Below are 135,450 nucleotides of genomic sequence, written 5' to 3'. Positions count from 1 at the left end.
GCAGAGCCTCCTATTTATTTATCTGTCTGGGGGTGTCCGGAACTCACTTTTAAGTCAGACTTTATTTTGTATTTTATTTGCGGGCCCGATTCGATAAGGCATCAGTTTCCTAAGGACAAAAAAAAAAAAAAGTAGTAAATTGTTGTATGTGGGTGTAGCTGTAATGAAAAATCAGAGCAGTTAAATCGTAAAATTTGGATTAAGAAGCTTGAATTTAATACACACACAACACATTTATTAAAGCATTAGAATAATTGAAATTTGCTGCTGGAATAGTCCAATCTGTTTAAATAATTCTATGGGTGTCTTGTTGTGATAAAAGATTATCTGGAATTCTATTAAAGGCGCAGGAGCCCGATTTCTAAATCCTATTTGGATACTTTCAATAACTATCAATAATCTCATCTACTCAACAGCCTCCTGCCTCTCAGCTTTATCTGAAAGTTTACAGCATTTCAGGAGAATTTCATAATAAAAAACCCGGCGTCGTAGGAAAGCGGTACCTGTCATTCATGTTCGGATTAAAAAAAAAATATTAATATGAGAAAAAAGCCCATTGAAAGGTTTGCTGTTTAAGTGCCAGACTAGATGCAAGGGATAGATTGGTTTTGTATTTCAAATCTCACCTGAAGGTTATTTTTATCTATCTAAACAAATTATCCCTGTCTGTTTGTGGAGTAATTACATCAATGAATATTATGAATAAGGTACGCTCCAGCCAAATATTAATTAAAGGCTCAACGCACCTCTCTCCCCCTTCTGCTGGGCTCTCTTCAGACCCACGAATTAATGCCAGGTCCTTTTTAATCCCTCACTTATTACAACTTTCGGTTAATTTTATACTGTTTAATATCATTCTAGGGGCTAATTTCTTTTGTTTATGCGGGAGGGTTCTTTGCAATTGTTACCAGACACTTTTCCTGGCCGGAGCACCCGCTCTCCCGGCCCCCGGTGCTAGCACTAATCGCCGCTAATTTTCTTCATTAACTTCATTTACTCTTTCCACGCGTTTTTGCGGGGTGAGGCGGGGAAGGGCCCGGGCGGGGACCGTGTTCTCTGTCACTGATTTCTCCCTTGAAGCTCAGTCCGAGGTGGAGGGGGGGGCACCTTCGCCCCGAGCCCCCCAGCCCGGGGACGGGCCGTCAGCGCTGCGCGCCTGCTGCGCTCCCCGCGGAGCCCGGGAGGCAAAATTACACCAACTCGGGTGTTAAAAGCGATCGGCAGCGGGCTGAAAAACACAACCCTCTCCCGGGACTTTGCACAAGGCGGCTCCCCCATCCCTTTTCCTCCTCTTCTCCCTTTTTATTTGTAATTTTTTTTTTTTTTTGCGCTCTTGCTTAACTCCCCGGACCCAGCCCTGATTTCATTCTGGTTATTAGACAGCTACCAGTGACTGTCTGCACTCCGCGTCTTTCCTGCTAATTATCACCTTATGAAAAGTGTTTCATTAAGAAACTCTGCTTTTGATTAATTATCGACAGAATGCTGACCAGAAAGAAATGAAATTAGTCGCTGACCCCGTCTGAGTAACACTGAAAATTCATCACCTATCCTTTTAATATTGAAACGCACCGTAGAATTTTAATAGAAAATATTGTTTTTTCCAAACCTTTCAGTCTTTATTAATGCCCCTGGGCAAGAAATGATATTGCTGGCAATATAGCAGCCTTTGTTCATTTTAAATTTATTAAACATAATGCACTTCATTTTCAAATATTTTACTGTTTCTTTTTAATTTCGCTCACTGTAAGTACAGAATAAACCCTTTTTAAACATTTAAGATGCTGGGGGGGCGGGTCCTCCTCCCTCCCCAGAAGGCCGTATCCCAGGGAGGCGGCCGAGCCCCGGGGAAGAGCGGGGACTGTGATTTCAGCTGGCGGCCTCCGGCCCCCGCGGACCCCCGGGCCGCCCCCGCGGGCTCCGGAGGAGGGCAAGGGGAGGACGGGGCAGCCCAGCTCCTTTTGCACCGGGGGCTGAGCCCCGTCGGGGCGATGCAGGGGGGGGGACGACACGCTTTCAGCTAGTGCGGGGGTCCCCTCTGCCGTCTCTGCGCTCCCTCCCTGCCCCACATCCCCCCCGGAGCCCCCTCGACGGCCGGGGCAGGGCCGCGGCTCCGCGCACGCAGGAGCTCGTCCCCGGGGGGCGTCGGAGGGTGCGGGCCCCCCCGACTCGGGTCTGTCCCAGCAGCTGCCGCTCCCCCCCCCGGCCCCGGGCCGGCGTCCGCCCTCCCGCCTGTCCCCCTTTCCCAAGGAATCCGAGACCTGCGGTTAATGAGACGTGAAGTGTGAAAAACTTCCTGAGCGGGGCGGCCCTAACGACGTTCCCAGATGTGAGGCCGGGAAGGGGCGGCCCCGGCCGCCCGCCTCCCCCGGGAACGGCCCCGCCAGGCCGGCCGGGGGCGGGACGGGACGGGACGGGGCGCCCCGGGGTGGGGACGGGACACGGGGCTCAGCACCCTGCGGGACCCCGGGGCGGCTCTGCCTGCAGCCCTGCGTGGGGGGAGAAGGTCCTGCTGCCGGTGTGCACCCCCTTTGGGCACCCCCGGGCGCCCGGAGCGCATCCCCCGGGTCCCCGGAGCTCATCCCCGCAGCGATCCGCCCTCCAGCCCCTCGGCTCCGGCGTGAGCCTGCAAACCGGGAGGGGGGACCCCGGTCACTGTTGTCCTGACCTGAGGCGCAGAAGTTGTCCCAGAGGGGTCAGGTCCAAGGGACACCCGCCCAGGGAAGGGGAAGAGGCCGGGCTGGGGGTCCCGGGCAGGCGGCCCCGACCCCGGGCCGGCTGCTCTCCCCTTCCCCTTCCCCCCTCAGCAGCGACCACCCCACCACCAGCCCCCGCCACAAAGCGAGCGACCGCACTCTTTCCTCTCTCATTTCTCCCCCCCGCGCCAAAACCGCAGCACCACATGCGCAGCCCTATAGATGCTCGGGCAAATAAATAAATAAACACCAGCCTCCTATTTTTATGAGCCATTTAACTCCAAAATAGACCTCCAGTATCTGGTCCCCGCGCTGGATTTCCATATCCAGTCACTCAGCCCTGCTTATCTTCATGTATGGCTGCCTCATGTTTAACACACAATTACATTTTCTCCCTCCAATTCCATTACAAATGGAATCGGGGAGGCATTGTTTGAAGAAATGTACTGCTTCAGTTCTAGTTATGTCGTACAATGCACGGAACAGTGGAAAAAAAAAAAAAATCTAGACACCAAAGAGTCAACACACAGAGAGCGGTGCAGAGGCGCGGAGCCCGGCGGAGAAGCGCGGAGCCCGGCGCAGCCCGCACCCTTAGTTACCGCAACCAAACGGCTGCCCCGCAACGGGGCCGGCCGGGAAAGGGGGCCCGGGCAGAGATAACCAAGCGATGGGAAGTTAATTAATTGCATTAAACTATTGACTAACTACCTAGCTCGATCGTAATTCATTTAGAGAATATTAAAATCTGAGGAACAATAATAAAATTGATGCCGATTCCCAGCGGAAGGAGATGGCCAGCAAATTGGATACTTTTCTTAATCTGGCGTAAATAATAACATGTCTGTTCCCACTCCCTCTCAGGCCAATTCCCCTATCATTTATTCCAGGCTCAAAAGCCTGCTTCCATAATTGATATCAGTTACTCAATGAGTGCTTCTTGCATTTGTTCTCGTTATCCATTATAATTACAAAGTTCAGCCCGGGCAGCCGGGGGGGGGTCGGCCGGGAGCCCCGGGGGGAGATACCGAGCCCCGGCCCCCCCCGGGGACACGATCCGGAGTGGGGTGGGTAAGGACAGGACGGGACAGTGGCATCGCTCTGCCGGGGGGGAAGGCTCCGGGGGAGCCGGCCCAGACCCCCCCCGGAGGAGGCTCGGTGCAGCGGTGACGGGCTGCGGGGGGCTTCGGGGGGTCTCGCCTCGCCCCCCTCCCCGGCCCGGCTTCCTTTTGCCCCGGCCGAGCCGCCGCGCCTGGCTCCGCTCGGCGCAGATATTATTATTTCGTTATTTATTCACTTATTTATTCATTTATAAAGTGTTTACTTAGCTCGGTGCAGATGTAACATCTCATTTACAGGTTGGCCCCGGGGCAGAGAAACAATTGGCAACAGAGGAGGAAAAAAAAAAAAAAAGAAAGAATAAAAAAAAGAAGAACTCGGGAGAATAAAGAGGAGGGAAGGGGAGCTGCCGTCTGAGGAGGGGGAGCCAGCCCGGCTCCCCCCAGCCCGGCGCTGGGGGGGGGGGGGACCGTCGGGGAAGCAGTTCCTCGGGGAAACTGAGGCACGGGGTGCCCGGGGAGGCGAGGGGTGGATGTGCCCCCCGGGAGGGCGCAGGCGGTCGGCGGGGGAAGTCATGCCACCGCTGCCGTCGCCCGTCGGGGGCGAGGATGGTCCCCACCGGGATGAGCGGCACCGCGTCCCCTGCCTTCCTCCCTCCTCACCGCACTCTTCCTCACCGCGGCGCGCACGGCCTTGCGGGCCGGGCCCCGGCGGAGCGCACCGACGTTGCTTTTCCAGCGGCTTTTGGGAGGAATTCGTGCTTTCCCCGCCGGTTTCCCGAAGCGGCGGCGGCAGCAGCAGCTAGGGGGGGTGGATGGGTGAGGGGGGGAACGTTCCGGAGGCGGGGATCGAACCCGCGAACCCCGGAGGGTCGGTGCCCCCCCCTCGGCGGGCCCGGGGGCGGCCCTGGCAGCCGCGGCGCATCCCTTCACACGGGCGCTGACGGGCGGCAGCTGCTGATTGTTTAAACGAGGAGGCAGTTGCTTAGCAACCCATAGGAGGCTCATTACCGAAGCCACAGTGATTAACAAAAAAGGGTATGAAAGTAAAATGGATTAATTATTTAATTAACTAATTGATGATCAACTTCTTTTTAATTATTCACTTAATTAAAGAAGTGTAACTACAACACTGCCCTTATCAAGTGTGTTGATATACTGACAAGATTTCAAAGACAAAAAGAAGAAGAAGAAAGGCAAAAAAAAAAAAAAAAAATTTTCTTCCCAGCTACGGGCGCCACAGATCTGAACCGGGAGCGGCAACGCCGCGTCTCGGGACTCCCCGCCCCGGAGTTCAGATGTGGCCCCGAAACTTTCCCATAAGGGGCTGGGGCGAGAGGCTCCATCCCAGAAGGGGCAGCGCCATCGCTACGAGTTATGTCTGCTTCCTGCCGCCACGCCGCGGAGCATAAATTCAGCCGGGCTGTGCTCTAAGGAAGAGTTATGGAGGCCTTGCTGCCTCTTAAATCCGGGTTGATCTTTTCCTCTTAACTAGACGATGGTTCAGCTGCATCTGGTCAGACCCAGCGAGAGAGTTATGGATGGCTGCAAACTTCTCCGCGCCTTTTTCCCAGGCCAAAGGGTTTGGCGAAGCCCGGAGCGAACGACCCTTCTTCCTAGGGGTGACCGAAGTACTCGAGGAGACTGGGGACAGCCTGGCGTCTGTGGTCAGAGGAGAGGGGTGAGCATCAGGGTGTCGAAGCAACCCCGGTGCTGGTGTGTGTGATGTCTAAGAGCCCCGGCTTTCCCAGGTGGGGGGTCCTGGCAGTGGGGACCATGGGGAAGGGGTGCCGGGGGGTCCTGCCCAGGGTCCCGGCACCCCGTGGAGCTCCCAGCCTGCGTAGGGATCCCTCTTCCCAAGTTGTTCTCCCAAGTCAGCAGTTACACGTAAGTGATTTTGCTTTCCGAAGGATTTGTCGTCTCCGCTCTGCCCAGCAAGTGTCTGGCTCTCCCCGTATTGCACTGATTTTGTTTCTGTTTTTTCCGAAGTAAACAGTGCAGCTTGTCGAAAACATTCCCCTCTCTTGATTAATTTACCCCTAATGACAAAGATGGCTCTGCAATCAGCAGGTAAATGCGGGGAGTGAAATCCGCCTGGTTTTCCCTGTTAGCATGGCTGATGAGGGAGAGGGGGCTGGCGCCGAGCCGAGGGGAGGACGGTGCTGCAGGGACTCAATCGATGCTATTTACCCGCCCAAGGTGTGATTGGATTTATTGTCAGCGTGAAGAAGACAAACTGATCACTTCTGCTCGGTGCAGTATTGGCAGGTCCAATATCTGCTGAAGGAAGGGAAACTTGGGAGAGTTCAGCTTGGTTTTTTTTTTTTAACCACTTTTCTGAAATGCTCAGGGGCCCTGTTTCGCCTGGAGCTCACCCAAAGAAACCTCGTCCCCAACGGTCACCCACGGGTGACGAAGCCATAGGGAAGGAAGGGCACGGCCCCGTGCGGAGCCCCCGGTATCAGCAATGCAAACCCGGAGCGCTCTGTGGTCACAGGGACGGGGCCACAATGTCCATGGCACCTTTGGGATGGCATCAGGCTGGGTGCTGAGGTGGTTTCCCCAGGAGACACTGGGAAGTCACTGGAGATGCTGGAAGGTGGAAAGAGGGAGGAAAAGAGCTCTCCTATCCTCATGGGAGGGGAAAAAGCTGCCGGTGCCAGGCGGGCAGGCGGGTCTGGCTGAGACGAGGCAGTGTAAGGATGGACAAGGCGGTCTAACTTCTCCCTCACCAGTTCCCCGTGCCCCCGTCGGGTTTTAAAAACATAAACCAAACCTTCCCCTCCATTTAAATTGTGTACCTAATCCCCTAACTCTCTTTAATTAAGCAGAGGGAAACTTAAATTGTTCTGACCATCTTTGGGGGGATTATGTATTTCAATCATCATTATGGCATGGCTATTTGTGATACCAGGAGATAGATAGGTATATCCGTTGTATAATCAGGCATACAAATTATAATCCCCCCAAAGACGTTTAATAACAATTTAAAATACTGGCTACTGGACGTAGGGCATCGGCAGATTAGAAATGAGTGTGAACGGGGGGTTCGTTCAAGGACTCTGTATGCTTTGCGCTACGAGTCTGCGTCCTGCAGTTCTCCCTCCTGGTGCAGCACCGACGAGGTCCCATCCTTGGGGTCCTTCCCACGCAGCAGCATCTCACGCGGGCACGTCACCCTGTCCGCAGAGGGAGCTCAGGGTGAGCTGGACGTGCTGGGTCCTGGGAGCTCCTCCATCCTCCCGACCAGCTTCCATCCCTCGGGATGCGGCGAGGGTCTCATTACCTCTGCTGGAAGCTGTGGAGGTGCATCCGAGGGGCAGGATGTGGTCCGATGCTGTCTCATTTTTCTGGAGCTGTACGCCGAGGTCCCCACTGACATTAGCGGGAGCTGCTGGAGCATATCGAGAGAAGAGGAGACGCCATGAGCGCTTGCTCTCGCAGCAAAACTGCTCAGGGGTGTCTCTGTAACTGTGAAATCAGGCCTTTTGAAAGCATGGATTATTGAGTGAGTAGATCTAGCCAGCTCCTTTAGGGCCATTAGTCCCCATATGCACTTGGTTATTTTACGCTGAAAACATACAGGGGAGGTTATATCATTTTTTGGGGGGGGGGAGGGGGAAGAAGGAGCAATTTTTCTGTTTCTTAGGAGTAAGTGAAAATAACTGCTTGAAACCTTCCAAAACCAGAGACACACGTGTCTAAGAAATAAAACCACATTCTGACTTGACAGCAATGGCAATGCAGGCTAAATTCTAAGTCTGAATTTTCGTAGGCTGGATTGGGATGGCAAAGAACTTCGAACCTTATGCCTGAAGTGGCAGGACAGGGCGCAAGAATCTTGAAGTCGGTGCCAGGGAAATGTTACGAGTCCAAATAAATGGGCTTGGCAGGCATCATCCCTCACGGAAAGGGCGATCCAGCTGAAAAACTGATTTCTTATTCTGTTTTTAAACAACGACGTGGAGATCATGTTTTCCGCTTCATCAAATGAGCGGAAACTTTATTGTTATTTGGATTGTGCCTTTGGTATAGACGGTGAACGCTGCGTAACAGCCGAGGAGCATCCCGGCACCGCGTCGTACGAGGGGGTGCAGGGCTTCCACCCCCACTTGGAACAGGGGAGAACCAGGAGAGCTGTGGAGTCAGAGCACTGGAAAGCTGGGTGTGGGAAAGGCTGATGGCTTTGCTTGTTAGCAGCGGTACAGAAAACTTACATTCTTGTTCGATAATGCCACAGCCGTGCGGAAAACAGCTAAACAGTCGTCTAACACAGCAAGGGATCTCGCTGACGACGAACGTTGCAGGAGAAATCGTTCCCTCAATGCGTCCCCAGCTCCTTATCTAGCTTCCAGAGTCGCAGTTTTCACAAGCTTTCGGGATGGTTTTTCTAACACCTCGTTGCGGCGTGAGCCCCTCGCCAGCTCCCCGGCAGCCCCGTGCTGTCGGCTCCGAAATGCCCTCCAAAGGGCAGATGCCCTGGGGGCTCCTGGCATGGTGGGGCCAAGGGGCTGCCCTGCACCATCCCCGGCCCTGGGACCACTGGTCTGGCACTACGGGTTGACGACGGGTCGGTCCTGGGAAAGGCTAAAATCCCCAGATAAAGGAGATGATGGCTAAACGCACCCCTGGGGTGAACTCAGCAGGCACCCGCGGGCAGGGATTGATCATCTTTATCCAACATGGCTTTGACAGGGGTCACCCAGGCTTGGCTTTAATGGGAGGGAAAGGACCCTGGCTCCAGCTCTTTATTAGGAAGGGAGACCAAGTCCCATCCCTGCAGTTGTCCCAGGGATCCCGGATTTGTCCTCTCCATGACGACTATGAACCTGGTCTTTATTTCAAGGAGGAGGACCTCACACCAGGTCTCTCTGCGAGCAGGACATCGTGTTCTCCCCGAGAAATCGCTGTTTTACAGCCCTCCTTGCCCTCCGAGAGAAAGCACCGGGAGCGGAGAAACCAGGTCAGTGCTTACAAGGGATCAAACGCCCCGGTGATGGGCACGTTACAGGCTGACCCTGCCTGGCTTGGGAACGATTCGGGGCTTGTTGGTGTCACCTAAGCTGGCTCAGACGCCGGGTCTCCGCCGCAGCCGTGCCCTCTCGCTCTCCGGCTTTAAATCACCCTCAGCTTTCCTATTCCTGCGGGCTCATCTTCCCGCCTCAGGAACCGCTACATCAAAGCTGCGCCGGGGAAAATACGCCGCTAACTTCTTTAAACGATCCTCGGCGTTGTGATTACAGGATCCGGCAACTACTTTTCCAGAGCTTGTGAACTTCTTGAAAAATCTCCAGGGAGTTTCTCTCTGGGGGAACCTTATATTTTCTTGCTGATTTTTAAAAGTCTACTGTTAACACCACGAGAGATTATTTTTTTATTTTATTTTATTTTTTTCTTAAGCACCAAACTCTTGATGGATGCTGGGTTTGTAGGAGCTGTAAATGTAAATTGTTTTTCCTCTGGCCACTTGTGTTTTATTTGAAACGTACAAAATCTGAGTGTGTAGTTCCTGAGAGCTGGCCTAGAGAACAGCAGCACTCCCAAGTAGTTTGTCTCCTATCAAATGGCATTAATAATTTAGTCTCTAATTAAAAGTGAGGTCAAACAATGAAAAATGACTGAGCTAAATGGTTACGCTGTGATGTATTAAAGTGACTGGTGGGTTTTAATGGATGGAAGGAGCGTTGTTGTTTGTTTATGTACAAAACACTTTCAGTCAAAGACTGTAGGAGTCCCGAGGAAATGTATTTAACCAAAATCTTTTACAGGTTACTGAGTCAATGCCTCGAATAGACAATTTTTACACACTTTTTATTTCCTTCAAATTGCTCAGCTACCTGTAAAACAGCTTCTCTTAATGACGAGGGGAGGAAGAAAAAAGCCCGCTTTGATGCCTCTCAGGCTTGTTCATCAGCTAACGGTAACACTCAGAAATATCGAAGGGGATCTGAGACATCACGGGAAAGGCGTTTTGAAGGGAGGTTGGTTTCATGTTCTGGAAGATGCTCTGGGTGCCTGTGCCCAGCTTGATCAGCGGCTGCTACTGCCCTGAGTGATTTTGGGAAGCGCCTGTCGTTAGTGTGATCTTTATTTGTCAGCAGCCTCTGCCCAGAAGCCAACCCTGTACCGAATGGCACGGCGCTGCCCCAGCAGCTCAATTTCCATGGGAAAATGGGGAAAAGAGCAAAATTGCAGCCCCCGATATGCAGGGAGGGAACTCAAGAGAAGGAGGACTCTGAGCCAGGAATGCGGCATGGGCAAGTAAGTGAGTTGTTGGACCCTCTGTCGTGGCTCTTCCCCAAACCAGGGGTGCCCAGGGTCTCCAACAAGAGCCTCATCCACCAGACCAGCCTTCCCACCCCACCGGTGGGGTGCACTGGGTGCTGTGCCGTTCAAGGCAAACTCCGCAACATCGTCTTAGCGGGACAGACCTGACTTCACAGAAATGGGGGAAAGCTTCCCATCAGGGGTATGAATGTATCTTTTAAAGTTCCTCTGTGTCATTTAGGTGGAAGACCTGATCCCTAAGCCAGGGCACTAAGGCCCTTGGATGGCAGGACCGTAGAAATGCATGTGGTTGTACATCTGGGATGGCCCCGGGGCACCTTGGCTTCCATTTACAGGATTAAGGCATCGGTCCCATATAGACCTGCTCTTGTGGTCATACAGACACCTTTGCAGGAAGGTCAAGGGGAGGGTGGCAGTTTATCTTGATTATGATAGGCAAAACCAGGGTCTTCCATCAGAGATCTGGACCCAGAGGCGCTACATGCTGTCCAGGCACATCAGGAGAAAAGCTTCTGCTCATCGAGGCTCTAACTGGAGGTAGGAATAAGTACAGACCCGAGAAGCCCACGTTTCTCTACGGTACGGTATGCAACCAAACCAGTCAAATAGAAGTCCCTACTCCTAAATATTTAGCCTTTATTCATCTACTTTTTTAGCTGGCAATCTTTGTATAAAAAAGACAGGAAGTTGGAGTTTTGCACCTATTTCATTTAACACCACTTAACTCCTGGCACTGTCCCAATATGTCTCCATTAAGTGGGGACTTTGCAAAAATTGTCCCAATTAAGCAGCAGCATTGCGATTTGCTGTTGTTAGGCTAAACTGGTTCCCTGGGAGATGTCCTAATGAGGTATCCATCTTGATTAAGTGCAGACCTGTGAAGTGCTTCCCAATTAAAGGACAGAGAATGCATGTGCATTATCCAAAATTTTTTTTTTTAAATAGTTGTTTGTGGTATCTCCTCTGGGGCTCGCTCCCCCATGGACAGTGGCAGTGTTTGCTTTGACATGGGAGGATGCTGGCCAGACCCATCACAAGTGGCCATGGATGGCCACCACCGGTGTTTGTACCTAGGTCTCCGCATTCAGAGCAACTGAAGAGGAAGGTCCAGTGCGTGAAAGCCAAGCTAAGTGCAGGTTTCATTCCTACATGTCCATACGGCTTTCCCCATAAGATTTTGTGGGCTGACATTGGGGTCTTGTCGAAATCCCTTGTTCTCTCTGTTTCAGGCCACCTTTCTGAAACTGGGAGAAAACCACTGGAGCTGAGGAGATAAGTGTGTTACTGGTAGGAAGGACTTGGCTACCGTTTTTTTTTTCATACGGGCAAGCTGGGTGTGTGGCCATGGTGGCCCATGGGAAGAGAGACTGGAAGGGGGAAGGTGCCCCTTCCCTGCTCCGTCTCCCTGCTGTAGCTACAGACTGCTACGGAGGTGCCCAACAGGAGGGTAGAAGGTGAGTTGTAATGGGAAATTCCCACTGGTTTTAAGGAAAAAACCAACCCATCTGAACCCTTTCCTGTGAGAGTGGTGCAGCCCTGAGACAGCACCCCAGAGGGGCTGTGGAGTCTCCATCCTGGGGATTTTGAGAAACCTGGTCCAGGCTTGAAGTTAACCTTGCTGGGGGCAGGAGGTTGGATGAAGGACCTCCAGCGGTCCCTGCCGACGGAGGTCTCCCAGTGAAGCCATGGGGCTGGGGTTGACGTGGGCTGTGGGGCTCCACCAGCAGCTCCAGCCCTCCTGGGCCGCACAATCAGCGCAGAAACCACTGGATCTGCCTGGGGGGGCGTCACGGGACTCGGTGGGGTGGGGACTCGGAGGGGTGGGGGGAAAGGGCATTGCTGTAAAACCCTGGCTGGGGTTTGGAGACGAGAGAAACCACACGAGGGTGGGTTTCTTCTCTGAGAAATAAGAGCTTTGCTTCTTCCCCCTCAATAACTTTCACTTTAGTTTAAACCAACGAATGTCCATTTGTCAAGTGTTAATATTCACCCAATGTCCAGAGGACATACCTTGAAAGTTATTTATAACAAGATATTTTATTTTTTTTTTCTTCCAAGGAAACAATGTTCTCATTCCATATTTCTTCTGTGCTACAGAATTACCAATCAACTGTTTTGGAGTAATTTTAAATACAATTATAAAGAATGTGATTAGGACAAATGCAAAAGAAGTTAAACATAATCAATTCCTCGGTGCTGCCTTGTGGTTTACATTTTAGTATCATTTAAGGGGATTTGCGCCAACCTTTTGTAGTAGATTAAAGGCAGATATTTTGTTTGTTACAATCAAACCTATGATTTCGGTTTTATAAATTTTTAAAATATTAATTATAGTTTGAAAAGTACACGGAGGTGAATACATTAACTAGTTTCCTGCTTAGATAGCAACTATTTGGTGTTTGGCATTAGATTAGCAAGGAGCAGGTTGGGAATTTTAATCCACCTTGTTAAGTTATTAAATTTTCTTTATTTACATACAGATCTTACTTTCATTAACATTGTAACAGGTGCTCATTAACAATTTATCATTTGCAAGGCAGAAAGTGAAAGAGATTTTGCTACAAAGTTTTCTCTTCTGAGTGTCTCAATTATACCACGTAGCAAGGCTAAAACCATCTTAAATATTGTTTTACAACAACGCTCAAAACTTGGGCCCATGTGGAAAAATCTGTAATCTTTGAATATTTCCCATCTTGCAGTTTCACTCCGTGTAGTTACATAAATAAAGCTTTTTTTTTTTTTTTTTTTTTTTTTTTAAATTTTAAAAAGGAGAGTATTTTCACTCTAAAATGTCTGCCGCGCCAAAAGCGTTCGGGTTCCTGAGCGTGTGGACCCGTTACTCCATCCCGCTTATCTGCAACTTAAGTGAAGACTAATAGAATTTTAATATGATCTGTAATCACACTAAAAACTGTAGTTCAAAATTCCTGAGCATCACTTCAGTGGTATTGAATAGCCCTGGATCTAATTAGCATAATCATTTGCAGAGCCCTTGGAGTCCTATTTTCACAACCTTTTTATATACTGAAAACAGGGGGTTTATCGTTTTCTTTCTTTTTTTTTTTTTTTTTTTTTTTTTTTGGCATGAGAAGAGGACACGGCACAATTCCCTTCCCCTTCCTGCCTCCCCGCTCCCTCCTCCTTCCCCTCTGCTCCTCCCCGACTGCTCCTGGGGCAGGGACCAGCCCCAGCGGCCACCTGCGGACCCTGCCCTGGCCTCAACGCCCCGCGGCCTTGGAGAGCCCTGGGGGCACCGGGAGCTTTTACTCCTAAAAATAATGCGCTCGCTGTGCCTATCTCTCTTTTTAACCTCGCTTTTTTTCTTTTGGAAGGAGGCGAGCCTCCAGCAGCTTTTCCAGCACGGCCGCCTCTTCCCCATCCCTGTATCTCCAGGAATTGCTCTTCTCTTGGCAGCCAAGGGCTCGCTCTCGCAAGGTGGTTTGTTCTGGCAAGGCGTCTGAAGAGCCGTGGTCTTGGCACCACGCATGATTTTGCAGGATAGAGTCCTCATTTGAGCCTCTGTCATTGTCAAGGCTTCCAGCGATGCTGGTACATTTGTGATGATCCATAACACGTGGGTGATTTACAAGCATTCCTCAGGCTTCCAGCTCTTGCTACACCTAGGGATTCAAACCCCAGTTTGGGAATATTTTTCCCAGTGTTATTTGAATTGTCATCCGGGGTCGGTGCATAACTCAGGCTGCAAGAAGCTCCTGCAGGTTCCTATTTTATTCCGTGTAAAATAGCTTTGATGTTCTTAGAGCACATGGTGTGCTCCAGAATGACTCTTGCCTTGACCGATGCTGACTCTGGGTGTGGTCAAAATAACCTTAATGCTCCACTGGGTAGATTTTTGATCAGTTCAGGTAAGGAAAGATTATAGGGCCCTTACGAATCTTGAGCAGATCCAACTACTGGTGCTCACTGTCCTCTGCATCCCTGTCGCTTATGGGCTCTCCTAAGATGTGGTCGGGGAGGTGTTTCAATACAACTGGCACAGCTCACCTCAGGCTGACAAATCAGCATCCTAACCCCCTTCACTGTCATTTCTACTTCATTGCAAATAGCTTACACCGGAACTGGGGGACCTCGGTAGCCTCATCTGTCCTGCCAAGGCTCCCTTCATGAACCTTGTCTGCAAGAGCAAGAGGCAAGAAAAATCACCCCAGGAAAACCCAGCGCCACCAGGTTGGTTTGCGAGCAGTCACGTCTGGTCACAAATATGGTCAAACTTTTGGCTTCTCCTTCAAAATACACCTTGTGCTTGTCCGGTGGGCTTGGTTTCAGTGTCCATTTTGCCACTGGTGGTTTGTCTTTGCTTCTCACTGAAGCCCGGGGACTGGTTTTCCACGTATTTCTGGACTGTCGGTTTATTCCAAGCTGCAAAGTGATTCTCCCTCTGTAATTTGAGGACTCCTGTGGATTGAACATCAAAGAAGTCTGCGAGTCTCGCTCTGTCTCTCAAGACTGATTCCTGCAATTAGAGTTTTCCTAAATCCTTTTTAATTTATCATTGCTTTCACAAATCCAAGCCACAAAGTGCTGGATTCCTGATCTGTTTTATTTCCTTGCTCTGCACGTCGTGGCTGGTGTCGGGGGTTGGGACAGCTGTTTCTGGCTTTCGGGTGGGCCGATTGCCGCATTCCACATCTGGATTAACACGGCAGTGGCTCGGGGAAGTCTGGGGTAGGTGTATCTTGAAGGATATTTGCCTTGAAAGACCTAAACCTGCACCTTGGTTGTGTTTCTCTCCTCACCCTCACCTGCAGCACTGGCATCTCTTGCCGGCGCGTGGATCCTGTGCCATGGCACAGTAAATCTGCGAGAGCGTTTTGTTTTAATAGACACGGGAAATTAATGCCTAGAACCGACTGTAAAGAAGGACACAGGCAGAATACCGCCCTGCTTCTGCCGCTGTTCTCTTCCTACCATCCATTTTGTAGAAGCTTTTGAATTGCTTCACTCTAACAAAATCTTTGCACAGCAAAGATGTCCTTGATTGTGTTATTTTAAAAAGTAATTTTCCCCACCCCTGAAAGTTTTTATCTACAGCGTTTTATATTTTCTCGCTGACTTAAATAGCCTGGTCTCTCTCTTTCTCGAAGTAAAATAGGCAGTGCCTTTATTTATCCTGTTGGTGCTTTAAACTACAATAAGATAAATGGGCACAATTATAGATGTGTACCAGAATAGGAACATGTGTTCCAGCATATGTGATACTAACCTAAGCAGACATCTAAATGTGCTTCTCAGATAACAAACATTACACACACACATATTTATTAAACTCAGCAACCGCCTTTGCCATCCTTTTTAGCTACTTTTAAACAGCTGGTGAACTGTCAAAATCACGTTAAATATTTTAACAAACAAGTTAAATATTTTTAGTTGTTTCTGTGATGGCAGTAAAAATTCAGGATGGAACAATCCAACCGCTCGTGTAAAATGCTCGAGGAAAAGCAGAGGATGCTCTTATTTGGCTACAAGTTTTGAGCCAACTTTTCTTTCAAAGCCCCGCGCCGCGGACCCAGCGAACCCCCGCGGTTTGCGGCAGGGAAGACTGCTCGGGCTCCCTCCCGCGGGATTTATCGCGGGTTAACACAGCGGCTTAGCTCATGGAAAGCTGGTGGATGTTTATTTACGGTGCCGGGGTGTTTATGATGCTCTCCTGCGCCGCTCCCGGGCTCCCTCTCGACAGACCTGGTCCCGAAAGCCTGGAGAGCGTCACACGCGTGACTTCAGCTGCGCAGACGCGCGCAGCAGTGGGGCCTTTCGGTGCTTCCAGGCAAGCTGGGAGCTCCGAATAGCGACAATTTGTATCACTAAAAGTCAGAAAGGATTTGCAAACCATCCGTTCTATTGCTATTTAAGTGCAACAGAGAAAATCCACGGTGAAAAGGCACAGGGCAAGAGCCTTTTTATTTTTAATATACATAAAAAAGGTGAGTATCGTAACATGTGAGCGGGAGATAATGACAGGTGAATAAAAAGAAAGACAGCGACATATCTAGCAAAGTGTCAGATTGATAAATAAATGAACAGAGACAGCAGAATAAAAGGCTGTTATGAAATATATCAAACCTGATGTGATATGGATCGTGTTGCGGGAAGTTCAGTCTTCCTTTGCCGAGACAGGAGTCAAGGACAAACAGTTTGTCTGCGATTACGAGCTGTCCGGGCTAGGGAAATAAATACACCTGGAAGACGGCTCCGTCCTTCCCCCCGCCTGGCTCTCAGCGCTGTGAGCATCCGGGAAGTTCACGCCACGTAATTTATTTTGGGTGGCGTTTCCCATGCAGAATTATTACAAACCGCTTCTGAGGGGATTACGGGCTCTCACGTAAAACTAAGAAGGGAAGAAAGTACGGTTCAGGCTGCATCCTCACATCTCGGGTGGGGGAAGCGGAGCTGACAGCCAAACGAGCGGGATCGTATTGTGCTGTATTGGAGGAATGATGGACTAAGCAGATGGTGGGTGATCTGGGGAGGAGCACGTGGCGTCTTGCTGGAGAGGGCCGGAGAAACAAGCCGTGGAGATGTGATGGATCTTGAAAATGGATCTCAGCATCACAGAGAAGCTCCTTAGAGAGCGGTGGAAGCCCAGGAGTTGTGGTGGCTGCCGGAGAGCAGCACCCACTTTGTCATGTCGAGCGGAGCTAGCACAGAGAGAGCAGGGGTGCGAGAGGGCAATGCCAAGGTCCCCCGGCAGCAACGACCCTCGGGAGAAAGGTGGTGATTTGGAAGATGGCGATGGAGGCTATTAGCAGGTCAAACGCTCTTGCTGTAAATGGGGAACCAGTTTGGAGAGACCAGACTCAAGTCCTGACCTTCCTCCCATGGAGAAGGCGATCATCTCAGGAGGTTAGCAGGGGTCAGCCCAAGCGGTGGCCAGCCTGGGGCATCTGCTGCCCAGCTGGGAAAGCTGGTAGGACTCACCAGAGGGGCAACGGCAGAGAAAAATATCGCAATATTGAAGTGCTTGAGGGGTACAGAGCTACCTGGAGAAGCAGGAATGAAGGCTATCGAGAGGGACAGGAGAAGAAACAGCCATTGAGGGTGTTTGAGCTGTGTTTGCAGGTGAAGACGGGCAGCTGTCCTAATGGGAATGTCCGTGAGCAAAGCCTCTCCCCAGGGCATGCAGAGGAGAACGGCTCAACAAACAGGAAAAGACATTTTTGCTACTGTGCTTTTGGACGGCAAGAGGATTTTTTTCCCCCAGCATTGGAAATAACGAATTTACAGGAAACTTTCCAGGCAGAACTTGGTGCAAGACTTTTGAAGAACCACTCACAGGACAGCAGCGGCCGCCTCAGCCGCGATGGAAACCTAGCCTAGGAAAACTCAGAAAGGCTGCGAGCTTAAAAGGCTTGGCAGGAGCTCTGGGCAAGGAAGTTTTAAAATTCCGAACCTGAATTCAAAGGAGGATTTTCCTGTGTTGAACCAGACCCGCAGTACCATAAACCGGTAGAGCTGTATTAATTGTATTAGTGCTCCATCAATCAGCGTTGCTAAAAATCTTGTCCTTTTTTTTTTTTTTCGGTTAAAAGGAAGACTTGTAACACATGCTGGCAGCCTTACAAACATGGGGCTGATCTGCCGAGCGCTTCTGACAGCAGGATTCCCATTCGTTGCTCACAGTCCCAGGTCTGAGGAGGAGATTTGGGTACGAGGAGACTTGGTAGAAAAATGTTTCTTTGTCTCCGTCAGCTCGACTTGCCAGCAATCACCGGGCAAGCTGCCTCCTCTATTAGGCTTGCTTTCTGTGTCAAACACCTCATCATTAGAAAGTGAGGCTTGAATGTTATTCTTTAAGCCTTAGATCAACTGTGGAAGCCGAGATGTAATGGAAAAACCTGACGCTGGAAATTCTCGAGTCGTTATCACAATTTATACTTAAAAGAGCTCCAGTTTTATAGCAAAAAGAAAAAAAAAATCCATTCATTTTAATCATTGCAAAGCTTATTAAAAGGTTTCGAATATTATTTATTGCAATTCTGTACCAGTTCTAATTCACTCATTAATTCTATTCATCTTGAAACTAATTTTAAACTTTCAAAATTTACCATAGCATTTTGAAAAGTTAAAGTAACTTTCAAGATGAATAGAATTAATGTTTTCTTTCCCTCCTTACAAACTAGTTTCACCTTCAAATACAAACCATGACCATACCGTGCTAATAGCTGCAAATGTATTCTCTGCTTAAGGTTTCAAAACCATTATTTGGCAGCTGATGTGGAACGTAATTTCACCCATACCGGTCTTGTTTTCAACGAGAGGTGCTGCGGTCTCCTCCAGGAGCTGCAGCCTTCAGCGCTTACCCCAAAGACATTTCTGCAGCCGAGGACGTGGAGTGAAGCTTTCTTTTTATTCCCTGCTTCCTCCTGTGTATTTTCTATTTATTTGCTCTGTTTTCCCTCTGACCAAGGACCATTACAGCTCTGCAGAGCCTGACGTAGCTGTTAGAAATTTTGAGCGTTTTCTGTGCGGGGAACATCTGGCTCCGAAGAAAACGAAGCGTTATTTTTCTGATGGCTGCAGGAGGATGTCTGGGTTTAATCCACCTGTGAGGGCTGCTTATTTTTCAAGTTCGTACCGACACGCGGGAGGCGGGTGCTTCCTGGATCCCGTAGCACAACTGTGGCCCCAGCATTGCCAGAACCGGCTTTAATTTCCTAAATTCTTCAGGTTACAAAAAGTTGCTCTCTTCCTTCCTAAGTTTCTAAAGGACCTGAAGGAGCAGGCGGGGTTCTTTCTTGCGTGGAGTGATCCCAAATTCCTTCCTGAGACAAGGAAAGTCTCGACGGGAAAAGAACCCACCGGAAACTTTGTGACCAGGCTGTTTTCAGTTTGGCCTCACCGAGCAGCCTCGGGGGGCAAACCCAGCCGGGGCAGCGCCCCGGCGAAGGTAAATACCTTCTCACACCGAGGGCTTGCTGTTCTTTGTGGAGTGATTGCTTTCATCTGAAGGTGTTAAAGGTCCTACATACGAACCCAGTTTTTCTGATAAACACCACGCTGCCTTTCTTCTGGCGGCGAGATTATTTGCAATAAGAGTTTCTGGAGCTTTGGGTGTTTTATTTTTATGTTCTCAAGCGATGATGTGTCTGTAGCGAAAAGGCAGCGAGAGCTTATTTCTGAGCAGCTTCAGGTGTGCACATGAGTGGTCTAAGATGTATCAGTTATTTGGAAAGGTCTGCTGGTGAAACGTAACTGAGAAACTGCTCTCATTTTGGATTTTGTAAGGTCATCGCTGTGTTCAGGCTTGGCTCTCATCCTTCGCGACAGCTACAGAGTGAAGAGGGGACACATATTGTGACCACAGAACTGGTCCTTGGTGGGGGCATTTACCATTTGAAACCAACAGAGGTGTTTGGGGTGCGGTTTTTTGTTTGTTGGGTTTTGTTTTGGCTTTTTGAGAGTGAGCTTGTATTTGCACAGACCCCTTCTAGTTTTCCAGAGGTTGGCAGATACTGCTGGGGAAGGTTCGCTTGGATGCTTTAGGCCAGTTGGAAACACCAAGGAGGCCCCTTTACCACCCGTAAACCACGAAGGTCAAGCCAGATCTGGTCAAGCTTCCTCTCACATCCTAGGAAACACCCCTGGTCTTGGTAGGAAGGCAGGAAGAAAACCCGGGAGAAGCAGTGGATAAGAGTGTAATTAGAAAGTCCAGGGAAAACCTGGATGGGGTTCCCCAACACCCAAACCCTCCAGACATTTGAGACACCGTGTACCCACAACTGGAGAGTGGGGTGACCCATCCTGGGCAAGGGTCTGCAACTGGTGAACGAAGAGCTCTCCTGGAAGGTCTGCCTCTGCAGGAGGTCCCCTGGGCCCCTTTCGCTGCGTAGTGGCCACTTCTGCCGTGGGTAGTTTGCTGGTTGAAACTTCTTCCTGAAGGAAACAGGGACAAACCCTCTTCCTCCTTGCGGTGCTGGCCTGTTGGAGTGCTGGGAGTGCGTCGCAGCAAAGCATAACTCTTTTTTATGCTTGTGGTCACTTGCCTCGATTTTATATGTGGCGAGTCTGGCAGTGTGGGATATAGTGCAGGGGGCCCAGGGTGGTGTCAGGGAAGGTGTCTGAGTGAAGCATTTTATGGCTTGGCTGGATTTATTTCCTGGCTGGAACATTTCCATCGGCTTCCTTTGGCCGTGCCCGAGGCTCCAGCTTGTGGTTTCCTTATTTTTCTTTCCCTTAAGACTACCGTCTCCACTTGGAGAAAGGCAGGAGCGCAGGGAAGGATGCTGCCTTTGTGCTTTCTGCACGTTTGAGATGAAAGTTCCCGCAGTTCCTTGCTGCTCCATGCACGAACCTCATCCAGGAGAGAAGCGGATGGGGCAGATTGCCTTTCGCACCAAGATTAAGCGGATCCCGCTCAGCAGCTGCCACAAAATTTAGTCCCAGGGAAGGAAATAGAGGTCTAAAGCAGGCGAGCACACCTGAGCTTGCTGCACCTCGCTGGTGCGGAGACGCAGGCCGGGAAGACGCGGCAGAAGGGTCTTCAGCAGGATGGAGGCACCGGGTCGGTACCTCGGCTCCCCGCTGGGTTTCCCCTCCAGGTGCGGCCCGTGATGACCATCAGCTGGAGACCGAACTCTCCGTATCTCAGAGGGGGCTCAGCCTCAAGCCTGAAACACCTGCAACCCAGCGAAGGGGATACAGCCTTCTTCCCTGCTCCAAAAGGGTTGCGCGGCTGGTGGCTACGCTGACCCCTCTGGCTGTCCCCTGCCCGGCTGCCGCGCACAGCACTGCAGCGGAGACGGAGGCAAGCATCCCCGAGGAGGAATGGTGTCACCTCTCCCGAATTTTGTAAGTTTAAATCTCGGTGTCGTGCTCAAAGGTCTGCTTCCACCCTAAAAGTTTCTGTCACAAACCTGCCTTTAAGCACAGTGTTTGCAGCAGGGGTGCGGGAGCCGGCAGGCTCGCAGCAGAGCTGCTGCTGGGCTGGGAATTGGGTCTCCAGCTTTACGCCTGATTGGGAAGTTTGAAAAAAATAAATAGGGATTATGACGCTGTTTGTCAAGCCAAAAACGCAAGCAGCGGTTCAGTCACGAAGAAAGCTGCCGTCGCTTGTGGCAGCATAAAGAGACTGGCCAGAGAAGGGACGCGCTGTGTGTTCGAGGGAACACAGGGAAGAGCCTTACAGTGGCTCTCGGGCACCTGCCAGGTCAAGAAAAGCTCCCAACTGACTTCCAGAGGCCTTGGATGGGGTCCAGAGTCAAATCGGTGTCTGATCCCTGAGCGGCTGGGTGGCTGAGGAGGGCTTTATGATTTGGGATGGCCTTTGCAGTTTAGAGCGTTGGCATTGAGCAGTGAATGTAGTTTAGCCGGGCGATGCATTTCTTATTTCAGTTTCTTATTTCAATTACAAACACTGGCTTAATACAACCATTACCAAATGGGAAGCCTTTTAAAATTCAAGGGAAAAAACCCACCATTCCAAAAGTGAACGAATTGATCTGTCACTCACTCACACGGACTGTCCGACGTAACAGTCCTAAGCCAAAAGGCAGAATAACCTGGGCCTCCAGATCCATATCTCCAAACACAGGGTCACAACAACTGCCTAATTCCCTTTAAAGAGCAGTGATAGAAAACAGGACTTGCCTTTTGATGAGAAGTCCACGGGAGTTACTTGCATTGTACTGCAGGAAAATGGGATTGAGAAGAGAGAAACATAAGGTTTGGGAGACAGAGCTGGTGGATAAACACATGTTGGATTTGGGCTTCATTCTGTTTAAGAGATGTGGCCCTTATCATGCCACTGGTTTTTAAGCAAAGTTCTCCGTGGATTCCAGAGGGCTATTCTGCCGCAAAATCAACAGCATTAGATGCCCCTGTGTGTTTACTTACTCTCATTTGGTTATTGATTATTAATAACTTTACAGATACTAATGAGGCAAAATGCCAGGGCGGAATTTCTGCAAATTTAAGTCAGGAATTCCCTGGAAAAACTCGTATGGCACTGCCTAAATACCTCGTTTTGCAGTAGCCACCCCCCAAAATACAAACTGTTCTTCCCTCCAGGTGGACAGGTACATTTTTTCTCCTGAGCGATCACCCATCCATCAGAAAATTGGGAATGGGGTGGGGGGGCGCGGGGCAGGCTGATTCTGCAAAGCTGCCTGCTAAAGCCCTGATTACCGTTATCAAGCAAAGCAGTAGTCCAGTTTAAGCTGCTAAGGTTTCTGACGAGCAACAGGTTATAATGAAGGAAGGCAGAGGAACGTGTGAATGAGAGACTACAGACTCTGGTTACAGAGCGGATTACACTGAAGGTACGTTCCAGGGAAGAGACTGCATATTTCAGAGCAAGGCAGCAAATGGGCTTAAAAATAATCTGAATTTTTTTTTTTTTTCCTCCCCCCACCTCTCCCTCCCAATCCAACAAAGATAGAGAGTGTAAGACGCTTGTGGAGGGCAGGTCAGCACATCAAACAGGCTCCGCTCGCGCTGCTGGGAGCAGCGAGGGAAGGATCCTGCCCGCCCGGGGTGAGTCGGTGAGGTTAAACTGCGTGTTCTTATTAATCTGGTGCTGGTGGTGTGAGGGTGTCTGGTGGCGTGTCTGCCCAGCATCTCTCCCAGGCACATCATAATTCGTCTACTCCTTGGCCTCGCTGCATTTTCTGGTGGCAGTGGTGCTGTCTTAGCAGTGCTCGACCCTGGCTAAGCCAAAGGAAGACGGTTTGGATGCCCCTCTCCTTTTCAGGGTTTGCTGGAAACCTACTGCGGGGTAAAGCTAAAGCCGAGGTTTATAACACGGTGGTTGCTTGGTGGTAACTGCCCGTGGGAGGGCTCTTTCCCAGGGGTAAATGCCCAGCGTTTTCCCCTGCGGCCGATGGGTGACCCACCTCGTACCTGCAGCAAGGCAAGACTTGGTGTGTGAATAAGGGGTGGGATTACCACGATTGCAGTCCAAATTCCGTTTTAGCTGGAGGTGTCTGACCTCGCAGCTACCATCTAGGAATCAGTTTGGGTTATGGCACAGAGAAAAGCCTTGGAATGGGTCAAAATCCAGGAGGAAGGCTGATTTTTTTTTTTTTTTTGCTCTTCTTACACCACCAGTGTGATTGTAGCAATGTCAAGATACACCCTTTACTAGCCAGAGATAAGGCAGTGCCCTTTGCTGTCTGAAGATTGCGTGGGGCTTGTGTTCTTGTCAAATGGAGGAGGGATGCAGCATCCCTCTCTCCGCCGAGCCTTTGAGCAGGCACTGATATGTTTATAAATGGCATGTGATAAGCTCGAAAAATGCCACTTTGAAATTGAACCCAGGGAAGTGTGAACCGTCTCAAACAAAAGCGATTCACCTTGGTCACTCGACGAGCGCAGAAGGAATTTCTGACGACGGGAAGAAACGCGGGGCAACGCCAACCTGCCGGGCTCCCCAAAAACTCCGGCGGGGCGGGAGTCCTCCTGGTCCCCACGGTCCCTGCGGAGCCTTTGCTCCTACTTTGGCTGTTTCCCTCCCTAATGGGGAGGACGTCTCTGAGCAGGTGGCAGAGCTCAGGATCCATCAGCAGCATCCAGGGCAAGGCACGGGACCCGGCAGCCGGCTCTGCAGCCCTCACTTGCTGGGCTCTGCCTGGTACCGATGCCCCCGTGCCGCATCCCTGGGCATCTGTCCTCGCATCCCTCCTCACACCCCGGGGCATCCCTCCTCGCTTGCCGCAGGGGAGCGGGTGAGAAGCGTCCTGTACACAAACCGTCAAAGACACGCAAAAAACCCCAGCTTCCCTGTGAATTGGACAGAAGTTTCAGCTCTGCCGCCACTCCGGTTATCGCTAGTGCTGAGTACGGACCGTCGCAGCCCAGAGAACTGGGGTTTTAATACACTCCATGCACGGTGTTACCCTACTGGAAAGAGGCTCATCAGAACATGGCATGTCAGTTGTCACTTCACGGGGAACAGATGAAACCCTATTATCAGGACAGCGTCGACAGGCTTCCGCTGCATCAGAAAACAGCTCGGCGTTGCGGCGTGTACAAAGATGTCACTGGTTTCTGCTGAACTACACACAGGCTGTTACTGCGGCGGGGAGCTGCGCGATTAGTATAAAACGTGGGAGCGGAGGGTGAGGGAGCAGCCTGGGACCAGGCTGGGGCTTTGCTGGGAGCATCGTACGTGCAGGGGGGCAGGCAGCAAAGGGTGGTGGGGAATGGGACAATCTCCCTAAGACCGGGACCTGGTTTGCCTCTTTTGTGCCAGATGAGGGCTGCTGAGCCTGGACAAACTGCACCGTGGAGGCTGCAGGAGGCCAGAGACATCCCGATCCGCCGCTCTGCGGGTGTTGCAGCTGAGAACAGGGTTTTACCCGTGCCACGCGAGGAGGAGAAACATGGTCCGACACCTGCTGGGCCACACTGTTCCTGCTAACCCCCCCAGTGACAGCTCAGTCTGGTGCCGGTACCGAATTCCTCGCTCCAACAGTAGCAGCCTGGAGTCTCCAGACAACATCGCTCTGGGTGACAAAGTCCGCCTGATTTCTGCAGCCCACCTTCCCTGGGCGTTCTCCTTCCCTGCGGCTCCCCCAGCACCGCTCGGCTAATTTCTGGAGCGGGATACGCTAATCCTGTATTTCTCTGATAGTTACTTTCCCCAAAGCTGTCTCGGAAATCCAGGTGCTGCCCCCCCCCCACACCCCCTCCCCTCCCTTCTTTCCCCAGACCAGGGAAAAGAGATGGCGAACGGCTTTCTCTTGATTGTGTCGATGGGAGATGATTTTCAAGGTGAAATTTCTAGTTCAGTTGAGTCACTTTCATTCAAGGCGATGAGCAAAATGTCACCCCCACACTGAACCACACTCAATGCGCTGTTCTCCTATTGCATTTAAATTTACTCCACTTTTCCTTTCTGACACCTGTTTAAATCAATATCTTCCTCTCCAGGTCGTGGGCAGAATGTGCCTGGTCTCTCCGCACAGCGCTTCTCAAATCCACTAAAATCAACACAATAATTGAAATATTTTCAAGCTGATTACACCGCTGCCTGAGGCTAGGCTGGTTGCTAAGGGTAAGCTCCCTGGTTGCTAGGGGGAGTAAATCATCTTGCATTATTTGATTTTTGTTATAGATATGAAACCGCTACTCCCTCGATTAAATGTCTCTCAGTCTAACACCTATGGGACCTGGGGAAAGAGAAAAGAAAAGCAGCAACCTTGACCCTGTCAAATAAATATCTCTAACTTTTCCTGTCCTCCGGCTTCCAAACCAAACCTGTCTACTGATTTTTTTTTTTTTTGATTTTTTTTTTTTTTTTTGAACCTGACTTTAAATAACAAAGCTGTGGGGACAAGCAGATGAAGAGAGGAAGAACTGTCTGTTCCATTAGAGGATCTCTCAGCTTGGCTAAACACTCTCTATTTACTCCAAACACAGCATGATGGGGAGCTACAAGGATCTAATAGCCTTGAAGATGTAGAATTGCACCAATTACAGCTCCTGTTCGGCCCGTGGCTCACGAGACACCAGCTGAAACTGCAGGGCCAAATCCTGCTCCCAGGCCTGCAGAGTGCAAATCTGGAGCATCTCCGTTGCAGAGAAGGACTTATGCGAATTTCTCGGCGTTGCCCGGGAGCAGGGTCCCTTTGGACACTGCGGAGGTGAGATGTCCAGAAGCCTCAATGTGCGCAGGTGCTTTGCTGGTGGAGCAGGAGCACCTGATGCACTATTAATAGGAAAGCACTATGTGGGGCAAATCCCCGTCCCATGGACCTTTCAAAGCCCCTCAGCTCCTCCCGGGGTCTCGCTATCCTCTTAGTGCAACCAGCTCCTGGGTGAAGGTATTAAGGCTTTAGGGTCTCCTCCAAAAACACTCACCCTTACAGTAAAGAATTTCTTCCTCAGATCTCACCTAAATCTCCCGTCTTTCAGTGTAAAACCATTCCCCCTCATCCCATGGCTCCCTTCCCTGCTCCAGAGTCCCTCCCCAGCTTTCCCGGAGCCCCTTTAGGGACTGGCAGGGGCTGGAAGGTCTCCCCGGAGCCTTCTCTTCTCCAGGCTGAACCCCCCCAGCTCTCTCAGCCTGTCACCACAGCAGAGGGGCTCCAGCCCTCCCAGCAGCTCCGGGGCCTCCTCTGGCCCCGCTCCAACAGCTCCATGTCCTTCTGCTGTCGGTGCCCCAGCGCTGGAGGCAGCGCTGCAGGGGGGTCTCATGCAGTGAGGCAGAGGGGGCGAAATGCTCTGAAGTAAGTGATGTCAAGAGCTTCAAAAGCTGTTGGCGAAACAGGTGCAAAGAGAGAGGAGAGGCACTGAGGTCCTCGCTGCAAACCCTGGCAAACGAGAGGCTGGTGGTGAACAGCATCGTTGGCACCAATGAGTCAGGCCAGGCCAGGCTCAGCCCAGCACTGGCTGTGGGAAGCATCCCTGGGTTAAACTGCACGTTCGACTGCTGTTCCCTCCAAGCTATGCCAGTCACAGTGGTACCTTTTGGGGTTATTGGTCAATGTGCGTGGAAACATGCAGGGCACGGAGGAGTGGGACCATCAAGAAAGCCTTGTAAACCAGGAGGACACACCGCTTCCAGCCTGGTTTTCTGTTCCTGTCCTTGTTTCCCAAAGTTTGCAGGCAGGATTCCTCTGCAGGGCACCCGCACCTGTGCCGCACATTTAGTGGGAAATGCCTGCAGCATTAAGAGCATTGCAATCTAAATGATTAATTGTTTAATATATTGCAAGCTGGTTAGCCCTCCTGGATGTGCCATGTAACAAATGGAGTCAGCTGAGATCTCACAGTAGCGAGCTCCTTGTTTGATTTTTAGCCAGCGAGTGCTGTTGGTTTGAGGTTATAAATGCAGCCCGGTGCTGCCACCACCTCCTCCAGCAGCCGCCTCGCTGGTCCCGGGCTTTGTGTGAGACTTGGAAGTGCTGCTGAAGGATGGGAGGAAAGCGGTCCTTGGGCCAGCGTCCGAGATGCAGGTCGGTGCCGGGGGGGGCAGCTCCTGGGATCCCCTGGGGCAGGGGAAACGCGGCTGTGGAACAGGGATCAGGGCAGATGCTTAATCAAAGCTGTTGCGTATTTTTATCAGATGTGCGAGGACTTGAAGTAAAGCCAGAAGTGTGTAAGTCGACGGAAGTGTTCCCTACCTGACATACAGCGAACACACTTAGGGGATGTGATGTGTTCACTTACGCGCTTAACTTGCTTAAAAATCCATAGTAAGTATAATTTCTATTTCAATATTGAACAGGTCACCCTTTATGTTAAGGTTCCGTTTATAAATAGTTTATAAAGATTAATAGATGTTTTAATCGATAGCTGATCAATAGTTTAGTGACAGGAAAGCCCAGCAGAGGGAATTGCCCCAAGGGCTGCAGGTGTTTTGCTCTGGTTTGGTGACGTTTGACCCTTGTTCTGGACTGGGACCAAGGACTGGCGCTGTCGATAGCGGTGGGATGCAGCACTTCTCCATCACCGGTGGGTGACCCACACTGGAGGAGGCAGCCCCATTTCTTGCCCCCTAAGCTCCCGCAGAGGGGGGGGCGCAGCTGATGCGGGCTCGGCCGCGGTACGGGGTCCAGCGACCCCGTGGGGCCACGTGGCCCCTTCTGGGCATCCCGTTGCCCGCTGGAATTTCTGGGAGGGATCTGTATTCTGTACACGGGGAATACATTTTGTGGAAACCTAGTTCTGACTTTTTAAAAGATTCTTCTGAGAAATAATTCTGTATTTTTTTAATACATCTCTTTGTCATACACTTGAAAGACTCATGCCCACATGGGCACTGGAAGGAAAATCTAATTATATCTTAAAAGAATACAGTCAATTTAAAGGCAGACAAATATTAATGTCATATAAATTGATTGGTCAGAGGTTTCCAAAGCAGAGAGGTACGTGCCCATTCCCACTGAATTTCAGGAGGAGCCGGGTGTCTAATTCCCTTATGAGTCAAGGTCCTGTAAAAAGCTTCCAGAACAGACCCTGTAATTAAGTGACTTCTTCGTGAGTTCTTCTTTACGTACCATGATCTGGGTAATTCAACTGGTGATGCTCAAATGACAAAACAAACCCTCAGCTCCTTGACCACCCTGGAAACCCAAGTGAAGCCATTTAGTGAAGCCCAGAGCCAACACCTCTCCTTCCAAAACCTTCTCTGCACTTGCGCCTTTGAAGAACTTTTCCATTTTTAATAGCCAGAAATATCTGCCTGCTAAACTTTAACTACAACTGTACCCAAAGCCCGTCTGTCTAGCAGCAGGTGGGCTACTGAGAGTCACAGTCCTGCTGGGATACAGCCAGCTGTTCCCAGGAATGAATCTCAAGTAAATTAACAAACACCACACAAACCTGTCAATTGAATCATTCTTGATTACTGTAAATGCTGGGCTACCCGTTACGGAGTTTCTCCCTCCGTGCAGAGGGAGTCTCTGTGCCGTGCGTGTAACTGGGGCAGCGACACTCCATCCTCCGAGTGCGGAGTCCCTCGGTACCCATGGGGGTGGCCAACTTGGGCCAACGAGTTTGAAGTGGTGGAGAGGTCCAAGGTGGTTTCCTCACATCTCTGAAGGTTCTATGGGCTTTCACAGGGCTCATGAGCTATTTGGGGATAGGTCAGAGCATCCATTATCCTGTACCAGGCACATCCGCCTCTTTTTCCTTTTGGAGGCTTCTCCTTGGCACCAGCATGGCCACCAAGTGGATCAAAAATCCCACAGATCCTCCAGGACATCCCCGCATGCATGAGCCATTTTCCACTCAGCAGGAGGACACTGAGGGGAGAACTCCACCTCCGTGGAGATGAGAGAGCTGGAAACATGTTGCGTTGAAGGCAGCAGAGCTTCTGACACCAGGTAACAGCAGTTTACAGAGGCTTGTAGACATCACGTAATAATCAGGGTGCTGGGTGAGAAGCAGAAGGTCTTGGCTGAAGATCTGTCCGTCCACTGTTTGTTTTTGTGCTTGAGCTTTGATGGTGCGTCCAAGCCTACTGTGCAAAATGATGGACCTCCTCTCACGGGTGGAACGGCAGCCAAATCCCTGACTGCCGGCAAAGCCATGGCAGAATTCAGCTGGGGCTGTCTGCCTGCGCTGCCTGCGTGTGATGGGTGTCCTGGAGCGAGGGTGTGGGAGAGCCAGGGATGACCAAGCTGCTGAGCAGCAAAGAAACGGGGGCTGAAGGGCCAGTTGAAGGAGAGCGGGTGGTGGAGAAAGACAGAGGACAGGGCTGGAGGCTGCTGACTGCTGCCAATAACGACGACTTGGAAACAACAAACAGGAAGGCAAAAACACATTAAAGAAGGGAGAAAATGGACTGTCAAGAGACAACAGACCAAGCAAAGCAAGGATGTGGTCTGGGAAAAGCTGGAGGGGGCACCAGAGGGAGGGAAGGGGATGGCTGCGAGGTGCCTTGAGGGTGGGGGATGGAGGGGACACCAAAAAGACTGTCCTGGTGCAAGAACTTTGGGTCTCATTGTCACCTTCCCCTGGTCGAGCGGCAGCCTGGCCAGCAGCCCATGGTCCTTCTTTGTGCTGTATGAACCGTGGTCCATCACCTCCAGGCACCAGTGTGAGGTAGGAGCAGTGGTGTGGACCCGAGGAGAGGAGTATTGGATGGCTGTGTGAGACACCGCTCGTATCTTCAGGAGGATCTGACTGTTGGCAGTCTTTAAATTAGAAATGGCCTTAAAACACCTTGCCTCGGGTGCTGTTTGTTCAATGTCCCTGTTTGTGCTTGGAGTTGGTGATGGAAAAGAGCAAGGAGGAGCCGTGCAGCATCGCCTTGATCCCACACAGCAGAGCCCATCGGGATAAACCCGGGTCCTTCCCATGGGGGAAGCACCCTGCTCCGTGCAGCACGGCAGACGCCTGGGCAGAGCGGGGAGCCCACGTGGGGCCTGGGGCCACCTCTTGCCTCCCTCTGCAGGACCAGTTTTGCAGAGGGGTTGTTGCATTGTGCATCGCGGTGCGGGGACCGATGGCGAAGGGTGAGGCCATCAGTGGGACGTGCCTGTGACACATGCTGAGCTCTGGGTGCCTGTCCCCCGGTGGTCTCCGGGTCTGATCCTTGTCCAGGTCTCCGTAGGGAATTTTGATGCTGGTTCATTCAGCTTCAGGCATCCTGGGAATATGAACTTGCCACGTCCCTAATTGACAACTGGACCTCGATTTAATTCCGCGCAAGTCAGCAGACTTAGCACCCGGTTTCTGCTGGCGTGAGAACACAGTCCGAACCGCACCGATGTCCAGGACTTGCAAGCGGAGCAGCCCCCGCTGCCTTCAGGGAGAGCAGGATTAGTCCCCGGGGGGAGGGTTTTGCTCGGGAGGGTGTGTGGGAGGGGAGCGTGGCCGTAACCTTATCAGTGGTAAATCTCTGTCTATCTGGATATTAGCAACGTGTTTCCCCAGCTGCGTCAGTGTATGTGTTTGTGTATACAGACTCAATTCATGTCATTCTGTAAGCAGATAAGTGTTTGTGCCAGACTCCGTGTGATTTCGTGAAAGGCGTGCTTACATGTTTGGATAGATTTAGTAACAGCATGCCTGTGTCCGTGTTTATATTCAGATGGGCTCATGGGAAAGGCTCAGCACACAGGGAACGGCATGGGGATGGCCTGGCTGGGGGTCTGGAGGCTTCTGGAGGCTTGGGGCTTGGGCTGCCTTTCACGTGGGCAATGTCCGTGCAGTGGGACGTTGCCGACCCCCCGTCCCAGGTGTCTTGCACGGTCGGTGATGCTCCTGCACGCGGCGGGAGAGGATGTATGTGTGCGCATGGGCTCTGCGCTGGGTGTGAGGCGCGTGCGTGTGCCGTTTAATTGTGGCGGATGCCGTGGGAGGGTGGATTTGCAAGACTTCCAATGGGCGGGTTCAGAAGAGAGATGTTTATGGACCTGTAACAGCGCCCCTCTGTATCCTCCGAAATTCAGTATAGAGTGGATGATGTCAGCATAAACGCACAGGTGAGTGTACACCATGGATCCATACAGCACCAACACACGTGTGATTTTTATGCCGCTCCTGACTCGTTCCTACAGTGTGCAGCATGTCCCAGGAGCAGGGTGCTTCCCGGCACATCCCGGTACAGCCGAGGCACCGCTTCACAGAGCGGAGCAAAGCTCTGTCTCACCAAGAGGCCATCCACGGCACGTCCGCTGCACACTGAGGCCGTCAGTGGCTGGAGACAGCAGAGGCACTGGCTGTTCGGGGCCGCGCACGGTGTCGCACCTCGCAGTGGGCGTGTTGCACTTGGAGACACTCACCTCCAAGGAATATCTTGCTGTATTTGAAGTACCTGCGCTCGCTCACGGCTTTTTTGCGCGTGTTGGCCCAGCGGGGTCGCACGGGGGGTCTGCCATGGGATGCCCCCAGGGTGGGCTGTGCTGGCGGGGTGCTTTGGGGGTGGCAGGGGTCTGGGTCCTCTTTGTGCGGCTGCCGGGGCCGCAGGCATCCTGCTCCCGCGCCCGCGTGCTTGGCCACCGCCCCGACTTTTGTCCTGCCGTTTGACATCTGTGACTTTTTAAGGCGACGCATCCCCAGCCCCGAGCCCCGCTCGGCCCCCGCCACCCCGGGCTGCCGTCCAGCAGCATCTGCCAGCCACCGTCCCCATCGCCACCGCCGGCACCCCCGTCCCGCCGGCTCCCCGCCGGTCCCCCGCGCTGGCGGGCAGCGAGCGGGATCAATAAGACACCTCCGACTCCTCTATTTACAAACTAGCTGCCTTCAGCAGCCAGGCTGTTTAAGCACTTCATTCCCATTCAGGAGGGCCATCTGCTGCCTTTTGCTGTAAGTCTCTCTGAAAACCTCAGCCTTGACAAGCTCGAGATATGTCAGCGCAGTTATCAGCGGAAAGCAACATCTGCCGTGCCTGACACCCACTATTGTAGGCCATTTAATCTGTCCCCCTCCTCCCTTTAACTGCAGACAACAGCTCCCTATATTATATTTTCCCACTCAATTAGCACTATCATCCTGCTGAAATAGAGGCCAATTTACCTTTAATGACATCATTGTTAGGAGAGTGGCAGCCCTGGCCGGTGGCTGGCGGGAGGCAGCCCGTCTCCCCGGCTCGGTGGGCGCGCGGGCAGCCTATCCGCGCTGCCTTCACCCCGGCCGCCGACATTGTTTCCGACAGTTCGCAGAGGCAGTGTGGCGGAAAATTGAGTCCAGATTCATTAGGTTTTTTTTTTTTTTCCCTTTTTTTTTTTTTTCCCCTTCCCCTCTTCCCCCCCCCCTTCCTTTTTATATATTTTTTTTTTTTTCTGCCCGTGCGCTGCTCAAGTCAGTTAAATTGATACATTTCCTAACAAAATTGAAGTGCTTTGTGCTGCCAGCGGAAAGCCTGGTGACCCTGCGCGGCCCACCGAGCAGCCAAAACGAGTTGATGGATCCATTAGGCCGCGCAGAATGCCTTCCCCCTCTGCCTCCGCTCCTGAGTGACACTGTAAATCTGAACCAATTTCAGTCCCTAATCATCATTACAAACCCCTCCACTGTTCATTTATTACTCTACAATTCTAATACAGCACATGACTGGGTCAGCGCGCGGGGAGCCGGCGCGGCTGCGGAGACAGGCTTAAAGAGACCATAATCCTTCCCAGGTTTTATCGGGGAAGCAAACCTGATTTGGCCCCCCCTGGTCCCCGCAGGCTGCCCCCCGCCTCTGGTCCGGTAATCGGGTGATGCCTGTCTGCTTGGGCCGGTGATGGGGAGCACGGCTCCGGAGCTGGGGGGGCGGAGGGGGGGAATACATCTGTGGATGCGGGAATCCAAGGATGGCACGAGAACCCCAGAAGGGACGGGGTGCTGCGGGGGGGCTGGCACGGCTGCACCGGCCCCTCGGCTGTGGGATGGGCAGGTGCCCGATGGTGCTGCGACCCTGCAGCCACACAAAGCAGCTGTGCAAAGCGGGTATTTGGGTCAGCGAGGAGCCGGCACCTGCCTGGGAAGGACCACGAGGCTGGAGGATGTTGTGAACTGGGGGGTTATTGAGGTTCTCCATCAGTTTGGATTAAATAAAGGCCATCTTTTAGGAGCTGAAAAGCCTCAGTGGACATCCCTGCGGGGATGGCTCCTCTGGGCGGAGGTTGGCAGCGAAGCTGGTGGGACGCAGGTGATGCCAGCTCCCAGCCGCTCCCCACCCAGCCATCCCTGCTCCCGGACCCCCGGAGCTGCCACCCTGCTCCTGCCGGCTTGGCAAAACCCCTCCCCGGCTGGTGGCTTCCAGCACGGAGAGCGGATGCTGATTGAGTGCTTGACCTGCTAAGAGTGTTTGCGTGCCTGGATCGAAGACTTTTCCAACGGGCTGCCGAAGAATTTATTTATTTGATTTGATCTGACTGATTATTTTTTTTTTTCCCCTCCCTTTTTAGCAACATGCCTACCAACATCTCTGTAGGTGTGGAAGCAACTGAAGAATTTAAAAACACACAGAGTAAATAATCAGATTAACGGCATGATGAGACATGACTTGCTGGCACCTGGGATCGCTTTGGGTGAGATCGGCAGCGGCTGGGGCAGCTGCTGCTGGGAGAGGGGCTGGAGGACCAGGGTAAAAGGGGGTGAGAGGGATGCAGGCAGCAAGAGTCCCGGGTCTAACCAGAAGCCAAGCAGGAGGGTACACAACTAAGAAACTCACGGCTGAAGTGTCTGCTCTCCTCCCAGGTGGGCTTTACATGTGGGGGGGTTTCTATGGAGGGTTATGTCCCTGTTTGATGGGACAAGGGGGCAAGAACAAGAGTCTTGCAAAGGGCTGCGATGGTCAAACCCCTCTTTGCAACTTGCTCCTTCAATAAAAGCCCGGGCAGCAAGTCTGGACCTCATGGGAAAGACCGGTGCCTTCGCTGGGACGCCAAAACCCTTCGCTGGGACGCCAAAACTTCGCTGGAGCTCCTGACGGCGGATCTGCCTGCACGCTCGGGGGGATGTCAGACTACAGAAAGTGTTAGTTTTTCTGCCGGTGACAACCAAAGCGGGTCTTTTTCTACAGCTCATGTGCCAGACGTGCGTTTCCCTTCCTGCTACAGGGTCCCAGGCTCGAGGTCAGCCTTGTCTGGCAGGGAGACGTGACGGCTGCTGAGCCGCACCGGGGCCAACCGGCCACCCCTGTCAGCCCACGGCCACCTCAGCTGCCCCTCACCCTCACAGCAAAACTTCCCAAAGTTTCCTCTGCCCGCAGTCCTCATTAAGAGCAAGCAGTAGAGTTTGTCATAAAAATGGAGCAGCATTAAAAAATATATATATTTGAAAGAGCAGCCCTGAAGCCAAGGGAGGTTGGTCATGGGGTTCCCTGGGGGGATTTGGCCAGGGTGGGCAACTCTTTGCTTCAGAAATGGTCTTGGTGCCCTGCAGCTCCTGTCTGAGCCCCAAATCAGCACTCGGGCAGGATCAGTTTGTTTCCAAGCCGGAGAGGAGAGCAGCACCTCGGCAATGCCAGCACTGCTCCCTACGGTCAATGGCCAGGGTTTTTAGGAAGGTCTCCATCCGAGTCCTTACCAGGTCAACCCACTGGTGAGTCGCCCTCTCCCCATCGCCCTCACGTAGGGATGTTTCTGTGGAGCGGAGCCGAGCGCCGGTCCTGTGACGCAGCTCCCGTGCGTCAATGCGTCGGTCCTCAGCGTTTCCTCCCTGTTCACAGCCCATCGGATGCCTCTCAATCCGCACTGTTGTTAATGCTCATATCTAAGGCAGTCCGGATTAGTTTCTCAAGCAGCGTTTTGCGAGGATCAATATCAAATGCTTTGCTGAAGTCTAGATGCATTACATCTTCTGTAAGGCCTTTCATCCACTAATTTTGTGATTTGATCCAAAAAAAAAAAAAAAAAGCTATCAAGTTGGTCTGGCATGACTTGTTCTTCATAAACCAATGTTGTTTATTGCTTGCGATTCGGCTATCCTCTAGGTGCTTTCAAACACGCGCCGAACAGCCTATTAATGCCTTCTGTGACACTCTGGGTTTGACGAAACCCCACCGAACCTGCTGCTCGCACAACTGGGTTCAAGCGGAGCTCGCCGGCAGCTGCTGGGACATATGTTCACCGTGCACACCAAGGGCCTGATTCATCTCTCACACCGACGTAAGGCAGAAGTAAGTCAGCTCAGCGGTGGGCTCGAGCATCCAGAGGCGGGTTTGATGCAGCAGATGTTGTGTGGCTGTTGCAGGCAGTATTCCTGAGCTCGCTTTTACCTGCTGCTTCCCACCGTGACCCGCAGGATCAGACGTAAGGGTTTCTCCTGGGGTGGCGGGGTGGAAATTGCTGGCTACGTAATCGGTGTTTTTATGCCACTCAACTGGATGGTTCAAACCTTTGGGTGACTGGTTCAAATTCTAGCATAGAGGCATTTGGGCCGTGTCCATATCAGTCCTGGTAGAGCGCCTGCTGCAGAAAACGTGAGGATAAACACTTTGCAGCAGTGTGTTAGCATTTGAGCCTGCTCTGGTCATGAAAGTATAGCCCTGGTGCTTCCTATAGCATAGCCTGGTGCCTGGTCCCAACCCCCTTCCTCTTCTGGGGGGGGTCTCAATCAATTCCGGGTCCCCTCACCTGGTGATGATGATGCCGATGCCCTGTGCTGTGCTGATGTTATCCCAGGGGCCCTCTGAACAGAGCCATTGGATCATGTCTTGGCATTGCCAAGACCAAGGGCACCCTTCCCTCCCCGGTTTCAGTGGAGCAATGATCACAGCCAAGATGTTGAAAGAGCCCAAGAGGTACCGTGGCTTCTGTGTTGCATTAGCTACGTTTCCATTGCCTACGGAGCTCTGCTGCTGTATAAATAATGGAGCTGACACAGCACCTTCTGGGATATGTTTTCCACAGTTTCATAAGACCTTCAGTAACTGCCCGATGGTGCCTCGGCACAGCCAGCCTCCCCGTGATCTATAACGCTGACAGCTCAGGAGGTTTTTGAGGGATACAGCATACAAGAGTGAATTTCCAAAGTATTGCATGGGCTTGGGGTTGTATTGCTCCCTGCTGACTCCCCGGGCTCACGCAGGGCTGCAATACTCTGGAAATTAACTCCTTTATGGCATGATGCTCAAAACACGCGGCCCAGGGGTGAAGAGGATGGATCCAGCAGGAGTGGTTGGAGCACACGCTGCTGGTCTAGCCTGCTGGCCAGGCATCCGTGCTCCAGCTGATGGTCCGGCTTTGGCACAGCCCTCCAAAGGCTGCTATGGCTCACGGTTAAGCCAAGGAAAAGATTAATGGGACTTGTTGTAATCTCTTCTGGCATCCCAAGAGATTAAAATAGTTTGTTTCACTGCTGGAGCATAATCTTGAGACGGGGAGAATTAGCCTAAGGAGGATCATGGTGAAGGGTCCTCAACAGTGTGATTTAGAAAGTTCATCTGACCCAAGGTGCTGATGATCCTTCTCTAGTTGAAAATAGGCTGTGAACCAAACCACTTATTCCTCTTCCCCCGCTGGTGGCTGGGACTTTGGGTGGATTTCATGGAAACAAAAGGCAAACAAAACCCATCCGTGGGCACAAGGAGGCTGTAAAAATGGAGACACCTCTGCAAAGCTCAGAAACAGATGGCTTTTCCATGCATTTTCCCTTGGACCTGCATTTTCTCCTTAGGAAGAAGGGTGCCTCGCGTTCAAGCCAAGCTTGTCCGGAAAGACCGAGAGCCTTTCAAAGACCATGAATTTCTGGAAGGGAAAATCTTCTGCATTTATGGACACCAGCACATCCAAGTGTTGCATGACAATGGCAAGCAATAACCAGCGTCTCGCCTTATAAAACAGATACGAGAGAATGGTAATATGACCTTCATTCATCGTTAACAGCGTTTATCATGCGTTAGACCCCACAATGGTCTCTTAAGGTCATCCTCTTCCCAGTGGAAGGTCTGGCCTGTGGCTGTAGGAAGCAATGGTTTGGTGTGGGCATGGGGCTTTGGTGTGGGCTATTGCAACAGCCGGAGCTCGAAGCTGCTTGTGTGGCTGGAGCTCTCAATGGGTGGTGGGGGAAACGCAGCGGGTGATGAGGGCGAGCACGAGGATCTCCCTCGGAGCACGAGTCTGCGAGTGCGGAGCCCAAGAGGGAGCTGCAGAGCATTTAACACGACCAAATTAACCCCCGTGGACCGGCGAACACTTGTTTACACAGCAGAGGAAAGCAGGGATGGAAATTTATGGTGTCACTAAAAGAACTTCTCACCTGGAGTACAGAGAAGAGGAAAGAGATAACAATATTTCCCACTGAAAGGAAGAAGAAAAGCTCTTAACAAATCAATACCCTTATTTAGTCAATAAACCCACAAAACAACCCCTCCAGGGGATAAACATGGAGAAAATTCACAGCTTGCAAACAGGCAGGCTCCAATTCTGGCCTTTGACAAGGCGGTCGCAGTAAATGTGCCGGTCTCTCGTGGCAGCAGGGAGTTCAGCGCGGGGCTGGTCTGTCGGGAGCCGCGGGGCCGGGGGGCGCTGCAGGCTGGAGCTGCGCACCTGGGAGAGGTGAAGGGTCTCGGGAGCACCCCGTGGTGAGGACCAGCCCCTTAACTCGGGTTAACGTCTCTTCTTGGCGTGGTGCATCGAGCACCGCCGGCTTCGGCTATGCTGGGGGATGGAAAGGAGGAGCAGGGTCCGGGCAAGGATGCTGCAGGCAGGCTGGGGGCACGTCTAGGGCAAACCTCGGCAAGAAATGCATGAAACTGCTCTCAGCAGTGGCTCAGCGACACCTCCGGCAGAAATGCGGAGGCACCTCAACATACAGAGAGGTTTGCAGGGCTGCGAGTCTCCAGCAGCCAACAGCTGGAGTCAGAAGCTCATGACATGGCCCTATGATGTGGAAGATGTTAAGAAATTAATTTGAAATGCTTTCTTTTTTTTTTTTTTTCCTAAATATATATGTTTATTTTTGCTTAGCCTGCAGGCTTTACATCTTCAGATTTTTCTCCGTAACCGTGGATCAGAAATTTGCTTGGAAGAAATCCAAATTGTTCTCTTATCCACAAGATTTCAAGGGCCGGCGCTTGGGGAAGAACCGTCTCTGTCATTGCAGTGCTCGTGGCAGAGTCCCAGGCGCTGCTGCACCAGAGACACAGCGGAGCAGCACCGCGGCGTGGACTCCCAGCACCTTGCAGAGGAACCCACCACCCTTCAGCAGCACGAGCACTGGATACTACTTACCCCAAAACAAGTAAAACTAAGGCTTTTGTAGCAGTTTTGTTCCATCATATATGAGCCTTTGGCCCTTTTGAATATATCTTCTCTTTCTCTGCTCAGCACAGGTTCCTGCAAACCCAACAGTTTGTGCTAGACTTGGGAGAAGACACCAACCACGGAAGCCAGCATGGATTTCCCGGTGAATCAGCAGGGAACAAATGTAAGTCCTGTATGTTTTGGGCTGTGCGTATGAGACCTACATTGTCTGAGATACATAGATAAACGCGTTAGTCCTTGACCAGACACCGCAGAAGCAGATCAGCATTAACCCTGCCTTGGTTAACTCATCTTTACCTTCTACAAGAGATGTTCCAGCTAGAGAGGAGACCACTGAGAAGGTGTAGCTCTGCTATCCCATCGCACAGACCCCTGTGGCGTAGGGATGACAAGTTCTGTCTCTCAGCTGAGCTTTGCTGGGACCAGTAGCTGTGTGGAAGCCAAGACTCCACCCTGGGGCGCTACCACTGCGTTGCTTGGCCATGCCAGCACCTCGGGGTGATGCCTCCATCCATTGAATGTATCAGACCATGGGACTGCATGCTGGCTCTGCTGGCCGTGCAGCATCTCCCCTGTCTACTGAGAACATGAAGCCAAAATAGAAACTTTGGGCCAGACCTTGCAGGCAGAATTTTGGGTGGAAAACTGGAGGAATTCAAGCAAAGCCAATGGCTTTCCATAGTGGTATCCGAGACCTCCTGACCTGATGGAGCAGAGAATTATTTCCTTCAGGGTCTATGATTTTCTTCACAACATGGTCGCAGGCTGTAACGTGTGTTAAACGGGAGACATCCTCAGTCAGGGCTCACCAGTGTCGCTCCACTGAACTGTGAGATGCTCAGATTTATTCCAGCCAAGTCCTAGCCCAATATATATATATTTCATCTTATATTTCATTTTTTCCCTTCTCTTCTTTCCTCAGATGCTGTTCACTACCCAGAGCATCCGTCAAGGAATGAAGCACTTGTTGGTGTACTATAGAACCTGTCCTCTTGTGTGTTTGAGAAAGCCCATGCTTGAAATGCAGCCAGGGGTTGAGCTATAGGCAATGCCCGGCTGTTTTAGTTCAAATCTGGCTCCTGATTGCGTTGCGGACCTGGACATTCACAGCTGGGAGAACTCCTGCCCAATCTTATTTATACTCTGACAAAATGCCTGAGTCCCAGTATGTGTTAGTACTTCCTATGCTGGCTCCTTCCAGAGCCTGGGAAGTTTCTGGACTCACTTGGGCGTAGTTCAGCAGATCTATATGGAGTTTTGGAATGGGGGGAGCCAGGCATGGAAAGTACGCAGGAGAATTTGCGCCCGAACCCGTCTGTCTGCTTCGGGTACCCAGGTTTGCATCACGAAGCTGCTGAGAAAAGTCACCAAGAACTGGTGTAAGCTCTTCCAACGTTTGGAGAAGAGGTTCAGAAATTCAGGCAGGGGTAAGTCATTTAATCAGTAGACAAGTGGCTGCTGCTGCTTTGGTGTAGGTGTGAGGAAGACCTTTGCATCTGGGCTCTCCCAAGAAAGCCAGATGTCTCCAAAAATGAGTTTCTGGCCTCAGCCACCCATCTCCAAAACCCCGTCAGACCTTGGGTGGAGGGGCCAGACCCCCAGCTCAGCTCCGCGGGTAAATCCAGAGCATTTCTCTCAAACTGCCAAGATTTACACCAGCACAGCCAGGATTGCATCCAGGCCCCTACCAGCTAATGCTCTAGTAATTGGATGCAAACGCGCTGGGCTAGGCGAGGCATGGGGGGGTTCAGGAAGATAAAGGCACCTCAAATATACCATATAGACAATCTGTGTTTTCTGAAAGAGAGACATCTGTATCTCTAAATTTAGAAACGATACTCTCTTTCCAGCGGGTAATAAACCAGCAAGCGCTGCACATATTTTTTTCTATTTTGAATTCCGTTAACTGACAATTTAACCTAAAATCCCTCGTATTTTCTACTTGTTCAGCTGTAAATAGAGACTGACAGTTTATTTTCAAACAGCCTGGTTATAAAAAAAAAAAACAACAAAAAACCAACCCACCACACAACCCCACAACCCACCAACATTTGAAATAAATACTTATGGGTCCATGACAGACTACAGACGTGCAGTCAATGCTCCGCAGCAATCTCTCGGAGCTGTCACACTCCGTGATCGGTCTTTTACAAACACAAACACTGTTGATTTCTTATCAAATGTAAAACCTCCGCAGCTCTTTCGTAAATGGTTACCGCGAGCATGAAATCGACATTGTGAATCACATGTGACACTGCCTTGTCTGCTTGTAATTGAGCCGCGCGGGGAAGGCGCCGGCGCCCTGCGAGGAGGGAGGATGAGCGGGATGGGTGCTGGGGGGGGGTTTGCTTCTTTATTTAAGTGCAATACATGCTCCATCCCGCCCGGCTGGTGGTTTCGGCTTCCCTGGGGTGGTCAGGGATGGGGTGGGGTTGGCTGCGAGGGGGGTGGGTGTCTCTACAAGGGTGGGTTTGGGGTGGGAGGCTGTGGGAACGGGGTTTTGGGCGCTGCCTGGGCCATGCCGAGAGTGGCAGGGGAAAAAGAGAGACTGGCGTGTGAGCTGGGTCCCTTTCTGCCTGGGTACCCAAAATGCCACCTGGAAACCAGGAGCCCGTTTCGGTATCACTGGGAAAACACCCTGGACAAAGCCTGGGGGTTCCAGTCCCAGGAGGGGACCTGCCGGTGGGGCAGGAGCCCCCCTCCAGCGGCACCCGGGGTGTCTCTCCACTCGGACAGCAGGGCATATCCCGGCGGCTCAGCGCCCGCTCAGCTTGAGCCAGACAGATGCCCTCATCCTCTCCCTTCCCAATCCCTGCTATGTTTTTGATTAGCCCAGATGAGTAATTCCCTGGGTTGAAGTGCCCGGGGTGTCCCTCCAGGACCTGGATTTTATCCCCACTCTCCCACATTTGAGACATGAGGTGCGTCTGTTCTCTGAGCCTCCCCGACTTTGGGTTCAACTGGACAACCCCAAAATATTCTCCTCTTTGCACAGACGCGTTACCTAGCTGGGATCGATAGAACCAGTATGACCTGTTAAAATAAAACACAGAGATACACCAGAGTTATGAAACATTTACATAGAAACATTTCCTGCATCTCTATCTATAAATAAAACTATGTCCTATTAACCAGGAGGTGGAAGATGAGTAGAAATAGAGTGGTCTATCTATTTATATAATGATATAATCTATCTAAATAAAACTAATCTATTTTTCATGCCATCTATTTCTCTAATCTAAAATATACTCGTTACCATGGAGCAATGATGTCACTAAAATGAATGACACCCATAAATGCAGACGAGCTGTAGTTATTCTGATGATCCAGGACTTCTCTCTTCGCTCATTTGCTTAATTTTAACACGTGTGAGGAGCAGCTCGGAGCTAAATGGGATCACACCAGCAGCGAGCCGAGCAATGCTCTTGCCGAGGGCAGGCTCAGGGCCTCGCCCCGCCGTGCGTCGCCCTCCGCGCGGGTTGGTGTGCCCGTACGCGTGTGCCACGGCGGCGCCCGCGCGCGTCCGCCGGGAGAAGAGCGAACCCACCGCCCCTCACGCTCCATCCGCCAGCATTTGCTCGCTTCTGGGCAATCGCTGTTTTATTTACCATCAAGGCCGGGGAGCCGCGCGGGGTTGGGTGCTGTGTGTATCCTCCGCTGCGAGAAGTTTAACTTAATGCGACGTTGCCTTTAATTTACGGAACGCAGCCCGTTGCTATGGCGTTGAGCACATAAAAAAAAAGATAAATCAATAAATAAGTGAAATTGGTGTCAATGGGAATTTTGTACAAAGATGAGCGGCAGGGTATGACTCTTCATTTAGAAAGGGGAAGGTACAATTTCGTTCACCCTTTCTGGATGTAGTTTAACCCCCTCCTCCTTGGAGAGGTACATTTCCTGACCGAGAATTATGTCTGTTTTGATTTTGTTGAAGAATAATAAAAAATGTTTTCTTTTTGCTGGATTTATTGAGACCTTGGGCATTCCAGGACAGGATTTTCATATTCGAGACTAGAACTTACAGTCTAGAGCATCCAAAGGAAATGAAGTTGTGTATCAGTATGACATACGCATTTGAGGGAAAGTCCCTCGAAATGCAAATAGTGATTATTTGGTGAGCCAGGCAGGCTGAAGTACATAGGAATTCTCCAGGACTCAGGATCCATGTACAGGACTGGAAAAAAAAAAATCCATCTGGTCAAAAATGACAAGCTGTTGTGTCCTGTTGGTGTTGCTGGTTTGCGTGGGATTGCCCACAAGGTCCCTTCACCTCCACAAGGTGTTCTTAAAACAGATACGAATTCAGCAACGTTGCATTGGGCTTTGTTTATGCAAAAATCACAGCAAAAATCTAAGTGTGAAAAGGAAATCTCTCCCGCCAAAAATCTCTACATCCAATTTTTTTTATTTTTTTTTTTTTTTTTTCCCAATATCATCAGTCGGGCAATTTAAACAGGCTGAAGTTCAAAATGGGGTTATGCAAATTGTGGCGGGGAGGGATATACAGCTGTGGCTGTATTAGCTGCCAAAGTGTCGCTGCATTGGGATCCGGAGAGCGACAATCCTACAGGAAGAATGGGTAAACGGGGAAGCGGAGCCTTACACATAGACCTTTTCAATAGAACCAGAACTACAGAAATCCCCATAATTATCCAAGATCGCCATTTCTTCCCTTCTGGGCTGCAGCCTCACCAACTTTTAATGGATTATCCAAGTGGGACAAACCTTTGCACTTGTCTTCCCTTTGCCGTCGAGCTATAGGAGAACTCGAGCAGGTGATTCCCAGGAGGTGGACGCGCAACATCCCTGTCGAGACCGGGAGGACAAAGCCAGAGGTGGAAGCAGCCTAGACCCAAGGAACTAATTGATGTCGTGCTATCAAAATAATCTGTATGCTCACCAGACGGGCCCTAGCAACCTGGAGGCCAAGTAGAGAGGATTTGCCACTGAGCTCCATATTTAAGGTTTCCTGCGTCCTTTCTTGCCGCCATCCTTTTGGTTCTTCATCTTCCCCTTCCTCCCTCTGTGGAGGCTGAAGCTGTGACAGATGCGTTTGTTGGCTTGATTCAGAGCCCCCTGGTGCCAGCAGAAAACCTCCTCTAGACTTCAGCAGATTTTGGGACGGGCTCCTGGCACCCGACTTGGATGCGGTCCCCAGGACAGTCCCCGTTGTGCTGACCCACATTCAGCCCCACGCATTTCCCATCTGGGAAAGCCCTGGGAGCTCCCAGGGGTGACTTATTTCAGAGGGCTGGCTTCTTGCAAGCTGCTGAGGATGGCAGCGGGCTTGGATGCAGAGTTTCCCCATCCTTTGAGGGTTTCCCGGCTGCTCCCCGTGCCCGGGTGCCTCTCGTGGGGTGAGGATGGGAGGGAGCAGCCCAGGATCACCCGCCCTGTGGGAGAGCAGAGCTCACCGGAGACCGACGAGCCACTGGCCAGCCCTGGCTCTCCCCGAATGAGAGGGGAGGGAAAAAAAAATTCAAAACTTTAAGGTATATGAACTGTGAAATTAAATCGAAATACTCAAATAAGGAATCACATAACAACATAAGCAAAGATGTTTACCAGGGCTTGAAGTTAAATACAGATTTTTTCATAAACCCTAACACCAAATGCAATAAAGTTCTCTGGAATGTTAAATATAATTTACACGGGAAAAAATGTGCCCCGCTGCCATAAACCGTCTCGCGCAGTGTCCCTTTCCAGGGATCAGTCCAGGAGCAGAAGGAAACATGCCCTGCGATACCTCGCTCAGGATTTCCCTATCCAAAGTAATCACGGCCGCACTCGGCGAGCGAGCAGCCCTTCCTCAACCCGCGACGCAGCCAACGAACGGGAGCTAATTAATCTGTGAAGAGGCTGCCCGGAGTGGGAGCGTGGGGTCGGGACGCTGGCCGGCGCGGGGTCCCAGCTGGCCCAGTACGGGGTCCCAGGCACCTTCCAGCCCCCATCTGGACTTCGCAGTGCCTGCGCCGAAGCTGGAGAGCTGGGTCCAGGGAAAATCGTGGTCTCGCAGGAGGCTTATTCCTTGACTATTGCCCTTCTCGCTCCCCTGGCGTATCCGACATTAACACCCCGAACTGACAGCACAAAGGCGGCATCTGGATAGCATAGCCTGTGGCTCTGGAGTCACGGCTGGTGGACTTGTGGTGTATCCAGATATATTCATTAAAACACTAATCAAGCAGAAGCTCATTTGTGGAATTGTCTTTGAATTTAAAAGGGAAAAAAGATGGTCGAACTACAAAGGCGCTGCAGTCCAGAAGTGCTCTTCCCATAAACGACATTCGACAGCCCAGGCCAGCGAGCGCCAGCCCCGCTCCCGGATGCCCGTGCGGGTTTGCCAGGTCCTGTCGAAATGCCAGGGAGTGACAAACCAGGCACGGCGGTGGCAGGCTGGGGACGAAGAGCTCCTCTGACGTGCTGCGAGCTGCTCCCACGCGTCTACACACAGGGGCAGGTCTGCGTGTGTGTCTACAGGGGTAGATCCTCTCCTGCGGTCGTATTGGTGTGTGGCAGTTATTAGAGGAAAGAATAAATATATATAAAATAAAAAACATGCAAGGAGACTATTTCACTGTCGCCCCCCTCCCTCTCGTGAGGGGGTGCAAGACTTTATCTCTTCCTTCTTACCATCAAAACTCCGAGGCTGTGAATTGCTCCCAAAAGCGAATGTCCCCCCCTGCAAGAGTAATCGTGATGGGAGTTTTAAGATGCGTAAAGTGCAAGAAACGGTCTGTCTCGTGTTCACGGTGCGCGCAGCAGCTTTGGTAACAGCCACCATTTTCTGGGAGCAGAACCAGCACGTACCTGTCTCTGTTCTCTCCGTGATACAGGCAGCAAAGAGGGAGGGATGATGTTTGCATGGGGTCCAGACCCCAAACTTGGTCTGTTTCTTCCTGGATCAGTAGCGGATTTTAGTTTTTGGACCTGGACCTAGGACAGACCCTCCTGCAAGGGAGGTAGAGATGAATTGCTGGAGATGAACATCTATGCTCAAGGGACTTTTCCCCTCTAAAGACGGGTCGCTGGGTCTTGGTCCTACTGCAAGAGGGGACAAAGCTCCACCTTGACTTCAGGAGGGTCCGAGGGCTGCTTGGGAGCTGAGCGAGCAGCAGGGGGACGCTGGCAGCTGGAGAGGACCAGTGGTGGGGTCCAGCGCTTGGGGGCAACCAGACCTAACCAACAAAAATCCAACCCCTGTAAGAAAAACCCAAAACCCAAATCCCCCAAACCTTACAGGAGAGAAAGTGCCCTCAAGACTAGCTCCCCACCAGCAACTTGGTTGGACAAGGTGAGATATATGTGCTAAAACTAAACTAATTTTCAGCCTCTTGAAGGAAACAAAATGACTGTTGCTATCATGGTGTAGCGTGAAAGCCTGGGTCACGGGGGGACGGGAGACAATCCTTTGTTCCAGCAGTCCCAGGTGCATCATGTACTGGGCAGAACTTTAGCTTACAATTTGGGATTAAAGTAAATCCTAGTATTTTTCTGCATGCCTGCCCGCTCCCTGGCTCCCAGAGACTGCTGGGTAACTGCCTATTATCCCGTGGTTCCACTTCAGTGCCCTCCCCAATAAAACTTTTCATATCCTTATAAACGAACTAGATTGCCGTGTTATAAACATTTACACTGTGCTAACAGATCATCTCCGCACATCAGAATTGGCTAAATTCCCTTTTCCAGATGAATATATTGAAGGAGATTAGAGATATGATAGCTTTTCAGATTGCTGAACCCAGAGAAATTAGTTTAGTGAGCATTTACAGAGGCTAAATTGGAACCATTAAATAGTGGATTAAATTGATGGTACTTTCATTGTCTGTCCTTCGGTACTGCTGTAAAATCAATTAGCCGTCACTATTCCATTCTCCATATAGTGAGATTGTCAGCCTGGCTAGGAGCTGCAGAGCCTCACAGCAGTAGCAAGCAGTGTGAAAATACACCTATTAGGTGATGTGGCATGAAATAACATCATAGGGCAGAATGTCCCAGTGAGATTTATCCCAGCCTTATCTCTACTTTAACAGAGAGGGGACAGACAATAGACTCTGGTGACACTCTTATCCTCCGAACATGTGCACCAGGATGCTCTCTGGACTGACAATTATTACATCGCCTCTCGACTGTCCTGAATTTTGCATCGGAAATCCCCGCTTTGCCCCCCTCTTAAACTGGCAGCGTCCCACATTAAGAGCGGCGGATTTGAGCAGAGTAGGTTTGCATCTGATTTGGGGAGGCGGGGTGGGGGGGACGGAAAGGAAAGATACCAACTTTCTCCCGCTTGCTTTTGTTACGGCAGCTCTTAAGTCCTGTTAGCTGGCTGATTTATTAGCACGTCTCCAGCCCCTTTTTTAGGTGCCAGGACGCTTTGTGGTAAATTAAGTCAAAAGAGAGCGAGAGGGGGACGGTGTTGAAGGCGCTGCTGCTCCTTCAGCGCCGTGTCCTCCCCGGCGCCCCCACTGCTTGGCGTGGACGGTAGTCACCCTCCACCTCCTGGGGCCAGCACAGCTTTGCCGCAGCCAAGGAAACTGAGGCACGAGTGTCCCACCACCTCCCTGAGACATCAGGGACATGACACAGGCCGGAGTTCTGCTGAGGAGGACCACGCCGAGGACTCGCCAAGCCCTTTTCAGCTACAGTTACTGGTTTTGCACTCTTCCTTACACGTGAGAAAAACCAGAAAAGGGTGAATGGCTTGCTCCCAGGTCACGGGGTGAGTTGGTGCAGATGAGGTCTCTTCAGCCTCAACCCACCGACTTCCCACCACCGCTCTGCCAGGACGAGAGCGAAAGCCTGGAGCGCTGCTTGAACCCACTGCATGCAACGACCTCCTAAGGGGGGAAACGGAAATATTGCCCAAATTTGTGCTATTAAACTCTTCTCTTAAAGTGCGAAATTAGAAAGTAATGAAGAAAAACAAGTCTCCTAAATTTAAGCTTTAACCTTTTGACCTTGCTCCTGCCGTTTTTCCTCCCGGGGGAGGTCTCAGCCATGGTTTGAAAAGCTATCACCCCCACTGTCAGCTGTGGGGTGAACTGGAGGAGATTTTCCATCCCCAGAGAGCTTGCCTTTCAATCTTTAAGTTTTCTATTGAACATGGAAATGGAAAAAACCCCACTTTTCCAATAAAACTGCGTCCGGTTCCAATTTCTTGCATTGACGTGGCAAAGTTTTTAAATCCCTTGTCAACGTCTTAGTTATGCTTCGCGAAGGAACCATCTGGAGCTGCTGGCCTTCGTATTAAATGGTTGCTAGGCTTGTAATGCGGACACCCTGTCTTCTCAACAGTGCTCCTCTTTGCAGGGGTGAGATGGGACACAAAGTTTAGCATCCTAAACTTGGAGGGTGTTCAAAAATTTCCCCTTATCCCAAGCAGGATGTGGGGTGAAGCGGTGATTTCAGAGCAGTTGTTGTATTTTGGGCAGTGCTCCTCTACCTGACCCAAGCCTTTCTCTTTGCCGGCTGAAGCGGACGCAGGGCAGCGTCCCCATGGAGACCTGTAAAACACTGTGCACCTTCGTTGCAAGTGCTGTTCCCCAAATCTCCATCTCTTGAGTCCTCCTCCTCTCTCTGTGGAGACCGTGCAATGAATGGTCTCCCACATATTGTCAGCTCATGGAAGTGGGGGGAGATGTGGAGGGTAATAGGTAATGTCAGCCCAACGCTTTTGCCCCAGATTTGGCCATGTTTACAGAGACACCCTCCACTACTCCCCTAATCAGGTCTCGCTCTCCTCCAGCCGAGGCAGCAATCAGCACTTCGTTATCACTGGAATCTCATTGCTAATTGAGGTCTGAGAGCCTTTATTTCCTGGACATCTCATGCATGGTGAGGGCACCACCTTTCGCAAATAAATCATGTCATGATCTGTTTGGCATCGCTCACCTTTGCAGAGGGCTGGGGATCACAATAAAAATACTCGTTTCCTCGAAACCATCCTTAGAGTTTCCCTTTCTCCACCACTTGGCCCTCCACAACCACCCTGGGGTTTCTGGCACCTCTCCGTAGACGGAACCTCCACAGTGGATCTCCATTGTCAGTCCTGGAGTGAGTTTGTCACGCTACGGGTAACCGCGTACACGCAACAGCAATTTCCCTGTCTAAATCCATTTATAGCCAACATCATTTTTTTTAATGCACAGCATCTTCTGCCGTTCCTCCTCTCCTTGTAATTCTCTTTCTGTAGGAAACGTCTTGCGTCTTCAAAAACTTTGCTCCTCCGACTTTTCGGGGATGCCTGTCTGCAGGGACAGATTTGGTAAGTAGAGGTTGGCTTCAGGATGATGCAACACGAGCTGGTGCAAATCACAGGTTTCCATCTTTTTGTAGTCCACGCTTCCCTCCCAGGGAAGGAAGAACCGATGTGACCCTGAGAAAGCCACGCTGCCCAGCTGAGCCTCAGGGTCCTGTCTACCGGGACTCAGGTCAGGTACCTCAGAGAAAGCTCTCTCCTGCGTGGAAGCAATTTCTTCTTCTCTCTCTGAAGCTAAGTCTTTGCTTCTCCTACATTTCTTATTGCATGTGACAACCTCTAAGACTCTCTGTCTTAGTTCAAGCTATTTCTTCTCTACCTTAAGATTTCCGCCCTATGGTTTTGTCACTCCCTTGTGTCCTCGCAGCCCAGTCGTATCACTGTCCTACTTCGGCCTTGCCCTTGATGGTCACCCTCACAGGCAAAGCAGACGCAGCAGAGCAACAACTTTTCCTCGGAAAAGTATAGTTTGGGTAACTGCTTTCTTAAAATTGCTCATCCTGGTGATGGTAGTCCTCGATGGCTTCTTGCTCTGGATCCCATAGTAGGTTGTAGCAAGTGACACCTCCCGACTCTCGAATTCACCCCTTGCTGCTGATGGAGGGTGCCGTTCCTCAATCAACAGAGAGCTTCAGCAATCAGCCTGCAAGACAGATCTAACTGCTTCTGCCATTGCCCCATTTATCTTCATTTCCATTTTTGCGTTGATGGGTATCATACACCACAAAGAGCCAGCCCAGCCGTGAAATGACACCGGACTGGCAACCTCATAATTATCCAGGCTCACGTATCAATTCTCTTCAATCCCTCCGTGACACTCCATTGCTTCCTCATAACTTCCTCATCTGACAGATCAGCACTGTGCACCCGAACCGCCTGAGAGCCCCCGGGTAATAGCCTCAGGGACAAAGTTAGCCCTGGCAGAAGTGGGCAAAGACGCTTGTTGGCTTCAGCGGGAGTTTTGCTCACTTTGTGCCAAGCCTGAATTGTGTCCAACCTCTCTCTCTCCATGCGCACAAAGACCTCAGCTCCTTTATCTGCACGGAAAAAGTCTTGGGGGGGTACCGTCGTGTACAGGAACATCCCTGGCTCATGCAGAAACTTGGAGATGGCTCCTCCTCCGTGTTTACTCTGATGTAGCCTGTCTTAAAGCAGTCCTGTCTCTAGCCACATTTGAATTTTCCTCCATATTTGGCACTAGGACCACATTGAAATGTCTCCTGAGGCAGGATGGGGTTGGTGCTGGTGTGGGGCACACCAGCTTATGGATTAGGTGCAGCGAGCCTGAGCTTCACCCTCTGCGCCCACCTCTGCTACACCAGGTCCTGAGCAGAGCACGAAGGCCATGGTAAAGGAGAGGAGGGCTGTCTGCCTTGGAGAGCACGGGCCACCAACCCCCAGGCTGGAGCAGCGCCTGGACCGTGGCCCAAGGCTCATCTGGGAGCTGCTGCGTGTCCATGTGGTTTCATACTCTTAACGCTGGGTGAAAAGCCAGCCACTGGTGCGTTTTATACCTGCCTACGGTCCCCGTGGCTCCATCTGGTCCTCCCTGACTCAGACCTGGCGTCAGGGGCTGCTCCCCTGGGTTCAAGGTGCAGCACCGCGAGGACCCACCGTGCTCTGGAGCTGTAGGACCCCGCTCGCTCTGCGAGCCGCAGTGGTGGTTTGGCCTGACTCTTTCTTTTTCCTCTCCTTGGGATGCACTTAAAACTCCTCTGGCCATCCAAAGTGATTGTTCCATGGGTTCGGACACGACATGAAGATGTCAGAGGGGCAAAGGCGGGAAACACCGCTTATAAATTTCCTCCCCCACACAGCCTGGCCGTTTCGACCAGAACATCTCCCCTGTTTTGGGGCACAGCGATTGCTCCACAAGCGTGGGAGCACTGGGGGGAGCTCTGCAAGAAGCCTAAGGGACTTGCCCCATCCCGTGCAAACAAACCACAACGCCCAGCAGCAAACCCCAGCCCAAAAACCCCCTCAGAGATGCTCTCCCTCCTCACCACCCAGAGAAAATGCAACCCATGGGCAGGGTTCCTCCCACGAGCCGGAGGAGAAGGGATGCCGGGCAGAAAGCTGGCATAAAGAAACTTTTATTCTTGCTGCTGCTTGAATCCCTGGTCTGGGCGGGCGAGGAAGCCTCGTTGGCTGCCCCGGTGCTGGCAGAGCCGCCAGGCAAGCTGGGCGGTGGGTGTTGTGCTGCCCGAGCCCCTGCTGCTGCCGGCAACTGCCTTCCTCGCCTGCATCCCGGGCCCCTTCTGCCCGTCCGATGGGCACAGCGTGTGTCCCCGGCGAGGGGGGGGACGACACACAAATCCTGCCGTCGGGGGGAAGAGGCTGCTGGAGTCAGGGAAAGCCTCACCACTGGTTTTTAATTTGCCTTGGATCCTGGCCATTATCATTAGAATAATCTCAAGCAGGTGATAGGCAGGAGTAAATTAATTCCAAATAAAAGCGCTGGGGGGTGGGTGCCAAGGAAGGGCAGGGGTGGGCATTGGGTACAGCCTTCGCGGGTCGGTCAGAGGGGACGTTTGGTGACAAAGTGGACTTGGACCCGCCTTGGAAGGAGCACGTTTCCCCTCCGATGGTACATTTGTTTGTGCTAAAGATCCTCAGATCCGACACGCACAAGCCAGTGTTTAACAACGGATGCGGAGGGTGGTGGGAGGGGGGTTATTTATGCGATTTTATTTTTAATTCGCCTCGTCCACCGAAATCATGTGCATGGAAACAATTGAAAATAAATTATCTCCCATCTCCAGAAAGAACCTTTCACTGTTGTTCCTGGAGCCACCCGGACACACGAACAATTAATCCTCGACTCCAGACCCAAGTGACTCAACCAATAAAACAGCTGTCAGCTGCCGGTCCTGGGGAGGTGCTGCCTAATATCCCAGGAGAGGATAATTATTCTTATCTGATTTGGCTCTGGAATGAAATCATAAAAAGCCACGTCCCATTCTGTAAATTCAGTTCTTCTTAGCAGGTTAAGCAGAGCCCAAATGACTAACATTTCTGTCAGCATCGACTCTGGCTAAGGGCTAATATACCATGAAGAATAACCCAATAATAAATCTTATTATAGGGAAGGAAAGGGAAAAAAAAAAAAAAAAGAGAGAGCATGCAAGAGTGTGAAACCTCAGAGACGACCTAGGAGGGTGCGAGGCAATTTCAGTGGCTGACAAAAGTGGTTTCAGATTGCCGTTCAGAGGGAAATTTCTCAGTCATTTTATTAAAAATTCCCCAGAATATTGACCCAAATCTGAATGTTTTGGGTGGAAGCGTTTCTGGAGCCAGAGACCTATTTTCTTGTCCTTTGGCTGTTTCTCTGCTACAATCGATGCCTCTTGGTGTGCAATGAGCGGATTTTGCAAAGATATTCCCCCCACCATAGAGAGAGAGAGACTTTGAAAGCACAGCAGTAATGTGGGAACACTGACCCCCAAACAAGCCTTCAATGCTCCCTGGGGTGGAAAATCCCTCTGGAGCCTGGAGGTGGAGAAAACTGATGCCACATGCTGCATCTCCCTGCCTTTGAGGTGTCAGGCAAACCCAGGTCCCTTGAGTTTTCCTGCACCTGGGATGTCTCTAGCCCAGTGTAGGACCAGGGCTGGGTCACCCAACGTCTTGCGAGGGCAAAGAAGCTGGAGGTGGAGGCCAAACTGGATAAAGAGTTTCAAAACCAAACTTTTGAGTCCCTCCCTTGGATAAACGCAGGCTCAGATGCTGAAGTCGATGTCTGGGAAGGACCTGCTCTTTGGAAATAGCGAGCTCTCCCTCATCACGGCAAGATTTACTGCCTGGGTGGAAAGTGCTTTGTTGGGGGGATGGGGCACGGTGTTGAGTTTAAAGTTCAGGATGACCTTTGCTGTTGTCTTTCATACCGCTGATCAAGAGGCTCCTGGAAATAATGACCGTGCAACTCAATCTGATGTCCCTGGGTCTCTGTTTCCACCAGTGCCCCCCAGCAAACAGTTTCCCAGGCGAGCAGGTTGGACGCCCTCTGAAGCATCGTGTGGTGGGACCCCAGCAGGGCATGGGGACAGCTGGGGACAGAGCTCAAGGGGCTCGCGGGGGCTCTTCAGTTTGGGAAACTGCCGAGAGGTCTGGGGAAGAGGAGCTCCGCAGAAGATTGATGGCAGAACTCTGGTGCCACCAAAGTGTTTCTCCAGTGCCTGGGAAGGACGTTAAGGAAGAGTGGGGACCTGGTGGCCAGGACAGGCTGGCGAGGAGCCTCAGACCCCAGCAGGGAAACCCCAGTCACAGCTACACAAATCATGTGCGCTTTTGCCTTTGGTTTGTTGCTCCATCCCAAGGAACCAGCAGTGGTTGGACACTTGGGGGACCACCCGGACAGGGACAAAGAGCTGAGGGGGGGTGGTAAGAAGACGCCCCCGGTGCCAGAGGGACCTGGGACCCATCTCATCTTCCCAGGGCTGCTCGGGGCTGTCGCACCATGACATTGCCGTTGTGAAGTGTGCGATTCTCCCAGGCCTGGCTGGAGGGGAGCTAGATACAATCTCAAGGAGAGGCAAAGGCAGGGCTGGGGGTACCGGGGGGGTGTCAGCGATGCTGTCTCTGGGCTGAGGAGGAGAAGCGAGGAAGAGCACCAGGATGCAACCGCACTGGGGAGGGGGGTGGGTGCCCAAGGCAAGAGGGGTTGCAGCGAGGGCTTCTCATGAACCAGCAGGACCCAGACTGTCCCGACGGCATGGGGCGTTTTGGGGAGGAGCAGGGCAGCCGTGCTGATGAACAGGAGGTATTTAGAGCAAGTGGGACAGAGCCCACAGGTGTCACCCAGATGCGAGGTCGTCTTCCATCCCTCCTGGGCAGAGACACCAGCTTTTATGGCTCTTTCCTCTTGGGAGCTGCCTACGACCATTGCACGGGGAGCAAGGGCGCAGCGAAAGGCAATATAAATACCACCCAGCACTGCTTGTGTCCAGAGCGCCTCCGAGTCAGGCAAACCAAATCTCTAAAAAGGTGGGCAAATATTTGCTGAGAACGGCTCTTCCAGGCCTGGCTCTGGTTCAGGCTGATGGCTGAATTGTACATATAATCTGGAGAGGCAAGGCCTGGGATCTGGATTTTTTTAAAAGGGAGATTCCTCTGTTTATGGCAGAAATATTAGGACTGATAGAAAGTGCTATAATCCCTCAGAAACGGAGATAAATCTCGGATGGAAACATAATATATAAATTTTTATAAATCACATATTATTTACTACAGTCTGTGTACAATTAGATAATACTGCACTAATAAAGCTTTATACGTTTCATTTTCATCCTTGAAAACCGTCTGAAATTCTGTTTCCGGAATAACTTTGATTTATGCCTCATTGTCCTCTCCAGTGATCATATCTCCATCTGTTGGGAGCGAAGGACTGGTGAGACTGACCAGCACAGACCAGCTAAAAGCCACGTGGGAACAACGCTTTCCGTCGGAGGTGAGCTTTATTGTTTACTATATGGAGATCTAAAGAGAGAGAGACAACTGGTGACACCGCCCTGGGACAATAAATTAAGCCACCTCAGAGACGGAGAAAAAAAAATTAAAAAAAAAAAGGGGAGTGATCGGGGAAGACGTCAGGGATCTGGTCTCCTTCGGAGGGAAGCAGAGAGTGGTCCAGTAGCGCTGGTAAAATCAAGATCCTTTGGAAACAGGAATGTCTGTGACGAGGAAGCTGCAACGGTTCAGGAAGGGGATGAGGTGGCCCAAAGGCGACCGTGGGTTGCTCTGGTCCGATGGAGGGAGAGGGTGGCCAAGGACGGGAAAGGCCCAGCGAGCCCTGCCGAGATGGGAACATCCTGTCAGGACGTGCAGTTCAAGACAAAGAAACGAGGCCGGAGAAAGCGACGGATCGACAGCGGTCGCGTGGGTGGCAGGACAGCAAAAATTGCCTCCGCTGGGAGTTGCAATGCAAGGCAAATACCTTTTTCAGCTGAATACCTAACTTGATGATCACGTATAGCTGGTGCTTGGGAAGATATTCCAACTTCTCCTCTCTGCAAAGGCAGACATTTGCATGTACATCGATTGAATTTACCCGTGAGAGATCTTGGTCCCGCGTAGCTTTGAAAGTGTTCAGACCTGATTACCTTTTTAAGTCCAATGCTCATTTTTAAGCCAGTATCTGTAGAAGACATCATGCTCCAAATTGTACCTGGCTTAGCTTTTATCTCAGATGCCTGCTTACCATAAAAGCCTGGAAAGGCACTACCATAACTTCTTCCAACAAAAAAAAATTAAAAACTGAGATTTCTGTGGCCAAGGGAAGCAATCAGTCAGTGATATTGGAAGATCCGTCATCAAAGTATAAGGCAAGGAATGAATAGACTTCTAAATCAGTCAAACATTTTAAACATCCCTTTTGTAATTGACAATTTTGTAATATTTATTCACAACAGATCTGATTGCTGGATTCCCACTGGCTCCCCTCAGGAGGGTTTGCGTGAAATCAGTTTGAAATGGTGTGTCAATTTTTTTCTGAAGTCACCATCTGGCTGATAGACTTGAGTCTGTTCTAATACACTGACCCAGTGAATCGCTGCTAAACAATTCCCAGGGGGCTCCACTCCTCTCGCAGGCAATCCGGGAGAACGCTGCCGGGAGAGAGCGGGCGAGACAGGCATATTTTAATGCGTTATGTTGAAGGATTGTAAAAGAATTTGATTTATGTAAAGAAACAGAAATCTTGGGATGGGCTCATTCACTCTTGCGCCCTCGTGCTGGTTTCGAATGGGAGGGGAGGTTCAGGACCAGCATTAATGACCTGAAACTACCTGAAATTGTGCCGGGGAGGGAAAAAAAAAAACAAAAAATGAAAGCCCCCCTCCCCTATCAACAGCAAGGAACCCAAACCTTTGATAGCAGCAACCCCCACAGCCCAGCTGGCAAAAATAAATATCGGATCAAATATATTGCACATCTATTTCAAATATGTGACAGTATATAGATGACACTGGAGTCCTGCAAAATCAACCCTATTCCCTATCACCAGAAATCCCTGGGATGAAATATGGTCAAGCCACCCGTGCTTAAAAATAGCTGGGTTTAACTCACAGTGTGAAACGCGGCCTCGGCACACGTGTTTCGTGTGTTCTCCTACATACCCGCGATGAGTTCATACGGCACATGTTGATAATTAGACGCTTCCTCTCGTCATCCCTCCGCCAAGCATTGCTGCCACCCTTGTGAATTATATTTCCTACTATGAAAGAGACTCTTTGCCATTGTGTCCCCAGCCCCAGAGCACGTGCGCCCGCAGCCGTCACAGAGGCAACACCGCCTGTGTACCTATACACGTGTGTTTGTGTACATATCCACCTAGACACAGACGCTTGGCATAATTCTAGGATGACTAATTTTTTTTGACAGGCGAGTAAATCATCATTATAGCATTTGTTTTTTTCCATTACCATCAATCATTATTGTATGTGTGATCAAGCAGAATTTGTCTTTGGCTGCTTAAAATTTTCCTGACCGTTTTTCAAAGCTAAATATCATCTCTAGATAAATAACACCTACTGTAATAATGTGCACGCTAAAGAGGTGATCCAGACCCCACTGAAATCACATGTAGGGTATTGGCTCCATGGACATTGATTTAAGTCCTAAAGAATCATTTGTTTCTCAATAGAACCCCAGTAAGAGTCTGAACGCGGAGAACGTTTTATAGGGTTTGATTAATTTCCTCTCCTACCAGTGGAGTAAGGCTACGGCAGGTGACTACTCATCAAGGCAGAAGAGTAAGTAGATATCTAAAGCCCGTGAAAATATCCAAAATATCACAAGCTGGTGAAACATGCAGAAAAGCCTTTTTGCAAATCTATTCAATTTTTAAATGAATTTGCTTCAGCTACGCTGGGGTCCATTCTGCAGGTACGTCCGACAGCAGCTTAGAGAAAAGAAGGGTTTGGGAAGACGGGTAAGAAACCCCAGGCCAAAAGGTTAAATGGAGACCAGAAAAAAACTGAAGTGGTCATCCAAATCCCTAGCCCAAGGTACCAGGAGCAGGGAAACAAGCGTAGACGGGGTCGAGACACCTCCAGGGTATCTTGCCTTGTTGCCACATTTGGAAGACCTTGCCTGGGGACATCCTGGGATGCTCTCAGACATCTTGGTGTCTCTACACCCAGCACCCATCAGGGGCTTCTATCATCAGACGGCACAAAACTCCCCCTAAAATACATCCCGCCATTAAAAAAGTGCAGGGAATCGGAGCTTGCCAGGACCGGATGGCAAGCGCTCTCTGCAAGCATTATAATTAACAGTAAGGGTAATAAAACTTTTAACACCGGCTAAGCTCAATCTCTAAGATCTGGGGGTTAATGTAACGGTTTTCAAAAGGACAGGAAAATAAAGTAGTAACAAAATGAAACGAACATTGCAAGGCCTCCGAGGCATGCTCGTCCCCTGCACCATCCAGTGAGGAAGGCGTCCCGGGTGTTTTCGGCTGCGGGAAGCCCTCGGTGCTCCCTGCCTGCCGCTTAATTATTTTATTACCGTGGGGCCGTGCAGGTTTGGTCACTGTGTGGCTCACAGACCACCGACGGCCTGGAGGACAGGCGGACAAGCTCCCAAGCAGCTGCAGCAAAAAAAAAAGCGTTTGCATCCCACTTTCTCTCCCCATTTCTGGGCTTGCGAACCAGGGAGAAACAGATGGGAGGGAAATAAAACTGACAGATGAACATTCAAAGTTTATCCTCGGTTTTAGTGGGTCGTAGTGGAGACCATTGTGGCAATGCTGTGCAAGATGTTCGTGGGATTTTTTTCCTTCTTCTTCCAAGAAAGTTCGGTCTTGGGTTATAAAAAAGGATGAGAAACAGAAGTAAAACCGGCCTGTGAGGCTTGGGCAGGTTTGGGGGTGATTGACCCTTGCCAAACCTGTGAGACTGGTACGGAGGAGCCTTGTGCAGGGTCCTGGGTGCTGCTGGACAGGAGCAGGGGCAGGAGCACCCATCCGGGGTGTCTTCCTCTCTGCACCAACAGGTTTAGGAGGTCGTCCCTTCCCAGGCTCCCTCCTCCTGTCCCCTGTCACCTGTCCCTGTGGCGAGGTGCCCTGGCCGGCGTTGGTAATTCTCCATGCAAGCCCACATAGGTGAGGGACATGTGTTGGTCCAGTCTTTGTCACGATCAGGTCACTTTGCCTTTTGTTTTTCCAGTCTTTTCCCAGGTTGGATCTGAAGAGAAAAGCATTTTTCTCAGGAATAGGCTTTTTGTCCTTGAAGGATTCTGCTGTTGTCTCCTTATTTCTCTTAATTGTATAACCCTAAGGTATGCCTCAGATTTACACAGCCTAAATCCAGCCTTATTTGACTATATTTGTCGTTATTCCAATTAATTGTGCATCAACTAATTGTGTAACATGGCTATTTGCATGTCAAGCTGGGGTCCTCATGCTGTTCTTTGCAGTGTAATTGCTCTGGCTAAGTGAATACCAGGAATATTCCTGAGGTTTCAGCCATTAATCAAGGTCTGTTGAAAGGAATATTAGCACCCTGGGAAATAAAAAAAAAAATAAAAAGGAGAAAAAAGGGAGATGCAAAATATCAATGAGATTTTTTTTAAATTAAGAAGAAGCCTTAAATGCAACAACAAGATGAGTATTAAGGCCAAAGAAGGTCTGGCCAAGCTTACAAAGGCCAAGTCCCCTGGAGGTCTGGAGGGTTGGGAGATGCTTGCTTAGAAATGGAGGGGCAACTTCCTTTTCTTGGTGCCCATTTTGGGGGTGTTTGGGCAAAGCTGCTGAGCAAACAGTGATGGGAGTTTAACCACGTACAGGAGCAGGAAGCCCAGATGTCAGCGGGAAGGTCTTTTTAGAGTTGGATGTCTTGAGGGAGCAAAGTAAGGGGCTGTCTAGGAGAACCCCATGGAAGTGGGGAAATAGTTGGCTATTCTGGATGTGGAAAGGTGAGGTGCTGCTGCAGGGGAAGAACCCAGCGGGGGGATGGACCCTGCCACTGTGGGGAGCGTGGTGGGGGTTGTTCACCACAGGACAGCAGGCTGGTACCCGTGCGGGGACGTCCCAGTGAGCAATCCCCTCCTGGGTTGGAGAAATTGCTCCCTGAACTCTTCCGTCACTGCACTGGTTGGAGAAGACACCCAGAGGGTTGAAGCTCCCAGCAAAGCTCTCCAGGTAACCAGTGCTGAGACAAATCCAGGCCTGGGGTCGCTCTCCTTAAAACATCCTCAGGAATATTTTGGGAGGAATGAGAGCGATGAACCACAGCCTGCTTCCAACCACCCACATGTGTCCCCAGAGCAGCAGAGGCACCCGGTGATGAACAGTCCCTTCCCTTTGGGGAAGAATGGATTTTTGTTGTCAACACTGTTTGCCCTGGTGATGTATATAAAGTTGCTGTGGGAGAAACTAACTGAAAGCTGCAATGATGGAAAATACTATTAATATCCTTGATGAACTGTCGTAACTTAGTCAATGAGCTAGTGACAGATCTGGCGCTGAAACTCAACCCCTCCTGGCTCCCCTACCGGCAACTGGTCCATCGCATTTTGCTGCCCCACGTTACATAGCTTAGGTGTCTCAGGAACAAAAATCATGTTTAGGAGAGGATCAAGGATGCTAATCAAGGATTATCAAGGATAATCAGGATCCTCAAGGACGAAACCAGGATCCTCCTGCCCATTCACAAGAAGGAAATTTGCAAGGTGAGGAGCCCGCAGCGATGGCAACGCTTTTGGCCACTTTTCAACACCTTTCCCAAGCTGGCGGGGAGGGTCCCGCGCTCGGCTTGTTTAACCCGGGCTCCTGGTGGGATCAGGGCTCTCCCCACTCAGCTGTTTCCCATCCCTCATGCTGCTGGATGGGCTGCGGCTCTGGTTTCTGCAGCTCTCCCTGCCGCTGAGGATAAAGTGAAAGCAAAGCTGGCCCGGGGCTGCTGTTTGCAAATAGAGATGAAGACAAACAGATGAGTTCAAGCTGCTGGAAGGAAAACAACCCTGGCGGCTCCTCTGCTTAATGGTGGGAACCTGGAAGTGTAAACAAAACCCTGGGCAGATCCTCCTCATTCCCACCGGCCCTTGGAGTCCACCGGTGTTTTTCAATCTTTACCTCCTAGAACCAATCGATTTCGTGCCAGCCTGTAACTTTTTACTGATGTTGTGGCTGTTTCGGTTAAAGACAACCAGGTGCTGCGTCCCTTCCTTCCCCCCAGTGCCGGGACCTCTCCTGCCCCCGTTCTCTCGGGCCTGGAAAGGTCCTCGGCTGCTTTTTCATCACCAGCTCTGCGACCATCCTGCAATCGCAGGTCTATGCCCCGATGGACATGGCCAAGAAAGATGCACGTCGAGACTTTTATCATCCTCCCTTTTCAGCAGTGAATTCCCAACACCTTTTACCCTCCACCATGAGCTCGTCCACTCGCTTTAAAACTCAGAGAAAGGCAACAGTACTCCAAAAACTTGCTGGTTTTCTGAATAGCGAGAACAGGGTGAGGACAGGGGGCAGGATGAGTTGTGGGGAAATCACCGGGGTTCAGCCACCCCCCCAAAACCACACGTGGAGGACCCCAGGGATGGGCAAAGAGCAGGCAAATTCGTTTGGGGAGAGAAATAAGATGTGCCTGAGTGCAGAGCAAAGTCCAACGGCGCTTTCACGAGGTGCACCCTCAGGAAGCGCTGCGGAGCAGACCCGATGCTCTCACCAAACAGAGCTCCCCTGGAATCACGGGAGGTTTGACTCATCAGGATGCTACATTTTTCCCCTTGTGTCAAGTCAGAGAAGCGAACGCAGTATCTCAATTCTCTCTCTTTTTTTTTTTTTTTTTCCTGACAGTCCCTTAATTAGCATGAGATTTCACAAAATTCGCCAAGGCAGCCATCCATCTGTTTTGCCGACTTTCAGTAACAATATTTATCATTGCGGAAGTGTCAAAACAATAAAACCAGACGACATTTATGCAAAGGGCTCCAAACTACTTTAAAAAAGGCCCAAACCTTGAAAGCTTTCTGCAGCATTTTGCTGGGAATTGTTTGCAGACACAAAGCCGAGAGCAATTCCTTCTGTACCCACATAAGTATTTTAAATAAGCCATAGAAGAATTTTCCCAGGGAGGTGCAAGGATGGCATATGCTTCTCTGTTGCAACTTTGTTCCAAGCAGTCAGATGAGAAAAAAAGAAATCTCTGCCTTTTCCTGGCTTCACCCCCCAAAATAATAATTTTGGTGAATATTTTTTACATTTCATAAATTAGTTCATACCAGTGACTCTTCTTAAGAATTTTAACCTGATCTGCCATGCAGTATGAAGGGGGAATTAACAAAAAAAATCTGCTTATTTAACTTTACGGTATTTAAACCAATATATAAATGAGAATTAATAAATCTGCATTTCCTATTGTCAGCACTGGTTGATTACAGCACTGTGGAGCCCTATCAAAGGGTGCATACGGCACACTAAGTTCTGCAGTGTATTTAAATTATCCATAATAAATTTACCTAACAAATTCAAGTGTAGCTGCATTTTCCCCTTGTCAGGGTTTCTCTGGCTGGGCGCACTCGGAATTATGCTCTGGCTTAACGGATCCCCCCACACACGGGAGAGGACGAGCCCCCGTAGCCCTGGTTTTGGCAGCTTTTTGTGGGGAAAGCGGCTTTGTTCAGCTGAGTGATACCCGCAACTCGATCTCTGATTGAACGCTGTTCCCCCCTCTATCTGATCTTTGGCAATGTGAGGTTTTAAAGCCATTTTGTGCTCGCAGTGTAATTTCTGGAGATTTTTGTCCTGCAGCTCTTGGATGCTCAGTGTTAAGGGTTGTTGAAGGGTTTGCAGGGGTCAACACCAAAATCATAGAATTGTAGAATCATAGAATTACAGAATGGTTTGGGTTGGAAGGGACCTTAAAGATCATCTCGTTCCACCGCCTGCCCTGGGCAGGGACAATCCCACCAGCCCAGGTTGCTCCAAGCCCCGTCCAACCTGGCCTTGAACCCCTCCAGGGATGGGGCAGCCACAGCTTCTCTGAGCAACCTGGGCCAGGGGCTCACCACCCTCACAGCAAAGAATTTCTTCCCAATATCTAACCTAAATCTCCCCTCTTTCAGTGTAAAACCCTTCCCCCTCGTCCCATGGCTCCCCTCCCTGCTCCAGAGTCCCTCCCCAGCTTTCCCGGAGCCCCTTTAGGGACTGGCAGGGGCTGGAAGGTCTCCCCGGAGCCTTCTCTTCTCCAGGCTGAACCCCCCCAGCTCTCTCAGCCTGTCCCCACAGCAGAGGGGCTCCAGCCCTCCCAGCAGCTCCGGGGCCTCCTCTGGCCCCGCTCCAACAGCTCCGTGTCCTTCTGCTGTCGGTGCCCCAGCGCTGGAGGCAGCGCTGCAGGGGGGTCTCACAGAGCGGGGCAGAGGGGCAGAATCCCCCCCTCGCCCTGCTGCCCACGCTGCTGGGGATGTGGGGGGTTCCTGGGCTGCCAGCGCATGTTGCGGGGACGTGTTGAGCTTCTCATCAACTAACACCCCCAAGTCCTTCTCCTCAGTTCTGCTCCCCATCCATTCTCTGCCCAGCCTGGATTTGTGCTTGGATTGCCTGGACCCACACGCAGGACCTTGCACTTGGCCTGGTTGAACCTCATGAGGTTCGCACAGGCCCCCTCCTCAGTGGGATGGAGCGGGATGCTGGGGCGAGGTGCCCCAGGTACCACTGCCCGATTTGGGTTTGTACAGGAGCACCCCAGCAAAGGGCGAGAAAAAGCATGGGGTAGATCTGCTCCTGGAGGAACTTCCCGGGCATCGGATCTGGAGCAAGTCAGTGCTTTCTTCTTCGAGCTGGGGACGGGGAGCCTGGACCCCACGGAGCCGGGCTGAGCTCCACGCTGATTGCAGGCATCTGTCTTCTCCTGACAGCTCTGCCTGTTAGTGGAGAGAGTCTGCTGTTTAATTTACCTGACTTGTTAACAGCTCCCTGTTTTGAAGTTGTAGGAAGTAGCTGATTTCACGTTTATAGTCGAAGCGTTGAATTCCCATTGGGCGGCTAAAATTCACAAATAATCTGGTAATTTGTCCGCTGTCTTGGGAGCCCGTGGGGACGCTGCTCAGTGTATATCACAGTGTATATCACCACATTTTGGTCAAAAGATTGATGAGCAAAGAGGAGCATGGAGCTGGCTGGCCGTGTGCCAGCAGGAGCTATCGAAACCGAAAGGCTCACGGAAATCTCTGCCAAAGAAAGCGGGGACGGGGGGTAGCACAGCACCCCCCCCCCCTTGCAGAGGGGCTGCGGAGGAGGGCAGCGGGGTCTCGCTGCCTTTGGGGACTGTCTGCTTGCAAGGAGCCACATCCCGTTGCTGCTGTTGGTGGCCAGAGTGAACCAGAGTGTGGCAATGGGATGAGCGGGCTTGTCTTGGCGTATTGCAGCTTTGGCCCCCCCAGAACATCTTGGGTGTCAGCTCAGTCTGTACAACATGGGGGCAAGAGAGAGCCAGCACGGAGCTGAGCTCGGCTCTGGATTGTGCCCAATCTCCGTGACACAGATCTCTTGGAGGGGAAATGGGCTCTCGGGAGTGCCGCCGCAGACAGATATCACACCCGATAGCCGCAAGTGGAACAACAAATCTTTGGAGTCTCTCATCATTAATTGCTCACCCCTCCCATCATTCAACGTATCAATAACTGGCAGCCCCAGGAACTGCAGGAGAGGAAAACACCGCCTGGGGCATCCCAAGACTGCATGAAGGGCAATTTTGACAGTCAAACCCTCACCGAGCACGTTCGCCAACCCTTGCACGACCCATGGAGGACCACGCAGGGAGCCCTGGGAAGGGGCAGACCCTCTGCTACACCCAAGCCCCTTGCCCAGCAAGCGGAGAGTGAGCAACCTCCAAGCTCAGGCTCTGATAAGGAAAGTGCTGCAGCTCCCCCTGAAATCAGGCATGCTGGATTTGTAAATGAGTCAGGAGTGAGGGAAGGCAGGCTGCAGACATCCCAGCAGAGCAGCAGGTAATCAGTAGGCTGTCCTCTACGGGGAAGGTGTTAAATCCTTCTTGGAGCGCTGACAAAAAGAGTTACAGCCCATATGCTTATTGCCAGAAAAATAATAAAAAAGAGTATTGGTTTAACCAAGTCTAACAGCCATCAGAAGGTTTAGACGTGTGCTCTCGCCCTGGAGAGTCGGTACGCAGAGGCGGAGGGAATGTCGTGCCCCAACCTTGCCATCAAATGATCAAAGCCAAGCCAACGGCAGCCACCAGCCCAAACTCCCCGTGATCCCAACGGGAGAAGGATGTGGTGGTAAAACTGAAGGTGGGAAACGCCCCCTGCACGCCCTGATGGCTCGTGAGCTCCCTCCCAGGAGACAGCTGCCTCTCTCTTCCCCCAGCGATGCTCCTGCTGCACCTCCATCCCTGGCTCCCCCCCGGCTGTGGGCAAGTCCCAGCGCTGGGACGCTGCTGTGGGGCTGGTGATGGTGCAGGGTCTCTGCCAGCCGGGCCCTGCGTCATGCCGGGGTTTCCACCAATGGCTGCCCAACCCTAGGTAACACTAGCCCCAATTTGTGAGTCTCTCCTGGGGTTTTGGGGCAATAGTTGGGTGCAAATGGGAGGAAAATTTTACTATTTGAGATGGACACGCTTGTCCCTTGAAGTCTGAGCATGATGAGATGGGAAGACCCCTCTTAAAACTGACTTCTCCGACCGAAAGAATAGAAAGGACCTTGTCAAAATGGCAATGAGTGCATGAAATCAGAGCAGAGGGGAGGAAAACCCAACTGCGAAGTGGCCCAGGCGGTGCCGCTGGGCCGGGCTGGTGGCACAGGGCAGCCAGTGCTGGGGCTTGGCTGTGGCGGGTTCTCGTTTGCATTAACTAGTGCTGCTTGGCATCATGTAATGCCTTATTGTTTTTATTGTTCTTGTTGTAAATACACCTAGAGGCATCTTATAAATAGAATTAATTATAGTTGTTTAATTCATTAGTTAAGTACGTAGCGCATTCTGCCTGCTGGAGAGGCATGGATGGCTGCGGTCAGGGGCACACGACGTACAAATCAATGTACGGTCACGTTCGTTGTGCCTGGGCCTCCAGCACCAGCTCCCCAGGCCCTCTGATCTCGTGTTTCCAGCTTCACTCTCAATACTGTCCTTTTTCTGAAAAGCTCATGTCAAAATTAAACAGCAGTTAGGAAAGTTTGGAAAGATTGGTCTACGAGAAGACAGCACAAAGGGAGGAGCAGGGCAGCAAATTTGTGTGAAAAGCACTTGAAAGCTTTTCAGGGTTGTGGGGACCATCCTGAGGACGAGTCCGGCTGGAGGACAGAAGCCAAGGATGCTCTCGCACAGGGCGGGCCACCACAGGGAAGGTGACACCCATGAGCACACACGTGCAGCAGCCCCCGAAAAGGCACTCTGCAGCAAGCAGATGAGTTTCCCAGTGTAGGGGCAATGGAGGCAGCCATATCTGAGGGAGGATATTAGGACGAGAGGAAACGGCCTCAAGTTGCGCCAGGGGAGGTTTAGATTGGATATCAGGAAAAATTTTTACACTGAGTGGGTTGTCAAACACTGGAAGAGGCTGCCCAGGGCAGCGGTGGAGTCGCCGCCCCTGGAGGTATTTAAAAGGCGGGCAGACGTGGTGCTGCGGGACGTGGGGTAGGGGTGGTTTTGGCAGTGTTAGGTTGATGGTTGGACTCGATGATCTGCAAGGTCCCTTCCAATCTAGACAATTCTATGATTCTATGATATTTACATCAGCCTCTGTCCCGCCTCTCCTCCCCCCAGGCTGGGGGCAAACCCAGCCCTTGGGAAGCATTGGAGAGTGAAAGAAGGGGCTTGCAACCAGGTCACCGGCTGTTTTGCCACTTACGCCTGTTCAACCTGGCGGCGGTGGAAACCAGCTCCACACTCCTCCCGCACTGTGGAGGCTTTCGTCCTCCCCTTCCGTCTCTCAGGGCTCGCAGCAGAGTTTTACGAGCTCGCCCTGCCCAGGCTGCCCCAGCCCGGGGCGGCCTCGCTCGCGGCAGCAGAGCTGTTTTTCTCCAAACCACAACACAACTGAAAAAACACAGCGGGTCAATACATCACAGGGCACGCAACTTGAAAGGGAAGAGGCATAAAACTCATGTCACTGATGCAGGGCAAACCCTGCTCCCATTCCCCTGATGCTTGGGACATCCCCAGGGCTGGGAACTTTCCCGGCCTGGGGATGCTGATGGAAGCTCAGACGCTTGCTAAAGCATGGAGAGAGGTGAAGGAAAAGCTGCTGAGCAACCCCATCCAGAGCAATGGTTATGACCATTGGGCTCAGAAGGAGCTGGGGTCCAGTTTTGGCTCTGACGCTGCTTCAGTGAGTAGCCTTGGGCAAGTCACCTCCTTCTCTCTGCATTGCCTTTGCCCAAAGGCCTCCCTGGCACCACCGTTTCCCCACCACGTGTTTGCAAAACACAGTGCCATGGTCCCCCGGCCTCCACTCCTGCCTGTGGGCACGGATGGACCTCGGAGCTGCTGGTGGGTGTTGATGCCCTACCCCGTCCAGTCCCTGATGGACTGCATGGGTAATGTGATGCTCTTCTCATCCTCCTCCTGCACAGCTGGCACCAGACACAGTCCCCGTACACCACATACTGATGTCCCTGTGGGCCACAGCACCCCCATCACCCTCCTGAGGAGCCCAGCCGTCCACAGCGGGCACACTGCCCAAGCCAGGGCCTGAGCACCTTGCAAACAGGCAAAGAGAAGTTGACATCTCTGGCAAAATAGCAGAATGGTGGAGATATAAGCTCCAGCAGAAAGGAGTTCAAGCCCATTTTTGGCCACCAGGCCTTCTTCTGCACTAGTCTCATCTGGGAGGAGCGGAAATGCCAAAGAGCTGGGTCACGTAACTCAGCATTGGCACTCCTGGGACCAGAGTAGTTGTTTAAAGCATCCCACCTCTCACCCGCACTGAGGCCATCACGAGCATCCTCAAAAGGTGGTGTTGCGTCCTCCTGCAGGCAACTGCTTTTAATTAGCGCAGGACGGGCGACATTCACAACAAGATGGGAAAAAAATAATAATCAAAGAAAACCCAGTGAAGCCCCATGCGATAATAAAGGCTGACTCTAACTAACAGTTGTTATTCAGACATTGTTAATGATATTATAAGCACTACCATGTGCTAGGCAAGCTGTGACACGCACCCCGGTGGACATATGGATAATAAGATCACATGCCTATTTCAATCAAAGCCATAAGTACGAACTTGATCTGAATCGGAAGAATGTCCAAGCTAGCGGTAGCTGGGGATGTGCTTCGGGAAAGCAAGCTCCTACAGTTCAGAAAATAAATAAAAGAGGGAATCGTGGGCTGTGATGTAGGAGCAGGAGACAGCCCAGCCCAAACGCCCTCAGCACCTCTCAGCATTCCAGGGAAAGAGCCTGACCCTGGGCATCCGTGAGGGGTTTCCAGCGCATCGCTGCCATCTCAAGAGCTAAACGTCCACCTCCAGCGGGATTTTCCCCCTGCACTGAGACACCAGAGCATTGCCTGCGCTCAGGGGCAAGAGTTTTGCCGGAGTTGCTGAGGATGGAGGTGCTCGAGAGGCTTTTCCTTGACTCACCTCCGCCGTGCAGCCAGCTGCACGCTGCAGTGCGGCGCAGAGACGCGCTCGGCTCCCTCCAGCCCGCACCTGAGCACAGCCAGTCAAGTCACAGGCAGCTCACTGTCATTAGAAACACTGAACATAATCACCAAATTTAATGCCTTTATCATTGCTCAATGGATCAGTGAACAGAGGAGCTAAAAGAAAGACAATTAGGAGCGTCAGTCTATGCTAAAATTTTTTCCATTGCCTTGCTTTTGTCTAAAGAGTTATTCATTCTCTAATTGTGAAATGTAATTTTGTTTGGAGGCTTTTGTTATATTTGTTTTGTCGTGTGGCTAATGCAGTTATTTCCCGCACACAGCCTCTTTTCTCCCGCTCGGCCCATTTAATGGAATTCTTTGGCAGCTTTGATTTAAAACCATTTTGGTTTAGTGACCAGGACATTTCTGGGAGGCGGAATCAGATTGTTTCCTGGATTTCTGAGTCACATTTTGCTCAGCAAGATTCACTTCTTCAAATGCATGTTTTTGCGAAGGCCTTTAATCCGGCATTTTTGGCTCTAGTGGAGACAAATCTCAGCAAGAGACAACATTCCCCTCCCAAACCCCCCATCCTGGGTTAGGAGACAGGGGGGCCCACACCCAAACCCTTCTCCCACTCTTTTTATGGGAAGACCCTGAAAAGTGACCCCCCTCTGTGCTCTTCCTTCCCCACACACACATTCCCACTAACGGCTGCAAAAACCTTAGACCGTCTCCAACTTTTCCTTCCCCCGAGGGATGCCCAAAGGAGAGCCAGCACCAGCTCGGCCCCGTGGAGGCTCTGGCTGCTCCGGCTGCTTCGCTGCCTCTTGGAAATGGCTGGGCACCGTGCAGACCCACAGGATCTGCTCTCGGTACATCATAAACCACACCCGAAAGTTGTTTTTTCCACTCTAAGTGTTTAACTAGAAGGCCTCCTACAGCTCCAGAGCCCCGCTGAGCCTGGATGGCAATGCAGGGAGTGAGTAAATTGCCCTTTTAGCACGTTTTCTCCGACAAGAGGATTTTCAACCCCAGCCCCCCCTCCATGTGAAATCCAGAGCGACGGAAGACTGATTTAAAACCAATCACTGACACTTACACACTGCCCCTCATTCGAGCATCCCGAGCTTCGCCTTAGACTATTGAATCAATCCTGTCTCCACTGTCGCCTTTCCTAAGTAACAAACCAAATCAGATGATGGCACGGTCTCCTCTAATTGACTGAGCTGCACAAGTGTATCCATGTCTCAGGATGTGGGCATCAGCCGTGCTACGCAGGGGGAGACAAAGCCTGCGAAGATATCAATAAATCCCAGGTGGAGAGAGGAAGGGAGGAAGCAGGACCGGACCCGGGCGTCGGGCACTCAGGAGGCCGGGGAGATCTACAGGGGGAGTACAGCTTGTGGGGGGCGCCCAGGTTCAGGCATGTGGAAGCTGGGTGTCTCCTTCATGCCAAGATCATGCAGGGTTTGTGGAGAGATGACCCACCAGAGTGGGATTCAGCACGCGTGGGTTTGAGAGCAGGTGCAGGACAGGTCAGCTTGCCTTTTGGATGCGTCTGTTTCACGGGAAGCATTGGGATTCATCTGGTTTTAACAGATTTTTTTTACCTCAAAGCCACAGTTTTCATGTTTCTCCCGCTAAATGAAACTTCCAGCACAAATCTGTTGGGCTCACTGAAAACACCTCCATCTCCTGGCTGTCCCCCTTGCCTTCGGTGTCCACTCATTTGTCCCCAGAGTGGGCACTCCAGCTCCCCAGAGTCATGGGATTTTGTGCAGGTGACGTGGAGATCAGCAGTTTTGCTGGTCACCTCTCCCACCCCTACCCCGTCCCGCGTCTGGGGAGGTGAGACCTGCAGCGCCTGCAGTCAGCAGCCGACGTATGGGATGGGGCTTTTCACCAGCCTCTCCCTCTTCACCGAGCCACCTGCGTGGAGTTTCCTCCAAGATTTGGGCCCAAATTGAGAAGGCTGAGGACTCTCAGTCCTGCCTTTGAACAGAGCATCACTAACAGTTAAACAAAAGCCCCGGTTCCTCGTCCCCCTACCTCCTGCATGACTCTCCTGCCGTCCCCATGCCCCGGCTTCCTCTTGCCCCTTCCCTTTTGTCTTTTGAAGATGGGCTTTCAAGCTCCTGAACACGTGTTGAAGACATGCCTATTAATAAATGTCTTCAGAAAAAAGCAGGGGTAAGGAGAAGAGATAATGAGGAGGGTGGAGGAGAAGCTAAACAGAGCAGGCGTCCTTATAAATGAATTTCCCTGGCAGAGCCTAAATTATGCAGCAATTGCTGCAGTCATGAAATCCAGGGGCAGTCGGGCCCCAGTTGCCGGCATCCCTTGGAGGGAGCCGGGCTGCGTGGGGCTGGCAGGGGGAGCGCTGGCACAGGGGCTGCCCATCACCGTGCTGCCGGGGCTGGGGAGAGCCTGGGGATGGGGCTGTGCCTGGACGGGCTTCTGGAGGAGGGTGAGGGACCAGGGTGCGAGTGTACCCCGGCTGGGCTATGGAACTCAGGAGACACAGGAATCATGGTTCAAAGCAGATTTACCCTGCAGGGCTGAGCAAGGTGTGGGGTTATGCTCTTTGGAGGTGAGAAATCATAGAATCACAGAATGGTTTGGGTTGGAAGGGACCTTAAAGACCATCTCGTTCCAAACCCCTGCCCTGGGCAGGGACACCTCCCAGCAGCCCAGGTTGCTCCAAGCCCCGTCCAACCTGGCCTTGAACCCCTCCAGGGATGGGGCAGCCACAGCTTCTCTGGGCAACCTGGCCCAGGGGCTCACCGCCCTCACACCAAATAATTTCTGCCTCAGATCTCACCTAAATCTCCCCTTTTCCAGTTTGAAGCCATTACCCCTTGTTCTATCACTGCATACCTTTGTAAAAAGTCCCTCCCCAGCTTTCCCGGAGCCCCTTTAGGGACTGGCAGGGGCTGGAAGGTCTCCCCGGAGCCTTCTCTCCTCCAGGCTGAACCCCTCCAGCTCTCCCAGCCTGTCCTCACAGCAGAGGGGCTCCAGCCCTCCCAGCAGCTCCGGGGCCTCCTCTGGCCCCGCTCCAACAGCTCCGTGTCCTTCTGCTGTTGGTGCCCCAGCGCTGGAGGCAGCACTGCAGGGGGGTCTCACAGAGCGGAGCAGAGGGGCAGAATCACTTGCCTGTCTGCTAGGGGTGGTATTTAATGCCCTCAGAGGGGCAATGCTGGGGGCCTGGGCTGCTATTGGGGGTGAAATCCTCCCCATTTTCCCCTTGAGAAACTTGTCCCCTTTCTGCAGATACGCGTGCATCACCCCCAGCTCTTTGCCCCATCATGTTGACTTGGATGAAGCCCGTTGCAACGACGCCCTGGCAGAGACAAATCCCAACCCCACCAGGAACCACAGGCTTCAAACCAAGCCTGGTTCTGTAAAGCCCTTAAAACCCAAGCCCGGCTGCCCCAGCAGGGCTACCTGCCCGCTCGGTCCACGCCTTCCCCGGAGCGGGAGCGCCCGATCCGGGCGCGCAGCTCCAAGGTGATTTAAAGTCTCGGCTCCATGAGGCGCCGCCGGAGAAGTGAAATCACCGACTCGTGCGGCCGGGCTGGGAACAGGTGTGTGAAAATCAGCACCCAGGCACCCGCTCGAACAACGTTGTTTTTTCCTTGCGTGCCATAAATCAGCGCGCTAATCTTTCACTGTCCGGCGAGATCTCTCACTGGGAGGGTGATGAATTGCCCTCCAGCCCCTGACAGCTGCTGGGAAATCACTCACGGCCCGAGACAAACCTCTAAATCTGACATTATAGAGTGTTGAAAGGAAGAATGTCTGTTTTTATAACCTACCTCAGTTATAATAAATATTTAAAATCCACATTAACATCCTCTTATAGTTACAATCTGCCCTCTATGGAACAGTGTCCAACTTAGATTTAATTAGCAACTGAACCTTTCCAGCCCAAGCTCCTAGTTAGGCTGAAGATCCAAATCTCCAGTGAAATGCCTCTGTTTTCTTAAACTACCTGCACCGTAATAAATATTAGCCATGTCGCCAGGCAGCCCTGTTGGAGACAGTGCTCTTTTTGTCTTCTCAAAGGCTAACATTTAATTTAAATGATAGGGTCTTTCCAGACTCCAGGGGGGAATTTCTTTCCTGCTCTCCAGAAATTTTGCCATACTTCACCTCCAAGCGCTGGCATATTCCTTTAGCAGCAGGACGACGCAGGAATGGAAACACCTCGGCGCAGGTACGGGACTGGAGTGACGGAAATAAAATCCAGACACAACTGTTTGGGCTTCTGGCGCAGATGTGCACTAGAAACGCAGAGAAGAGACCTCCCCTCCATCAAACTGTGGAGAATTTGGGAGCCGGATCCCAAACTCCTGCAGTTGGCTTCTTTTGGAGAGAGGGAAGAAAAAAAAACTGTCTAGAAGTTTTTGCATGTTCACTCTGTTCCCATCTGCTTTTGCAGGTTGCCTTGTTTTCTCATTTATTATTTTACGCCAATTGTTTTCCAGAAGGCAGAGCTCATACTTGCTTCTCCCCTCTGTCCTGACTAGTGTTTCATCAGGGTTTTTTTTTCCCCAAAACATCACAGGAATAAAGATGGGCAGAGGCGTTAAAAAGAACAAATTTTCCTTCCTCTCCCCTAACTGAAAATCCTACGCCCGTTTGTTTTGAACTTTGGTGGTTTCCTCCCTGTCCTGCCTCTCTGCCGCTGCCATACCAGTGTGTCAGCCCGTGGCAGAGGGAGGGGGAGCGTTACAGCCAGAAACCAGCCTGACCCACACATCCGTCACCCCCCCCGCCCCCGACTCCAGAGGTGCCCTGGAGCCGCTCCACCAGCCCATCTGGATGCCCTCCTCTGGGTGGGCTCAATGGCCATCCCCAGAGTGGCCGCAGCCAGGCTCGGGGGCCAAGGCTGGGGCAGGAGGTTTGCTAAAAAGCCTGGAGGTGTAAGTCACCCCACCGGCACCCTGCTTTGGGGCTGTGGCTAATAGGAGAGGGGTCAGGAGGCTTCAGATGGGAAGGGGAGGCAAAGCAGCTGTGGTCTCCGCACATGCTTCGTTTCGTATTTGGGCGCCCTGCATCCAGCCCAGCTGCCGCTTGAATCAATAGCAGCGTATCAATCAAGGCATCCCCGAGGAAACCCGCTGCTCACGCAGAAATAAACAGACATTTTCCTTCCACTTGTCACAGAAAGCCGGCGATGTCTCCTGGCATTGTCTGAACTAAGGCTAAACGGGACGCCGCATCTTTGGCTGCACCGTCAGAGCGTAGGTTATGGCAACCGGAGTGTGTCTTATGTGCGTTGGATATAAATAAATATGCAGAGACAGCTTGGCCTGTGTTAAACAGACAGACACGGACTTCTGTTTCATTTCCAACTCCCCAAATGATGGCAGACGCCCAAAAGAGTATGCAGCTTTTAAAAGAGCATCCTCCAAGCCCTAATATTTTGCCTCCAGCGTAAGCCCCACACTGGGAGCTTAATCCAGGTGACTCCAGTGAATGCAATCTTCATGAAAGCAAAACCAGGGCCATCGTGGTGGCACTTGGGTGATTCGATGCCCTGATTGGGAGCTTCTTATCTCTTCCCTTGCAAAATGCACTGGGTTTCCCTTTTCCTTTCCAGTTTGTTTCTGGTTGTATCAAAAGAAAGCTCTTAGGAAGGGGCACAGCAGATCCTCAGCATCCAGCTCAGGACGAGTCTGGATCATCCTGATTCCTGGGTGAGTCTCAGCCATGGTTTGGCAACCCATGGCTAAGTCATTGCTGTCCTGCTGTCCTCCAAGGACAGCAGGAGATGAAAGGGTGGCTGATCAGCTCCTCACCCACCATTGTAGGCAAAAGCAGAGCCAACTTCCTACCTCTCCTCACCCCAAGCCACTCCTGCCCCAGCACTTGTTTGCATAACCCGCCTGCTGTGCATCTTGCTTGGGTTTGTAGAGACAGCGTCACCCCCCTTGGGAAACAGCCAGTGCGTTTTACCAGGAAACCTGCTGTTTTACAAAGGGTTTACTACCAGTGGGTCCTGCCTCTGAGAGAAGTTACATTCTCGGGAATTCAGGGTTTGTTTTTTGATTATGCGGGAAGCGGTGTGAATGGAAGTCACAGAGCCCTTGAGGGAGAGAGGTAACGTGAATCCCCAGCAGCTTGCTTAACCTTTGCTTTTGCAGATGTTTTCAGCTTTGCAGAAGGAGGTCCCAGGAAGCCTCAGATGCAGAGCACATGGGGTGAGCAGGGTCTGGAGGAAATGGCTCTCAAGGCTGCAGTCTTGCCCTACTGGAAGAGTAGTGTTTTCCAGCTTTTCCTAGACACCAAACTACTATTTCACACATATTTGATGACATTTGGCACAAGACAATCCCAGGCCCCCCTGGCCAGTGCCAGAGAGCAAGCAGAAAGCAGCAGCCTCCCACAGCACCAGCAGAGCATGGTGCATAGACCTTCCGTCACGCATGTAGCGGTGGGTGGGTGGGAAAACAGACTCCTCCTGGAGAGGGTAAGGAAGACGGAAGGACTACATGCAAACAGCCTCAGCTCCAACGAAGCCGCTGTGCTTTGCATTTGTCATGCCCAGCTCAGAGAGCCCCAAGAAGAATCACTTGGAGCCACGTGTCAGATATGCCCATCATCGTTCACTGAGGAGGGACAAGGACTTAGGCGGACCTCAAGTCTCCAGCCTGTGTTTAGATTTCCTTAGAATACCAGATGTGAAGAGTTAGATCCCAAAAAGAATTAGGTTCTTCAACCTCCATTCTAACTCCTCGCCCACCTTACTGTGGTTGGTATTACGCAGAAAGATGGACTAGATCAACTCATGGTGTCTTCCAGCCTCAGCCATCACCCGTGGAAGCCCAGGGAGGAGCTGAAACAACAAAGAGAGGAAGGAAAATCGGCTTTCCTGACAGAAGCACTGCTCCAGCTTCCTAAAAGCCAGTGCACTGGTTGGTCCAAAACCAGAGCCAGCTCGCAAAGGGGTTGGTCCCCAAGGAGGAGGGCAGGTCTCCAGGGGAGTCTGTCTGGAGGCTGAAGCCAAAACACCAGGTGACAATGGGCGAGCAGGTGACAAGAGCAGGCAGAGACGAGGTGTAGCTCTGAAACTGCTACAAGCCGCTTGCCAATTTTATGTCTGAAAGCCTCTTGCGGACAGTCGGCGACCGGCTCATTGTGAACACTGGCGCTCAGTTCCTTTATATACAGCTATTCCCCGCAGATTGCATCAACCGAGCTGCTTGCCAGCAGGACGTAGCTGTGTACCGTCATTAATCAACGTCATGCTTGGGGAGAAACGCTGAGTTCATTCTCATGTGTCTCCTCAGACCTCTGGGGACCGAGTTGTCTCTAGCTGAGGCCGGTAGTCACCTGGAACAGTTTTCCAGCCCCCCTAAGCAGCAGGAGTGTCCATTAACTACCACGGATCGGTGGGGACGGTTTGTAAACTCCGGATACATACGGAGGGGCCCGGGCGCTTATTGGCTGGTGCTTTCCGCTCTCAGAAATGGGTCATTTAAACAGAAAACTGTAAAGTGTTCATGCCTCTGAATGCAGAGAAACTATGAAAACAAGCTCCCGTCTCCGTGCCACAGACCCGGCATTCAAACGGAGACTCAGGGCATGTTGTACGGGAATGAACCAAGTGCTCCCAGCAGATTCCTTTCCTTTTTCTGATGTTTCACACAATAAACATTTCAACTCTCCGGCGCGAGAGCAGACCTACCCCAATTACCAGGACAGCTTGTTTTGTTTGGAGTAGTCATTAAGGGTCCCATCCTGCATCCCCAGGACCAGCGAGAAAACTCTCCTTGCCCCCAGTGGGCCTGAATCCAAGAGAGCCCCACGGTACATTAGAGACATCGCTGTTACTGGGAGGGTATTTTGCCTTTCCTTATGGAAGCAAAACCAGTTCAAGCAAGTTCTGCCACGGCTCCACCTACACAAAGGTGGAGACATCGTGGTTTCCCAATGAAATCCAAGGCAGACGCTGGCATCACCAAACGATGCTGCTATAGGCTGATCCGTGACAGCAGGCCACCACGGTTTCACGGTGTCCTAGAGCTGATTGACCTTTTGTCCATGTCACTTGGACATCTGCAAGCCAGAGAGCAGTACCGCAGTCCCTGGGGCCTCGGAAATCTCAGCTCTGCAGGGCTACCTCTCAGGAGGGTGGATGCTCACTCGGAGAGAAAAAGTCATATTTGATTTAGTAAATGAGATCTGAATAAAAATGGCTCATCGGTAATTGTTACACTCAGTGTGGGCATCATACAAAGCGGGGCTGTTTTTCCCAGCACGGTGAGTGGTGCACATCTGGGAAGCTTGATGACACGGAGCAGAAGCCAGCTGCAAAAGCAGCAGAGAACAAGGCAGCGGTGGTTCCAGAGGGTCGGGATGCTCATTCAGGAGCGACCGTCAGCTGCCTGAGCACGGGAGCGCAGAGGCAGGAGCTGTGGAGGGGACTGAGTGGTGAGACAGGAGCCCAGCAATGAAACACTTTCTTGGTGAATCATCACTCAGGCCCTTCTGGGGCACATGGTAATCGAGGGGCTATTTTTGAAGGGCCACAATGCCAAACAGATGGAAGAAGTCTTGGAGGGCTTGGAAAGAGGAAATATGCAGCTACAGCTTCCCTGAACCCAGATGTGCCAGTTGAGCAGCTACGGTGAGAGCCCTTCCGTGAGTAACCTCTGGGTTATTCAAACTCCAGGGTGATGCAAACTCCATCTCTGCCCTGTATGAAGGTGCCAGTGAAGCCCATCAACTCACTTATTTACCTTGTTAAAAGCCATCTGCGCGTTATCAACCACGTGTCACATCCAGTTATTCCTACCAGCTCCATCACTGCGCTCAGCAAAGGCACACCTAGATCTGAATATTCACGAGCGAGATGAAGTCCATCTGCCCACAGTACCAACATACAGCTTGTCAAGGTGGCTCCTGTACTATCCCACCTTCACGGGGGTGCTTTTATCCTCTGAAATATCTGGAATTACCCTCAAGCAATCTGATCCACCTTGTTACGGACTTCAGAAGGCAACACCGTTTCAAGATGAACAGTATCAAAAGCGAGTAGATCAGTCTACGCTGTCAGAGTGCCTCAGTGCAGAGAGACTTCAGGATTTTCCTCCTCTCCTTTCAGCTCTAAGAATATCCCAAAAGTACACAAAAAGTAGCCCTTGCAAGATCCCATCTAGCCAGGCAGAGAACCCAGTGGCTGTGACGTGGAAATAATCTATCATTGAGCATCTCTCTGATCCCGTTCTGGCATCAGATTTGCACCTGGATGGACAAACAAACATCATGAAGACCTGATGCATCTAAAAATTGACAGATGTCTTTGCAAGCTGCTAAAAAGTGTATGGCTGGTGGCTTCTCGAGCCTCCAAGCAGGTTCGTCACTATTATGGGGTTAACCCTGCGTCAGGCAGGAGCACAGCTCCCACGCTGCCTTTGAATTCTTCAAAATCTGTCTTTGAAAATGGAGGGCAAGCATATTTTTAAAAGGAGAACTGCATAGCAGAGTAATTAACAAATAATACAGGTATTTCCACATTTCCCTGATATTTTCATTTTTTTTCCAGGCAAGAATTATTTGTCAAAGTTTGCTCCAAAGCCACGAGTGTTCCTGAACGCCCTCCAACAACATTCTTTCCTCAGCCTGTTATTTCTAGGAAAACACATGTCCCTGCAGAGTGGCAGGAGCTGGCTGGTCCTTCCACCAGCGCTGAGCAGGGCAGAAGTGGTGAGCCCAACGCGAAACACCTCTGCTGCGCCTTGCCTGGAGGGAACCACCCTGCCTTGCCTTGTCACACGAGCTTTGGGCTTAACATAGGGCTCCTTCTTAGTGGTGGCCTGAGCAGATGCCAGATGCGGGATTTAATCTGTGCATGGCCTCCACCCTCCCACCCTTGGCAAGGTGTTGAGCTGATCGGTCCTAAAAACCTCCAAAAGGATGAAACCCAAGGTGTCCTAACCTGGCGTAAACCGTATTGCGTGCACACTCTGCGGCCATTTCTGTTTATTCTAGTGGGAGGTGTCCCTGCCCAGGGCAGGGGGTTGGAACTAGATGATCTTTAAGGTCCCTTCCAACCCGAACTTTTCTATGATTCTGTGATTCTATGACACTATTCTCCACTGCAATGCCATTCTCCTAGCGGTCTGGCTTCCAGCTTGCTGCTCTCTCCTTTCACCACCCATGTTTTCTGCATGGGGAGGATGCTCAGGCACCCTCCCTGGCACCTCCCTGCCAGCGCCGTGCCGGATGGCGGCGTGTTGATGAGCGCGGGTTCTGCAGCTCTGCTGGTCACAGGCGAGTGGGAAAGGGGCAGGGAATGACGTCTTGGAGGTGTCCTGAAGCCCATCGCCTGCCCGGGCAGGGCAAACCCAGCGGCCCTGCACCCTTCCGTGCTGTTGGCATTGGTGAAGCGAAGGGTCCGAGGGCTGCGGTCCCTGGCGCGAGCTGTCAGTCCTTCTGTCTGCCCAGATCCGCCTGCCTTTGTGCACCTTTCCTTGCAAGCGGCAGTTTCTGACAGCTAATATTTCACAGAAACCGGAGCCAGCTCTCTCCCTCCCTCCTTTTTTCCCCCTCTCTCTCTCTTCTGTTTATGAAGCTGAGGGTAAGTGTTTAATTAGTTGCCTAATTGCCTGGGTAATTGGTAGACATACTCAGCTCTCCAAGTAATCAGTCTGAACAGGCCTTGAAAATATCTGGCCCAATATTCATTAGTGCAGTTAAATCGTTAAACAGTTACTGTGTTTGGTTCCTGACAAAGCCCCGCAAAGGGCTGCGTCGGTGGCGCGGCGGCTGTCGCGGGGTGGGGGACAGACCTGGGGACACCCCGCGCCCCGAGAAATGTCCCCAGCCCACTGCCGGCGGGGCTGGGGAGGGGAAAAAACCCCACGGCGTGCAAAGAGCGGTGAAAGGGGGAGGTGTGTCCCCTTTGCAGGGGACATCGGCGATGGGAGGAGACGCCTCCTTTCCTCGCCATGCTCTTGCTCCAGCCTCCCCTTTCCCGGCGCCAGTCCCCTCCGCGTGCGGGCGGCCGCCCCTCTCCCTCCCTTGGCCGCCACGGGTTTGGAAGCCGGTTTTGCCATTAGCCCAAGCATCAATGTGAATATTGTCTCGGCGGGCTGCCCTCACCAGAATAACTCGTTAAAAGGTCCTTGGATGGTCCTGCTCCGGCTCAGTACAAAGGCACCCTTCTGCCAAGTGCCTGCCCGTCCGTCCCTCTGTCCATCCTGCCTCCCTCCCCGTGGAGGGTGTCGGGACCGGTAAGGAGCCCAAGCCCCGAAGGCAGTCTCCAAAGGGCTCCTTTCCCCCACAGCTGAGTTTCAGTCGCGGTCTAACAGCAACTTCAGCCACAGAGGAAATTCCAGGTGCAAATCCCGGCACAGCCACCCCAGAGGAGGAAGGCATCCATGTGGCTGGCTTTTGGGGCAAAAGATTTGAGACTTTGAGCAAAGCAAGGGGAGGAACCGGCTTCCCTCTACCTGCTGCCTCGGTTCCTGTAGAGGATTTTTTGGGCAGCATAAGGTGCCACAGAAGATGCAATTAAAAGCAAGTGAAGGCAGTTGTAGCATGGTGCAGCCGGACAGGACTGCCAGCCAGGGAGCTCCCATATGGCTCCAAACCACGTGAAATAGCTGAGCCCCTAAACACTACGCCCAGCTCAGCGGGAGGTCGGCCAGGATATATAACCTCAAAGTTATTTCTAGCAATGATTCAAGAAAAATGCACGCGTTAAGAACTGGACCCTCGTTAAAAGGTTGCTTGGCTGCAGATCCTTGTGCAATTAAGTGCAGCGGGGCCGGGGGCTGGCGTTGCCTTCCCAGCCCAACCTCTCCAGCCAACGCACCCCCCTTCCCCTGGCTGCTGCCAGAAGACTGTGTCCAGCAGCTCCGTGTGTGCTTCGTTTTCCGCTGAGCTGGCTCATCCCTCTCGCCAGCGCTATTTTGAGTTCACCTGCTTGGGGTACGAGTCCATGAGCTCCTTACCAGCTCCCGAAGCTCACCAGAAACCCTCCGTGGGACAACCCAAAGAAGGCACCAAGGTCCTGGGCAATGGCAGAGGGGGAGATGGCAGCATCCAGGCAAGGAAATTCCTGATCAGATCCCGCACCTCAGTTTTTGCCAGGCAAACAGTTGGATTCCCAGCAGATGGGATGTCGACCTGAAAACAAGGACAGGACATGTTTCGCCAGACCCAGGGGTGAAGGGGAAATTAGAGATGGCAAGTTAAAAAAAAGGGAAAAAGGATGCAGAAGAGATCAGAGGTTTTTTGTTCCTGTGCAGGAGGTACTGGCAACTGGAAGAGAAAACATGGGATGGTGATATAAGGATTTAGGGGGAAGTGCTACAGCCTGATGTGCAGGAAAGCCAGGACATATGCATGTGCCGCAGGGTGGCACGGGTGCTACCGGAGCCCCAGGAAAGCAGTCAGGGAGCACCTTGGGGTGTCTGTACCTGTCAGAGCAGCCGGCCCACCCGGCAGGAGCCACATGCTCCGCCAGCACGCAGGGGCATCTTCCTCCCGTGCTCTTCCTCGCTCATTCACATGGGTCTTGGGATTTCCAGGAGAACTTCCCATCCCTTTTAGGGAGGATGCAAGACAGTTTCTTGAGACTCCCCCTGCTAGGCATGGGGATGAGTCCCTGCCCAAGGGAAGGTTTTGGGGCACCGGGGAGCACCAGGCAGGCTGCAGTGGGAAGGGGGGAGAGCATGCAGGGGGAGGAATGTCAGAGGTGACTAAGAAATAGGTCTCCATCCATTACTCTGCTGGGCGGTCCTCTCGAGTCACTGGCTGGCTTTGTTCTCACCAACATCTGTAAGAGATTATGGATGCCTTCCAAGCTGAGGACATGGACGGGATCTATAAATACCATGGGCCGGGGGTTGCTGCTGTCAGAGGAGGGCTCTGCCTGGGTGGCCTGGAGGCCAGGCGCGGGCGGCGTGTCCCGGGAACGCTCTGGGGAGGCAGAACGGCTCTGTCCCCAGCCAAGTCCCCCGGGGAGACGTGACCAGCGCAAGGTGGTGACACCACAGGCAGGGTCTTCCCAGGGCTGTGCTGACTCATGGCCAGCGGCAGCTGGAAACGCGGCCGAGCAATGGGAACATGGGGCTGGGGGGTCTCAGCAGCAGCCCCGGCGCTGATACCTGCTCCTTGCTGGCCTTGAGCAGCTCGTATCACCTTTCAACTAAAACCAGACTGACCCCTGCAAGAGGACAAGGGTTATTCAATATATTATTTTTTTTTTTTGGCAAGGACCTCGAATAGCAGTCCCCAGTAAAGCTGACATAATACATGCCCAGACACCACGGCGATGGGCGCCATTTAAGGAACACAAACAGAGGAACACAAACAGAGGGGAGCTGTTCATGCTCCGTCCTCCCAACTTCCCCGTGTCAACACCACTCCCCCGAGACCTTCCTCTAATTCCTGACTCCATCCCAGGCTCTCGTGGAGAATGTCGCGAGACTTTGCGCGGTTCACGCAACGCTAACGCTGTCCGGCAGGAGCTGAATTCTCCAGTGACTAATTGCTTGAGAATGTCTTTGTTCGCTCAGCCTTTCCCACCGAAAAAGGATCCTGATTTTATAAGCTGTTAGAAGCCTGAAGATCCAGCACTACACTAACATGTTGTTAGCCACAATTATCCCCTCTCTGACAAAGGATTCCTGATTAGGGCTGTTGCATATTCATCCGTAGACCGCGCCAAGCCTGGCTTTGTTTTTCAAGGTCGAGGATTGCATTTTTTTGGATTCAATTCCCATCCTAGACTTAGATTACAAGGCAGGAGAGGAGGAGGCAGCTGAGGTTGCTGGAAGGGTTGAATCCTCCTGGTATTGCTCGAAACATTCACCAGATGCGTGCCAGACGTGCCATGCAGACCAGCCACCCTTTGTGGGCTTGGTTGGGTGAGCCTGGCAGCCTCCAAAGCTGACCCTGGCTGCAGGTATGTCGCGTTGAGATCAAGGAGTGAGGAACCCCTAAGTCTCCCTGGTGCAGAAAGGTGGATACTGGGCAGGGATCTCAATCCAAAATACACTTCCAGCATTCGAGGCTTCATGAGGTCCTGTTTTCATGGTCTCCCTGGGGGCCCTGTCCCATTGCCACCATGGGAGAAGGGACAAAAGGTGGAGTTAGACAGGATGGAATATTTCACAGAGGAACTTTAACTGCTCTCCCCTGCTGATTCCTCCACTTCAAAAAAAAAAAGAAAAAGGAAGAAAAAGAAAAAATAATTACTTCTCAGCCTCTAACCTTTCCAGCAAGTGACTTTGTAATAAATAATCCACATGTCTCTCCAGCGCAATCCATCAGCAGGAGCGCCTAATTACTTTAGACTCACTTTGAAAACCCTTCCAGTGCCACTTTCAGATAAATAAAAAATTAATGCGGAACTAAAGCAGTAACCTGGAGAAAGTTTCCCCACTCTCCCTCAGTTCTCTCCAAGTCTGGGCTGATGCCTGGCGGGCTCCATGCCCAGAGACGCTTCCCCTGTCACGCTGAAAGGTGAGCTTGGGCTGCAGATCAGGGAGCAGGGAACTCAGCCATGGAGTGTCCACGGGGACACCCATCCTCCAGACACGCAGATGCTTATAGCAACGGCTGGAGACAGACCCAATGTGTAGGAAGACTTTTTTTTCTGAATCCCCTTCCTTGGGAGGTTTCTGTTATTTGTTTCTCTATTTTAGAGGCAATTAGGCTCTGCTTTCCTTCGCGGGGTTGTTCCTTGCTCCCCAGTCGCGCTGTCTTCTGCATCACCCCTTTCCTTCCTTTTCGCAAGATTACAGCTGTAAGAAAGGCACCTAAATGCTGAAATGACTTTCCCCCACCCTTGTACCCCAGGTCATCCCCACGACGGCTAAGGGGCACCCAGTGTGCAGTTTCTGCAGCGACGGATGCCCCAAGCACTGTGCTGCTGCTCAGCATGCAGGGCACGCTGCAGTGCGAAGCTGGCGACAAGAGGAGGCAGGGGTCACTCAAGAAATTATTTCTGTAATGGGTCTGTCCTCTGGCAGAGGCAGGAGACATTCCCAGTCTTCCTCGCCTGTTCCCCGCTGCTACGTCTATGTCAGTTGTGGTGTGGAGGGACGAGTGCCCAAACACAATTGCGGTGTTCCTTTCGTCACTGCTGGAGTGCAGCGAGGTGCCGCATCCAGAAACCTTCATAACGGAGCTGGACACCAACGGGCAGCACTTCCATAGAGTTTCTTTGGAATTGAGTAGAATAACACTGAGCAAGCCGGTTACACGCTCACGTTGAGGATGGTGGGCACAGAAGACCGCAAGAGCACTGTCTCCAGAGCAACCCTTGGCATCCCCTGCCATGCAAGGATGTGCTTTAATGGAGACATTACCAAAGCAAATGGGGTCTTGCTGTAGGACTGCTAGAACAGGGATCGTTAGTCAGATGAATTTCATTACACTGGAAGTCAACTTGTTCTGGTGGAAGACCAAGCTGGCCACCAAAAAGGATGTTCAAGGCATCCTGTTGCAGTTATCCTTAAGGGAACTGATAGTGAAAACAGGAAAGATGCTCAAGTGTGTGGCTGCATGAAGAGGTTCATGCAAGAGCCGGAGGCACAGAGGGTCTCCCCTTCCCTCCTGGAGAGGATGACGAGGAAGCAAGGGACAGACTGCTTGGCTTGGGAGTCCTGGAGGGTACAGGGTGCTGGGGATGCCACTGCGGGTACCAGGGCTGAGTCCCTGCATGTTCTGGATTTGCTGGTACTTTTACTTGCAAACTCCACCTATTTGTTGCAGAAACCACTAATCCACATGAAGGTAACTGAGACCATGGTGGGACAGCTGCTTCCACTGGCAGCCCAGATTGCTACCAGACCCCGCTAGTCTCTGCAAGGAGTTTTTGCCTAGAAATAAGACAGACACCAATTTCTTGATATTTCCAGCAATAAAACGAATATAAAAAAACCTGCCTGAGTTTCATTTTGCAAAGACTAAGAGTATGTCATACCTTTGGCAGCTGAAGGTCTGAGCCTTCTAAGAAGGCTTTGTCCGCCTCTTCTTCCTCATCTTTGCACCCCATTTCTGCGTTCCCTTCTTTCTCTTCTCCTCTCACCTCTGTGCTTAGGGCCCCGGGCAATACCTGACAAGCATTCAGAAGCTAAAAAACAACAACAACAACAACAACAACAAAAGAAGCAAAATTAAATATCTGAGAAAAGCAGGCCCAGAACCAATAAGGCCTGATTTCACTGCAGGTTACCACAGCCGGGGCAGTGGTGTGTCAGGGGAGGAAGATGCTTGAAAAACCTCCACAGGAGAATTAATTAAACGAATTTCACTCTGCCAATTGTTTGTTATTTTTGCTGACCTCACCAAGTGGATTAATATTTAATTAGCCTTTAGGAGAAGTGGAAAGCACTTATTAACCTGTTATGTCAATCTGTCAGGCCTGGGGTCTCAGGACAGGCGCTGTTACCAAGAAACAATAGAAATATCAAGGTCTGTTTCTCTCCGTCTCGGCGGTTTTCCCCACTGGAAAGTGGCTTTTTTGGGGACATGGGGGAAGGGGACACACCACCCCTAACTGAAGGGTGTCTAAAAGTGAGCGCCCCAAATCTAGATGTCTTTTAGAGGCCAGAGCAAGAGCTGAGGAAGCCATATGTGATGTCCCAGGCGCAGGTGGGAAGCACATATGGATATACGATCCCCTTGGAGGTATTTTAGAGCTCAGGCTAGATCTCATCTGGTGTGATGCTGGTGACTAGGGAAAGGTTTGGGCTTTCCTTCATTTTTCTTGTTTAGAAACACTGCTTCCTTTACATTGTGTTTACAGCGACCATAGCTCAAGAAGTGCTAAACTTGGTGTCGACACATCCTCCTCAGTGGGGAGATGCAATGGGGCCCTGCAAGACACAGAGGTCCCGGGTGAGTCTCCGTTAAAAAAAAGCTCTAAAACAGAGAACAGGATGAACACAGATGGCAGAACAAGAAACCCGTCCCTGCCGGTGACAAAGACCAGAAGGTCCCCGGCCAGCATCCGAGCTCATGCAAAGCTGGAGAGTCTCACCCTGGGATAACGGCCACGTCTTATTGCTGCAGGGCTGGGTCTGGCCCAAAAGAAATAAAACCTCAAGCAAAATCGAACCCTTAGGAAACATCCTCAGCAAAACGGTGAGATGAATGTTGTGTGCAAGTGAGTGAGACCGCGAGGAGCTTGGAAAGAGATAGTGGCTGAAGTGCTAAAGGGGCTAAATATCTTCTTTGGTGGAAATTCTCCCAGACTCTGGGCACGGATGCTCAGCTGACATCTTAACTTGCTGCTCAGAGAGGAGCCAAAGCAAAGTGTCTTCTCCAAACCTCCACAAATCCTGATGGCCCTGGGCGTCACACACAGCTGGGCATCTGCAATTTGACTTCGGCTTAGTGAATCAAAACTAAACCTCAGGTTAAAATAACCCACTGGGTCTCTCTCGGGATATTAAAAAACCCACCAGCAAACCCAACCAGCCCTCACACCCTGGTTTCGCGGTCTAACAGGGACACCGGAGAGATGCCAACCACGACAAGAGCCAACATCCCATCACAGGCAGAGAGCTTCATCAGACAGCAAAAATAACAAACCATATTCAGGAAAATACGGGGCTGTTGGCAGCGGGCACAGGCTTATGGGTCCCTTTCGATCTCTGCACGCAAGAGGCGAGACGAGCAAGCGGAGGCAGGAGCGGGAGCGCTCGGTGGTGAGCCCTGAGCGCGTGGCTTCGTGCCGGCTGCCACGGCGGGTCGTGGTCACCCCTGCAATCTGTGCTAGTTCTCGCAGGCTCTGCGTGAGCCCAGCCACCTCCTGCCACCTTGTCCCCGCAGGGCAGGGACAGCACCCGCTACGCTGTCCTGCCCGGACCTGGTGCCGTAACCGCTGCTCTGTGACAGGCCATATCATTTATTATTATTTTTTTTTTTTTCAAATTAAAATCCTCCTGAGCTTTATTAAATAGGGATGCTGATAGGTAATTAAATCGCAACTTAATTAAATCTGTCTGCTCAATCCAACCGCGGCACGCTGGCTACTCTGCAATCCCTGTGAGAGGTGCTGTCGGTGGAGAACGGCAACGCGAATTAAACAGCATCACGCTCGGCGCTGCCACCTCCCCGCCGGGCACGGCCCGGAACGGGACTGGTGGGTTTCTGCACCCATGCAGCAACCCATAGCAATAGGAAGACCTGGGGACACCCCGCGGGGGACCTGACCTGACTTCGTAAGAGCTTTTCGGGTAGGGTTAGCACCAAACCAAGGCGCTGGAGGCAGGTTGGAGGCAGGCTGGTTTACGACCAGCTGCTTTGACACAACATGACAATGTTGGGCATGAAATAGTGGGCAGGCAGGGAAGGACTTCTCCTTCCACTGGTCTGCAGTACCTTTGTGAGGTGAAGGCCATGGTGATGGTCTGGAATTCCAGAGAGCTTGCAAGGGTAGGAATTTGGATGGGAGAAGGGCTCCGCCTGGGGCACTGTTTCCCTGGGCTAGTTGCTCCCTCTGCACTTTAGGATGGAGAAAAAGGTGCTGTAGGATGCTGCTCACACTGATGCTGAGCCTTGTGGGTGCTCAGTCCTGGGATCAGAGGAGGAAAAATCATGGGGAGGAGGTACCTATGGTTCCCTGCTCTGCAACTGCAGCCACCTCACAGTCCTGGCAAGACCCTTGAGCTCTCCTCTGGCCATGAAGCCCCACAGTGTAGGCACTGTGCTTTTGAGGGAGGTCTCAACACCACTGGGGTTCCCCAAAATTTGCAGCCTGGGATCCAGGTACTTGAGCACCCTCCAGGTCTCCCAGGAGGTGAAAGAAAAAAACCTTAAAAAAACCCAAAAATAAAAACAGCCCAAAGGGCAGCAGATTCTAATGAAAGTCAAAACCCCAAGGAGATGGACAAGAGACGAACAAGCTACAGAGAGCTGATTCAAGGGTGACTTTCCCGCAGTAATCTTGGGAGATCAAATTCCTAATCTGCTTCCACCTCAAAGACGGAGGAGTGAAAGTCCTACTGGGATTAACGTTTAATGCTTGAGTTGGCGGGTGATGCCCTGCGCCGGGATGCTTGGGTTCCCTGCTCTGCAGCTGAAAGAGACTGGTACATGAGCTCAACCAGCATCCATCCCGGATATTGGAGATGACCCTACGCTCAGGCACAGGTCAAGGAGGGGTTGCCAAGTTCAGGATTCCCCACATCATTACAAAGTGTTGTGCACTGGGGCTGCAACAACAGATGAGTTGTCCTGTCTGTATCTGCTGGGGCGTGTGAAACTTCAAACCTCCTAATTGTTTTAGAGCCACTGAGGTGAGCTGCGGGAACACAGCATTGGGGAGGGCAGTTGAGACAAAAGGCAGCTCATTCCCACCGCTGGGTTTGCATTTCTGCTCCTGGTGAGGACATATGCGGCAGGGAACTGCTCTGCTGGAAGCCCACACACGGCAGCCTCAGCTCCTGTGCTCCCCACCAGGAAGACACAGGGATGGAAGGAGAGAAGGGTCAGCTGCAGAGGGACAGAGGGGGACACAGCCTGGGAGATGAGAAAAGACCTTAATGAAGATAAAGACATAGGCAGACCCCAGGACACACAGACAAGCAGTTATAAACCCTGTCTAACTCTCTGAAACAAAGGTCATGTTAACAGTGCCACCCGTGGAGAAAGCTTTATTTTCTCTTCTCCTCTACTACAAGAAGACATTCTCCATGGGGAGTACACAGCCTTAATTTTGAGGGTCTGCTTTGAAGGCCAGACAATGGCACAGAGACTGGGACAGGAGCATCTATGACTGGGAAATGCTTTTTGCTGTCAGAAAGTGGGGGAGAATAAAAGAACTGATCATGCCTTGGGACTCTTTCACACATGATGTGGCATCATCTTAGCAGGCACTTTCAAATGTCCTGTTTGTGCTTACTCTTGAAAGAGATCAGTTGTGAGTCAAATGAGGCAACCATGGGTGGCCACTCACAGTTACAGTACATCTCCTCCTCTATTGCACGCTTGCCTCCTTCCCATCTAAGTTTCCCAGATCTCTTCCTGCTCTCTGAAAGTGTGTTTCCCTAGACAGCTCTGTAGAAGTCACCCAAGATTCTGGGCATCCAGAGAATATGGCCAGGTTTCCAAAAATATTTTATGTAGTTTCCCAAATCCTTGACTCTGGGGCAACTACTCACCTCCAAGTAATGAATGGCCAGCAGCTTCTCAGCGGAAGTTTTATTAGCAGCTACACGCGACCTGATTTTAGCTTCTCCAGGAAAGCAATCAGAAGGTCTGCTCTGAGCAGGTGTCCTACTGTGCTCTGAAGCTCTGGGAGATACTGGTGATGAACCTTCTTCTATCTCTTGAGAACAGATGTGTGCGGAATAGCTCAGACCTCTAAGTGGTAAGACAGAGAGGTTAGTTAATAGGCAGTAGATGTTTGCTAAACTTCACAGCCAAAAGCTTCATGAAAACGGGGTGCCCAAGTCACACTTTTGGAATAAGGAAGTTCTGATCTGCATCTTAGTGTCACCATTGCTTTATCACGAGAGGGCAGATCTATTAAATCCTGACCCAAAAGTCTGGACAATTAGGGTTTAGGTCCAGAAAAGAATCTACATTTTGCAGTGCAGCCCTTCTCTTCTTTGACAGATTGTTTGTTTTTTATTCTTTCATGTGTCCCAGGTGGTGCTGGGACATGTCAGACCACAGGGCAGCTTGAAGTTATGGGACAAACCGTAGGTAATTTGGCAGGAGAACATTAAAAAGCAAGAGGAGGAAACTATAAATTCAGAGTGTAACCACCATAAAGTATTCTCTTAATTCCCAGCCAACCTCTTAAAAGCACAGATAGCTCTTCCCCCTGCCCACAGGATGCCTTTCCCTCTCCGTAGGGTGTCGTGTTATGGCTCGGACAACAGAACACCACGGGAACGGTGACCCTGATGGATTTCACATGTGTTGCAAGACTTGGTGGAAGCTCTGCCCTTTCACACGCCGGACTTCTCTTCTGTGCAATATCAAAGGTTTGGCATCTCATGGCCCTGTTTCATTTCTCACTGTCTGCTGAAGGGCTTCATCTCATCCCTCCTCTTCCCTTCTGATTGGTGAAAATGAGTCATCTGCCTTTACAGGTGGGAATGAACCATAACCCTGAGTCCTAAATTGGCTGTAACTCCCATGGCAGAATCCAAGAACTTTTACGAGGCTCCTGTCTGGGAAAATAACACAGATGGGCCATCAAAACCTTTCCTCATCTCCTTCTTGCGTCCTCCCAGGGTTACAGACCCTGGAGATCTGCTTTCCAGTAAGTCATGTCTGGCAAAGTGTCCTAACTTCCCTCTCCTCTCCTACAAGTAGTTCGTGAAATTGCAACATTTCTGTGTTCCTTCCTTTTAACCAGAAATTAATTTCTTGCACCTAAAAAGCACTGAAGTGCCTAAATCGCATTTTCAAGAGTCACAAGCATTTGCGAACCCAAATCTGATAGATGTTTCCTTCCAAATTCTTACTCTAACAATGCCCCTTTCTCCCGGTTCGACCAGTCTCTTCTCATTTGCACTTTCTCTCCATTTACCCCCTTTCTGGTTACCTTTTAACCAAAGATCGTTGCCTGATTCTCATTCCTGGTCATGCTTTAAGGGCCAGCGTTTGCTCTGTGAGGAGGAACAGGAAACACTCAGTCCTCGTCCCCGTTTACCTGGTCACTGCCCTGTCCCCTGCTCAGCCAAACCAGTGCTCTCCTGTCTTGCAGCCACGTCTGCCTGACGCCGCCACCACGGGGTCACGTGCACGGCAAGCAGCGGGTGGGGAATCAGACGTATTTCTTGTGAACTTCGGAGTATGAAAAAGAAAATGGGTTTCTGAGGGAAATTCCTCATGGAAATCTGCTTCTAGTTTGGCTTCAAAAAGAAATGATCAGTGGTAACTTAAAAATGACACAAAAGGAACTGCAGTGGAATTAATTTTAAAAAGCCGTCTTTTAGGGAAGTTTGAAAGATTTTTGCAAGAAAACACTCCACTGATCTGTCCATCTTATCTCACTCACTGAATACTACTGGTGAGCCGCCCATTTCTGCTTCAGAGCCTGTTTATTTCCACTCCTGTTCTTAAAGGCAAGCACCTCTGATGAGGATTTAGTTCTAGTGTACAGATTGAGGGAGTGGAAAACTCACATTCAAAGGTTTCTTGTAAATATATAAGTGTTTTAAACCTCCTCATACAGCTGAGGGCAAGTTTTCCAGTATCAAATATTAGCTAACATTACAGCGTCGAGCATTTACACAGGGAACACCAGAAGAATGAACAAAGTCAGGGAAGAGCAAAATGAAGGAGACTTTTCAAAAGCCAGAAAGAGCCAAGCCCAAAAGAGCAGAAAGATACTGGTGCAGGGAAAATAGAGCACGATGAGAGAAATGGTGATAGGAAATCAAACAGGGGACCTGGCAGACCTGGGGGAGGCTAAAGACAGAGAGAAAGAGACTGAGAGTGAATGGATAAAATAGCCAGAAACAAGAAAATAAAGAGTAAATCTGACCTTTGTTATCTTTGGAGAACAACAAAGAACGTGTTTTCTGCAAAGCTATTTCTGAGTGTGGGCATGTTGCAGAGGACCGTAAGAGAAGACAGTATGCCTGAGGACCACCAGTAAAGTGACGGAGTGGTAAATGAATGTTATCTACCTAAGCACTGCTAGATCTTGAGGTCCCAAAGCATGTCGGGACCCCATATCTCCCCTTAGCTTGTGTTACCTGCTGCCATCAACGATGCTGAACCAGCTGCCGGCAGCAGGGACTGCCAAGCGTGTAGAGCACAACCTCTCACAAACCTGGAAAACTGCGGAGGCCTCCCAGCTGCCCATGTGCACGAAGCATGCTCCTTCTCCAACTCCGATCCCAAGGGAAACAGCCGAGAGGAGCTCCGGAAGGTCAAAATGCAATTAAAACCAATGAGATTTTCTGCTACTTAATGGGTGCAAAGGAAGGAGGGTCTGCCTCCTGGGTCATGCCTCTCCCACCCACGCTGACCACCTCAGACTCTCCTCAGCCTCCTCTCCTTCCCCGTTGTTCTTGTGGCCCTCCTCATTCATAACATCACCCCCTCCGATGTCCAGGTCCAGCAATTGGGGGACAATTAGGTAAATGTGTAAGTTTGGAGGGGAGGGGATTTACACCTCCTGTTGCCCTTGCAATGAATTACCAGGGCTGTTAATGGGCTGGTGCCCCAGCGCCTCGTAAATTGTGCAACTGAGGCCGAGCGGTGACGGGTGGCTTTGATCTGGACACGCTGCCCTGCCATGAACAGGAAAAGGAAGAGGTGATTTTTCATGGGTTACTACTCACTCCAGCCTCCAAGTTTTCCACTCTGCTGAAACTTTGACAGTGCCTAATAATCCATCAGCGAAGCTTTCCTTGCTCTGCTTCCACTCCATTACCACCTTCATGTCCCCATTTAGCTTCTTTCACACGGACCCCGGAAAGGTTGGAGGATGGGAACAAGGGCTGGGGTCATGCCACGTGTTTGCCCTGAGGAGAGGAATCAAAAAAGTGGATGCTGAGATGAAGGGAAGGAACAAGCTCATGTCTGCAAAGCTGGGAAGAAACTTTTAGGTTGGATCTAACCCTGTTACCTGCAGGGGTGAAGGCACCACCTTCAGCTCCTGAACTAGGTTGATTCTTCACCAGGTGCCACTTTCTCAACCCTCAACAACATGCCCTTCACACCGGTAGTTCTTTGGACAGGGGTTGTCTCTTCCCCATGAATAGCAATTAACGCAGTGTGGTCTTTGCCCTTTGCCCGTGGTATCGGGTCTTTGTGCTGCCAAGAGGAAAGGGCACCATGAGGGCTGGTCCCATGGGCTCTTCCGACAGTTGCGTGGACAGACCCATGGGGCTTCCCGTCTCCAGGAGCTCGACCATCTGCAGCTCTCCACTGCCAAGCAGCAATGCCCTGCAGTCCTGAGTGTCCCACATTCCCTGGAGAAAGCCTTCCTCTCGTCTTAGGCCTTGCCACTTTGGGGGTGCCCTTAGCTTCAACTAAAAAAGAAAGCCGGTCTGCCCTCCCAGAAACCCCATCAAAGCAGAAATATTGGAAACTGGATGGGAAACAACACAGAAAAAAATAACATCACTGTTTCACTGAGCGACCGTGGATGTGTCTCTAAATCTCTATGCCTAACAGGAGCAGTAATGCTCACACTTACTGGAGAGGGACCACCTGGGATGTCAAAGCAACTGGTGCTGGTGGTGAAACCCTGAAGCACCTCAGAGGAAAAGCAAATAAGAGGCTACCTTCACTGCCGAGATGTCGTCTGATGTGAGAGGGTTAGATCTCTTAAGAGGCCATTTGAGATGCTCTAGAGTATCTGCCATGCTGGAAAAGCATGGCTTTTCTACAGGTCTCTTGTCACACCTTCCAGCTATGTCTGGTGTCTTGGATACTTTAGGATGTCTCAAGTAGTGCAATACAGAGCAGAGTCTTTTATCACCACAATTTTTCACAAGACTGCTGCTTAGATTTATTCTCTAGGCTCATCATTTCTCTTGACAAGTTCCTACCTTGTATCTCCTATATGTTAGACCAATACATTGTATGGGTTCAATTTTGCTCCTTCTGCCTTCTGAATGGAACAAAATCCTTGGAACTGCACTGTTTTCTTAGACTAATGAATTCTTTGAGAGGGGTAAAAAACACCTCAGTAATAAATCCGAACTGGAAGGCTTGATGTATCTGTTTTTCTGTTCACCTCCACTGCTGCTAGACAGAATTAGCCCTCACCTAATACAGAGCACAGACTTGATACAACCTTGTTTAGCACAATTGGTTTGAATCCATTATATTGACAATATCAATTTGTGTAATTCCTGCATTAGGATTTTGTACTAAACTGTATTTGAAAGGAGCTGTTGACCTTGATTAGCTCTTTAATTGTGGTTAAAATCCAAAGTAATTCAGATACCAACCTCGACTGTGGAAGGAAAGGGCCGTGCCATGTGACAGCGCAGTCAATAACCGCCACGTTCCCCACGGACACAGCTCCCGTGTTTTATAGGCTCTGGACTCACCACTGCCTTAGCACATCCATTTGCCTTCACTTCGACCGGCCCTTCAGGGCTTCACCTCACGGGGTGTACTATAAGAGCAGGCACTCGAGGTAGGGTCTCCTGGACATGTTCCACCCGAGCCATCCTTCTGGCTCCCACCACCCCTGCTTTTGCTTGCAGGTGACATTTTTCTTTGCTTTCCATCCCAAGCAGAGCTGTGACAGTGCTGGGTCCTACCCAAGGGCTGCTCAGAGAGGGACAGGAAGGGACCTCTCTGTCTGCAGAGCTAAATCTCGGTTGCGAATGTTGCCCTCGCTCACGTGGTGGTCTCTTAGCAGCAGAAAGAAAAGAAGAGTGTTATTAGAGCACATTAAGAAGCCCACATCTGCCTGTCAGTGCCCAGATATCTGCAGGGGATGCTTAATGGAGTTATGGGCACCCCGCAGAAGGGAGGGACAGGCTTGCCGGCGTTTCCGTAGGGGCTAAACTCTCACCAAAACCCAGTGGGATCCGGGTGCCCAATTCTCCCAGGTCTGCAGGAAAGGATCAGCTGTGCGCCTTGAGGTCTGCGCTGGTGCCAGCGTTCCGGGTGAAAAACGCCAGGCAGCAGGAAAGACCATTTCCAGGACTCCCATGTGCTGAAGGGGAAAATGGATGGGATGAAGCCTGGAGCGGGGAGTGGGGGGGGAACCCTTTTAAGTCAATGAGGAATTCTGCCAGAAAACAGCAGAAGGAGCAGTTCAGCAGGAATTACAGAGAAGAAAAAAAAAATCTGGCAAGAGATACAGCTTGAAAGATGGAGCACCTCATTTTGGGCAAACCGAACGTTTCAATTAACAATGACAGCGCTGCGATCCTTTAAGAGCAGTCAGATTTTAATAAATTTTTCATGAATGGCAGCAGCCCCGTATCCTGATAGACCTGACAAACTCTCGGCTCTTTGGCGATCGCGTGTTCTCCTGGATCTATGTCTTCCTGGCATCAGATGGGATTGCCAGCCACGGATCAAAGAGGGGGAGCACAAAAAGGCCCGCCAGGCATCTTGTGCTACATATGTGTGCAGAATGTAATGCGCGGGGAGGAGATGGATGGCTGGTGCAGGGAAGGAGAGGGTTCATGGGAAGGAAGAGTAAGCCAAGAGTGGAGAAGACGACACAGGAGAGGAAAGAACAGGCTGTGAAGAAAACTACTATCAGGGAGAGGAGTTTGTGAAAGACAAGAGTCAAGCGGCGAAAGTGGAGCCCGGGAGGGAGGGAGAGGGGGAGGGGGGAACGTCCCCTCTGCGCCTGGGAAAAAGACAATAAAAGCCGCGGACTCCTGTCACGCAGGACAAGCCCAGCACTATTTACTGTTTGCTCATTTAGCCTGGTTAATTTTTAATAATGTTGAAATTTTCATTTTAATAATTTAGGTAAATTATTTATTAAACCACAGGATAAAGGGATCATAGCAATTATGAATTGACAGTGTTACCTGAGGCTCATGAAAAGGTAAGGGGTTTTGCAAAGTCCTTGTTATTGGATAAACATCAAATTAGTAACAACTTCGCATCCAATTCAAATTACCTTCCTCCAAGTCTAAGATTGCTCTCTCTTGGCCTCTCTTGGGAAAGATCGTCGTGGGTGAAGAGGGTTGTGGGGAGACACGGCTGTCCTGTGTGGGGCTGGGGGTGTTTCCCCTAGATGTTCCCAAGGCAGGGACAAGGCAGTCTTTCCATCAGAGGATGGCGTCAAGTTGACATTCACTGCTCTGGTAACGTAGAAAATGTAATGATTTAAAAAAACCCCACAACATGTTAATAGGAAAAGATGGCTGGATGGGTCTTGTCTGGCTATGACTATCAGAGTGGTGGTGGCTTTCCTGGTACAAAAAATGTCAACGGGAGCATGCCGGTACTTCATACCTACTGCAGGGCTCCTTATCGTATTTCGGCGATGCAGCCTCCCCAGCCAGCTCGCTGACCACAGGAACCGACTGTCTGATGCCACCTGCCTGGTGAAGAGTTCCTGAGGAAACGCAGACCTGATCCTGGAAGATCCCAAGGATGTTCTGGAGATGTTCGTGTAGAAATCCACAGGCTGCCACTTGAGGAAAGCAACCTTTGTTGAGGAGAAATTGGTGCTCTACAGAGAGACACCGCTCTTCACTTAAAGTGATTGTATCGGGACTGCAAAATAAAGCCTAAAATAGTTGAAAGGGTAGAACTGATGAGTTTTAAAAACACCTAGGGAAGGTAGCATCCAGGTACTCTCTGAGAGAGCAAGAAGTTTTGCTTTAGAGTAGAAATCTAAATGGAGGAGGATGAGAGAAGGGAAAGGGGAGGATAAGGACGGGCCTCGGTCAGCGAAGTGCTGCAGCGTTTGCCCAACTTTCAGTATCAACACAGACCCGCAGAATTCAAATCAACCATCCACAATTTAATAGCAATCCCAGGTTCTAAGTGTTGCAATGAATCAGAGCCAAGTTTGCATTTTCATATTTTGTGATGTTTAATTTCCAAGCATTTTGTTTTAATTACCAGTTTCCAATCATTTTTATGTTAGCTCTGAGTGCCTTTCCTACATTTTCTTCTCAATAATTAAAACTTTTTAATAACATTACTTTCAATCAAAGGATTTCAATTTATCTTCTAACTTAGTTCTATCCTAATAAGCTTTTTTTTTCCCTGGGAATTTCCTAACTTTCAGTAAAGGAAATAAGCATTTCTAAAGAGGTATTTTTTTCCTCCTAACATATTGAGAGCTCAGTTATCTTCAAAAAAATCTTTGGAAAAGCATCAAAACACATTCAGAATCCTAAATATTTGTATATAAGATGGCTCAGATACAAATCTGTCTTTCCCTCTTTCTGGTTTAAATAGCAATAGCCAACGAGCAGCGTGTGAAACAAGTTGATAGACAAACGTGTCCTGTAAATTTGAGAAATCTCCCTCTTAGTTTTGAAATCTGCTCGATCACAGTTTTATATTGTGCCTAACAGGTGAGAAAAACAGAACCTATTAAATGAGAAAATAATGTTGAACAAAGTATACAATAGTGAACAAACGCTTAATCCAACTGGAAGGCCTGCCCGGTTTATAATAAAATAAAACAGCCTCATTACAAGAAACCAAAAACAAGTGAAAAGACAATTCTTCTGAGTCTCTAAGCCCCACAGGAATCTAAACTTGCCCATCTCCAGGGTTTATACGTTGCCAGAGTTTCTAAACTCTGGAGAGCTTAGCAAAGTCTCTCCGAGGGACGCGCATACTTTACAAATGAAGTCACAGCGAAACCCTAGAAACTCATAGGTAGAGAAGACCTAGGAAATAAATATGAATCACCGAGATCTCACTAATATGCTAAAGCACTAGTCGGCTTTGTGGCCAGCCCATTATACTCGGATCAGCGTATTCCTGAGAATATCATATGAACTAAAAACAAACAAAATCACCAAAGCACCTCCCGTGGGTATCTCAGCTCTCCTTCCTTTGCCCTCGATCTTCCCTCAGATTCTTCTGCCAGGAGATCAAGTGATAAATTTCAAGTGTAAAAACGTTTTGTTACTGTGAGTCAATGATAAAGAAAAGATACCAGACCTCAGCAGCTTTTCACCAGAAAATGCAAACTCCACAAAGACACGGAGTGTGCTAGGAATCCATCAGTGTGAATTTTTAAACGGAAACTGACCAGAATCCTTCATTCTGGTAAGGTCCAACTGCGTGTTTCAAAGTAAGCAACTGTTTTTGATTTTTTTACTGCATGAGAACACGAATGCACAGGTTATTTTACACCTCTTCCACAATCATGATATTACAGGATATATTAAATCTGTTCCTTTCATAGTCTGTTTTTAAATTTTGGCCTTTTGTTCCAATATCAAAACTTCCTGCAGAAAGTCTGAGCCTCTCCTACTTCAAAACCCAGGTTCACAACAGGAACAGCATTATAACCTGCCATGGAGCTCCAGCCTCCGGAAGCAACTCAAGATCCAAGGAGCACCCAACAACTGACCCTCTGAAACCACAACTGATTCAGGGTAGGTTATTTACAGTCTCTTTAACTTCCTTTCTACAAAACTTCTCTTCAATCTAAATTAAGACAATCTGGTACCTCCAGGTGCTCCCCAGCGTCTGGGCGGCTAATGAGCCAGGGTGGAACGAGGTGCCCTTTGGGTGGAGGTGCCCATCAACTCCCAGTGGGCCCCACAGGATGGAGGAGCTCCACTTCCCGCAAAGCACCGCTCTCTCACGTGCTTTTTTTTCACAGGGAGTGTTCTCCTTGCAAGGTGGCTGGACCCAGAAGAGGATTTTGCAGGCTCGCCGCTCTGACCGAGTACATTGCGTTATCTGACATCTTTGCTGCTGCTTTTTGGTGGAGCCCACACTAGGATGAACGCGCCAGGGCAGGAAGCAATTAATAACAACATCTGATTACTTAGAGCAGCTCTTCCCAAACTCCTCCTTGGACAGGAATAACAAAGGCCTCTGCCTGCCCTTTTCCATCTCCCGTCACTGTTGCCATCGCCCTCAGATACCCAAGTTAACGGTTTTTCAGGGATGGGGTCTATCCGAAGCATAATGGAAGACGAGAGGAAGCCTTCCATGGACACCACTTATCTTGGGATCAGTCCTGTGGGCAGGAGCAACAGAGAAATTCAGACACAGGCAGCTCACATTCAGTAGCAGCACACCCAGCGGCTGCCACGAGCCCGTGCCTTTGCTGCAAGGGCAGCCGTGGAGCTGCCAAAAAACCCAGTGTGGCCAGTGCTGCCGTTCCCCAATGCGAGAAGCCCTGTTGTCTCCTATCCCACCTGCTCTGTACTGCAGCCCCGTCTCCCACCATCGCTCCTGTCTCTTCCTCAGGCAGGCCAGCGGAGCCAGGCAGGAATTGTCTCAAGTTACCAACCATTTTCCCCTGCCCTTTTTTTTTTTTGTTATTAAAATTTTTCAAAAAGGAAAAAAAAAATAATCCCTCCCCCTTCCCTGTCCCTCCCTGCCATGTTCCCAAGGTGCCAACTAATCTCCGATGCCCAGCTTGTACACAGCCACCTCTAATTGCTCCTGCATTTTCATCTGGTGTAAGTTCAGCCATCGCTACAGCTGCCCCTCCTCCCCCCGGGAATTCACACCTTCATTATCACTCTTTACTGCAGAGCCGTCCGCAGGCTCCCGGCTCCGAACAGCAGCTCCGATAAAAAATAGAGCAGCTTTTCAGTGGTTTCAATTTTAATTACCAGCATCAAGGCAGCTCGCATTCTCACCAGGCTGTTTCGCACTAATTAAAGTGAGGAGGAGTTTATGGAAGGGACACCAACTCCACTTCACTCCCTCATCTATTATTTACAGACAGTAATACAAATAATTTCCAATTTAAACAGTCTGAGCTGGCCAGCAAAGAGGAGGGAGAGGTGGGGAGAACGCTAAGCAAGGAGAAACTCAAATAAAGAGCAGAAACTAAGAGGAGGGGATGGAAAATCGACTCCCAGTGCCCTCTAGTGGGATGATTTCCTGAGGGGTTCCAAGGTCGGAGGTGTGAACATGCCCAGGAGGCCCAACGAGGTGGCAGACACTGGCTTCTCCTTGCCTGACTTCATCGGTGACCTTCAAGACGCAACCAAGCACTGGTGAAAGTCTATTTTGGACAAGGGTCCACTTTGCTCCAGCTGCGCAGTGGTGCGTTGGGTTTGGTCCCATGCTGTTCATCACGGGTGGTGCTTCATGTTTCCCATTGGCATGGCAAGGTGCTGGTAGAAATGGGCTCTGAAAACCCAGAGCAGGTGCAGTGGCGTTGGGTGCCCAGCCCGGCCTGAAGGCACCGCCCCTGGTGGGGTGTGAACATGGGGTAACATTGAGCTGCAGTTCAGGAAAAGGGTTTTCTGGGTGTTGCAGGAAAATCTTCCCATCTAGAAGATGGGCTGTCCACATGGATGACCAACTCCATCTGTCAGCAGATACGGTTCCCCAAGGCCAGGATTGTTTTCCTGCCTGGTTCCTCTCTCCCTGGATGGAAAATGTTCTCCATCCCTCAGACTGGCTCAAATCAATCTCTCCCACTGCGCTACGTGCCAACCCTTGGAAGATTTATGGATTTGGAGGAGAAACCATGAGGATGGGCCAGCACAGAGGTAGGTGGTTCCCACCCCCACGAAAAAATGCCTGTAAACAGAAAGTTGAAGACCCTGCTGCACAATAGATTTTACCATGTCAAGGAATTAAAACGCAATAGTGTCTCAGCCGCGTTGCTTTGTTTGTTCTCGTCGGCATAGATGGGGCGATCAATACCAGTGAACTCGTGTTATAGCTCTGATCTTTACAAGGCCCTGAAATGATGTCATCTGTGGGTCACATTCGGATTTCATTTAAAGCAGTGCTGATCAGGAATAACTCCAATAAGAACAGGGTTACCCTGGATTTACACCAGGCTAAGGCAGATAAGCCTGAAGATCAGTGACTGAAGGAGAAGAAGTTTCAGCATAAATGATATTACTACAGCAAAGTAGCTTGATTGAAGCACAGGTGTTGAATGTTAATCGCTGTAGGCTTGATCCAGCATCTGCGTAAGTCAAAAGCAATATCCCATTTACTGCAGCATCTCAGGATTAGATCAACAGCAGGTAAATACTCAGGGACTAATTCATCTTTCTCTTGTACCACCTCTAGAGTGTGTGAAGTGCCTGGGACTTCAGTGAAGGCATTCCTGATTTATGCCGGGGTGCAAGAGAGAATCAGGCCCTACCTTCTGCTTTTTGGCTGCTTCCAGGGGATAATGATGGAGCAATTTTACCTTGAGGTTGTTGACTCAGGTGGTCTTGGGTATGACAACAATTTCCAGTGGTACAAGAACAGCAGGTATTTCACAGATCTTCCTAACCAACACAAATGACAGGTTCCAGCTCAGGGCACACTGCTGTCTCCCCTTTGGTAAAGATGAGACTTGGGGGTGATGATTGACCTTTGTTAGAAACGCGTGAGCTCAGCCCTGGTGAAGTTTCTCTCTCCTTCTAGGGTTGGTACTGAGCAGACCGTAGCTGCAGTTACAGACAGGGTCTTTGGCCAGGATGAGCATGGAATAATTTTTTTCCAAACTTTGCAATTTCTTTGTGGTGTTGACTTACAGTGTGTTTGCTGTTGGCCTCGACTGACCATCTCACTTGATCCACGAGGGAGAAGCCGAGGTGTGCACCAACACAGAGGCAAAACCTCTTCCACCCTGAGGGCTGCTTTCCAGGGGCTGGGCTGTGCCTTACCGATGGAGAGGAGCCAGAGCTTGTGCTGAACCCAAGACGACTTCACCTTCCAGACCTGCCACCCTCCTTGGGATGAGTATCCATTAAAGGTTTTGGATGATCTACATGACTTCTGAGTGTAGTGCAAGCACACGGACAGCTTTGTGTTGGACTCTGACCCCAGCCATCATCACTCCTTTGCTGTTACTGCCCCATCCACACTCCTACATAGGCACAAAAGCCCCCAGTATGGACCAGAACTGCACCTCACCACCCGCCCCGACGACATACAGGTGTGCTGGACCCCAGTCCCTTGAGCACCTCAGAGCATCTTAGCCCAAGTAACATGGATGGCAAAAAGAAGCAGCCAAGAGGGTCTGTCCTTGTTCATGTGGTGGGTTGTTAATGGGAACAGCCGCAGCCTGAGACCCCATCGCAGTCTCCCTGCGAGGCTGAGCGCCTCTCGTGCTAGCAGGGGCTCTTGCGACTGGCTCGGAGGGTGTCCCTGGGGCCTCAGGGTCGGTCTCCATCTATCTTCTGCTCCATGTCTGACTATGCCTGGCTAAAGGGAGGGTTACGGGCTTGCTCACGTGCCATGAATGGGTCAGACCCTACGCGATGTTCGCTCTACGTGCGCTGGCAGAGCCCAGCTCGGCTCCGGCACCTGCCCAGTGCAGCTGGAAACACACATTTCATAACTGCTGGTGTTTGTATGGCCGCGCCTGGGTACTCCTGTGGCCAGGCCGGTACATCTTTGTTACGGGTAACTATTTACACTTTAAAAAAAAATACACAATGTCATATTTGCCCTCATCTGGATTCATGAGATGGATTTTGTTACGTTCCCCGTGGTGAAAACCGGTCATTCGTGTCTGCAAATAAACACTGGCATTTTGGCCTCAACCAGCTCATCTCTAACAGCATTAGTTAATTGTACTTTAAAATCCCTCTTTCTGTCCTAAAATGCGCTTTCTGATCATCCTCTCAGTGCAAATATGGTAAATAACTAACCCATATGAACAGCCAGAAAGCCATAAACGTTTTACAGCTGTTAAGCTGAGGTCCGTGAACGCAGACAAAATTTCCACCTCCGTCCCCAAGCTCCAGCCCGGCGCAGTGAGGCTGGCCCGGCGCGGAGGGGAGCGCGGCCGAGCCGGCGGGTGCACCGGGGATGCGCCCGGTTCGTTAAGAAAGGGCTTCTCACCGCACATCGCAGGGAGCCCCTTCGTGGAGCTGAAACGCCTTTGCACCAGGTCTCTCGCTCCCAGCCAGAAAGTATCTCTTTCTCTCTGATGAGAAAAGGGGTTTTTCTAATTTATTGCTTTTATGGGATTGTTCCTCCACAGAGGCACAAATAGCAGCATATCAATAAAGCCAGTCGTTTGAAGTTGGATATTTCCACCTCTGTCACAGCAAAATAATTAAAAAAGGATTCACAAGATCATAAATTGCATGTCACCAAGGACACAGCCTCCTTAACCCTTTAAAAGCCAGGCTGCGCCCACCCATGGCCCGCTTTACCGAAGGCACGAAGGGACGTTTGTTATTTTTAGCGTCTCAACCACGAGGGCTTTCTTGTCTGGAAAGAGATACACTAAGGACCTGTCTGCACCGGGAAGGAGCTGGCTGGCAGGATCGTAGCCCAGCTCGGGTATGCAAATGCACATATAGATTTGATTTTCAGCCAGGCGAACGAGAAGCTGTGCTGCAGACCTGCAAGAGCCGAGCATTTAGTCACATCGAAGTTAAAACACGTTACAAACACATCGGGCGTTGGGGAAAACACTTTCAAACGCATTTGAAGAGTGGCGGCATGGAAAGGGCCTCAAAACATTTGTTCTCCGTTAAAAGCTCCTCTGGCTCCAGCTAGATAATAGAAAAGGATGGAGCCCATCTGGGTCAGAAACTCCCGTTATCCTGCTGATCCCTCCCCAGCACAGACACAGCCAGAACGTATCCCGACTCATTGGAAAAAAAAAAATATGTTAACGCGAGAGAAGAGAATGCATGTTATTTTCTAGGCAGGTTGCAACTTATCTCCCAATACAACAGCCAGCTTGTGCTCCAGCCTAATTTGATCACAGCCAAGGTTAACAACCATTGTTAAACTCTGCAGGTCAAATCCTGCCCTCTTATAAATCCAGGAGAACTCCGTGGAAAAGGCTGGGGATGTAAATCTCCAGGCCGGAGTCCTGGTGGCGTGTGGGAGGTGGGCTCCTGGACTCGGCGGTGCGGCAGGGCTGGATGGAGAGGTGTGGGACCGAATGGCGTGTGCTGGGCTGCGGGCAGAGGAACGAACCAGGGCAGCAAGTGCCTGTCGCTGCGGGGGGGGGAAACCCAACCCCCAGACAGGTGGCAGGTCGTTGGTTTGGTTTTGCTTTCAAAAAGAGACCACTCTCCGAAGCGTGCGTTAGGAGAAGTCCCGCTGGAGGTGGATTAGTGGGAAGAACGGAGCTGAGATAAGTGTGGTTTATCGCAGGGCGGTGTATTATATTACACATATCCCATGGCTACATCCTCTATAACCAGCACGTGAGGGAGGCGTGCGCTTTTGCCTCCTTATACCCTCCTGACCCGAGACAAATCCCTCGGAAAATAGTGCTTTTTCCTTTTTGTTACCCCAGCAAGAGGATGGTGATAGGGTAAGGGGTGGACGTATTTTTCCCAACCTGAGGCTTCTTGTGTAATCTCCTTAGTGAAAGAAGGAATGAAAATAGCCATTCCTGTATCCCCGTTTAGTAACACAACTTCAGAGTTTACTTGGGAAGGACGCTCCCGGAAGAGCGAGATTTGGGGCATGTTGCTCCACTGTCAGAAGCTCGGGCAGAAGCGACACCCAGCGCCCGGGTGGCACCCGCAGCGCCCCTCGTCAGGGAGCCCGTGTGAGCTGCGCAGCCTCCAGACCTCCCCGCCCTCAACCAGGGATAACTGGGGCCACAAAGAGCCGTAAAACTGGAGGGAGAGGCGCGATTCCCCTTCGCCCCTGCCCTGCGCCAGCACAAGGCCGGGTGCAGAGGGCAGGAGAGGGAACAAGCGCCGTGCTGAAGCGCCAAACGCGCTCAAATGTCCTCCTTAGACACAACAAAGCTTTACCAGCCACAGCAGATAAAAAACACATAGTAGGTAGGTTAACAGGCGGTGCAGAGGGTCTAAAGCTAATTTTATCCAAGCACAGCGTTGCTTGCCCTATGACAGTCTCAGAAAGTCAAAGGAGCTCAAAGTCTCTGTGCCAAAACAGCATCAGTTTAGTGATGACCGGCAACAAACACAATACGATGAAAACCTTCAGCCTGGATGTCAGGAGGAGGAAAGCAGATGTAGAGCAACAACACGGCTGGTGGGTGCTCGGTTTTAACAAATACCCTTTCCCAGACTTTTTTTTACCACTGCAGTGCAGACTGCAGGGGAAGGGGCTCACCGAGCTCACCCGTTGCGTGGGTGTAAAATCACGAGCAGATGCCGACCCTCGGGAGCCCTGCCCTGCCTCCCGGCTCCTCTCGCGACATGACACCAAATTAGGACCCTTCAGCGGCAGAGCCGCAAACTGGGCAGACAGGGCTAAACGGCCCCTGGGTGCGGGATTACCAGGGCTTTGCCGGAGGACGGGGAATTGCAGGTCCCTTCCCATCACGGCCGGGCAGAGAGGGCCCGAGGAGGAGGGGGCACATATGGAGAAGGGCAGCAGCTGAGCCCCGGCTGGAGACCCCCGGGGACGGGCCGGAGGGGGGTGGGAAAAGCGGAGGCTGAACAGCAGCGCCCGAAGCAGGACAGATAAATGGATGTCAGGGAGGGAGAAGGTGCCCAGAGTGTGGCTCTGCTTAAACAGGAGGAATAAAGGAGACAGAAAAGCGGACTTCTCTTAGGGCTGACACCAAACATCTGCAGGAACAGCTATTTTTGCTGACCCTGTCTGATGCCACCACGGGAGAGCGGTTGGTGAGTGGGTTTAGGAGTCCTACAGAGACACCGAACCCATTTCTCTCTCCTGTCCTCGTGGCCTCCAGACTCCCATGGGTCGGGAATGGAGGTCTTTATTTCACAGGCCATGAAACAAAGCAAGATCTTTTATGCTCCAGAGCAACACACAGAGACCTGTGCCTCCGCTGGAAAATTTCATTCAGGGACCCACGAGCTGGAATAAGTTAAAATCACAGTTTTATTCCTAAGTGGTAGGAATACATTGCTGCCCTTCCAGATAATTTTTCTATTATCTATGCAAAATAAAGAATATAGATAAATAATGAGATCTTACAGTACCTATCAGACTAGCTATAATAAGCATTTTGAGCAGGATGAAATACTTGTCTTATTAGGAGAGCTGAAGGTGTGAAGTTTGCCACCAGCTCCAAAGTGTAGAGATGCTCATACGACATCTGTCTCTTAATATTCGTTAGCAAACTGACAGCTAATGTAACAGGGACCTTCACATTATCACTAATCCATCAATGGTACTCGTGTGGCTCCCATCACCATAACACCCGAGTGCCTCTAGCATCCCTGCAGCACGCCTGTGAGAAGCAGCAAGATGATTATCCACAGAGGACTCACATAATCCGTACCTGAGCCTCTGATCAAGCGGTGAGGAGGTCTGAGGGAGGGGAAAATCTTTCTTTTCCATGCTGGGGGCACAGTCTTGATGGCATCAGTTGGTCTGACTGCTTGGTGACCTTCAAGCTGGATCTCCATACCACCAAAAGTGGTTGTCCCAGGGGAGGGTTATCTGTGCTTGTGCTGCAACACCAACAGCCAGACCGTGTTGGACCAGAGGGGTCTGAGAAAACCTGCGAGGAGATAAATGAAAAGAAAATTGAGGGAATGTGTCTCTCCACCAGCTTTGTCCCAGAGTGTTTCTATTTGGCCTTGGGATGAGCTGACGGTGAGGGTGTTTTGCTTTGGCCTTCCCACCACCAGCCATCCCATCACTCATCACTGCCTCGTGGCACATGGAGACCCCAGAGAGGTCAAAGCAGGAGTGGAGGAGCCATAGCATGTACCCTGTGCACCCGCGATGGGACCAGAGGCAGGAAACCTCAGCTGTGATTCGAGAGGTGGGATTACTCTGGGCTGGCAGGGACCCCGCTAACGGGCACGGTGGTGTCTACAGCAAACCAGAAGGTCAGGAGATGTGAAGTGGGATTCAGACAGGGCGAGGAGCCCCTGCCATCCTCGCCTGGCCACCAGAGGTGACAGCCCCTTCCTTCCCTCCAAGCACGCCAGACGCACGCGGGACGGCCTCCCTTTTAATTTAAGAACTAGCAAATCCCGTTGTACCGCAGCAACTATCAACCAGCCTCTTCCAGCAAACTGCCCTCCAGGAGCAAGGAGGGCATTAAAAAGGCTTTAAAAACCAATTCCAAGCCCGGAGAGCCCACCCTTTCCCTAACGTCATCCTCGGCACCCGAGGGAGGCAGCGCCAGGTCCCCCGGGAGCCCAGAGCAGAGCTCCCCTCGCCTCGCCGAGCCCAGGAGCAGGCAGAGAAACATCATTTTCTCTCTCCAACCCTTTGAACTACGCTCCCGAGCAGAGAGGAGACAAAGGAAAAGAAAAAGGGGGAATTAATTCCAGGCAGTTGAGTGCGTTCCCTGCTCTAGCTCAGTTTGGAGTAGGTACACATAATAATAACTTTTTAATAATAATTTAATTTATAATGCGCCCCCCTGCCAAGGCACTCAAGGCACTACACAAACAATTAAAATATGATTATAATAAATAAACAACAATAATTAAAACATCATAAACCAGACACTATTAGAGCCAAACCAAACGCTAAAAAGCAAAACAAAGCAGCATCTTTGGAGGAAGGAGATCCTCGCACAATTCATCTTCCAAATCTCCTGTTGATGTTAGATTGAAATTCTCCTGTGAAGCTGTTTCTGCATCTGCAAAGATTTTGGCAGTGTCACAGTCATTAAAAAAATGGATTTTTATACCGCCATAAATTAACTGGAGTTTTGCAAGGCTGTAATAACGCAACATTCGCTTTCATTTGAATAAATTCAAAACTCGGTTTACTCAGGAAACTCAGTTTATGGCGCCGAGTTTGTGTTGACTGCCCCGAGTTCGGGAAAAACACACATTCATTTTATTCGCAGTTCATAAAACGTGCCTCATTACAGGAACCAGAATGTTTCTATAGACACAAGGATGGCGTTCTAAAGATCCAAAACGAACCCCCAAAACTGAATAGCAGACCAGCCTTCTCCTGGCCGCCGGCTCCTTGGGGCCAATGGGATCGGCTTGTCCCAGTTTACACAACTGGAACCAAAAGACCTACACTAACAAAAGAAGCAATCTTCCTCCAAAACAAACGAAATCCCCACTCGCGCCAGCCAAAAGCCGTGCACTGAACTCTAATGATTAAAGGAGACAGGCTCTGTCGAGGCAGAGGTGGACCTGAAACGCAGCCAGTCGGACCCTCTTCTGAAAAAACCTGGCCACCAGCCCTCCGACAATTACATCCAGGATCCGTTCACTTGAGCGCCTCAGCTGATCTCAGTTGTTGTGGCAGCGCATGAAGGGAAAAGCCTCCTCGCAAACCCAAACCACACGGGGATTTCTCCATGCTAGGGAAAAAACCCCAACCAAAACAAAACGCGTTAGGAAGATGAAGCCGGGGGTTTTCTTCCAGCACAGGGAACCAGTTAAGGACGTTTTCCATCTCATCCCCCCGAGGTTTTGTTCTCACGGGTATTACTTTGAGCTTCAAATCCAAGCGAATCTTAGAAATGGAGGGAACGGCAAACGAGACCACGTGGTTCTCACACACAAAGCCACCTTTTGGCCCGGGTTCGTTCAAAATGAGCCTTCCAAAGGGTTCGTGAACCTTAGCGTATTGTGTCACAACTTCAAACTTTTCAAAGCAGGTAAGATGTCTACAGTTGGAGAAACCGCTACAGGTTTTGGGCACAGAGAGGATGCTTTTGTTTGTTTCTATATTCTCCTATAAGGACTCTCTCACTTAAAAAGGAAACGAACCACAGAGTCCTGGTTCCCTGCATAGCCACCGCCAGGAACGGCCCCGGACTCTGCTCCAGGTGTGTGCTGGAATAGGACCCCTTTGTGTCTGAAGGGAAAAGGTGATTTCAAGGAGGGGGCCACATTACCAGTGTTGGCATCTGATTGTTTTTTACCTTCACTGAATGCAGCTTCCTCCCTCTCCAGATCTCATTCCTGCCTTAATGCTCTATTGCCTTTTGTAGAGATGGTCCTTCCTGGATGCTCTCCTCTTGCGAAGGACTTTCCAAGGAGCTCATTTTCTGGCAGTGACCTGTGTCTGGGTAGCAAGGACCATTGGTGAGTCAGGATTCCTGGAGTTTTCCCAAATCCTCCACCCTGCATAAAAGCCGTTAAGCAAATTTCAAATTTCCACTCCATGGAGGTAACTGGAAATTCGTGCTTCTGGGGCTGCTCAGTGGATGTGGTAGGTCCACCTTCTCCTCCAGGAGTTCTACTGGCAGACATCAGCGTTTGGAGTCCAGCTCCCCGTAAATAGTTTCTATTTTCCTTGGAGTTGGAGCGTACTGGAACACGGAGCAGCTCATCCAAGTCTTCTGCTCTCCCTCATGCTGGGCCACCTTTCAGCTAAAAGATTCAGGGCTGAATCTTTTAGCTGATTCTGGGATGAATCACAGAAAATTTGCATTCAGTTTTCTGTATCACCTTTCTACAAGTGTCCTGTGTGACCTCGAAGAGGTGACTTGGACACAAATGGTCAGATGCCTCCTTCCCATTGGTTTCAAAGAGAGCCAAGCATCTAAACGCCATGGAGGATCTGGATTAGAGCTCTGTGCCTCAGTTTCCCCATGTGCTTTCCTACCTCCCAGGACAGATTGGACATCAGTACATCAGCAGTTTTTCTCCTTAGCTTCCTCGTTCACTTAATAATCAGCATTTTTAACTCAGATTTGGGCAACCGTGTGATGTAGATTCTGCACACGCCAGCACTTCACCACAGCAAAAAAAACCTAGCTGGAGGTTTGTCCTGAAGTTACACTCAGTGTCTTCCTTCCAGATGTCGCTCGGGGCGCTGATTCATTTGGAAAGACCCTTCTGAAACTGGGGCCACTTACAGTGACTCCCCAGATCCTCTGGGGCTGGGGTAGCTCCCGCACAGGGGCTCGGAAGGCGTCGGGAACCGCTGACACTTGAGAGCAGAAATGAGAAGACAGAGGCAGCAGAATTTATTTTATGACAAATCCTAAAAGGAAATTATGCAAAGTAATAAAATAAAGAAGAATTATAAATGAGGACAAGAAATGGGTGAAATATAGAATATATTACAGGCAGACAGGAAGGTACAGGAGGAGAACTGAAGGCAGAAGTGCTGAGTTAAAGGATAATTATTAGGAACTGGCTGGTAGGCTGAAGGGAAGAGGGCGTTTGGTAGGGGGATTGGTACCAAAGGAAGCCGCAGCATTTTCTGCACCGCGGCATTAGCAAAGCATCTCCCTGTTAGATGCGCCTTGGGGATGCTGTGGGGCGACAGCCGCCATTCGCTATTCGGGTGCAAGCCCATAAATCCGGGGACAAGGTTGTTCCCGCTTTGACCGACAGTTAAAATAAGCCCAAACCAAGGAATCAAAGGCCTGGGTGGTCACAGCCCCGGCGGCACCGCATCCTGCGGGAGCTGCTGGCACGGCCTCGGCCGTCCCCCGTCCTCGCGGCCCTGCCTGGATCCCTTCTCATCAGCCTCCCCCGGCCCTCGCTGGGGAGCGGGGCTGGAAGGGAGATGACCCCCCCGCAAATCCCCCACCAGAGGTTATCCACGGCGAGCGGGAGGGGGCCAGGGGGGCCGGGGTTTTGTCTGGGGAATCCTTTGGAGAGTTGGGGAGCCCCAGGTGCGGGGAGGGGGCGAGGGAAGCCCTTGCTCCGGCCAGGGACCCTCAGTGGGTGCAGGCGATGGCAGGAGGAGCTGGTCCCAGGCCCGCGGCCCCAGCTGTCAGTCTGAGCGATGAATTACATGCTATAAGAAGGTGTTGACAGGAGCAGCTGGACATCAGAGAGTGATGAAAAGGGAACAAAATTCATTCCGAGTTCAGACAGACTGGCTCGTTAGGGGCACCGGCGGCAGAGGCCACAGAAACATTGCTCCATCTCCTGGACATCCACTGAACCGGCTCCCGAAAAAGCCGAGAGCCCCCAAAACCCCTTCCCGGTGTGGGGGCAGCCCCCCAGTCCTCTCGGTCCTCTCGGTCCCCTCACGGTCCCTGCACCCCCCGGCCGGGGCTGAGCCGGCCCCAGCCTGGGATTCAGTTTGGAGATCTTCAAAAGAAACCCAAATCAAAAGACTTTTTGTCCCTCTTGTTTAAGGATGTAATGTGTATAAATTGTATGAAGAGGAATGGGGGGGGGGGGGGGGGGGCACGGACGGGAACATTTGGCATCAAAACAATTATCTCCATTTTAATGCAAACTAAACGACATGCTAAAGGGGAATTGTTTCGTACATATGTACAGCAAGTGAACATTAAACCATACGGCTAATAATTAACTGCCTCGACATTACCCTTGCTGTGTTAAATACGAGGGTGTCCCCTTACATTTAATGTACGGGGAAGTTTGAGGACACGAAGGTCCCGTATGAGATTATTCCTAAAGCTGTGAAGCTGTGAAAATAACAAAGAGGCGGGTTTTTTTGTTTTGTTTTGTTTTGTGGTTTTTTTTTAAGCCAAGCTACTTCTTGGCATTCAGAGAAGTTGGCAGAGAGAAAAAAGTGTCAGTCCTTCTCCCACCCCTTTCCTCCCTCTCTCCCTCCCTTCCTCCGACTCTCCTCCCTTTCCTGACTTCCACTTCTTTCTGCCGCTGGAGAAAAAGAATAGCAAATTCAGAGAAAATTTCATTGAGGTTATTCAAAGAGTTTTTCATGGATTATTTACACAAGTGCTGTTCAAACAGCCTTTGTCTGAACATCCCTTGAAATCTGCACCCAATCCTTTCAGATTCAAAGCAATAGCTCAGGGGAGACAAAGGGGAGCGGCTGACATGGGTTTCCTCTGCAAGTGAATGAGAGGTCTGGCTAAACACAGGAGGGCTTGGGGATCACAAGCTCCCTTTCAGCCTGCAAAATAAACACTAATCTGAAGCCGGGCAGCTGTACCTCTGACCAGCCTGCCCCGTCCGCCGCCCTGCAAGGAGCGGGACACGCACGCGGTCGCTCATCGGAGGGTGGCATGGCACCCCTGTCCTGCACCCCAACCTGCAGCACCCTGCCCTGCTGCCGTCCCAGCCCTGGGGACCCTCCCTCCAGGATGGGGACAGGGACACAAGGTGTCCCGAGCCACCGCCTGCCCAGACCTCCAGCCAAGGGACGCGTGGAAGCCACCTCCTGGCTGTGATGGTGGCAGAGCTAAACCCGAATGAGAGCGGGGTGGGCTCCCGCAAAGGCCGTGAGTATAAAGAAGCTGATTCTCCAAGCAGAGAAAAGAAAGAGGGACGGCGGATGGGAAGGGAGGGTGAACCGAGGCAGGCAAAGCAGCTGTAGGAATACTACAAGGTGTCCCCATGTTTGCCACCAACCCACAGCCCGCTCTCCATCCCAACGCTCCCTTCCCCTCTGCCCTCTGGCAGAGGAACAGGGCTCACCTCCCAAACCAGGCACAACAGGCGGATGAAATGGTAGGAATGCACACAACAGGATCAATTAAAATCAAGGGAGTAAGGGAAATATGTCTGAAAGGCCAAATTCTGCCTTAAGTTATACCCCTGGCAAGGACGGTGCCTGCTGTTGAGCAGCGAAGCCCCTGCTCCTGCCACACCTGCCCGTCCTCCCTGTGCTCAAAGGAAACCCACCGGTAGGTACGTTCTCTTCAAGTTTTCACAACTTTCGGTTGTCACTTCTTTTAGACTGAAATGGGGAAAACATCCTACACGTGTAGTTCGATCAGTCCCTCCAAGTGCTCTGTACACCTCTCCATTGCATTCATTTCTTCTTCACCTTATTTCCTGCACCCCTGCTTTGCAGCTCATACCTGCCTGTTTCTGGTTTTCCATCCCAGTATCAAACATGAATTTATTCCAAGGAAAAGAACCCATTTTTCTGCTTTGTTTGATATATTGCAAAAGACTCGCCCCAATCTCATCTGCTGGCATTGGCCTCTGAAAACCTCCCACTACCTGGAGAAATAAATCCTTCTTCCTTCTCCACCTGTTTCTTTTTCCTTTCAGGTCTTCCCCTTCCTCCCCTCTGGCTTTCCCACTTTAAGAGCAATATTTTCCTCCCCTGTCTTATTCTCTTCCTTTCCCACCTCCATCCCTTTCACTCTCTTCTGGCTGTCTCCACAGAAGCACGTGAATGGAACGCACCACTCAGGTGCCAGGGCTGGACACAACAGCCCCACTTCCAGGTGCCCCAGAAGTCTTGGTCTCTGTCTCTGCTCCACCACTGGAGGCAGCAGAAGCAGGTGCAAGAAACCCTGTTTGGGGAGTAACTTACCACCGGAGGAAGTTTCTCCCTGACTTCGGTAGCTGAGGGTTAGCAGAGTCCTGGTGCAGCCACCCTGAGATGCTCTCCGGACCCCTTCACAGGTTGTTGTTGCGTTGTTTGGTTTCTATTTTTCTGTTTAAATTCCTACAACTCTGCATATAGTTATCCAGAAAAACATTGAACCTCCTCTCGAACTCTGTTCAGCTTTCAGCCTTCACGGCATCGCGGGGCAGCGATTTCCAGCCTACCTGGGTGTTGATAAAGACGTGACCATGTTTTATTTTTCAGCCGCTCTGAACTGATCAGGTTTTCCCGTTTCATTCATCACTAAGAGAGAGAGGAAGGAGAGCCCCCTGCAAGGCCGTTTTATCCCTCTTTGAGTCCCACACAATCCTTGAGTCTTATGGAATTATCACTTTTAACTTTCCCGGAGTGATGCTGCTTGTGAGTCACCTTTAGTGCTGAAGAAGTAGCCTCTCCTGACAAGAAGATTAAAATCCCATTACTTGTTATTCATGTGTTATTTAATGATATTTTTTCCATTATGTATTTATTTATTTTTAAGTTGCTTGCTTTGAATCTTGAGTCAGTGTTTTTCATATTAAGTGTAGTTTCTAGTTTGTTTTTCTAATTGGAATGAAATAAAAACAGAGTGGAATTTTTTAGTGGGTATTTTTGTGGTTATTAAAGGAATGAGAAAAACAAACCCCAACAACTGATGACCAAACCCCAACGCCAGTAGTGCAGCCGCACAGGATAAGGGCAAAAAAGGCAGCCCCTTTCCTGCCAGGAGCACAGCAAACGACATTAAAGACGGCCCTGCCGCGCAACAAAAAGCCCTCAAACTCCAAAACATCCCTCATAGAAGATTGTTACCTCTCTTTTAATGATCTGCTTCCAAGTGGCGACCGTATAAACTCTGGCTTGAGGACAAGCTCTTCTTACACAGGTATCTCTCCATCTTCAGGGAAGGTGGGATGAAAGGAGACTTGCACATTCCATATGTTTTTCGGGGATGGCAATATCTACTTTGGTGGAGGACATATCATCTTGGTGACTGGACAACTCCGAAGAGGCAATTCCATGGCCTCATCCAACAGAGATCTCACACCGGCGAGGAGATTCCTCTAAGACAACCGTTTCAGGGCCTGAAAGGAAACCCGAGAAAAATGGCCGTTATTGGTGAGATGAAGAGATGAAGAGATGAAGAGAGGAAGAGATGAAGAGAGGAAGAGATAAAGAGTCAAATGGAAGACAGAGGATGGGGAAAGAAAGATGGATGGTGAAGAGCGAGAAGAAGGAGGAGGCTCCAAAAGGAAAATAAGTAATCAGGATAGGTAAAGGTAGATCCAGGCAGAGAAGTGGGAGGGAGTCAAATGGGAGGTCAGAAGGGAAACTGCTGCAGAAAAGAGAAAAGATGGTCAGGAGGAGAAGGAAAAGCGTGATGAGGAGGGAGCAGCAGGAGGGATGGATATGGTGGGAAGGGGCTTGCAGAGACGAAGGGAGCCGGGAGGGGAGAGAGGAGAAGAACAAAACTTTGCCCATGCTGCGGTGCAGCGCTCCTCCTGCATCTCTTGGATGCATTTAACAGAGGCCTGGAAGAATCTTCATTTATCAGGAATTCAATTAAGTGGAATGGTCTTTATTAATTTTATAGGAATTATTTGTACAGGAGGGCCTGGAGCGAGGAAAGGGCTCCTGGAGCCATTTCTCCTGCCAACGCCCCGGGTCAGGTAGGCACTGGCAGCGCAGTCTCACCAGTTGAGATATTAATGAGATGCCTCTAGGTGCAAATGATAGTTTAATAGGTGTTACTTAACGGGAGCGCCCCTCGCCTGCGCACGCCAGCACGCGCGGCTCCTGACGAGGCTGCCTCCTTGTTAGAATAAGTAATTAGAATGTAGGAACACTCACTTTGACACTTTAATAAAGTGTCAGCCGTCATCAATTTAGTATTTAATAAAAATAAAATTAAATATTTACTACATTTTTATAACTTCATATTTAAAATACGTGTTCCGGAAATTTGGGGGATTTAAAATGAGGTCCTGCTAGGACGCTGGTCCCCGAAAATAAGACCCACAATTTCTTCTTGGGGTATTTTTTCCCTCACGGGGAGGAAGGACTTTGTTATGGACACCAAAACCCAGCAGCACATGGAGGGAAGTGTTCTTATGTGGGGTGGAGGAGAGGTTTCCTCCTCCATCTTCTGAGCCTCCCTGTGCTGTATGGAGGCCAAGGATGAACTGAACAAGTCCACCCCCGACTGCCGCTGCCAACAACAGCCAGCCACCTCCGAGCAGCAGGGAAAAACACAACTTTGTTCCTATTTTGTTGGTAGAAGAGCCTTCCAAACCAGAGGTTGGAAAGCAAAACAGAAGACAAGCCTGAAGATTAAAGCATGCTTTAAGCCTGGAGGGAACCTGGAAGCTAAACCAGCTTAAATGAGTTTATTCCCCTTCGACGTCACCACCCCAAGTTCACACCTCCTCCAGGTGCCCACCTGGCCGAGGGGAGCCCAGCACTGATGTGCCGTGCTGGGACCTCAGGGTGCAGGTGACATCCCGGTGACGAAGCGGTACGGGCGGACCCACGGGGTGGTCGGTGGTCCAGCAAAACGGCCCCTGCTAAAACAAAGAGCAAAGACGCGGGAGCCCGGCCACCCTGGCAGAACAGAGCCCTTTTGGGGTGCACAGACACCCTGTCTGCGCCTGCAGAGCACCGAGGGCCTCTGCCAACCCGGGGCGAATGTTTTGGAAAACAAAAGGCGAGAGGAACCAGCAGAAGGAGGTGCAGAAAGTCCCACCGTGGAGATGCCTTGGCAACACTGGGAGGGGGGGGGTGTTCCCCAGATAGCCCCCTGCTAACGAGGGATCCTGTCTCGGAGACTAATGAGTCACCGCTGAAACCCTGGCAACAATTATTTAAATTGAAGCTGCCACCCTCTTGCTCGGGGAGCGGGGAGAGCGCGCTGACGTCTGCCTTTTGGGGGGGTCCCGGCAGGCTGCGTGCAGCCGGGGTGTTGCTCCTGGGGGGACTGAGAGTGTTGTCGCCCCCACCTTAGAGTACCAGGAGACTTGTGCAGCACCACCAGACACCTTGGGCCAAGGCCAAGCTCAGCCCCTGGGGTTTCTCTAAGAAGAAAAGCTCTTGCCCCTGGGCACAAGGCAGATTTTACCCCAGGCACCAGGCAGGGTGGGTTTTTTGGGGGGAGGTGGGTAGCTCTTACCTCTGGGGTGCTTTGGTTGCATTCCCACCTCCCGGACCCTCAGCTCTCACATCTGGGTCCTCATCCAGAGGAGGGCCACATCCACCCAGAAAAAGAAGGCAAACCAGCAATACCCCCAAGTCACATCCAAACAGGATTAAAAATGAAGATTTTTTTTTTTTTTTTTTTTTTTTTATACTCCCCTGGAAACTATTTCCTGGCTGTTCTATCCACAAAACGTTTGCGGCAAAGGGATGCAGGCATCCTGACGTCCTCCAAGCACTTTCCTGAGGCTGAGCCCTGGGGTTGCTGGGGTGGCTGTGGGTCTCTGAGCCGCGATGCTCGGGGAAGCGCCGGCTCTGGGTGGGAGGGCTGGAGCTGGGCTGGCCGGAGCGGGGTGTGCAGGGGGACGAGCGGGGCCGGGGGGGCACCCGCCGCTGCCGGTGAGGCCAGGGATGGGCTCCCACCCGCCCACGGGTGCCAGGCACGGTGCTGTGGAAAAGAGTGCCACGCTGCGTCTGTGCGGGGCCTTACAGCACACGCAGCTCCCGGGGGACACGCAGCCGCCGGCTCCAGCTGTCCCCGTGCCGGTGGCTTCCCCTCGGTGTCCTGCACCACGCCAGGAATGGCCAGCAGCAGCGTCCCACTGAGAAAACAACCTGCCCAGGAATCAAAGGAAGAAGAAATCTTCCTGACCGCGGCAGCCGGCAGTGATCCCTGCGGCTGTAGCAAAATTCCTGCGCTGCTGCCCGAGGGATGGGAGCAGGCAGCGAGCGACAGCCCGGGCATCACCATGGGAAAGCCCTGCGAGGGGCGGCTGCTGCGGCAGTGGGGCAGCAGGGAGACCTCCACCTGCGCCAAAAAACACTCAGCCAGGAACCTGGGGTATGGACCAGCTGCTCGTGCCCTTTGCGAGGTCTGGATGGGGGTAACACACCTGGGCAGTGATGCACTTGTTTCCTCCTCCTCCTCCGAAAGCTGAAGACAAGAACGGCAGGAGGTCTAGCAGAAAGGACGTTCTCATTAAGGCTCTGGAAAGAAAACTTTTAAATCACTGCTGGGAAAGTTGGGCATGACACAAACCCGGAACGGCAACAGGTGCAGTCGGGATCTCTCGGCTGCCTGGACTCATCCCAGCAAAAGGCATTAATGTGGCCAAGGGTAGGTCACGGATGTCAGGGGGAAGAGCAGAGTGAGCTTCCACAGCACAGAGGGACACACCTGGAAAAGGGACGGCTCTAGAGGGACCAGGAGCTGCTGTGAAGCAGCAGCTCAGCACCAGCTCCCCGCAGGCTTCTCTAGCCAAAGAATTGACAGGATCCCTGGATGGATGAACACAGGAGGTCTGTGTAACACCAGCATCTCTCTGCTCAAAGGTATAAGCAATAAAATGAATAATAAAATAGAATAAAGAAGGGTGGCTGTGGATCAATGAGAAACTCTCCTGTTGTCTCATTCCCCCCAATACAGATAGCTTCAAGCTGACATCTGCTTTCACCGTGCCCCGCTTGAAGCTTCCCAAATCATATTTATTTTCAACATGCCCAGCTAGTGCCCCCCACGCAGGCATTCACAGAGCTGTTTCCTATTACCCCATTACCCCATCACACAAGGGCTTCCTTGGGTCCTAACGACGACAGCCTGCCCCTACCCAAATTAAAACCCATGTCTGTTAGGGACCCAGCAAGCCCCGTTCCACCAGCAGCGTCCATCCCCTGGCAGCAGATGAGGCCACTCTGCTGCTCAAACACCTCACTGAAAAGTCCGTCTGATAAAGGGAAGGAATTAGGGAACAGCTTGGAGCTGGATCTGATTTCATACTCCACCAAAGGCATCCTGTGAAGCCTCAGAGCAGGTGGCAAAATCCAGAGCCTCCGAGGAAATGGGACCTGTAAAAAAGACTTTACTGGAAACCCCCATTCCCCACTAGCAAAGTGAGACCCATAGCACTGCCGGTTTGCAGGACCCAGCCAAAATCTGTCTCCCTGCACCACCTGCGAGGTGCCGCTGTGATGCAGAAGGACAGTCTAAAGAGTCCGGGTGCGATGGCAGAGGGCAGGAGGGCTGGGGTCGCTCCTCGCCCCGCGTGGGGCAGAGGCGTTATCCGGGAGAGCAGCTCTGCCCCAAAACGGCTCAGCGGCCGCACACGCGCGCGCTTCACAAACCAACGCCGCCTCGTTCGTCACCGAGAAAAGAGCCCGAATGGGTAAAGCTGGCAGCCTCGCACCAATGTTTTCACAGGCAGACTCGTACGCCGACCTCCGCCGTGGAACAGCCAGCAAATGCCTGGAGTCTGGTTTACATCTGCCATGGGATCCTGTTACATTCCGAACAACCCCTGTCAACGCTGAATCTGTAACAATCAATAAAGAGAGAGAGTCTGTTTGTTTGTTCGTTGCGGGGTTGTTGTTGTTTTTTTAATGTTTTCTCATGCCTAATTGTGTTATTTTGCTACTCCAAGTTTTGCAAGTTTTGCGGCTGTCTCCCCCCCTCCCCTTCTTGTTTTCTTTTAGGACAAGCTGTCATCTTTTCACATCTTTTCACCAGGCCATTGCAAATGTAAAACTGTAAATTGCAGGATTGTGCAAATAGCACTAATAGCATTTGCATAAAAATTGGTTGCAAAGAGCAATTAGCACTTCATTAATAATCAATGAAGGGCCAATTTACACATTGCCCAAAAGCAAATTGTAAATTCAATTTTGTCTATAATTGAGCATTTGGTGCTGGGCAACTATACAATGGTGCCAGAAGAGACCAGCACGGCAGTTTTGGAGTCAAATCTCCAGCGAGTTCAGGTTTCTAGGGATCCCCAACACGGCTCGTTCCGAGGCCAAGCCATCGCCTCCTCCACAACGGAAGGAAACTCCAGGAGGCACGTTGGTTTCAGAGAAAACACACAAATGTCTGCCTGGTACCCACCTTGCTCAGATACAACCCTGTTGGCCGGGGCATGGATGCTGCTTGCATGGCAGAGGTCTCTGTCCTCTCCAAACCCACCTTGCAGCGATGCTGGGGAAAAGGCGAGACGCACAAAGGACATCGGAGAAGAGATGTCACCACCTCGGCACTTAGACCTGAACATCCTCCCGCTGCAGAACCTGCTGGTGCTCTACAAGTGGCACCAGAGCTCTTTACCTCTAGGTTAAGGTCTAACAGAAGTCTTGTGGGTCAAGTATTCCTACTAAGCCAATTCATCCCGTTTCCCCTTTGCCACCTCCATCCGCAAATGACCTTCCTGGGGTACCCCAAATTCGTATGCATCCACTAGGGTCAGAAAAAACCAACAGCCCCGCTTTGTCACTTCAATTTCAGTGTGACTGAAGGGTTCCTGGGTCCTGATTTGGACATTAGGCAATGTATCCCCCCCCTCCAGATGAGTGGCAGCATCCAGTAAACTGGGGCAGCTTACCCGCGGCAACAACTTCCCCAGCCCCAAATTCTCCACTATCTCATCCTCCACTTAAAAGGCACAGCCAGCTCCGTTTCATGAGCGGAGTCTGACTCTAAACCACTTGACATCTGAGGTTTTCTTATCGCATTTTGCGTGGATCTCATGAATCTGGTGAAAAGCTAGACGATCATTTAGCAGGGGTTGGTCGCTTTATCTGTTTTCCATAATGATTTGAATATTATTACAATGGCACCTTTCATCTGGGGATATACATGCACTTTACATATGTTACATTAATTTCACCGATGAGCTGGGGAAGCACTCTTTATCCCTATTGTGCAGATGAGGAAATGGAAGCACGGAGATGATATACCGCTTGCCCAGTATCACACAGGAAGTTTCTGACAGAGCCAGGAATAGAAATCACATCTCCCGTGTCTTATGCAGAAGAATATCTTTATGTCCCTGCCCAGTAACTGAGCCCTTAATCCAGACTAAGACACCCACACAGGACCCACTTTGCCGAGGGCGGCACAGACACCCAGCGACGGCGGTGCCTTGCTCCGGGTGGAAAACTGACAGATCCGAAACGTCCCCCACGGCGAAGGCTGGAAGTGTCCGCTTGGGGGGCTCAAGGGAAGGGAGACCAGCTCCGTCACTGCTTTCCATCCGAAGTGGATGTTATTAGTTGGTGTAAGCAGATGCTCGACATGGGATGCCCGGGACTTCTCAGTTTTCACCCACCGACGTCCCTGCTCCCTTTCTCCTGCCTGTTCAATCCACCTTTACCAAGAGATTGAATTTACAATGGACTTGAACACATTTAAATCCATTTATTGCAAAATTACTTTTCAATAATTACATCACTGTGCTGACTGTGTTGCATAATGAAATTAGCATGAGAGATATTAGAAAGAATATAAAATTATAAGAAATATTGAAATACCTCTTTCACCGTCTGCCTTAGCACAGCCCATAGCTTAACTGGAAAACGAGCGCTGCTCCTGGATGGGATTTAAATGCATCAAGTGTAATTTTATAATGTCTTTTATATAAATTAATTATAATGGTTATTGCTGCTTTACGTTATTAGATTGAAATTTGCCTCCACTTCAGTGCATTAAAAGAAAGCTGCACCCATTTTGCTCAGCAATGCCCTGAAAGTTCTCGTGGCGTGGAGCCATTCTCCCAAATTGATGCCACCAACACGTCTGAAGTTAAAAGCTTTGGGCCGGTGTTGGCATTGCAGTGCCCACCGTGGGTCCCAGACCCACAACCTGGCCCTCGGGGCCAGGCTCGGGGACCCCCCTGGAGATCCTTGGCTGGGATGGGACATTGCACCCCTTCCAAAGGGTGCTTTTCTGCGTTTTCCCCACAGCAACAACAGGGATGCCCGGGCTGGTTTACGCAATCCCACCCAAATTTTGTGTCTGCAGAGAATTGGAGGTGATAAAACGCATTGCAAAATCAATGCAACGACGGAGGTGGAGTGTTTAACTGGGGGCGAGCACAGACCATTAGCAAACCACGGGCTGCTCTCCACTGAGCGCAAAGGTAGAGGAGCTGGGGCCATTGTCATGCAACGCTCTGCTTTAAAAAAGAGTTTGGACACAGCGTAGTGCTAACATTTTGCGTGGTCCCCCCCACTTTTACATGCGCAGTTGTTGCTTTCCTCTTCTAATGGCTGGGCTATTACATGGAAAACCAGTTCGGGAAAGAAGGCGGCGAGCTGTCGGGTAGTCAACTAACCACTGGCTACGCTGGACAAACCACAGTCATGCAAAGCAAAATGAAGACACAGCGATATGCTTTTACTGCCGCTTAATCCTCAATAGAAGTCTACTAATATTCAATTTGTGACATTATTTGCACATTGAATTAATCCAGAAACTAAAGGGCTAATGAGTTATGGAAAGTAGCACATGGCTTAGTTGTAACAACAAGGGCCTGCCGGGCTCCGTGCGGTCAGGGGAGCCTGGTTAAAAATAAAATTTTGCATGCACCGATACACACCAGACGGGCAGGGGAGCAGCAAACTAAACAATGCAAACTATCAGAAAGGCTGTTCACTTAAATGCCCTAAGTTTTCCTTTTTTTCACCCGTGCTCCTCATGGAACACCACAACATTCATTAAGTGTAGCACAGAAAAGCCAGGACGACCAAAGGAAAAAAAAAAAAGGGTAAGAATTACGTCCAGAATTATTTTCCGTGAAAATAATTGTGCAATTTCCTTACAGAGAGCCAACAGGTCTTCAAGGGGAGCTGGTGAAAAAAAGCAAAGACTTGAAGAAGTTAAAGAAGGAAAAGACCAGCGGATATTTTCAGCGTTCAACGCCACCGACGCTCGGCAGGAGCTGCTGTTTTGCTCAACCCTCCACGCTGCAGGACGCCAGCCTTGGTCCACTCCCGTAAGAGTAAGAATTAGGACTTAAAAGTCTGGCTACAAAAAAGAAACAGTCATAAAATTTTCCTCCTCCTCAACCAGCTCTGCAGGAAAATGTGTCTCCAACATTTAATATCTTTCTGATACCCAGGAACACCGGTACGTCCCAGAGCTCTGCCACCTTCCAGCCAGAAACACTGAGCACCGCCACGTTTCTGTCTAAGCACACACCACACCTGGTTTTGGGGCAAATAATCAGAAGGAAGAGGCTGCAATCAGTGATGATGATGGACAATAGGATGAAAAAGCGAGGACCAGCACTTCATCCCACCCCACCGGTTCCCAGTGAGGTGACGGTCCACTCAATTGCCATTTCAGAAGATGTAAAGCTCTTCCCAAAGCCCTTTCCTGGGAAGAAAAGCCAGGGAGAGCCTCATCTTCTGCACGGTCCCATAGATCCTGCCCCTTCCTCAAATTCCCTGTGTGGCAGAAACTCAGTCATCTCTGTTATGTTCATAGAGTTGAAAGCTAGCCTTCTCTACGATCTCCAACCCTCACCTGGGCAGGAAAAAACAAACTCGTAAAGTGGCATATCCAGCAAACTCGGCCCAAAGGCCTCCTCTGCCCTGCACGGGCTTTGTGAATGGTCAAACCAGGCCGGCAGCTCCTGCGTTTCTCTCCCCCACTGCTGTTTTTCCCAGCTCCTGAAGCAAGAGTGAGATGGAGCTGCCAGCAAAGAGGGTTGGAGCCCCTCGTCGCAGATAGAGCCCGGCCAGGGTCAGGAGCTCAGGAATTTGCACCATTTAATAGAAAAAGTGAATAAATCTAAACAGCACTTAACTTATTGATGAAGTAAGAAAGACTGTTTAATGTGGAAAACATAAGCAAGATCAATAGCAGAGCGCACAAATAACTAAAGCTATTGACACATAAGTATTTTAAGCCTAATTGCAGGCATATGCACTTTCTAAGGGTATCTCACCTTCTAATAGCACCCTCGAGATTATGGGGTTAATTGATGCAGCTGTTTACTCCTGGCTCACGTGGTCCAGATTGGGATTCCCTGGAGGATGCTATTAAACTAAAGTGTTTAATGTAGTGCTAAAGAGTGGAGTTTCTAATACTCTTCCCTTGAATGAAGTTGAACAGAAATCTGAGCAAACTTCTCTTCCCCAGGTGGAAACTGCAGCTCAGCGTTGGAGTAAGTCGCCCCGCGCTCCTCACAGGGAGAGCCTTGCACCGGGGAGAAAGATTTGCTCGGGTTTATTTGTTAGACTGAGGATGTAGGGATGCTCTCAGGTTTTTTTTTCCTCCCAGATCACAGGCAGGAGAAGAGACCTACAGACACGCTGCATTTTGGCACCGCTGTTGGACAAGGAATCCCAGGAAGGCAATGCAACTCGCTCCCGTGGCTTTTCAGATTGACTCTGCGTTCAGTATGACACCGTGCTTTGTTCTTTTTGAGGTGGCCGAAAGGAGGATTTGGGCTCTCTTGGGGAAGGAGAACGGGTAACAGCAGCAGTGGTGCAGCCAACCCGGGCCGTTCAGCTGGATGGCAGTGGGGCAAACAAAGACCGCCAGAAAAGGGGCTCTTAAAACCAGTCTTCTCCTTTTGTAATTTGTCCCTGGTCTGGTTTGGTACCTTTGAAAACCAGGTAGACGCCTACATATGACACGTGTTTCCAAGACTGACCACCCTGGTAAAAGTGCGCAGCCTCCCCGTACCCATCCTACGGTGTACAACACAAAGCTCAACTACCTTTATCTCTGTAACGGGAAGGTCTTGGCTCTCCTTCACCTCCATCCACCGCCACAAGCCTCTCCCCAGTGAGGTTTGAGCGAAGCAAAGAAAGCAACGATGGAGATTTCATCTCTGCAACCCCACACCACCACCCAGACCCTGCCTGGAGGCACCTTGGAGCCTCCTCTCCCAGGGTCCAGCCTCCTGCCCACCATCTCCTCCAGCCTCTCACTCTCAGTGAGGCTTTCTAATCGCCATGAGGAAGAAATTGCTTTCTCCATTTGGCTTTCCCTTCCTGAGAGGACACACAGACAATGAATCTGATGAGGACAGGGATGTCCCTGGAGCGAGGGGCACGGGGCTGGCCTGCCTGGATTCAGCGAGTGGGGCAGCACCCTGATCTCAGAGCCTTCAAAGTCCACCCACAGAATCAGGTGCAACGCGTGGACCCTTTAAAATCATCCTCTCCCTCCACAACGGCCTTCCTGCCGCAACTTGAGATTTTTCTTCTCTTTTAAAATCAATTAGCTTGAAGCCATTTTACAAAAGCCTTTCCGCAGGATAGCTATTCCCAGGGAAAACGCTCCTTTCTATTGCCTCCATCCACATTGCGTCTCCCTTGAGAGGGGCAGAGGGATGGTGGGAAGAGAACATTATGTTTGTAGCCCAGATAATGTTACCAGCTCCACAGAAAATGCTTCCAGAAAGAAGCCGTGCTGGCTGGCGCACGCAGGACGCGGTTGGGAGTGTGCTGAGTTAACTAGATCGGTGGTTTCAATGTGTTGCCTACAGACTCCGGAGGGACCCATCAGGGGTTGTGGAAGGTAACTGAGAAAAGCTGGTTTGCCGTCCGTCAGCGCAAATGTTAAGCGTATGGAGGGGTCTGCACACGCACCATGAAAATCTGGGGGTTCTGTGAATTCAAAAAGGCTGAAACCATGGGTGAAGTGGGTTTGGGGGCTGTTTCTCCTCTTTCTGCCCCACTTTTCACAAGGAACGTGGAACAGAAAGAGGTTGTGTCTTCTGCAGGTGGATGGGGGTTGTCTAGGGGAGAAAACCATCATCGGCCTCAAAACATACCTGTGCCTGCTCCCTCCTCCCCTCGTGTCTGGGACCTCCGTGGTTTTGGGAAGCTGTGTCCGGAGCTGGAGAAGGGGAGAGCTTCCCGCTGAGGCAGCATGACCACACTCCGGCTCCCAGCGTCCCGGCTCTGCACCGCGCTGACCAGACGCTTCTGGGCAAATCTGGGGGAAAAGGAGAAATAATATGAGAACAGCGGAACCCCCGAAGGCCGGAGATCTGGGCCGTGTGCCGAGGGATGTGCTTGCAGCGCCTTGCAGAGGCGGACATGAAGAGAAAGGGAAGGGTCTGCGTCCACGGTGTTTCCCCATCTGCTCCTCAACTCTTGCCTTGCCCCGCAGTAAATATTTCTAGCACCGGGACACCCCCAGTTCTCACCTCTCGCACACGAACTCCCCTGAGCCTTTCTGGTTTTATTCTGGCCGTGATATTTCTGCCCTCGGCGCAAAGTCTCCGCCTTGCTTGTCTTTAGCCCGCTGTGCCCTCCAACCCTTTCCCTTGCCCATCAGCCCTCCAAATTTGGGTCCTGGAGCCAGAAAAGCAGCTCTTCTGGGTCATTTTAAGCGCGTGCTGCATCCTTATCAACCTGTGTCATGGAGCAAGGTCGGTGTCGGCTCCTCTTCTCTCCCTGCCCTCTTCCAGCCCGCCTAACTCCAACCCCTGCCAGGGGACGGTCCTCGAGCCCTGTCACCACCCGGCCTCAGGGCACCGCACCGTCTTCACGGCTGCACCCAAAAGCGGGCTGTGAGCCTGTGCCATGGACAAGGGCACCAAGCCTTGCCTGGGGAAGGCATTATTAGCCTCCTTTTGCTGGGTTTGCTCACGTTGGTGCCCACGCAGGTGATTTCCCAGCCTCCAGCAGTGTCCTGGACCCTTGCTGTGACTTTCCACCCGGACCAGCGAGCCACGACTGCCCCTCCAAACCCACACCATGACTCTTCTGCCGGCTACCGCCGCCGCGAAAGCAGGCTTAAGCGAAGCTGTTTTATTTCACAAATGCAGCCGGGCCAGCGTACAGCCGGCTACCGAGGCTTCGCTGCTGTGTGCTAACTCATTAAATGACGGCAATTTAATTGCTTGCAATTGTCCGTCCATCCCCTGAATGCCACGCTCGCCGCAGCATGGGGCACGGGTGGTCTCCCATCCCAGGAGGGACATCACGTGGTCCCAGCCCAATCGGTCCCTCACAGCCCCCAGCGCTGGCCTTACAAAACCGGGCGAGGGGCAGAAAAAAAATAAATATGAAAACAGCCCAAAACGCTGCAATGGAAAACCAGGGAGAGAGGAAAATTAACTAAGAAATATGCAGCCTTGATGTCGATTCGCTAAAGAATATTTATTGTCCTCTCATGCGTCTTGCTTGCTCTCCTAACAGATAGAATATTTTTGAAAGATCTAGTCTCCCTTTACCACCGCTGTCTCTCTCCTGCCCTTTCTCTGTCTCGCTAGCTCCGTCTCTGCCTCTCTGATACCAACTCTGACAAACCGTGCGATTCTGACGGAAAATTCATTAGTCGTTCCTTTTTTTTTTTTTTTTTTTCCCCTTCCCCATTTTCCCAGTCAGCTTCGCGCCTGATCTGTCAGCCTCTTCCATCCTGATTATCTGGAGACGCCAATTTCAAAGAGACATCTTAATAGTGATGTCAACGAATTAATTAGATGTGTTAATGAGCTAAAAGCAACCCAAATTAAATTAATGCAGTAATAAGCACAGACAGCAAAATTAGCTCCAATTTCTGTAAATGATTCTGAACTGTACACAACATCTCATCCTGCTAGAACATTACCATCCCCCAAAGCTAATCAAGAACTCCAGTGCAATTAACTGCTTAATTACAAAACACACACACAGCTCATAGATCCAGCAGCAGGAGGGGTGCGCCGGGCTGCGGAGCGAGCGGGGAAATTCTCCGCAACAAACGCGGCGCCTCGGTCCCCCCAGGAGAGGCTGCATCCCCCCGCCAAAACCACCCCCCGGGCTCCTCAACGGGGTGCTCGGAGCCAGGGCGGGAGCAGGGACAGGAGGAGGGTGGCCGGGCACCATCCCCGGCAGCATCCCACGTGCCAGGTCCCGCCGTGGGACAACCAGGGCTGCTCGCCACGCCGCGCCCAGCGCCGTCCCACCGGCGGCAGAGATGCGCCCATCGCCCCGCGTTGTTTATGGTGTTCATCAGACTGGGGGCTGCGTGGAAAAGCCTAATTGTCCAGCTCTGCTCGCCTCCCCCCAGGGACGAGCGGGAAGCCACTAATAGCTTTGCAGAGCTGCTCAGGTATCTGATTAGCTCTAATTGCAGCTGGGAAGGCAGCGGGAAGGAGCGGGATAGTGCTGCGGATGGAGGGAAGGGGAAGAGGATGGTGGAAATGTGAAGAAAGAAAGGGCTGGGGGGGAAGGATGGAAATCCCTGGGATGGGGTGGGGGCACGCATGAAGAAGGAAAGAGAAAGAGAAGGCCAATGGAGGAATGATGGACGCAAACAACAAAAAAAAAAAGAAGAGGAAAAACCAGGCAAACAAAGAAATGGAGCCAGAAACAAAGGGAAGGAAGGCGAGACAAAGAGGGCTGCACGCTGCCAGGCCCCGCGGAGCAGCCGGGGCAGGAGGGATGACGAGACCAGAGCGGGTCCCATCCCGGCCCCATCCCGGTCCCGCAGAGCCGGGATGTGCTGGGGACGGTGGGAAACGCATCCGCCTCATGGCAGGATGGCACTACCGATTTGGAGGTTGCGGAGTCATTAGTCCGCCTAGTAAACGAGGAATATTTGCAATAAAGATGAGGGCAGAGATTCGCCGTGACAAATAGCATCTCTGTGTTTCTCTTTTTCCCCCCACCTTTTATTGCAATTAGCTCGGTCTGTTAATAAGCAAAGGATATTTTTAGTTAATTTCAGTTCCAGTTAATTGATTCAAAAGCGAAACCCAGCAACTGAGTTAATTGATCCATGCATCTTATGTTGTAGCGGCGAGGTACTCTCCGGGCAGCTGCCGTCGCTGGGGCTCGTAATGGCCCGGGAAGGACGGAGAGCGGGGCTGTGACATGGGGGGACGGCAGAACCCCTCCGCCCCGAGGATGGGGGGTGAATCCCACTGCCCCCAGCAGCTGTGACACTTGCCCCTTGATGCGGAATGAGCTGCAGGGCGATAGCCTTTGCTTGCCTGGTGTGGGAAGCTGCCAGCCCCCGTGCCAGCCCCCGTGCCAGCCCCCGTGCCAGCCGGTGTTTGCGTGCTGCAGCAGAAATGCTCATCCCACAAAGGTGGGCGCAGGGGATGCCCTGGCTGGCTCCCTCCGGCGGGACGTCCAGCCCGGCACGCTGTCTCCCACGGGCACAGCGGGAGATGACGTTGAAGGAGAGCAGGCTACCTCGTCCCTTTCCAACCCCCTGGCGCTCCCCGAGCTGTCTCGGCAGGGATGCTGGAGGGTGCGTCCCTGCCTGGGGATTTTAGCTGCCGTTTATAAAGCTATTTCCATGAGTTTGTCTAATCCCCTTTTCCTCCTGTGGCAGCAAGTTCCCAAAGTTCAGTACCTGCTGTGTCCAGAAGTGCTGTCTTTTATCTACCTCAAACTTAATCTCTCCTGTTTTCAGTCGAGTGCCCTTGTTCTTCTATTGCAGGATTTGGTGAACGACGGTTCCGTGTCCAGCTTATCCGCCGCCTTCAGGATTTCCTAACCCCCAGCCAAATCCCCCTTCAGCCTTTTCCACCTCTCCAGGACAGGCAGCGCCATTCCCTACCTGCCCTGTGTGTCTGCATCTTCTCATGAGGGACCGGTCCTTCTTTTTCACTGGAAGACCGGATCTCCTTGTCTGTTGATCGAACACAAGGGTGTCGTGTCCCTGGACTGCTGATGGTCCCCAGCTGAGGGTGCTCACAGCCACGAGCAGCCCACACTTCGCAGTATTTTCGCTCGGGATTAACATAGTCTGTCCTGCACCTGACTGCCGCTTTTGGGGAATTTTGGTTCTGTCAGTGCAGGCGGAGGCAGCCTCCACCTCTGATCCCACAAACCTGCACACCCAGCGCCCCGCAGTCGAGGGTTCCACACACCGAGAGGACCACGGGCTGCCCGGCCACGCGGCCGCCATAGGCGTGTGTACACGCTTGGATCATACGTGACTTCAGAAGCTGGGCTGAAGTCCAGCGGCAATCGAGGAGACAGCTTTGCGAGTCGTTTCCTCTAAAGCAAGGGCTGAGAATAACTCCCCAAACGCCTTCCTGAAATACCTGTTGAGACAGGTCTCCTGTGTTCTCTACAGACCGTTAACGTTTCTTCTTGCCTATTGCTCCTGATAGCTCCTCATGTCAATTCACAACCACCTAATCATTTCCAGGGGAAAAACAAAACTCCTGGGGCAGATAAACCAGAACTGTCAAACACTTGAAGAGCAGAAGCCATAAATTGGATCTCACTGTAATAGGCACTACGCAAACAGAAGAACACCCGGGCTGTGATCTACGAAACCAGCTTCGAAACAAGATGCAAATCATGATGGTGACAAACGGAGAGGCTCTTGGCTTTCTCTGCACCGTCCTGGGGACCAAAGGGCAAGTCTACAGGCAGTTCAGCATCTCTCAAAGTACACGATGGCCAGTCATTGTACACGTGCCCCACAGCAACCCACTTTAAGTAGACAAAATTTTCACAGAATCACAGAAACTTCAGAGTTGGAAGGGACCTCTAGAGATCATCTAGTCCAGCTCCCTTTTCCTGGCGTCTCCATGGCGTCAGAAAGGGATCAAAACGCAAAGCAACCTATCTTGAAGGACACAACAGAGGTTTTCTAAACCTGATTTGCTGAAGGCACAGAGGAATGTGGTCCGTAAGGTACACGCCGACAGCAAGAGCATGTTCCTGAGGCGGCCACCAGCCCCCTCCAGCACACACCTCTCCTGCTCGGTGGCCCAAAGTGGCCACGGGCTGAGCGACCCCATGCAACAGGGACCCCTCTCTGCTCTTCCCACGGCTCTGCCCCCGCACCCTTTCCCAGTTACCCCTCTGAAGCGCTGGCACAACACGTCACCTGCGCCAGGCTTTGGCACAACTGTACCTTCAACTCGCTGAGAAGAAACGCAGAAGGTGTTAACTTTCCTGTTGATGAGGACAGAAAAGTTGGGATAAAAATGGCACGTAATTGAACATACTCTGATGATTTTGTACCTGGCCACTACTTTACAGCTCTCACTTTGATTTTAATAACAGGAGTTACGTTTTAAGGCAAATAATTCACTTTTCCCAGGGACGTTAAGTGTATTATTTCAGTCTCTGAAGGCTACATACCACGGCAATGAGAACTAGTGATAGACAGACAGACAGATTGCTTAGTCTCTGCCACTGCAGTATAACTAAGGACTTACCTAATGAAAGAGCTTAATAAAAATAACATTTTTCAGAAAGTGCATGCTTAAGCGATTTTCTGGAATAGGGCCTAATAGCGAGTCCTCTGTGCCAGGAAGACGTAGCTCATCGTGAAGCAGTTTTTTAAATGGGGATGTTACGGTGCACTATCCACGTAGAAAAACCAGTAGGTGCAAAGCCGGGCGAGGAGCTGAGCTGCTCCAATGTGGTGGGCTCTGAGAGCACTCGGCATCTCCCAGGACCGAGGTGCGGGTCCCAGCAGCTCGGCCGGCATTTGGATGTGGGTGACCCTGCCCTTCCCAGAAGGGAGAGGCACGGTTTGCTTTTAGCGCTGGTTGGGAAAAGTTGAAAGGAGAAGGTACTCGTCAACAATGCTGCAAATCGCCCCCACTTTAAAATGCTAGGTCCTCGATTTGTCAGTGTATTTTTGAATAATTTACAGCGGATTTGGCAGGTCGCCGTGACATATAGGGTAATATGCAGGTGGAACACTTTTGAAAGAGAAGTTAATACTTTCCTGGAGAATAAGGAAATAATTGTGTCAAAACAAGCCTTAAGCACTGAGGTTTACCTGTTTCTCAACACACAGGAGTTTGCAAACATGACTCCCATTAAAGCAAATGAGAAACACACATATGAGTCTGTGTGCCTTGAGAAGAAAATATTCTTCACGAGTGCCTTTCTTGGTGTTGTATGATCAATCCACCATCTGCTTTTATTTATTCATGATTTCTCAGATTACCACAACAATATTGACATTAAATACAGCTTTGGCTTATTAATTTTTTTTTTCATTCATATGTATTTTAAGTCAATTTTATTGACTTCCCCTTGGCTTGCTCTTTTAGCTGTTTGCTTGTTCTCCTGGCCTGCTCCTCTGTGCATCCATTTCCCATGTTTTCTTTCCAGCTCCTTGTTTATTGAATCACAGAATAGTTTGGGTGGGAAGGGACCTTTTTAAAGCCCATCTAGTCCAACCCCAGGCCACGGGCAGGGGCATCTTCAACCAGATCATGTTGCTCAGAGCCCCGTCCAACCTGACCTGGAACGTTTCCAGGGATGGGGCATCTCCCACCTCTCTGGGCAGCCTGGGCCGGGGTCTCACCACCCTCAGCATAAAAATTTTCTTCCTTATATCTAGTCTAAATCTTCCCTCTTTTAGTTTAAAGCCATTACCCCTCGTCCTATCGCCACAGGCCCTGATAAAAAGTTTGTCCCCATCTTTCCCGGAGCCCCTTTAGGGACTGGAAGGGGCTGGAAGGTCTCCCTGGAGCCTTCTCTTCTCCAGGCTGAACCCCTCCAACTTTCTCAGCCTGTCTTCATAGGAGAGGACAGGTTCCGTCCTCTCTGTCCTCCTTCTGTTCCAGGTCACCATCGGTGAGTAATTTACTGTTCCAGGTGCTGTGGATGAGCTGAATGAAGATCCCCTTGAGCAGACTGAAAACGTTCCCAGCTCAGGCTGGAGGTCTGGGGAAGTGCTGCTCGTCCCAGGACCACTGAGGCTCCACAAAGCTGCTCCCAGACCCTGTAGCTATTCCAAGGTGGTGGGGACAGGACACCCACATCCCAAGGAGACCATCAGTCTCCCCCACACCGAGCATACGCAGACATGTCAGCAGCTGTCGTGAAACTCGGAACAGACAATTGTTAACTATATTTGTGCCGTTTCCTACCTCATTGCCCGCCAAGATCCTGGGCCTGTGTAGGACTGCACGCCTTCTGACAACCCACCTCTGACTTAGACCTGTCACTTCACGACTCTTCCAGCTCATCTCCACATCCCCTTCATTCTTCACCTCTTCATTGCCTCAGCCCAGTTTCAAGCGACACAGACCACACCAAACGGCCAAGCAGCAAAAGGCTCCCAGCTAAGGACCAAGTCTCCACTCAGACCTTAGCCCTCAATTTCAAGGAGCATTTTTGCCTACAAACACATCGTTTTGGTTCTTGTTCTAAGTATGCCATGCCTATGAAAGAGGATGAGTCTCGTCCTACCCCACAGCAGCGATTCACAATCCCACACCCCCCAAGAAGCTCCATGTCCATTCTAGAGGGTATTACCATGGACACTGCCACTGTTTTCATAGAATCATAGAATTGTCAGGGTTGGCAGGGACCTTAAAGATCACCTAGTTCCAACCCCCCTGCCCTGGGCAGGGACACCTCCCGCCAGATCAAGTTGCTCAGAGACCCATCCAGCCTGGCCTTAAAAACTTCCAGGGATGGGGCTTCCACCCCCTCTCTGGGCAACCTGTTCCAGTGTCTCACCACCCTCATGGTGAAGAACTTCTTCCTAATGTCCAATCTGAATCGACCCGTCCCTAGTTTTAATCCATTCCCTCTAGTCCTACCATTACCCGACATCTTAAAGAGTCCCTCCCCAGCTTTCTTGTAGGCCCCCTTAAGAGACTGGTAGGACACAATAAGGTCTCCTTGGAGCCTTCTTTTCTCCAGACTGAACAACCCCAACAACAGTTTTCTGCAAGGTGTTTTCCCTGCCTCTCCAGTAATCTTCCTTTTTCTCTGTTTCTGCAGCTTTATCTTCCCCGTGTCCCTCGCGGGTCCGCACTCGCTCCTCTTTGTGCTCCGCTCTCTGATCACCGCTTCCCTCTCTTGTCATATTCTTCACTTGTGGAGTAACAACCTGTCACATTCATAACCTCTTTGCACCAAAAATGTTCTTTGATCTGTGTAAACTACATTTGATGCTGAAATCCTTGATATTAATATCTTTTGTTTGTGTGTCAATGTTCTCTAGAATCTAATTAAGCAATGTTTTGAGAGCATTATATATGTTTGAACAATTTGGCAGAGCAGACAATATGAGCTATTGACCTGCAAGGATAAATTGTGCTTGCAGATCCGAGGAATTCACACGTGCGCGCTTCTTTATGCTATTTCTTCTGAAATATGTGCATTCGGAAAGAGGCCTCGCTTTGTAATAATCTCTGCAAGGCTTAATCAAGTATCTGCTCGTACTCTTTACTGTAATTGCAGCGGCAGTTACAGCAGGGCAAAACAGAAGCAGGTTTAAGCTAACCAAGAAAAACAATAATAAAATAAAACAAAGAGCAAGTTCTACCCAAACGCTAAATAACAGGGATTATTCAATCAATAGCCTCTTGTTATGAATGAATAGGCTAAATTGCCTTTGAATGATGTAAAGATTGACAAGGCATAGGTCAGCCTAATATAACTACTTACCCTAATTTGACTTGGGCAATTTGAAAGGCGGCAGCGGGGTCAAGCCCGCCGCGGCGGCGATGCCGAGCACGTCCTCGGAGGGAGCGCGGAGACGGGGATGGCTCAGGACCCGGCGGCCAACGCTGCATCCCTCCACTGGATGGGACCTTGAGAGGGTTTTTTAGAAGAAGGAGGAAGGGAGGGAAGAGAGCAACGGCAAACTGCAGGAAGGCACGGCGGAGAGACGGCACCGCAGGGTGCGGAGCTGCGGTGCGCAGTCACTGCCGGCCCCGCTCGCTGGAAAAAGGTCTTGTGGCTTAAGAAAAATAAATCGGAGCACGTTTCTGAGTTTCCCCCACCTTGCCAGCTAAGCCTGTTCAGATGTAGCTACCAGGTAAGAGCAGATCCTGACACCGGGTTTGGAGCCCAGCTTTCCCCATCCCCATCCCAGGTATTTGCTGTTGAATGGGGGACGCGATGCCGTTACAGGAGGGAGCAGAGATCTGGGGAAGAGAAGCTTGTTAAGGAGCTGGAAACAAGGGAGCCCAGCACAATGACAGTGATACTCACCAGGTAGGGCTGGGAACACTGGGGAATGGCTCCACGTTCACTACGCTGGACTGGAAAGGAGTTAGAGATTCAGTTTGGAAAACAGGCATGTTTTGAACGGTGGGGTTAATTCACCCCAAACCACCTGCCCAAACCTGCTACGGGACGCACACCTATGGCTGGAGCCATGAACGTGTCTCTGCTCCTGGAGCAGCAAGAGCAAAGCTGCGGGACATGTGAAATAAAGGGCAGTTTTGAACAGGGGAAGTTTGATGAAAAGAACAGACAGGATTTTACTGCCAGAAACCACCCCCAGCAACACCCCATCCCCAGCATCACCCCATCCCTCACCCGGATTCCACCAGGTCCTGAACCGCAGGAACCGCCCCCCCCCGGGGCTAAATTCAAGCTCCAGATGAGGGCCACCAGCTGATCCAGCCATGCTCCCACAGAGCTCTGCGTCTCCGGCCAAAATAATATCAGCTCCCCGCAATGGATTTCCTCAGCTGGGCACCGGCACAGCACCGAGGGGTCCGATCCGCCCGCGCCCGCCATGGAGGATGCAGGGCGAGAAATGTTCTCCATGGGAATTTGAGTTTTTCTAACACTCGCCCGGTTTGCAGGATGGTTTCGCATCCCTTTTCCTGGTAACGGATAACGTCCCGAGGTTGCGTACAAACCATTTTGTGTACAAACACCCATTTTGCGTCGTGCTTTGGGCAGCTCAGGGTGGACGAAGGGCCACGGGAGACTCTGCCTGTGCCCTTGTGTGGGGAGAAACTTCCCTGGAGCGCCCCGCTTCTCCAGCGCTCCGGCATCCCGTGCCTGGCCTCCAGCAAGGCCGGGCTCCTCCAGAAACAGCACAGTGCCATCTGTTGGCTTCCTCACCCTGCGAGGGAGCAAAACCCTCGAAAGTCTGGGGAAACGGGAAAAAACTGGGGGGAAAAAATATGTTAGGTGCATGCTGGGTTTGCCCAAGCTGCTGCCTGCCCTCCTCTCTAACTTCTGCAGAGATGATGGGTCTGGTGGTGTAAACGCTTTTTCTTTTCCATCTGATGCCTGGTGTTGCGTGTGAGCGGGGCCGTGGCACTGCCCTCCTTGTGGCTCCGCTTCTCCAGCGACAGCGGTGACGGTGACACCTCCGTCCCACCGGGATACCGGATAATTAACCACCACCACCGCCGCCATGCACCGTGTCTCTTCCAACACGCCTTCCTGGGCTTTTTTTTCCAGGTGGAAAATGGGATTCGTTCAGGGATACACAGATATTGCATGACCCTGATGGAACTGCCAACATCCAGACAGCCTGGATGGACGGACAGCACAGGCAGAACGTGCCCAGGGATCACGTACCTGCACAGTAAATCCCACACATCCAACTTCGGCACAGCAAATTGAGCAGAAATGGGTATCTCCTGAAAAACCTTTGGTTCGACGCGCTCCTGGGTGAAGGAAGGAGTGCCCTCGCCCTGCCCCGTCTCACTGTGTTTTACCGGGAAGCGCCGACCCCGAGGCGGTGGGTGGATTTATCGCCGCGCGGTGCTCGCGTCTCAGCGTCAGCGCTCGGGGATGATTCAGGCTGAATGGCTGTGAACAAACGCAGATTATGTTACTGCTGTACAGGATTAAGGAACGCGGCTCTGCTCTGAACATTTTTCATTGCGTTAAAGCAATAAAGAAAAAAAAAATGTCAAAAACCCACTAAAATTCCTAATGGAGGGAAAAAAATTATTTTTTTCGGATTTTTTTTTTTTTTTTTTTTAACCCGTTTTTCTTACTGGAGGTGAAGGTTTTGCAAGCGAACGCAGAGATGGTGGGCCACAGCACGGCATCGAAGGATGCTGCCTGGGGCCAGGCGGGAAGCCCAGGCTCCATCCCTGATCCTGCCCTACCTCCTCTCTCCCGCCTTGCGTTTTCCACCTGCAAAGGCAGATAACGCTGCTGACCCCCTCCACCTCATGGGAGCAGCCCAAGGCTTCATTACTTAATGCCCGCCAACGGACTTTGAAGATGCAAAGCGCTCCGTAAATGTGAAATATTATTATTCTTGCTACAAAGCAAGGAGTGAAAATAGACAGGGATAAAGTTCCGCTGAAGAGCTCTCGCTTTGCGGATAAAATAGTGGCTTGAACGATGGACGGCTAGAAAGTTTACACCACTTCCACAGAAAAATGCAATTACCACCTGGAGTAGTTTCACTCTTGAAATTACAGTGTGCTCACATGTGTCCGGAACAACCACGTTTAGTTTGGATGTGGTGGAGAGGATGGGAGAGGGTGACGCTGGGGTGTCCCCATCCACGTCCATCCGCCCCAGGAGCCGGGCCGGGGGCGCTCCCCCCATCCCCGATGTGTTTTCGGCAGCAGGTCTTCGCTGCTCTCTACCCAGAAATGGCATTTTTCACACTCTGGAAAGTGTTATAACCACGTTATTTAACCTGCTTTTCGCAGCCAGGCAGATGTCCTTGCGCTCCAGATGATGGTGTCAGGGCCCCAGTGGCCACAGACCAACCACCGGGGAGCCAGCCTGGGGGGAAATCAAGGGCTTCCAAAATTTTCTGCTTCCCTTACATTAAAAACTAAGCGGAGGAAATGCTTGAATCGCTATTTCCGAGCTGAGACGTGCCTGTTTCTGTGCTCATCCCATGGGACGAGCTGGAGGACGTGGGGGACAACCTGCGCATCAGCTCTAGCCACCGTGGCATGGAAAGGGCGATCTCTTTCTGGAGTTCTCGTAATGATTTTTTTGACCCAAATTTTAACGAAAAGAATTTCCCCATCTGCTCCTTCATCACCACTAAACCCTCCAATGTTTCAAAAATACAGGAAGGGCGGTGGCATCCAGCGGCCCGAGCTGTATTTCGGGAGGGAGGATGCTGCACACCAGGGTGAGCCCAAGCACGGCAAAATCCGTGCCTCGGTTTCCCTTCCCGTGAGACGCAGCTAACATCTATTGACCCATGTGCAGAACACTTTCTAAGCCGCGCATGAGAGGCCTTACACAAGTAGTTATTAATATTAATAATAATAATTGTTGTTGTTACTAAGCCAACTATAAAAATAATTTTTCAGAGAAACGAAGTGCCCTGTCTCCCGGTGATAGATTACAGCGATGCTAGAAATTACTCACAGTATGAAGCTGGTTTCCAGTCTGGTTCCTTTCAATAAATTACAGACCCGAGTCCCGAGTGCGTGCAATATACCAAAGTAAATCCAAAGTAGGCAGAAAGTGTATTCTCCCGTCAGTTTTGCTCACGATCCTTTGAGGTTTTCTCCTGAGGACGCGCAGTTAAATATCCCCCCTGCAGTTTCCCAGCACCTTTTCTGGGGCTGGTGGGGGCCGCGGCAGGGCTGTGCGGGGGGAAAGGGGGGCCCCGGCACAAATGGGGACCTGCAACTGTCCGAGGGGACGCATCCCGGCCACCCCATGCCCACGCACCGCCACCCCTGGGTGCCGCTCACCCCTCACCCGCTGCGCCCCACGACCTTACCGGGGTGGGCTGCGGCTCCCCTTGCGCCATCTTCTTTTTTTTTTTTTATTATTTTTAAAAAAAAAATTATTTTTTTTTTTTCATTTTCTGGTTTCGCCGCTCTTATTTATCCGCTAAATTCCTTCCAGATGGGGCTGCCGCTTTGCCTCCGTCCCTGGCGCGGGTGCCACGGGCGCGGAGGCTGCCCGCCGGCAGGTGTAGGGCAGAGCGCAGCATATGCCGCGGGTTTGGCAGCGCCGGCTGCGGCGGCGGCGGCTTCTGCGCGTGTCTCGCCGGGCAGAGCTCAGCTGGGACCTGGCGCCGCTCGCAAACACCATCTGGCCTTGGCAGGACTGACGCCCGAGGAGCCCTTCCCCGCCTTGGCAGCCCGGGCGGGCGGACGGACGGATGGACGGACGGAGCCAGCCATGCTCGGCCGAGGTGCCGCGACGCCGCTGGGGACGGGGCTCGGAGAAGGGATTGGGGGGTTTGTTGCCGGGAGCTTGACCCCATGCAAAGGGGAGCCTCCGGCAACCCTC

The 135,450-nt window shown here is 51.2% G+C and overlaps 2 protein-coding genes across 14 annotated transcripts; both read right to left on the bottom strand.

The window, feature by feature from the left end:
• Nucleotides 1-45,047: 45,047 nt before the first annotated feature.
• On the bottom strand, nt 45,048-113,901 carry LOC134520106 (uncharacterized). 6 transcript variants are annotated; one of them, XR_010072361.1, is made up of 11 exons: nt 113,783-113,898; nt 113,057-113,180; nt 111,430-111,701; nt 110,563-111,032; nt 106,262-107,328; nt 103,691-103,912; nt 90,225-90,407; nt 87,078-87,279; nt 82,892-83,041; nt 78,909-79,083; nt 53,637-55,002 (listed from the first exon to the last, which is right to left on the bottom strand). XR_010072361.1 is itself a non-coding variant. In XM_063345084.1 (10 exons), exons 6-10 carry the CDS (start codon nt 90,323-90,325, stop codon nt 45,060-45,062), a joined length of 645 nt encoding a protein of 214 aa, XP_063201154.1. In that variant the 5' UTR covers nt 90,326-90,407; nt 103,691-103,912; nt 106,262-107,328; nt 110,563-111,032; nt 111,430-111,701; nt 113,057-113,901; the 3' UTR covers nt 45,048-45,059. The 6 variants fall into 6 exon arrangements, 4 of the variants coding, with proteins under 4 accessions (XP_063201154.1, XP_063201155.1, XP_063201156.1 ...); XM_063345084.1 differs by lacking the exon at nt 53,637-55,002 and adding an exon at nt 45,048-45,093 and having other exon boundaries at nt 78,926-79,083; nt 113,057-113,901; XM_063345085.1 differs by lacking the exon at nt 53,637-55,002 and adding an exon at nt 45,048-45,093 and having other exon boundaries at nt 78,926-79,083; nt 106,262-107,274; nt 113,057-113,901.
• Nucleotides 113,902-115,518: 1,617 nt separating this feature from the next.
• Nucleotides 115,519-135,139, bottom strand: LOC134519889 (uncharacterized). 8 transcript variants are annotated; one of them, XM_063344657.1, is made up of 8 exons: nt 134,933-135,139; nt 132,796-133,029; nt 131,794-132,662; nt 130,915-131,060; nt 122,361-122,524; nt 116,684-116,773; nt 115,989-116,114; nt 115,519-115,650 (listed from the first exon to the last, which is right to left on the bottom strand). In XM_063344657.1, the coding sequence occupies exons 2-8, from the start codon at nt 132,815-132,817 to the stop codon at nt 115,577-115,579; spliced, it is 1,491 nt and encodes a 496-aa protein (XP_063200727.1). In that variant the 5' UTR covers nt 132,818-133,029; nt 134,933-135,139; the 3' UTR covers nt 115,519-115,576. The 8 variants fall into 8 exon arrangements, with proteins under 8 accessions (XP_063200727.1, XP_063200728.1, XP_063200729.1 ...); XM_063344658.1 differs by adding exons at nt 131,253-131,396; nt 131,464-131,513 and having other exon boundaries at nt 115,519-116,114; nt 131,794-133,029; nt 134,933-135,133; XM_063344659.1 differs by adding an exon at nt 131,464-131,513 and having other exon boundaries at nt 115,519-116,114; nt 130,915-131,396; nt 131,794-133,029; nt 134,933-135,134.
• Between the last annotated feature and the right edge of the window lie 311 nt (nt 135,140-135,450).

The sequence above is a fragment of the Chroicocephalus ridibundus genome, chromosome 8, assembly GCF_963924245.1.
Source record: "Chroicocephalus ridibundus chromosome 8, bChrRid1.1, whole genome shotgun sequence".
Classification (NCBI taxonomy): domain Eukaryota; kingdom Metazoa; phylum Chordata; class Aves; order Charadriiformes; family Laridae; genus Chroicocephalus; species Chroicocephalus ridibundus.
This window is presented reverse-complemented; position numbering and strand designations above follow the sequence as displayed.

What these genes read in the sequence shown, in the direction of transcription:
- LOC134520106 (XM_063345084.1), bottom strand. Translation starts at nt 90,325, where the DNA reads ATGAAGGTGGTAATGGAGTGGAAGCAGAGCAAGGAAAGCTTCGCTGAT. An exon ending in TGGAAAACTTGGAGGCTGGA is followed by an intron (nt 87,280 to 90,224) that starts GTGAGTAGTAAC and finishes CTTACCACTTAG; the next exon opens with AGGTCTGAGCTATTCCGCAC. An exon ending in TGTCCCACGGAGGGTTTCTG is followed by an intron (nt 45,094 to 78,925) that starts GTGAGCTTCGGG and finishes CCTCCCTTGCAG; the next exon opens with GAGGGTCTGTCCTAGGTCCA.
- LOC134519889 (XM_063344656.1), bottom strand. Translation starts at nt 132,630, where the DNA reads ATGGCGGCGGTGGTGGTGGTTAATTATCCGGTATCCCGGTGGGACGGA. An exon ending in GGAGGAGGGAGCAGGCACAG is followed by an intron (nt 116,774 to 122,360) that starts GTATGTTTTGAG and finishes CCTTTTCCCCAG; the next exon opens with CATCGCTGCAAGGTGGGTTT. An exon ending in CAGGGTTGTATCTGAGCAAG is followed by an intron (nt 116,115 to 116,683) that starts GTGGGTACCAGG and finishes TGATTGTTACAG; the next exon opens with ATTCAGCGTTGACAGGGGTT.